This window comes from Oryza glaberrima, chromosome 6 (assembly GCF_000147395.1).
Source record: "Oryza glaberrima chromosome 6, OglaRS2, whole genome shotgun sequence".
In the NCBI taxonomy this organism is placed as follows: Eukaryota; Viridiplantae; Streptophyta; class Magnoliopsida; order Poales; family Poaceae; genus Oryza; species Oryza glaberrima.
The window spans coordinates 11,961,802-12,073,151 of record NC_068331.1 but is presented as its reverse complement, the minus strand read 5'-3'; the positions used below and the strand labels follow the sequence as shown (position 1 = coordinate 12,073,151).

Below are 111,350 nucleotides of genomic sequence, written 5' to 3'. Positions count from 1 at the left end.
TCTTGTTTGGTTTCCATATAATGTCCAAATGATGTATTTCAGTTTTATATAGTAAATATAGATAATATGAAACTTGAATTATTTATTGAATTATAAATAAAAGAGCAACTGAAAGAACTTTAAAATTATAATTGTTAAGCTATCTATTTTTATCTATTTTTGTTAATACATAATGTTGTCAGTTTTAGGGGAAAAAAAAGGAGATGATGTGAGGGGAGGGAAGGAGAGATACGTACGTATCTACACGTGGAGGTTGATACACGTACGTGACATGAACGGATGGAAAGTGGGCTTTTTATGTTTTTACATTGTTAGGTAAATTTAATGGTAAAAAAAATAGGTCCACTATGATTAAGTGGAAATTGTTGTTTGGATTTTTTCATTATAATTTATTAATTATAGAGCCACGTGACGACTTAGGAGTGTTTATACGAATCTCACGTGGCGGCTTGAGAGCGTTTGTAGGAAGTTTAATGCACTTAGTATATAATAATAGATAATAGATAGATAATAGATAGATGACACGTAATTCTCTTGTATATTCAAGAAAAAAGAACAGGAGCATCACCCTAGGCTAAGCCACAGAGGGGAATGAAAAAGGAATCCTGCTCAATAGAAAGTTTTCTTTCAAGCAGCTCCAAAGCAAAAATCTGGCATATATGACGATAGAAGATGGTATGACAGGCCAATTCAGCTCGAGCACAAAGCAGAAAAAAATACCATACTCTTTCCATTCCCCTAATTTTAGTTAGACAGTAGCCTGTATTAGAATAGAATTACAGAAGCTAGAGAAAATTTTACTTTTAAGAGGAAAAATATATTAATTTCCAGTTTTTTAAGATTGTAAAGGGTCTTTCCCACCCCAAAAGCTAGCCAAACAGGTGAGGGGCTCCTCTACTTATATATTAAGTCTTTACCCTTCCACAACCAATGTGATTGATTCTGCAGGCACCTACGGTCTATCAGGCATTCACACACTTTGTCCCTCGGATCAAAGATGTTAAACTAGCCAGGCTCTGATACCATTTGTAGAATCGTAAATGGTCTTTTCCACTCCAAAAGTTAGCCAAAAAGGTAAGAGACTCGTCCACTTATATATTAGGTCTTTTTACCTTCCACAACCAATATAGGATTATTCAATAATTTTCTCATCCCCCAACTAATAATACTCCAGAAGAAACTATATGTGATAGAAGATTTGCAAAGAAAATAGAAAATAAACCCATTTCTGTCTCCAAGCTCCCCTTGGTGCTAAAGCTGCATTAGTTACACCTAGGCTTAAGTCAACTAATTGAGCCAAAAGAGTATTGAGGGCGAAATGAACAGGCTGAATGAATCAAAGATGCTTCCTGGTAGGATGGTCATCAGAGAATATAATAGTACTGAGCCTGCTAATTAATTAACATGCATGGGTGTCCCTATTAGCAACTAATCAAATAATCCACGTGAACCAATGAGAAAATTAATCTAATTTTCTGAGCTTTGGATATGTTGACTCCCAAGTCGTACCTACGTAAGACTACCAACCATAAAGCACACCGACACCGTGAAAGGCAAAATTGGCGATATTCTCTCTCGCTGGACACGCACGTAATTATGTTAATTTATTTCTGTCATCGTAATTATGTTAATTTATTTCCGTCATCAGCGTTCAGCACTGCCCGATTAGCGAATAAGAAGTCGATCTGCTTGGATGGAGTACGGAGTAGGAGTAGCTAGTATTGACAACTGGAGTAGCTAGTACGGAGTACCATGCAGATGACTGTACAAGGCAACAATAATCTTGGATAGGACTTTGGACTTGATTTCTCAAGAAAAGCATGTGTTCACACCTTGTCATTGTATGCATGGTTCAATGTACCTTTTGTTAATTAATTTGGGTCTCTCTCCGCTTCCATATGCACTGCCACGCTAGTTAATCTGTTATTTTGTTATTACTAACAGTAGGTGATGGGTCGGAACGTTTTAAAGCCAGTTGCAAGCTTGCAACTAATCAACCATCATGCCTGGTAGGTTGTCAAGTCCCTATGGCCCATTTGATTCATAGAATTAACAAGGAATTTCTTTTCATAGGATTTGAATTCCTTTGAAAATTTTCCGATATGCCCCTTTGTTTCATATAATAAGGAAGTAAACTTTTTCATAGGATTGTATACCTATGCTTAACCTTTGTATATGAAAAATAGCAAGAGGTAAGACCTCTTTATAAACTTTCTTTTTGCTTTTCTTATGGCGCTGTCGAAGAACACCTATTCTATTTTCCTATGTTCTTTTTTTCTTGTAGGGTTGGAGAAGGACATCACTTCATTCTCTATGTTTTTTCCATTCCTGTTTTTTTCCTATTGTGTGAATAAAAGAGGGCCTCAACTTATAATTATAAGGAATTTTCAAAAATAATAATAAAGGACAATGTAGATGATTTTGTCACATATATGTGCGTAAAACAACAAGCAATCTTAAATTAAATCTACACATAAAAAAAGAGGATAAATTGGATTATAGAAAACGATCACATTGGTAGTGATTGGATTTGTTATTTCTCACATTGGTAGTGATATTTATATTACTTCCTAGGAGATAATAATAGATCTTAACGAAGGAAAGAAATGAATATTTATACTTTTATTTGCATGCTTGGAAATTAATTAGTGCAACAAACTCAGTTGCTATGTGTCTATTTGGAATTTGAATTCAACTGCTCAATTTCATTGAATTTCAACTTAATTCGATACTAAAACATCGATCTTCAGATCGACCACACATCAATTAGATGATATCTTAATCTCATTTATTTAATATTAAGTAATTCAAATAGAGGAACAAATTTTAGTTTCTATTTTAGATTTTCAAATTTATGAGTTTTGAAATCAATGTTCCTTGTTTCAACTGGAAAATTTCTAGGACTTTAGAACAACATTTTACACATATGTGAATATGCTTCAACATTTATTGCCTGCTAGCTAGTACTTCCTCCATTCTTGTATGTTGAACTAACCAACATCATAAAAAAGAAACAGAGGGAGTAGAATATATGTTGTCATGTTGCAAAGGGTAAACATCTGAATTAATATCTGGATGATTTACTTAAGACGGATTACCTTAAAAAGGGCTCATACAGGATCAGTCATCAATGATTTTTCTTTGATGTAAAAAGAGACCGTGTTGCCCGGTGGATCTACCTTGTGGTCTTGTGTATGTTATCTGAAGAATGATGTAACCCATGCTTAAAGTCTCCCAGAATCAATAAATACAATTAACAGAACGAAAATTTAACAAGCACTAGCACAGTATAAGACACATCACACAAATAGTGTCTGATCTGATCTATAGCTATGAAATCAAAACTACTATCATCGTAGTCCATGAGATGCATGGATCGCGTCTCTCCCGATTTAACGCCCCATCGAATCGGCATATTTGCAAATAAAAAGGTGATTTGTGAATAAAACATTTATATACGTTTCTTAACGATCTAAAAGTAAGACTAAAAAAAATAAACTTCGATAAAAAAAATCTCAAAATCAGTTTTAAATTTAAGATTGAAAATTTTGGCTGATAAACATATCAATTTCAAGTTCAACCATTTATTCTTGACACTGACACACTGTACAATAGAATATGCACATGCACATGTCCAACAATGGCGCCGCCGTACCGAACCCGTCCGGAACCCGGATATCCAAGATCAACCAATGGACATGTACCTCGTCTCGTCAGCAATGGCGTCACCGCTGCTCGTCACCTGCGTGCGTGTGCAACCGTGGGACGAGTAGGACGACGACGACGCGTAGTACGTCGAGCTGGTCTGCTCCGTGCTGGTCGTCCTGGCCGAGTGCCTCGACGACATCTCGCCGGCGCCGCCGCCGTCGCTGTCGTCACAGTCCGCCCCCGACAGCGCGGGCCACATGAACGCCGGCTTGGACGGCGGCACGGCCGGCGCGGGCACGGCGCGCGCGAGCACCTGCACGACGGCCTTCGCGGTGGGCCGCGCCCCGGGGTCCGGGTGGCTGCACGCGAGCCCCAGGAGGAGGAGCCGCTCGGCGTTGTCCGCGTCGAACGCGCCGCCGGCGAGCTTCGGGTCCACGGCGTCGAGGATGCGGCCGGCCCCGTGGAGCCTCCACACCCACTCCAGCAGCCGGCTGCACCCGCCGATGGCGCCGCCGTCGCCGCCGGCGCCGAACGAGACGCGGCGGCCGCAGGCGACCTCGAGGAGCACGGCGCCGAGGCCGAACACGTCGGACTCCCGCGTGGCGCGGCCGGTGTGGAAGCACTCCGGCGCGATGTAGCCCATCGTCCCCGGCACGCCCACCATCTCGGTGTAGGAGGTCTTGTCGGAGTCGAGGGCGCGGGCGAGGCCGAAGTCGCCGAGGCGGGCGCCGAAGGCGGAGTCGAGCATGATGTTCGACGGCTTGATGTCGCGGTGGATCACCCGCTGGTCGTACTCGTGGTGGAGGTAGTTCAGCGCCGCCGCCACGCCGGCGACGATGTTGTACCTCTGCTCCCAGCTCAGCACCGGCGCCGCCGCCGCGCCGCCGAAGAGGTGCTTGTCCAGGCTGCCGTTCGGCATGTAGTCGTACACCAGCAGCAGCACGCCGTTCTGATGGCACCACCCTGTACTCGAACACGATCACCATGAACACAAGCTAAGCCAGCCGTCTCGTCTTCTCCGACTCCGGCAAGGGAGAATTTGTCACTCACCGCGAAGGCGGACGAGGTTGCGGTGGCGGAGGCGGTTGATGATGCTGAGCTCGGCGAGGAAGTCCTCCTGGCCCTTGGTGTTGGCCGCCGAGAACTGCTTGACGGCCACCTCCACGCTCTCGCCGTCGCTGTCGCCGGCGACGACGGCCTTGTACACCACGCCGTAGCCACCCTGGCCGAGCTTGTTCTTCGCGGCGAAGTCCTCCGTCCCCTTCCTCAGCTCCGTGTACTCGAACTCCTTGGGCGTCCCGGCGAGGCTCCTCAGGTTGATGCTGCTCTTGTTGAACTTGAACGCCGCCGGCGACGACAGCGACTCCGGATCGTCGCCGACTCTGCGCCTCCTCTTCTTGATGTACAGGAACGCCACCACAGCGCCGGCGGCGAGCGCCGCGACGCCGCACGGCACGCCGACGCCCAGCCCCAGCTTCCGCCGCGTCTGGCCGCCGCCGGAGGAGCGGCTGCCGTCGTCGAGCAGTTCCACCGTCATGTTCCACATGTGCAGGCAGTTGAGCTGGAACCGCGTGCCCGTCGACGCGGAGAAGCCGAAGTAGGCCTTCTCGGCGACGAACGCGGAGAGGTCGAGCGGCGCGTCGAGCACCGGCGACGGCGGCTTGGGGCTGGGCACGCCGTCGTCGGACCTGGCCATGTACATCCACACGTGGCGAGACGTGCCGTCGTAGTTGACCCAGACGAAGAAGTTGCTGGCGTTGGCGGCGCCGAGCTTGATGCCGAACGGCGCCAGCGGCACGGCCTTCACCGACCGGACGCCGTTGACGTCGAGGCCGACATGGTTGTCGTCGGGGTCGTACCCCTGCTTCACCGTGTCGAGCTCCAAGGCCACGAACCGGTTCGCGTCGTCGCCGTCGGTGGACGCGTTCGTGAGGCCGAGGAAGCCGCCGTAGCTGCCGGGAGGCGGCGGGTCGAGCCCGGACGCCACGACGAACGCGACGCCCTCGCCGGGGTCGCTGGTGTTCGTCCGGAATATGTTCACCCTGAACACCATGTTGAACGACGCGACGTAGGTGCCGGTGCCATTGCCCCCACCAGCCGCCGCCGGCGACCAGAGGGTGAAGGGGGTGGAGAAGAAGACGCGGCCGGTCTGGTTGACGAGGTAGCCGTCGGCGCTGTTGCTGCTGTCGGGGGTGATCTGGAGGGCGCCCTGGCTGATGCTGGCGTTGTTGAGCACCGTGAGGTTGGCCGGGAGGTGGAGCAGCGCGTTGGCGAAGCTGGGGAAGGAGTAGGTCACGAACCGCTTGCCGTCGCCGCGGACAGCGGTGGAGGTGGTGGTCTGGGCGACGGCGCGGTGGATGGCGATCGAGACGAAGAGGAGGAGGAGAAGGGTTTGATGCAGTGCCATGGATAGGGAGGAGAGAGTTTGCTCTGTTGGGAGTAAGGAAGGAGAGCTAAGCTGCTTCCAACCCTTTTGTATGTGTCATAATTTGGCTTGTAGCCTTGGCTTTGGTCCTTGTTACGACCAGATCACCAGATAAGTTAAAGCTCCAAACAGTATGTATAACATTTTTAATATCTGGATTGGGGTATGACTATAATAAAATCAGAGCAGTCCACATCTTCCTCGCCTTTAGTGCATGTTCACAACCTTCAAATCTTGCACATATCTATAAGTGAATCTAAAAATCAACTAGGATAAACCTCATAATTAATAAAATAATAGCCTTTGGATTCACATGAAGACAAAATTGTCAGAAGAAATATGAGCCATTGGATAGAGGAAGTAGTAATTCTTTATTTAGAAGCTTCCTCGGCCTACAAAGAAAAAGATAGTAAAGTTGTGGATATAATTTTACACTGTATACCTTCAATTAAAAAAACTATTTTACAAATAGACCCTTTTATTCTATGTACGTAACTTTTCTTTGGGAAAAAATATTTACAAATAGATCATTGACTTAATTATATTTAAAAAAGATCCAACAACAAACTAAAGAATAAAATGAGGAAATGTAGTAATGTCGTGCATATAATTTTATAATCACACTATAAATAAAAATGGTTTACAAATAAACCTCATCTTTTAATAAAGATTCATATGATTTTACATCGTTCAAAGTTATATATATTAGTGATGAGTATATATATATATGTGATATCCTAATGTGACTATCAGCTTTGCACCTATCTAAAAGATGTTGGGCATGTCCAACTGGTTAGATTCCTTGTGGTGGAATCAGCCTAATTCGGGTTCAAATCTTAGATTTGACACGAGTTCTCGCATTTACGGCTAATTATTCTTTTATTGATAGGCGACAACGAGGCGTCCGTGGTGACTTTGTCAATCTGAAGATATGTCGGCTCAGTGTTCTAGAGCGCCGGAGGTGCTCATAGGCGTAGGGTGAGTGTGCGTACATTGTGGGCGCATGCGTTTGTACTGTGTTTCTTAAAATAATCATAACAATTTAAGCTCATTATTAATACAATAATCTATAGACACATTTAGTAGATTGGGAGTTTATAGTTGCACTACATTCAACTAAATATAAACAATTTTTTTTTTGCTAATTCTACGGTTTACGGGAAATGGGAGGAGGAAAGCTCACTTTTTTAAGTCGAGCATGCTAACAACGTGCACCACTACACCTGTTGCTAGTAAGTGATGATATGGTACACTTGCATCTGATTTAAAATACTTTAGATAATAATTGCTAGTGGGTGATGATGTGGCACACTTGCATGTTTTGCTTTAGTAGTTAGTGGGCATCAACTTTAAGTTATCACTTCTAGTTTTCTTCACATATGTCAAGAGGTTTTATTTCCTTTAGCCAGTTTTGTTCATTGTTGTGATAAATATCAATTCCTTCCACTGTAAAGAAATGTAATTTAATTGTCAAGTTTTATTATTTGATGTAATGAGAAATATGCGATCACATTTAAGTCATTTATGAATTAACGTTTGTCACTTCTTGTTTTTTTCCATAGATGCTTTACATAGAGAGATCTTGGATATATGAAATTATGAGACATGGCAACATATTCTTCAAAGAGCTCGACGTATTTATTTTAGCCGCAAAGAAATATGCCATATCAAAATGAACTAGATTATACATTGCCTATTCATTGATTTCAAGAACAAGTTAGCATGGGTAGATGCATATGAAAAAGTCACATCTTATTATGAGAGGTTTCAAGAAGGAATGTGCATGTTGGTTTGAACACGACGATCAACATGCATACCAAACAAAAGTGGCCGCAACGGGTACTGAATTACCCATGAGTAGTGATGTCGATGGTTTCTTCGATCATTATGCCAGTGATGATGGTCCCAGCAATGAAATGTGATAGACGATGATCATATCTCAGATGTAGAGCAAATATTGTGCAAAGTAGATCTACAATTGTTGAGATCAATGATAGGTTCAGACAATGTGTTGTCTTCACAGAAGGTGGCCAACAATTTGTTGTATGAGGAATCTAATGGATGTGATAAGGATTTTACTTTAATGATCAGGTGCTCATGCTTATAAGGTTGAAGGCTATCGCTATAATATTTTTGAAAAGTAGCCGATTACCCACGAGAACTTACCTTGTGAATAAGCTTATCACCTCACTGTCATTAGATGTTGAGAAGATACATGCATCTTGAAACCATTGTATCATTTATCATAAAAAGTACGCGAAATTGGAAACATGTCCCATTTGTAAGGCAAGTTGATAAAAAACAAGCTGGCAATGATGAGTACGAAGAGCACCCCTTGGCTAATAGTACGAAGAATAAGAAGAGCTGCCCTTCTAAAGAAAAGGAAAGTTGTACATACACTACTACAAAATGGGTTTGCACTAGCAACCAAAATGGGTTTTCGCTGGTGGCCAGCAACACCGCCAGTAACCAAAGGCTAGTGCAAATACAAAGTTTTCACTAGCGGGTGCCTCTCCGCCTATAATATCATTTTTTCACAAGCGGCTAGCTTATGATGGCCTCCATTGAAAACGAAACTTCACTGGCGGAGAAATTAAGCTGACTGCCTGTGATAAGGATTTTCAGAGCAAAAATATTTACACGAAAACTATCCAAATTCATGTTCCCAATTTAAAATCTCCCTCAGAATCCCAAATCCACATATTCCACAAATCCACATTCCTGCAAAAAAGAAACCCAAAATCCCTAATCACAAATCACAAAAGTCGTCGTTGTCGCAGAAGCATCGTTGTCCATCACCCACCGTCGTTGTCACAGCTACCATCATCATCATCATCATCATCGCAGAGGCCCGAATCCACTTCTCCCACCCCAGCAGCCAAGGCCGAGGTGCATGGCTCCTCCACCATCGTCAACCGCCATCACTGCCTACCTCCTGATCCTCGAGGCGGTGGATCCAACACTCCCGAGCCCAACGATAGTGGATACGCCCCTCCTGAGCACAGCAACGGTTGATCCAGCAGTCCTGAGCACAATGACGGCAGATCTGCCTCTCCCAACCTCACTGAAGGCAGATCCACCTCACCCAACCTTAGTCGCAGCCCTCGTGGCGGTAGCCGTTGCCATCCTCCCCTCGCCGTTGTAGCTGTCACCGTTGTCATTTTCGAGCCATCCTCAGTCCTTGCCGGCCAAAACTGGGATAAGGAGGGGTGGCGGCTTCATTGCCGCTACTGATGAGCTCCGCCGCTCCCTCCACCGTGCCATCCTCCCCTTCGATGCCGTTGGCCGTCATCCCCACCCCTTTGCTGCCACTGAACGCCGCCGCCGGCCCCGCCACCCTTTGCAACCGCCAGCCTCACTACCTTGAGAGAGAGAGAGAGAGAGAGTTGCAGTTGGAAAAAGGAAGAAGGAGAGGGAGATCCATGTGCGGTGGGATATGGGGATAAGGATAAGGGTTTTATAATATTGTAACCGTTCCCCACTTTTTTCATGGCGACTGCTTAAGAGGACCACCGGTAAAAATCTATTTTTACAAGTGACTCTCTTAAAGAACCTTTTGTAAAAGTAGTCATATTTTTCAAGTGGTCCTAACAATATGACCACCAATAAAAATCGATTTTTACAAGCAGTTACAAATTAACCATGGACCTCAGATTGTATTTTCTCTAGCGTTATATATTTTGTTTGCCTGAGAAAAAAAGGAAGAAAGAAAACCTTGTTTTGGTTGTGTGGTACTTGCCAATTATACCCCGCGTAAAATGACTGTTGTCTACTAGGCAGGATGGTGTGATAATGTGTTGGCATGTTTCAGGTAGACACAAGAAGAATTGCAAGCTCGACATCCAGCTAATGCTAGATAGTGGAGAAACATTAATAGCATGTTTTTGTCTTTTGGCAATGAACCAAGGAATATGAGGTTTGTGCTGAGTACAGATAGTATGAACCCTTTTGATGACTGGAACTGACACATAACAATTGGTCCGTTGTCTTATCCATGTACAACCTACCTCCATAGTTATGCATGGAACGAAGATACCTCATGTCAACCCTTCTATTGCAAGGTCCATGATAATCTGGTAACGATATCGATGTGTTTGTTGAACCATTGTTAGAAGTTATGGCAACCTCGTAGAATGATTGAGTTGAGCTAAGGGATGTGTTCTGCCAGCAACCCTTCATGCTTAGAGCCATGATATTTGTTACCATAAGTGATTTATCCCGCCCTACTATATTTACTAGGTTACCTTAAAGGGAAGATAACATATGTGGTATGTATGGATGACACCGTGTCATTGTACATTCCTTTCTCAAAGAAGTTGGTCTATATGTGTCATCGATGGTTCTTATTGACAGGGCACAAGTATGGGAGGATGAAATAAAGGTTTCATAACCCTGTCGAGGCTAGGAAACCACCTCAAGTAAAGAGTTTGTCATTCATGTTGAGAACCATTTCGCACATGTTGAGGAACGTTCAGAACATTAAAGTTGTTTTGGGGTAGAAGGTAGTGAAGGGATGGAAGCGGGGTGAAAATCGAAAGCAGAAAGGTACAAAGGTGGATCCTTCAAGTGCACCGATGTTTAAGAAGAAGTCAATTTTCTATAAAAATCTATCCTATTGGGAGCATTTAGAATTTTTCCATAGCATTGATGCTATACACATTAAGAATGTGTGTGAAAGCATTATTGGCACCTTATTGGACATCACGTTCAAGACAAAGTATGGCTTGAAGTCATGGCAAGACCTGACAAAACTAAAAATAAGGAAATAGCTTCATCCTACCAAATTGAAAATAAGAAGTATTGCCTTCCACCAACTAGCATCTCTTTGACTGTTGAGTACAAGAAGTCTATGTGCAATTGCTTACACGGGCTAAAAGTGTCGACTGGGTACTCATCTAACACCGAAAACTTAGTTTCGATGAAAGATTTGAAGATAACAGAAATGAAGAATCATGATTGGTATGTCTCGTCCTATAGCAATCAGAAGAGTGAAGTCAAAACTCCTATGGGGCAGGGAAGCTCTAGTGGTGTACATGGTAGAGTCGTGGGTGCATGACTCTACCCACCAGGGTTCAAATACTGGTGCTTACGAATATTACACACATGTATGTGAGTTTTAAACAGGACTTTAGTGAGATCAGGGATATGCCACTAGTTTCCGTCTCTTAGAGCATGTGTTAGGTGACACATTCGTGAGGGTGTGAATGTGGTGTTGCATATGTAGTGGTGTGTGTTTGTAGACACCATGAGCCAACTTGAGAAGTGTTTCCGTCATTCATTTTTCGATATAATGCTGCACCTCTGTTGGTTCACCTAGTCCATGAGTTAGAGGCACTAGGGCACATGTCTTGTAACATTGGATGTTTCTATTTGAGAGGTCGATGGGATTGCTTAAAGGCACCGTTCCGAATCACACAATTCCGGAGACTTCCATCATTGAGTCATACAATATAAAGGAAAAGAACCATTCATTGATTCATTGATCATCAGTACAAGGAATTGGCCCGGGCTCATGTTACCATCTTTCAAGGTTTGAAGGTACTTGAGCCCTTCATCGCGCAACACCTTTGTGAGCTAGGAATATCCTAGCAAGATCGTTCAGTGCAATGGATCGTAAAAGAACACAAGCGCATCTTTACCCTTTGGTTCAAGACACAAAACATAATGGACAATGGTAATGCTGTGGACACACAAACTATCAAATTACTTGCCATTGGCCCCGCCGATTATGGTTACATCATGGCAAGCGTATGATATTTTTGGGTGCACATTTTATACCCTCGAAAGGGAGGCATAGAACAACGGGGGTTCGTTCTGAAGCTCCTCATGAAACCAGATTGATGATCGCCTGCTATGACATAATAGATGATGTACGGAACTGACTACGGCGTGAATATACTAATCCTAGTAGTTTAATGCCATTGGATTAGACACCCATCTAATATGTAAGTCGAGAACTATGAGTTTACAATTGTGGACAACAATAAACTTGCTCACAGACAATTTGTGGATCTTGTCATCTCAAACCGTACAAGTTTTCTACATAGTTGATCCTGCGCATCCGAAGAAGCACATAGTTCTTAGTGGTAGGCAGAGTTGTTGGTACTGAAAATGTGGAAGATGAGGAAGAATACAACACGCTCAACAAGGTGACACCTTTTGAGACGTTTATAAGATTCAGGTAGCCACAATTGGGAAAATTTTGATGTTGTATATGCGACGAGGTGGTGGTAATGGAAAAGTTGTAAATTGCAACTAGATCATTTTACAGTTTTACTTGTTTTGTTGTCAAAAGCGTGTGTACTGGCTGGATTGTATTGTACCCGTTGTCCGTCAAATTGATATATTTTGTCTAGATGATTCTAGCTCCATATATATTTGTGTGAGATAAGTTGTCATGGCAAATAAGAATTACCACTGTATAGAAAAAAACTTTTTACGTGGAATGCTGTGACGCTGTCCACCTGCGTAAATACTTAGCATCATAGGAATGGCATAACACAGGTAACGTTCAATAACCATCCGCCAGTGTAAACTTTTTACTCGGGTAGTGCTCCTCTTTGTCCGCCCGTGTAAATGAGTATTTTTCTATGTAAAAATAATAGCCATGAGCTTCAAAAACTTGTTGAAATTTGAATTTAGGTTTGATTGACACTTTCGTTGAGCACTTACACTTTATCCTCGCAGTATTACCTTCAAAATGGCACGGTAACAACTTTTCATGACTTTTTTTTTTCATTTGGTCCTTCATAATAGGCCATCATCCAACATCAAATGAAAAGTGAAAAAAAAATAACCATGACAACTTTTACATACTGTTGTCTTATATGGTTCTCATCATATATCCATCTTTTCCGTCCATATATGTTGCCCATGTGGGCAAATATGATGAATTTAGTTACAAATGTGTATAACTTTTTTTTTACTTTTTTATAAATCAATAATTTTTCCTTATCAATAATGAGTTTTCTAAAAGAATTTTGCTATATGATAATTTAGGGAGAGGTAGGCATAAATTTGTTAGCAAGATCTAAACAACAAACTACTTACTTTCATGGACCAGAAAAACACATTATAGTATATTGAAAATAAATCATAAAAAGGATGCATCTAATAAACCACAAATTTTGACTTGATATAATTTAACTTCAACTGTAACCCAGATCATTGGGTGATTTCAAACTCTGGTTCTCAGGCCTGAAGGATTTCAGCTTTCGAGAGTTCAAATTGGAAAGAAAATAGGATTTAAACTTTCAAAGGCTACGAACTTAGAACTATAAAATTTATTATAGTAGACCTTCATAAATAAATGAGTAAATTTCACAAAACTACATATACTTGTGTCAAATTATCACAAAACTATAGATTTAGAATATGTATCACAAAACTACAAATTTAATGCACCATATCATAAAACTACAAATTTAGTAATTAAGTTATCAAAGAACTACATATTCTAGAGTTTAGATCATAGCACTATTATTTATTTAAAGTTATAAAATTTGTAGTTTGTGATAAAATAGTTTTTAAATATGTAGTTTTGTAATAAAATAGTTGTTAAATCAATAGTTTTGTGATATAATACCTTAAATCTGTAGTTCCATGATAAATTTAACTCTACATCTGTAGTTTTGTGAAATACATTCTTAAATCTATAGTTTTGTGGTAGTTTGATCAAAGTATCTGTAGTTTTGTGAAATTTACTCTAAATAAATTTAGCAGTACTAACCTGAGATGTTAAGATATACGTTGTCCCTGCAAAAGCAAGTCAATGTGCAAAAATTCATGGTGATATCTAATCTATAACTCACTAGGAATTATTAACGCATAAAACTTAGGCCTTATTTAGATCTCACCTTAAAATTTTCATCCTGTCGTATCAAACGTTTGAATATCTGCACGAAGTAATAAATATAGGCTAAAAAATAACTAATTACACAGATTGCGACTAATTTACGAGACGAATCTTTTAAGGCTAATTGCTCCATGATTTGACAATGGGTGCTACAGTAAACATTTGCTAATGATGGATTAATTAGGCTTATAAATTCATCTCGTGGTTTACTGACGGATTCTGTAATTAGTTTTTTTATTAGTGCCCGAACACCCCACGCGAAACCCTATATAATATCCGATGTGGCACGCCAAAACTTTACGCCTCTAGATCTAAACACCCCCTCAATATCTAAGTGTGCAACATCCCACTAATAATTACTACTCTTTCCATTTTATATTATAACGTTTTGACTTCTATCCGAAACAAACTTCTTTAGGTTTGACAAAAAAATATAGAAATATCTAGCAACATTTATAATATCAAATTAGTTTTATTAAATATAGCATTGAATATATTTTGATAATATGTTTGTTTTGTGTTGGAAATGTTGCTATATTTTTTATAAACTTAGTCGGAGTTAAGAAAAAGATTGACTAAAAAAAGTCAAAGCAACTTGTAATATATGAAACTTAGTGTATCATCTATAATTATTTCATAGCATGTTAAAGCTTACACAAACATGGCACATCATCTATAATTAGTATATTCTAGTCAAATTAACCATATATTATTTGCACTGTATTGTAGTATATATTTATCTATTATGTATATAATATCTAACATACATTTATCATTGCATTTCGTAGTAAAGCAAGAGGTATATATCACTGAAGCCAAGCAGTTATGACGACATAAGTTTTTTAATTAATTAATAATTGTTGCCATTTCATATTGTCATTCCTTCTAAAAACTACTGATCTTATAGCGCGACCTTAGCTCTGCGTTTGGAAGTCAATACACAAAGCAACAAACTAGTATTAGTCAATCTTCACGTGCGTGTGCGTGACATATATCAGAGCTATCTGAAGTCTTCATGGAAATAGCGCAAGAACAATTAACAAGGTCCAATCTTGGGCGGTTGGGCCTCAACTTCGAAGTTTCCTGAAGCTTAGCCTAAAACGCCCAGTCAGCACGACAGCAACAGAAAGAGAGAAACCTATTTTGCTAATTAAGGAATCAGTTATCCAAGGATATTAATTAGTCACTATCAAATACTAGTTGATTTATAAATAGTCCGTATTTGTCAAAGTTATGTCGCACGCAAAGCTGCTACTTGTCTGTTTTGGTTAGTGGTCGAAACAATATGTAACAAGCATATATCGATCCCTCGTAAAAACCTTCGAGTTCAAACCTTTTGTAGTTCTTTTTCCTTAAAAATGATTCTTTCTCACGTAGATCAAGCACAAGGTGAAAAATAGTGGAAGAGCTAGCCAGCAAAGACGTTGGGTGCGGGCAAAAGCTTACTTCCCACAACAATTTTACATGGTTTAATTTTTGTTGACCTACAGTGGACAACGCCACGGCGGAGCCTTTGATCATCAGCCCGGGAGGTGGTTCGGCTACGAATTGCCCCACCCCCCTTCCCCCAATTATCGTGGTCGTCCGAATTATCCCCTAAACCACAAAACTGGATATTCTTCACCCCCAACTATGTAAACCGGATGAATTACCCCTCTCGACCTAATCCACGCTGGTTTTGGTCTACACAGCGTATGGGTGGCAGTCTAGTCAGCATTCTCTCCTTTTGCTTTCCTCTCTCTTTTCTTTTGCATTAAAAAATATGGGACCCACCTGTCATACTCCTATTCCACTATTCCTCTCTCACTTCTCTCTCTCTTCTCTCACTCTCAACTATGCAAGCGGCGGGCGGAGGAGGTGAGGCGAGGCGGCGGTGGCGGCGAGGTGGCGAGGAAGGGCGGCGCAGGGGGCGGGCGCGAGCGGCGGCCGGAGGAGGTGAGTGCAGTGATGAGGTGAGCGGCAGCGGGATGCGGCAGAGGAGGCAAGGCAGTAGCGAGGAAGGGCGGCGCAGGGGGCGGGCGCGAGCGGCGGCTGGGTGGCGAGCGGCGACGGGGTGCGACGGAGGAAGCGAGCGCGGTGGCCGAGGACGAGCTCCTCCTCCCCTCGCTGCCATCCCCACTCCACCGCCACTGCCTGCAGCGTCGCCCCCACCCCTCAGCCACCGCCCGCCTCTGTCGTCGACGCCCTCAGCTGCCTCCGCCACCGCCTCTCCGCCATGGCCGCCGCCACCAGCGCTCGAGCGTCGTCCTCATCATTGTCCTCCACTCATCCGTCACCTTCCTCGTCCGCGTCACCCTCATCCCCGCCGTCACCGACTCTGCGTCACCCGCCGCCCCTGCCGCCACTCTGTCCCCCGCCTGCCGCCGCCTCCGCGTCACCCACCGCCGCCGACTCTGCTATGTCCCCCACCTGCTGCCCGTGAGAGAGAGGAAGAGTGGGAGGAGTATGACAGGTGGCTCCCACAACTTTTTTATAAATAGAATTGCTGATTGGACTGCCACATAGACCAAAACCACCGCGTATTGGATCGAGGGGAGTAATTCGTCCGGTTTGCATAGTTGGGGGTGAAGAATATCCGGTTTTGTGGTTCGAGGGGGGTGGTAATTCGGACGACCGCGGTAGTTCGAGGGGAGGCTAATTCGTACTTTTTCCTATTTAGAAACGGAGGGAGTATATATTTACCCAAAACATCCTCTTCTGTGACTGCCTCACCAATTCCTCTTTAGCATTAATTGTCAAAAATACAGCAGCAATTTTCTCATTCAAACTGACATTTGAAGATGTCTGTGGCTCTGATGATTGGCCATGCCACGGAGAAGGGCAACACTCCGTGCTCTCTATTTGCATTATTATACTACTAGTAGAATTAATCTTGACCGTTTATTTTGAAAGATAGATTAGTAATCTAGTAATTTAGATTAGGGGTAATTTTTGTAGGGGCTGATTTATCTTTATTTGTCGGACGCAACCACCGCATCTCGCCCGACGCACGACCGCTGATCGCGACTCCTCAAGTAGCCCCTTTAGGATCCACATAAACATGAGAACAAGCACGCCGTTGACCGAGAACTTCACCTGCACAAGCATAAACAAATTAAACACATCAAGACCAGATCACACACAACACAGAGAAGGATCCGCTCATTTTGAACAAAGAAGATGAAACAGGCCGGAGCAGACAGAAGGTTGAACGGACCAGCTCAGCGGGGACGGAAGGTGGCAGCACGGACTAGGCGGCACGGAGCTCGCGGCGGGAGACCTTCCTGAACACTGAGTGCAGGAACCGGACCAGGAGGTCCAGGCTGCGGTCCTAGTTTCCGTCGTCGTCCTGCTCCTCCCCTGCGTCATCTTCGTCCTCTTTGCTACTGTTCCGGTAGGACGCGGTGGCTCCCGAGAGGGCGATAGGTCCCCGACCCAAGGGCGGGCATCCGGGATTGAGAGTGAAAAAGATAAAAATACCCCTTCACATATAATTTTTCTTGGACAAAAATATCCCTCCACAATTCTACTATCATCCAGTGTGGTGGTAGTAGAAATATATCTGAACCGTTCGATTAAATACGATCAACGGTTTAGATTTTTCTCTACTACAAGTAAATAGCACCGTAGTGGGACTCGAAGAATCATTTAGTTTAACTCCCAATGCTAACTTCAAATTCAAGCGTTTTGCGACTCCAGTCTATTGGGTCTCATCATCTCTAACCCTTGAAGGCATTCCAGGTGACTGGCCAAGATGTGGTGAAGCATTATTTGAGACAGGCCTCAGAACCTACTGGTTTAACATGACCAGAAAATAGCTAAACTAGCTAGATCTTACTATACATATCTAAAAATAGTAATAACGTGTGAAAAATATTACAGTGTAAAATATTATTTCATCTTGGAACCAACTTATACTATTATAAACAATTGTGAAATAATCTGACAACAAAAAACATCATCTAGAGTTTGCTTCATCATCAAAACATTTATAGTTAAATTAGATATACAGAAAAAAAAAGATAACAACTTCAACAAAAAAAAAAAAAGAGCATCCTCTAGTGTGTTCCTGGGACATGGACATCTAATTTAATTTAGACAATCCTAGAAATTTTAAGAAGACACAAAAGTTATGTCGCTGCTGCACACTCATTATCTTTTATATGACAGTAGCACAAAAGTTCGTTCAAATATATATGTATTTGCTATTTTTTATGAGTAAGTAGGTTATAATTAACTTGATATAAATAAAAAAAATACTCATAGTGCATGTCGAAAAATAATGCATGTGACAGGAAAAGACACAGTGGTGTGATACTAGCTAGACTCGGTCGTCATACACAATATAATTTGACAGAAATATTAATAACTAAATAGTGATTGATTGTATATATTTTTTTAGATAATGAAATATAGGGCTGGTTTGGTTTGAGGCCTAAATTAGGTTTACCAATATTTAGTAATTTCAATAGTATTTAGTGTCTATTTGGTTTGAAGCCAAATTTTGGCATGCCTAAGAAAATAGGCCATTTCAATAGTGAATTTAGGCTATTTTAGCTTCAATCCAAACACAACTTTACCTTACCAAAATTAGTCATACCAAAACTTGCCAAAATATGGCATTGACAAAATTTGGTAAGGCCTATTTAGGCCTCAAACCAAACTAACCCATAATATCCCGATCTTTACTAAAAAGAGCTACAGCTAATTATTACATACAAGCGTTTGACGAACATAGTGTAAATCTAATTGAATAGAACACACCGCAACGAACAATAAATAGTGATTGATTGTATATATTAAGAAGCATTTAATTTTATATATCAAAACATGCATATTAAAAAAAATAATATGGATGTATAATTTCAAACCGCATTAAGGATGTCCGCACATGCCTACAGACTGACATCTGTTGAGAGAGAAAACTTGTGTGACTACAGTTCAGCAAAATTCAAAACCAAGTACTAGAGAGTAGCTAGCTATGTTAAACAATATGTTTTTATTTTATTATATATTACTCCTTTTCTTTTGTGAACGATCTAATAAACAACATTGACTAGATCAGACTAGAGATTGACACATGAAGGCCGAGTTTAGTTCTAAATTTTTCTTAAACAGCTTTTAACTTTTTCATCACATCAAAACTTTTCTACACACAAACTTTCAACTTTTCCGTCACATCATTCTAATTTTAACCAAACTTTTAATTTTGGCGTGAACTAAACACACCCGAAAATACCAAAGAGGTTAAAGAATGCGCGTGTGACGACAGCTATTCAAATATCTAATCCAAGTAGAGGCACTAGCTAGTCACTAGGTATAACCATACAAAATTTCATTCATACTACCTAATAATCTGATGTTTCTCCTAACAGGGGAGAGCCGGAGAGGTACGTATTAATTGTACCTATCTTTGCACTAATCATGTATACATCACACCTAATGTTCAACATAAATAAGGAAATTATTCATCCTAATACCTTATATATAGTGGATCCATAACACTCTTGTTTTGAGCTGGGAATTGACCACACTCTTGTAGTTTCTTGTGAGTGCTGCTCACCATTAATTAATTTTAGTCGAAGTACGTGATGATCTCATCGTACTGGTAAGTTGACGTCGGGTGACCAATATCTAATATTCAGGAAGATGACTATAGATCCTTACTTGGCTAATATGTATGGCAGGCTGACTTTTGTCTCAATATGTTCCGAGAGACTTATTCAAGTTATCCTACAGAACAATAGAACATCATTTGTTGAACACACCTATATAATCAACTGCTAGTTAAATAGAAATGATGTTGTCTTTAATGGCTCCAAAACTAATTCCTTTTTTGCAGGTTATCTTCAAACGGACTTATTGGGTACAACAGTGGTCTTTGTTGCTTAAGGAAGAGGATGGCCACAATTTAAAAGAATATTGCAAGATGTTGGAGGCAAGGGTCATGAAGTTGTATGCAAAATATGGGTGGAACCTTAGAAGGAGATTGGAGTAGTACTTTTAAGTGTTGTCACTTTGGTACATTTTTTTATCCTTAATGTAAGGAATTCGGGTCTAAGTACTCTTATATGACGTTAGGCTGTGTACATCCATTATGGATGTAGAGGCCAGATTCTAATCCATTTTCTAAAAAAAAAACCCTCCCTGATTTTCTAACTAATCACTAATAATAATTTCTAACTAACTTTCTCACTTAACAATTAGCCGCTGAAGACTAACTTCTGTTCCTTTTTTGTTGATTCCATTTTTATGTGAGTTAGAACTCCCAGTGGCATGTGGTTGAATAATGCAACCCCTAGAGGATTTTCCTCATCCAGTGGAAACGACCAAGCCAAGGAGGCAAAGAAGCCTGGCAGAGGCAGCGGAGGCAGCCAGCGCGGGGACAAGGTCACCCGGTGATGGCATAAGAAGCCAGCCTGGAGAGGTGGTCCGGTGAAGAAGCCGGCCAGTGCGGGGGCAAAATCGCCCGGCAGCGATGTAGTCAGCCGACGAGGAGACATCACTACTATAATAGCTATTTTTGCGTGCGGTTTTTTTCCCGTCTGGAATGGGGCGACTGGCAAAATTGCGATTTTCTCGTGCGGGTGGCGCACCCGCGGATTTTTGCGTATGAGTGCTTATGCCACCTGCACAGGAAAATAAAAATCTGAAAAAAATTCAAGAAAACCCTAATCCTAGATCCGGGCACCCCGCTGCCACCGTCGCTAGATCCGGGCGGGGGGCAGTCGCCGCCGCCAGATCCGGGCGGGGGGCAGCCGCCTCCGCCGGATCCGGGTGTGGGGAGGGTGCGCCGCTCCTAGCCGCCTCGTGCGAGCGTCAGGAGGAGGGGGAGAAGGTCGAGCGGCGGCGGCGCCGCCGCTCCCGGCCTTCGCCTCCTCCTCATCATCGTCGGCAGCAGGCCCCTTCTGTCCGCCTCGGGCGAGCGTCGGGAGAAGGGGAAGAAGGTCGAGCGGCGGCTGCGGCGCCGCTCCCGGCTGCCACCTCCTCCTCGTCATCGTCGGCAGCGGCCTCCGTCTGTAAGCCTCGCGCAAGCGTCGGGAGGAGGGGAAGAAGGTCGAACGGCTGTGGTGGCGCTGCTCCCGGCCGCCGCCTCCTCATCGTCGTCGTTGACAGCGGCCCCCGTCTGCCGCTGCCGCCTCCCCATAGTCCGCCCGCTACCACCGAGCTCGCCACTGCGCGCACGCTGCTCTCGCCCGCCACCGCTGCGAGCCTGCCGCCGAGAGCTGACGGGAGGAGGAGAAGGAGAAGGTGAGAGAGAGAGAGGAAAGTGAGAGGAGGAGAGGAAAGGGAGGAGAAGATAAGGGGGAGAGAGAGAGGAGAGAAGGGGCTGGGGGGATTGAAAAATTTTAAAAAAATTTGAATAGGATGGGAGGGAACTACTATTTTTCTGTGCGGGTAGATTGGGAGGCCCGCACGTGAAAATAAGCTTATTTTCGCATGTGGGCCTGTTAAGTGACCCGCATAGGAAAATTGATTTTCTTGTGCAGTCGACAACCCGGCTCCGGCCCCTCCATTTTTCTGTGCGTTTCGTATGGAAACAAAATAGGGTGGTGTCCAGAAAAATCAATCATGTAGTAGTGCGTGGTCCGCAGTCGACAGCGGAGAAGCCGGTTAGCACGCGGACTGGGTCACCCGGTGGCGGCGTGGGCAGTGAGCATAGAGACACGGTCTCCTGTTAGTGGAGGAGTCGAGTAAGGAAGCACTCAGGGATGCGCCTCACAAAGCATAGCGACGCCAGAATAAGGCAGCCCAGGGGACTAGTGGTCGAGTAAGGCAGCCCGGAGGACATGACTATGGTGAAATGCTTACATTTCCAATATGCAAGCCGGTAACAATCAATTTTAATGGACCATTCGTTCCGTGACCCCATCACAACATAAGTGTGGTAATGAGGTACTATAGGCCTGTTCGGCAGAGCTCCAGCTAAAATTCCACCTCTTCTGGAGCTGGAGCCTAGCCAAACAGTTTTAGCTTCATAAAAAAAAAGGGAGTAGAGCGGGCTAAAGTACTCTAAAAAAAATAAGCTAGAGAGCTGGTATTAGGCTTAGATCGTTCAACAATTCTACTCCAGATTTAACTTTTAAAGTTAAATTTATGAGTTAGAGCCCTACGAAACAGATCCTATATTCTCTTAGGTTATGAGCAATAGGGGCCACTCCTATGAGTGTTCTAAGCATAGAACGTGTCTCCTAAGATAAAATCAATGTGAAGATACTAGGTCTACAATGTCCACTCTCCAATGAAATTTTGCATTTTAGCCGCTTTCAACCTTTTAAATTTTGTGTTGATGTCCTTAGATTTTTATCAAATCATATATAAGTCCAACATTTTATAGTATACACCCATAAAATTAGAAACTTATATAAAATGGTACCTTCCCCTTTTCCCTTTGGGAAAATTTGCTACAGGACATCTAAATTTTGTATAATTGGCTGAGGGACAGTACAAGATCAAGTCACTACTGAGAGACATCACAAAAATGATTTAATTGGCTATAGGACACCGAAGATATTATTTTATATTTTGTGAGAAAAAAGTGGAGAGAGAAATTAGAAAAAGACAAGTTTGCTCTGCATGCTCTTTCTCCCCCCATCCCATCCAAAACTAGCTAGCGACGGGCATAACCGGCGCTGAGCGATGATGCAAGCAAGCAGGGTTCCGTCGTGATGGCTGGCGTGGACCCACCGGTCGTTGAGCTTGACACGACCCATCGGTTGAGCGTTGGTGTCCCTGGCGTCACACGACCCGCTCGCGTTGCAGCTTATCCACAAGGGGGTGTGTACTTGGCTGTGAAGTAGTGCTCAAGCAAGCTTGGATTGTGCAATTAACAGGAAGGGGCAAACTTGTATATTTTAAAATTTCTCTCTCCAATTTGTGTTTGGAAATTATAAAATAATGCATTCGGTGTCCTATAGCCAATTAGACCATTTTGTGGTGTTCTCCAACAGTTACACGATCTTACGGTGTCCCCCAGCCAATTACACAAAATTTGGATGTCATATAGCAAATTTTGCCTTTCCCTTTCCATCTCCATCCCTTCTCCCTCTCTTCTAATAGTAGCACCTCCGAAAATAAGACAAGCTGCTCTAGGCGGTCATGTGGGGCAGCGCTCGCACATGGAGACGGTCACTGTGTGTCACGTCCAGAAATTCACGAACCAGAATTTCTAAGCTGAATGTGCATTAAATCCCTGTCCAGGACCAGCCAGGGTACACAAACGACAATTGTTGACATACAGATCCACGTCTTACAAAAATATAAAAGATTACAAATGCAGTGGAAAGATAAAACGAGCTAGACTTGGACGCTTGATTTCTGCAGTGGGGCTACTCCACTCCACAGGCACCCCTTGACGGCAGCGACGAAACCAACCTCAACAAGACGGCTCCATCTAGGAAGATCTTCAGCTCTGGTGTGGGGGAAAAGAGAGCAAGACTGAGTACTACCCACTGTACTCAGCAAGTCATACCGGAAGAGGAGGTATGATGCAGGATATAACCAAAGGAGGCTAGGGGTTCATTTGCAATAAAGCAGGCATTTAAAAGCAGTAGTTGAAAGCAGTAAAACATTTGTAGTAATTAAGCAATATTAACCAATCACTGTCCAACGCCACACCACGTTGCAATAGGCCCGACCAACCACCTGAACTACACCAGTTCATTAAGCTAAACTAGGGGTGAGACTAATCACGGTGAATCTGGTTGATCGCCCATAACCACGGGCACGGCTATTCGAATAGGTTTACTCTAGCCAGAGGTGTACAACTGTACCCACAAGACACGATTCCACACATATCGCCATGCCCCGAAGTATCACTATGATACTGCAAAGGGGGAAATCGTGACAAGACCCTCCGCATAACTCTCCCCTAACCATCCACACCACGCTAAGGTTTCACCCCCACCCCTCAAAAGGCAGTGGGCGGTCCCCTGTTGCGCCGCGGTGAATCCGGCAGCTGGACAGCCGGACACCCCGGCCGACCCAACTCCATCACGCCCACCCTCGCCACCGGTGCCTAGGAAAGGGTCGAGCTATACTTCAGATCAAGCAGTTACCCACTCCCGCTTGTGGTAAGCACGGTAAGTCTCCAAGGGTTTCCCGTGAATTGGTCCTTAATTGCCATGTGTGCGGTCAGCAAAACCATGCACCCACAGCCCACCATTCAGTGTATTTTAATTAACTAACACCATTGTGATGGCACCAATCCAAAGCTATGCTAATAGTCAAAGTCTATGTAATAATGTGATCCCCATTTGTGTACTAGTTGAGCTAGGCATGGCTAAGCATTTCCTAAACCAACATCTAGTCATTTTATACCCAAGTTATCAATGGCATAAGGTAAACAATATATGGCTGAGTAATAGGACCTATCCCATATGACATTGTAAAAGAATGCAACATTTAATAGAACTGCGGGATATTTGTAAATTGGGCACAATATGATCAATTGTAATGCATGACTTGACTTGCTCTCGCACTGATGAGACCTCAGCAACGTCTTTGAGAACCCGTGGATTGACGAAACGGCCGAAATCTACGCGACAAACAAAGCACACAAGCAAAACATGCTATAAGACTACTGAAACAGGAAACAAAACCATTTTTAATGGATTCTTTGCATTTTTTCTTGATTTACTGAGACTTGAATGGACTTAAACGGAGCCCGGATGAATTACTTATGAATTTTAGAAGATTCTCTGTGTTTTTACTAATAAAGAAAAGTCCTTATTCGATTTATTGCGCAATATCACCAGGGTTGACATCATCAGGGGGCGGCGCCGATAGGCGGGGCCCATCGGTCAACGGCTCAAGGGGGCCGGTGCACCATGGACCGGGACCATGGGAGTGGTCCACCGCCGGTCCACGGGACCAATGCCCCGGATCAGCCTCAAAGGCGATCGGACGGCGCGGGGGAAGCGGCCCCCGGCTCGGCCTCGTCTTCAAGCCGGCCGGCCGTGGCGAGAGCGGCGGCGTGTGCACGACCGCCGGCGACGGTAAGCGGTAGCGCGGGAGGCGGCGGCGACGGCCGAAAGCGGCGGTGCTCGCGGGAAGCCGTGGCACGCGGGAGAGGAGAGAAAGGGGAGGGAGAGGGGTCCTCACCGGTGGAGTTTGGCCGGCGAGGGGAGAGACGACGGCGGACGGCGGCAGTAACCAGCGGACGGCAAATCGGGCGGGTGGACGAGGCGGCCCTCGACCTCCCGAGGCCGACGGCGGCGACGGAGCGGCACGGCGGTGGGAGTAGCGGCGGCTAGCGGCGGATAGAGGCAGTAGTAGGTGGCGGCGTGTGGGGAGAGCGGTACAGCGACGGCACACGGCAAGCGAACAGCCGCCGAGGTAGCTCTCACGGCGGCGATGCTAGCGGCGGCGATTGTGCGGCGCAGCGGTGGTTGGAGCAGCGGCGACGCACGGCCGGAGAGCGGCGGCGGCGGCGGAGCTTGGCGAGCGTGGCGCGGCGGAGGTAGGAGGCACGGGAGGGCACGGCGAGTGAGGGAAATGGGAGAGGAGGTTCGGAGGAGTGATTTATAGGGCACGGGAGGGGAGAACGTGGCCGGGAACCCTCCCGATTTGGCCGGTGACGTGGGAAGTGTCACGTCCCAAAACGACCCTAAAATATATCCTTTAAAATTATGCCTAGAATAATTAAAATCCTTGTGAAAGCCTCCAAAAATTAAAATGTGCAAAGTAAAGGTCAAACAAGGCTTAGAGGATTTTTGTATATTTCCTAAAAGCCTAAAATGTGTAAATAAATTTTAGTGGAATTTTCATAGCACAAATAATAATTAAGAAGAAATAAACAAAGTTGAAAAAGTTTTATAAAAAGAAAAACCCTAAAATTCCCCCTTCCCTCCCTTGGGCCGGCCCGGCCCATCTCTCTTCCCCCCCTCTCTCTCTATCTCCTCTCCCTGCGGCCCACTCGGCCCCTCCCCGCGCGCGCCGCTGATGGGCGGGCCCGCCCGCCACCCTCGCTGATGGGTGGGGCCCACCCGTCATCCCCGTCCTCCCGCCGCTCCCGCCGCTCCGCCCGCGCCAAGCGCCGCCGCCGCCGCCCAATCCGCCGCATCCCACCGTCCCCGCGTGCAACAAAGTGGGGGGAATCACTCCCCGTGATCCCCTCTCCCTTTCCCCCCATTTTCCCCTCTCTCTATTGCGTTCAAACGGGCGGATTTGCCCCAGCAAATCTCGCCGGCGCCATTGATGGCGGCCGACCTCCCGCGCCGGTTTCCTTCCCCTCCGGCCACTCTCTCCCCATTCCAACCCTATTTAAACCCTCCCCGTACCTCCTCCGTCCGTTTCCGCCTCTCGCCGCCCTTCTTCCTCGCCGGAATCGAGCTCGCGTCGTCGCTCTCTCTCTCCTCCGTCGCCGACGACCTCCGGCCGGCTTTCTCCGCTCGCCAGGACCGTCTCCCGCCCCGGCGTCGCCTCCTCCAGCTTCGCCCCACCGCCGTCGACCCCGTCCACCCCCTCGCCGAGTTCGCCGACCGCCGGAACGCCGTCGACCCCGTCGACCCGAGCCGCGCCGCCGCCTTCCTCCGCTCCGGCCGCCTTTTTCATCGTCGCCGTCGACCTAGGGTGAGCCGTGGACCGCCGCCTCTTTTCCCCCTTCCCTTCCCCTCTCTCGGCCGCCGCTCCGCCGTGCCTATGGCCGCCGCCGGCGACCATAGGGGCGCGAGCGCCGCCTCCCGCCGGCCGCGCCGAGTGGCCGCCTTCGGGCGCGCCGAGTGGCCGCCGCGTGGGGCCCGGCCATCTGCCGCCCACGCCCTTGGGTGCGGCTGACGCGTGAGGCCCACGGTGCTGGCCGGTGCGAGCCCGGGTGCGCCCGGTCCACCGTGGACCGTGAGGCTGCCGCATGGGCCCCACTCCCGTGGACCCGGTCCGCGCGCCCCCTCCCCTCGGCTGACGCAATAAACCCTTTTTAAATTAAAATTTAAATGAAGAAATTCGCAAATATCCATTTAAAGAGCATATAAACTTCAAATGGCCATAACTTGGCCATTTGAACTCGGAATTGGACCGTTCAAGTCTCTAATTTTTCCTTAAGAAGTCAAGAACTCATTTTTGTGCTTTGTTCCTGTTTTTTTATGGAGTTTATTAGAGTAAAAGTCCTTTTCTTTTCCGTTGGTCGTGTAGACGCTGTAGCTTCGGAAGATCCGCTCTTCGTGGAGGTTGAAGCCGACGTTTGGGAAAGCGAGCAAGGCAAGTCACATCATCCTTGAACATATTGAATCCCAGTTTATAAAATTATTTTGATTTAAATTATTGCATTATCGCTTTATTTAAATTCCCGCGTTATCACTGTTTTATCAAGCCATGCCTATTTACCTTTGTTATGACCTTATTATTGTTATTGTTATTATTACCTTGTTCACCCTAGAATAAACAAAACCCCAACTAGTGGACACTCTACACATGGTACCACTAGTATGAGCTTAGGTAGATGCTTCGCCGCTTAATTAGGTAACATTAGGTGGTTTTACATCTCTAGACTTTGGGAATATTCTCATCACCTGGACACTACAGAATGGTTGGATTATTGTGGAATTGGATTCACACCTCCCCACCTATTCAAAATCCTCAAAATGGTTTTAGGCTGGGCTTGGGGTGCTTGGTTTTGATAGTAGCACCTCGGCCATATAAGGACCGGTCTTCGGGCCTCTGTTGCAAAGCACTACCATACTTCCACATGTCTAGTGGGTAAGGCTTAGTTTGTGGCTCAGTCTTGTTATAAACAAAAGTACACGGATGGAGATGGACGAAGTCGGGGGTCGATGGACATCTCTAGGACAAATGAAGGCTACACGAGCTACGGTCCGCTAGTCGAGATGTCATGGCACAGGGCCGGTGTCTTGCTGCTAGGGGCTCAGTCCTGCCTACCTGTCCCGGGGGTTCCGGCCGTAGGTGGGGTTGGGTCGGTACTCTTGTCTATGGCTAGGTTGGGTTGGAAACTATGTCACGTCTTCCGTCGGTATACCGTGGTGGTATGTGGCATGTGGTTACACGTGAGGAAGATGTGTCTTGTGGGTAAAGTTGTACACCTCTGATCAGAGTATAATCTATTCGAATAGCCGCGCCCTCGGTTATGGGCAAGCCGAGCAATGTACCCAAGTTAGTGTTTTAATTCTTAAAACCTGCTTAACAACTAAAATGTGGAATGGTTGGCTTGGGACGAGTTGGGACCCAGTGTCGGGTTGCCAGTTCGGTCTGAATCATCGTAGGCCTTGGGTTAAGGCAGGTTCGTGTGGGTTCACGGCCTTGATTAATAATCTTGTATAGCTCTAGGATCGTATTTACAAAATAGCTTTGATCAACTAAGTGTCTTTTAATGCTGTTTATTGCAAACCCTCACCCTTTATATTAAAACCCCCCTTGTACTCCCTTGCATTTATTCTGCACTTATGGGTGTGTCTTGTTGAGTACGGTGGTTGTACTCAGTCTTGCTCAATTTTTCCCAAACCCAGAAGAGGAGTCCCTGGATGATGAAGGCTTTGGTGTTTAGCTCGTGCCTGCCGTCAAGCGCCTGTGGTCGTCGCCCTAGTCTTCGCTGTTTTTCGTTTGTCTTCTTGTGTGCTGGGCCTTCGCCGCCCATGTAATAAATTAACTATTTACGCTTCCGCTTGATAAATTCTGAAATGTATCAACTTTTGGTGTACCTTGCCTCCTGGGACAAGGAATAATACACGCACGTAAGGAACGCCCGTTGGCTTATTTCCGGTCGTGACAAGTTGGTATCAGAGCCCCCTTGACCCTAGGACGAGCCTTAAATCCAAGCCTTAGCAATATTTTCGAAATAAAAATCCTTTCTTATTTGTGAAAATCCTCTAGTCTCTCTCTGTCCTACTGCTTCATTTATCGTCAAAATCTGATCTTTAAAATGTTGCTTCTCTCTTTTGTTTTTGTTTGTAGATGGCCGGCAGCATCAACCGTCGTGGTCTGGACCTGACTGGCTTCGTTTTGGAGCTGCGAGGCATGTGCGTTTTCTTGGGGTATCCGCATGGAGTGGACTACCAGGGCAAGCAGCTCCCGGAGCAGGAGGGTGACGATGCAGAGCCCCACGCTTCTTGGGAGGTCATTGCAGTGATCCTCACTGGCTCACCCGAGAGGACCTCGTTGGTAGTCACCGCGGGTGGAGATTCTTTCTCCGCCGCTTGCCAGAACGCCGCACTCCTTGCCATCGGCACTCTTCACCAGCGCTACCCGGACGAGTTGCAGCACTCGCCCTACCGCTACCACCCTCGTCGCGGAGGAGCCCGTGACTACGCCACCTTCAGGGATGCTAGCTCGGAGGATGACGCCACCATCATGCACCTGGCGCGCATGGTGGAGGCGTACGACGCGGCCCGTATCGACTTCCACCAGATGGTGCACCGTGGGTTGGTCGAGAACAACATGAAGATCCTAGAGCTGCGTCAGGAGAATCTGCAGCTGAAGAAGTACCTAGACGCAGTGGAGGCGCAGCTGTGTCAGCTCAAGATCGCCCAGGGAGAGGTCTGTCGCCCCAAGCGCCGCCGCGTCTGCCGCAGCCTGAAGATCACCGCCCGCAAGAGTACCTCTAGACCTGAGCTCGTTCGTCAGTCCCTGGCGTGGACCTGCTTCGTCGAGACCCCTCGTGCGGAGCCCGCGCCCTTGGTTCCTCAGGAGGAGGGAGCCTCTGGCGTTGGTAGCACGGAGGATGCGCTGCTGCTCACCTTCCGCCCTGGCCTGTCGCAGAAGTAGACGAGCAGTTAGTAGGCTTGCACGGGTGTTCTTCTCGTTTGTTTTTCTGCTAGAGTCGTGTGGGGCATGATTATACCGGTGTGTAGTATAACTGTGTCGGGGCCTGTCTTTATTTTATTTGCTTAAGCAACTTGAACCTTAATGAACCAACTTAATAGCAATAATAAATTCAAGAATTATGGTAGTCGTGGGTGGTTAGTTTTAATAGTCAGCTCTCTCTATTTGCTGGTTCTGTGTGGGATTTTCAGATGGTGACAACTAGGAGAAGTGCTGCTACCGGTGAAGGCAGTCACCCCGAAGGCAGCAACCACAACAACCATGGCAGCCCACCTCCACCTCCTCCCCCGCCTCCACCACCACCATCAGACACCAACTCCATCCTCACCCAAATCCTCACCCAGCAGGCCAACATGATGGCTGCTTTCCTCCACCACATCCAAAATCCGCCACAGCATAATGCTCCACCTCCACCACCACCCCCACAGCACTCTAAACTCACCGAGTTCCTCCGCATCCGTCCGCCTACCTTCTCTAGCTCCAATAACCCCGTGGATGCTTTGGATTGGTTGCATGCCGTGGGGAAAAAGTTAGACACCGTGAAGTACAACGATGAGGAGAAAGTCATCTTTGCCGCCCATCAACTGCAGGGGCCCGCATCTCTATGGTGGGACCACTTCCAAGCTACACAGCTAGAGGGGCAGCCTATTACTTGGGCCCGCTTCACTGCCGCTTTCCGGAGGACCCATGTGCCCGCCGGAGTCATGGCCCTTAAGAAAAGGGAATTCCGAGAATTGAAGCAAGGCAACCGCTCTGTGATGGAGTATTTGCATGAGTTTAACAACATGGCCCTGTACGCCCCGGAGGATGTTCGTGAAGATGAGGAGAAGCAAGAGAAGTTCTTGGCGTGAATGGACCCTGAGCTGTCCATGCGTCTGGTCTCCGGGGATTATCCGGATTTCTAGCGTTTGGTGGACAAGAGCATCCGCTTGGAAGCCAAGCACAAGGAACTGGAGTCGCACAAGCGTCGCTTGGCAAATTTCCGCAATCAACAGGGGGCTAACCAAAGGGTCCGCTACACCAATCCCTATGCAGGGGGATCCTCCTCGCAGCAGCAGCAGCAGCAACCACGCTCCGCGCCCCAACCTCAATTCGTGGTGCGCATCCCACAGCCGCAGCAACAGCAAAGTCAGCAAGGGACCTGTGTGCCCCGTCCTCCTGCGCCAGTTGTGTAGCCTGGTCAAGGCCGCAGAGACGTTCAAGGTCAGCAGCGTCTGTGCTTCAACTGCTTCGAGCCCGGGCACTTTGCGGATAAATGCCCAAAGCCGAGGCGCCAGCAAGGCCAAGCGCCTCCCCGCCCTAACAACGGTGGTAAGGATGTCATTCGGGGTCGTGTGAACCACGTGACTGCCGAGGATGTGCTGACAACTCCAGACGTCATCGTGGGTACGTTCCTCATTCATTCTATTCCTGCTACCATTTTGTTCGACTCTGGAGCTTCCTACTCGTTTATATCTGTGCCATTCGTGGGGAGAAATCAGTTGGGGGTAGAAAGGCTTAGGAACCCTCTGCTCATCACCACCCCTAGAGGGGTTATGACAGCAAAGTATTATAGCCCTGCCGTTCCTATAGAAATCCAGGGAATCCCTTTTCCCTCGGATTTGATTCTTCTGGACACCAAGAACTTGGATGTGATCCTTGGGATGAATTGGTTGGCTCAATTCCAAGGAGTAGTGGATTGCGCAAGACGCACTGTCACTCTGTACCATGGGCCGGAACAACCGGTTGTTTTCTTTGCACCCCCAACCTCTGTCGACAGTTCCGAACTTCATCAGATAGGACTGTCGGAAACCCCCATCATCAGTGAGTTCGGAGATGTGTTTCCGGAAGAACTACCCGGTATGCCGCCCAAGCGAGAGATTGAGTTCCGGATAGATCTTGCTTTAGGAACCACTCCTTTGTACAAGCGACCCTACCGAATGGCAGCAAATGAACTGGCCGAAGTCAAGAAACAGTTCGAAGAGTTGAAAGAAAAGGGGTATATACGGCCGAGCACTTCCCCCTAGGGTGCTCCCGTGATTTGTGGAAAAGAAGGACAAGACAAAGAGGATGTGTGTTGACTACAGAGCTCTCAATGAAGTTACTACCAAAAACAAGTACCCTCTTCCCCGGATCGATGATCTGTTCGATCAGCTTAAAGGTGCCACTGTCTTTTCTAAAATCGATCTTCATTCCGGATATCACCAATTGCGTATCCGTGAAGAAGATATTCCGAAGACCGCATTCACCATGCGTTATGGACTGTATGAATTCACGGTGATGTCGTTCGGTCTGACCAATGCTCCTGCCTTCTTCATGAACTTAATGAACAAAGTGTTCATGGAATACTTGGATAAGTTTGTGGTGGTCTTTATTGACGACATCCTGGTGTACTCACAATCAGAGGAAGACCATCAGCAGCATCTCCGTCTGGTGTTGGGAAAGTTGCGGGAACATCAATTGTATGCCAAGCTTAGCAAGTGTGAGTTCTGGTTGTCCGAAGTCAAGTTCTTAGGGCACGTGATATCCGCTAAAGGAGTTGCTGTGGACCCCGAAACGGTGACCGCCGTCACTGATTGGAAGCAACCCAAGACAGTTACTCAGGTTCGCAGCTTTTTGGGTTTGGCAGGATACTACCGAAGATTCATCGAGAACTTCTCCAAAATCGCTCGACCCATGACGCAGTTGCTGAAGAAGGAAGAAAAATTTGTGTGGAGCCCGCAATGCGAGAAGGCGTTCCAAACTCTCAAAGAAAAGCTGGTCTCCTTGCCAGTGTTGATCTTACCGGATACTCGCAAGGACTTCCTGGTGTACTGTGACGCTTCGCGCCAAGGATTGGGGTGCGTGCTCATGCAGGAAGGTCATGTGGTAGCCTATGCCTCACACCAGCTACGGCCCCATGAAGGCAACTACCCTACCCATGATTTGGAGTTAGCCGCTGTGGTTCATGCTCTAAAGATCTAGCGGCACTATCTCATTGGGAATCGTCGTGAAATATATACTGATCATAAGAGTTTGAAATACATCTTCACTCAGTCGGATCTGAATCTTCGGCGGAGGAGATGGTTAGAACTCATCAAGGATTATGATGTGGGAATCCACTATCACCCTGGTAAGGCCAACGTGGTCGCCGACGCTCTAAGTCGAAAAAGCCATTGCAACACTCTTGGCGTCCGTGGCATTCCACCGGAACTTAATCAACAGATGGAAGCCCTGAACCTAAGCATCGTTAGCCATGGATTCTTGGCTACGCTGGAAGCCAAGCCTACCTTGCTCGATCAAATCCGCGATGCTCAGAAGAATGATCCAGATATGCATGGGATCCTCAAGAATATGAAACAGGGTAAAGCCGCTGGTTTCATGGAAAGATGAACATGGAACCCTATGGAACGGAAATCGTGTATACGTTCCGGATGACAAGGAACTTAAACAGCTGATACTTCAGGAAGCTCACGAAAGTCCTTATTCCATCCACCCTGGCAGTACGAAGATGTACTTAGACTTGAAAGAGAAATACTGGTGGGTTAGTATGAAGCGGGAAATTGCAGAGTTCGTGGCCCTTTGTGATGTGTGCCAGCGTGTCAAGGCAGAGCACCAACGACCGGCCGGACTTCTCCAACCTCTCCAAGTACCAGAATGGAAATGGGATGAAATTGGGATGGATTTCATCACCGGACTTCCAAAAACCCAAGGCGGATATGATTCTATATGGGTAGTCGTGGACCGACTAACCAAGGTAGCTCGGTTTATTCCTGTGAAGACCACCTATGGAGGGAACAAACTAGCCGAACTCTACTTCGCTAGGATCATGAGTCTCCATGGCGTTCCTAAGAAAATTTTATCTGATAGGGGAAGCCAATTCACCTCTCACTTTTGGAAGAAGCTCCAAGAAGAGTTGGGTACCCGATTAAATTTCAGCACCGCGTATCACCCGCAGACAGATGGACAGACCGAGCGACTAAATCAGATCCTAGAAGATATGCTCCGTGCCTGTGTTCTAGATTTTGGGAAGACCTGGGATAAGAGTCTCCCCTATGCCGAGTTCTCCTACAATAACAGCTACCAAGCCAGCATACAAATGGCACCCTATGAAGCGTTGTATGGATGCAAATGCCGGACACCGCTATTGTGGGACCAAGTTAGGGAAAGCCAAGTGTTCGGGACTGATATTCTGAGAGAAGCTAAAGCGAAGGTCAGAACTATTCGGGATAATCTAAAGGTGGCACAGTCCCGGCAGAAGAGTTATGCAGATAACCGACGCCGTAACCTGGAATTCGAAGTGGACGATTTGTGTACCTTTGGGTCACGCCATTGCGGGGCGTACATAGGTTTCAGACGAAAGGGAAGCTCGCCCCTCGGTTCGTGGGTCCTTTCCGTATCATTGCTCGATGTGGAGAAGTCGCTTACCAGTTGGAGCTGCCCGCCTCCTTGGGCAACGTGCATGATGTGTTCCATGTGTCGCAACTAAAGAAATGTCTTCGAGTGCCATCCGAGCAGGCCGATTCAGAGCAAATTGAAGTTCGCGAAGACTTGACCTACGTAGAGAGACCAGTGAAAATCCTGGACACCATGGAGCGCAGGACCAGGAATCGGGTAATCCGTTTTTGCAAGGTCCAATGGAGCAACCACGCCGAGGAAGAAGCTACTTGGGAGCATGAAGACGAGCTGAAGGCAGCCCATCCCGATCTCTTCGCCAGTACTTCCGAATCTCGGGGTCGAGATTCCGTTTAAGGGGGGTAGGTTTGTCACGTCCCAAAACGACCCTAAAATATATCCTTTAAAATTATGCCTAGAATAATTAAAATCCTTGTGAAAGCCTCCAAAAATTAAAATGTGCAAAGTAAAAGTCAAACAAGAATTAGAGGATTTTTGCATATTTCCTAAAAGCCTAAAATGTGTAAACAAATATTAGTGGAATTTTCAGAGCACCAATAATAATTAAGAAGAAATAAACAAAGTTGAAAAAGTTTTATAAAAAGAAAAACCCTAAAAGTCCCCCTTCCCTCCCTTGGGCCGGCCCGGCCCATCTCTCTTCCCCCCCTCTCTCTCTCCTCTCCCCGCGGCCCACTCGGCCCCTCCCCGCGCGCGCGCCACTGATGGGTGGGCCCGCCCGCCACCCTCGCAGACGGGTGGGGCCCACCCGTCATCCCCGTCCTCCCGCCGCTCCGCCCGCGCCAAGCACCGCCGCTGCCGCCAAATCCGCCGCATCCCACCGTCCCCGCGTGCAATAAAGTGGGGGAATCACTCCCCGTGATCCCCTCTCCCTTTCCCCCCATTTTCCCCTCTCTCTTGCGTTCAAACGGGCGGATTTGCCCCCGCAAATCTCGCCGACTCCATTGATGGCGGCCAACCTCCCGCGCCGGTTTCCTTCCCCTTTGGCCGCTCTCTCCCCCTTCCAACCCTATTTAAACCCTCCCCGCACCTCCTCCGTCCGTTTCCGCCTCTCGCCGCCCTTCCTCCTCGCCGGAATCGAGCTCGCGCCGTCGCTCTCTCTCTCCTCCGTCGCCGACGACCTCCGGCCGGCTTTCTCCGCTCGCCGGGACCGTCTCCCGCCCCGGCGTCGACTCCTCCGGCTTCGCCGCACCGCCGTCGACCCCGTCCACCCCCTCGCTGAGTTCGCCGACCGCCAGAACGCCATCGACCCCGTCGACCCGAGCCGCGCCGCCGCCTTCCTCCGCTCCGGCCACCTTTTTCATCGTCGCCGTCGACCTAGGGTGAGCCGTGCACCGCCGCCTCTTTTCCCCCTTCCCTTCCCCTCTCTCGGCCGCCGCTCCGCCGTGCCTATGGCCGCCGCCGGCGACCATAGGGGCGCGGCGCCGCCTCCCACCGGCCGCGCCGAGTGGCCGCCTTCGGGCGCTCCGAGTGGCCGCCTCATGGGGCTCGGCCGTCAGCCGCCCGCGCCCTTGGGTGCGGCTGACGCGTGGGGCCCACGGCGCCGGCCGGTGCGAGCCCGGGGGCGCCCGGTCCACCGTGGACCGTGAGGCTGCGCGTGGGCCCCACTCCCGTGGACCTGGTCCGCGCGCCCCCTCCCCTCGGCTGACGCAATAAACCCTTTTTAAATTAAAATTTAAATGAAGAAATTCGCAAATATCCATTTAAAGAGCATATAAAATTCAAATGGCCATAACTTGGCCATTTGAACTCGGAATTGGACCGTTCAAGTCTCTAATTTTTCCTTAAGAAGTCAAGAACTCATTTTTGTGCTTTGTTCCTATTTTTTTACGGAGTTTATTAGAGTAAAAGTCCTTTTCTTTTCCGTTGGTCGTGTAGACGCTGCAGCTTCGGAAGATCCGCTCTTCGTGGAGGTTGAAGCCGACGTTTGGGAAAGCAAGCAAGGCAAGTCACATCATCCTTGAACATATTGAATCCCAGTTTATAAAATTATTTTGATTTAAATTATTGCATTATCGCTTTATTTAAATTCCCGCGTTATCACTGTTTTATCTAGCCATGCCTATTTACCTTTGTTATGACCTTATTATTGTTATTGTTATTATTACCTTGTTCACCCTAGAATAAACAAAACACCAACTAGTGGACACTCTACTCATGGTACCACTAGTATGAGCTTAGGTAGATGCTTCGCCGCTTAATTAGGTAACATTAGGTGGTTTTACAACTCTAGACTTTGGGAATATTCTCATCACCTGGACACTACGGAATGGTTGGATTATTGTGGAATTGGATTCACACCTCCCCCTCTATTCAAAATCCTCAAAATGGTTTTAGGCTAGGCTTGGGGTGCCTGGTTTTGATAGTAGCACCTCGGCCATATAACGACCGGTCTTCGGGCCTCTGTTGCAAAGCACTACCGTACTTCCACATGTCTAGTGGGTAAGGCTTAGTTTGTGGCTCAGTCTGGTTATAAACAAAAGTACACGGATGAAGATGGACGAAGTCGGGGGTCGATGGGCATCTCTAGGACAAATGAAGGCTACACGAGCTGCGGCCCGGTAGTCGAGATGTCATGGCACAGGGCCGGTGTCCTGCTGCTAGGGGCTCAGTCCTGCCTACCTGTCCCGGGGGTTCCGGCCGTAGGTGGGGTTGGGTCGGTACTCTTGTCTATGGCTAGGATGGGTTGGAAACTATGTCACGTCTTCCGTCCGTATACCGTGGTGGTATGTGGCATGTGGTTACACGTGAGGAAGATGTGTCTTGTGGGTAAAGTTGTACACCTCTTATCAGAGTATAATCTATTCGAATAGCCGCGCCCTCGGTTATGGGCAAGCCGAGCAATGTACCCAAGTTAGTGTTTTAATTCTTAAAACCTGCTTAACAACTAAAATGTGGAATGGTTGGCCTGGGTTGGCTTGGGACGAGTTGGGACCCAAGGTCGGGTTGCCAGTTCGGTCTGAATCATCGTAGGCCTTGGGTTAAGGCAGGTCCGTGTGGGTTCACGGCCTTGATTAATAATCTTGTATAGCTCTAGGATCGTATTTACAAAATAGCTTTGAGCAACTAAGTGTCTTTTAATGCTGTTTACTGCAAACCCTAACCCTTTGTATTATAACCCCCCTTGTACTCCCTTGCATTTATTCTGCACTTATGGGTGTGTCTTGTTGAGTACGGTGGTTGTACTCAGTCTTGCTCAATTTTTCCCAAACCCAGAAGAGGAGTCCCTGGATGATGAAGGCTTTGGTGTTTAGCTCGTGCCTGCCATCAAGCGCCTGTGGTCGTCGCCCTAGTCTTCCGCTGTTTTTCGTTTGTCTTCTTGTGTGCTGGGCCTTCGCCGCCCATGTAATAAATTAACTACTTACGCTTCCGCTTGATAAATTCTGAAATGTATCAACTTTTGGTGTACCTTGCCTCCTGGGACAAGGAATAATACACGCACGTAAGGAACGCCCGTTGGGTTATTTCCGGTCGTGACAGGAAGGTGGTGAGGGAGAGAGAGGATTCAAATCGAATCCTGCCTCCAAGCGAGCTCGCGCGAAAGAGCGGGAGAGGTGGAGGAGTGGGGCGGCGATGAGGGTGCGCGGCACGGGCGGAGTGGGGCGCGGAGAAGGGTAGGAAACGGCGGCGGCGTGGGCGGTTTTGACGGTAGCGACGGTTGCCGGAGGTAGGAGACGACCGACAGGTGGGGCCCACCTGTCGGCGTCCCAGAGAGAGGAGGTAGGGGCGTATGGGCCGGCCCAACAAAGAGGAGGCCAAGCGCGGGAAGTATTGGGCCGATGGCCCAAGAAGAAAAAAGTGGAGGAAAAAGAAAAAGGAAAAAGGAGAGGATTTTTCCTAGGATTAAATATTGCACTGTCTCATTTTTAATTGGTTAAAATTACTTTTAAGGCTCTGAAAATTCCACTAAAAATCCTGTTAATGCATTAGGGCATGGGGAACTCAAGAAAAATTCCACCACGCTATTTCCGATTATTAATTGCATTTATTAGTTAGGGATTCAACTCTAGGTTAATTAAACAATTTCTTTGGGCAATTTATTTAACCAATTTTTTTAAAGCAAGAAAAAGGGGGAAACTGCAGGGCGTGACAAACCTACCCCCCTTAAACGGAATCTCGACCCCGAGATTCGGAAGAGCTGTCGAAGAGGTGCGAATGGGCGGCCTTCAACTCATTTTCTCTTTCCCAAGTGGCCTCTTCCTCTGAATGGTGGCTCCATTGAACTTTGCAGAATCTGATTACCTTGTTTCTGGTCCTTCTCTCGCTGGTTTCGAGGATACGGGTTGGCTTCTCCACATACGTCAGATCTTCCTAAATTTCGATGTGATCCGGACTTGCTTGTTCCTCAGGAACTCTCAAACATTTCTTCAACTGAGAGATGTGGAACACATTATGGATGCCAAGCATGTTGGAGGGAAGCACAAGCTGGTAAGCAACTTCACCTCTACGTTCCAAGATCCGGTATGGTCCCACAAAGCGTGGTGCCAACTTTCCTTTGGTTTAGAAGTGGTGTACTCCCCTGAGTGGAGTGACACGAAGGTACACATAGTCCCCTGCTTCGAAAGCGAGCTCCCTTCGGTGGTTGTCTGCATAGCTTTTCTGTCGAGATTGCGCGATTCTCAATCTTTCGCTAACAGCTCTGACTTTCTCTTCTGCCTCATTTAAAACTTCTGTACCAAATAATTGGCGTTCCCCTGTCTGATCCCAGAAGAGTGGAGTGTGACACCTCCATCCATACAGTGCTTCAAGCGGTGCCATTTGCAGACTAGCCTGGTAACTGTTATTGTAGGAGAACTCGGCATACGGCAAGCTTTTGTCCCATGCTCCACCAAAGTCAAGCACACAAGCTCTTAACATATCCTCCAGTATTTGATTGACTCGCTCGGTCTAGCCATCAGTTTGTGGATGATAGACTGTGCTGAAGTTCAGACGGGTTCCCAATTCTTCCTGCAATTTCCGCCAGAACTTTGAAGTGAATTGGCTTCCTCGATCAGATACGATCTTCTTGGGTACCCCATGTAAACACATGATTCTTGCCAAATAAAGCTCTGCTAACTTCTTCCCTGGGTAGGTAGTATGCACCGGAATGAAGTGAGCCACTTTGGTGAGCCGATCAACGACTACCCAAATAGAATCGTGCCCCGATGACGTCCTGGGCAAACCCGTAATGAAATCCATTCCGATTTCTTCCCATTTCCATTCTGGAATCTGAAGTGGCTCAAGCAAACCTGTTGGCCTTTGGTGTTCTGCCTTCACACGCTGGCAGACGTCACAGAGTGCGACGAATTCAGCTATTTCCCTTCTCATGCTGACCCACCAGAATTTTTCTTTGAGGTCTTGGTACATTTTGGTACTGCCAGGATGAATGGAATACTGAGTTTGATGAGCTTCTGTCAGTATCAGGTCTTTTAACTCCTTGTTTTCAGGTACACACCATCTTTCTCCCATCCAGATTGTTCCTTTGTCATGACCGGAAATAACCCAACGGGCGTTCCTTACGTGCGTGTATTATTCCTTGTCCCAGGAGGCAAGGTACACCAAAAGTTGATACATTTCAGAGTTTATCAAGCGGAAGCGTAAATAATTAATTTAATACATGGGCGGCGAAGGCCCAGCACACACAAAGACAAACGGGAAACAGCGGAAGACTAGGGCGACGACCACAGGCGCTTGACGGCAGGCACGAGCTAGACACCAAAGCCTTCATCTTCCAGGGACTCCTCTTCTGGGTTTGGGAAAAATTGAGCAAGACTGAGTACAACCACCGTACTCAACAAGACACACCCATAAGTGCAGAATAAATGCAAGGGAGTACAAGGGGGGTTATAATACAAAGGGTTAGGGTTTGCAGTAAACAGCATTAAAAGACACTTAGTTGCTCAAAGCTATTTTGTAAATACAATCCTAGAGCTATACAATATTATTAATCAAGGCCGTGAACCCACACGAACCTGTTTTAACCCAAGGCCTACGATGATTCAGACCGAACTGGCAACCCGACCCTGGGTCCCAGCTCATCCCAAGCCGACCCAGGCCAACCATTCTACATTTTTTTTGTTAAATAGGTTTTAAGAATTAACACACTAACTTGGGTACATTGCTCAGCTTGCCCATAACCGAGGGCGCGGCTATTCGAATAGGTTATACTCTGATCAGAGGTGTACATCTTTACCCACAAGACACATCTTTCTCACGTGTAACCATGTGCCACATACCACCATGGTATACGGACGGAAGACGTGACATAGTTTCCAACCCATCCTAGCCATAGACAAGAGTACCGACCCAACCCCACCTACGGCCGGAACCCCCGGGACAGGTAGGCAGGACTGAGCCCCTAGCAGCAGGACACCGGCCCTGTGCCATGACATCTCAACTACCGGGCCGCAGCTCGTGTAGCCTTCATTTGCCCTAGAGATGTCCATCGACCCCTTACTTCGTCCATCTCCATCCGTGTACTTTTGTTTATAACCAGACTGAGTCACAAACTAAGCCTTACCCACTAGACATGTGGAAGTACGGTAGTGCTTTGCAATAGAGGCCCGAAGACCGGTCCTTATATGGCCGAGGTGCTACTATCAAAAGCATGCACCCCGAGCCCAGCCTAAAACCATTTTGAGGGTTTTGAATAGTGAGGGAGGTGTGAATCCAATTCCACAATAATCCAACCATTCCATAGTGTCCAGGTGATATAAATATTCCCAAAGTCTAGAGTTGTAAAACCACCTAATGTTGCCTAATTAACCAGCGAAGCATCTACCTAAATTCATACTAGTGGTACCATGAGTAGAGTGTCCACTAGTTGGGGTTTTGTTTATTCTAGGGTGATCAAGGTAATAATAACAATAGCAATACTAATAAGGTCATAACAAAGGTAAATAGGCATGGCTAAATAAAACAGTGATAACGCGGGAATCTAAATAAAGCAATAATGCAATAATTTAAATCAAAATAATTTTATAAAATGGGATTCAATTTGTTCAAGGATGATGTGACTTGCCTTGCTCGCTTTCCCAAACGTCAGCTTCAACCTCCACGAAGAGCGGATCTTCCGAAGCTGCGGCGTCTACACGACCAACGGAAAAGAAAAGGCTTTTACTCTAATAAACTCCATATAACAAGCAGGAACAAAGCACAAAAATGGGTTCTTGACTTCTTAACGAAAAATTAGAGACTTGAACGGTCCAATTCCGAGTTCAAATGGCCAAGTTATGACCATTTGAAGTTTATATGCTCTTTAAATGAATATTTGCGAATTTCTTCATTTAAATTTTAATTTAAAAAGGGTTTATTGCGTCAGCCAAGGGGAGGGGACGCGTGGACCGGGTCCACGGGAGTGGGGCCCACGCAGCAGCCTCACGGTCCACGGTGGACCGGGTGCACCCGGGCTCACACCGGCCGGCGCCGTGGGCCCCACACGTAAGCCGCACCCGAGGGCGCGGGCGGCTGACGGCCGGGCCCCACGCGGCAGCCACTCGGCGCGCCCGAGGGCGGCCATGCCGGCGCGGTCGGCGGGAGGCGGCGCACCCGCGCCCCGATGGTCGCCGCCGGTACCATCCGAATCGGCACCCCTTGACGGCAGCGACGAAACCAACCTCAATAAGACGGCTCCATCTAGGAAGATCTTCAGCTCTGGTGTGGGAGAAAAGAGAGCAAGACTGAGTACTACTCACTGTACTCAGCAAGTCATACCGGAAGAGGAGGTATGATGCAGGATATAACCAAAGGAGGCTAGGGGTTCATTTGCAATAAAGCAGGCATTTAAAAGCAGTAGTTGAAAGTAGTAAAACAGTTGTAGTAATTAAGCAATATTAACCAATCACTGTCCAACGCTACACCACGTTGCAAAAGGCCCAACCAACCACCTGAACTACACCAGTTCATTAAGCTAAACTAGGGGTGAGACTAATCATGGTGAATCTGGTTGATCGCCCATAACCGCGGGCACGGCTATTCGAATAGTTTTACTCTGGCCAGAGGTGTACAACTGTACCCACAAGACACGATTCCACACATGTCGCCATGCCCCGAAGTATCACCATGATACTGCAAAGGGGGAAATCGTGACAAGACCCTCCGCATAACCCTCCCCTAACCATCCACACCACGCTAAGGTTTCACCCCCACCCTGTTAACAACCAAATTTGGTAATATCAGCATCGGAAAAGAAGATTAGATCGAAGCGGAATCGAAGACGAAGATCCTTGTGGAAACAGAGCAAGAATCGGCTGCAATCCGAATCGGCTACGGTCAAGATCGGCAGAGTTCGAGTCGGACAGCCGATTCCAAGAATACGACTCGGTGTACATCATCGGGTTGAGTTGGTATGCTTCAAGATGATTGCCACGCATGGATAGAGTCCTGAGAAGGCAATTGTATATATTAATTAGGATATTTTATATAATTTCCTTAGAGATATGTTTGGGCAAAAGTCTGCTGCAAAGACTTATAGTATCTTAGGGTTTGTTAGAGATAATAGTCGTATTCGGTATGGACATATCTTGTAATTCTCGGGTATAAATAGACCCTGAGCCCTATGTAAAAAATAACAGACACGTTCAATATAATTTCGGCGCATCACCACCCTTTTTGCTTTAGTTTTATTTCGACGAGTTCTTGCTTTCGGGTTGAGCTGCATCGGTTCCGATGTTCAACAAGAGGTAAAACTTGTTATGGCGACTTGCGTTCTCGGGATTAGTGCTTCCATCTTCATGATACTCTAATCTTGTTTATGTAATTCGTCAAGTTATCATATATCTTATATAATCTTCGGTAATATCGTCATCTAACCTACAATCGGCTAACATCTGTTAGTAGAAGGCGGCCGATTAGGTTAAATAGCGACGTTAGCTTGGATTGTATAAGATATCTACCACTCTAAGAAAATCCAGCGGCTTGATTGTCTAGATATTGTTCTTCTTTTCATACTTAATGCTGCATCAGTTGAGTTTGATCTATTAAGTCGTGCTTAGAATATCAATCTCTAGCCTGCTTCCTGGTTGCCGATTAGGGTAGAATCGGGGTTTCCGCCGATCTTATCTGATTTAACTACAGTTATCTTATATGCTTAATTGACATGATTAAATCTGCCCTTTATATTAAGATCTTGTTGCATTTAAGTATATTATGCTTCTGTTTGATATATTTTACTTGCTTTAATATCTTAATATAGAGTGGTATCGGAGTATTAGCCGATACATGCTAGATATATCTAATCGGCTATGCTATGAACATATATAGTTCTGTTGTTATTTTATATTTCGATCTAAGTGATTTATACTGTCTCGGCATGGCGACCGATCTATCCCAATCACTTGATTTAAGTATATGTCGACATAAGGGTTGTATATTGTTAACATCTACAGGCGATCGAGTAGATTTAGTTCTTCCTTATTTATTCATGACTGCCGATCGATGTACATATGACATCGGCCTAAACTAAATGATATGTCATCGGCACCCAGCCGATCGGCTATCATTTATAGGATTAATTGCGGTTTCTTTGTCTTCATTTCTTGTTGATTGCAGAATCAAATCAACTGGCACGCTCATACATCCGAAGGCCTCGTGTTTTCTGTCAACACTCTTTTGGCAGGCCCGGTGGGACCTGCATTGGAGCTAAGCAGATCTCCCAGGCCTCGTGTTTTCTGTCAACACGCTTTTGGCACGCCCGGTGGGACCAATTAGAAGTCAGAAAGCAGTTTTCCTCATGGCCGAGAAACCGCCACCATCGTCGTCCTCGGCTAGCCCAAGTTCTGTTAAAGAAAAGATTCAGAAGTTAGGCTTGCCTGACATCAATGAAGGGAATATCGTGACCATTGACCCAGAAAAGTTCACACCCGACCAGAAAAAAGAGTTCAAGGCGATGATGCAACAAGCACGAGATCAATTCTTAAACTCGTTCATGCGGACTCGCAAGGGAACGCTTGTTCAGAAGTACAAGATAAAAGTGGTTGCTGATGATACTGAGACCAGTTCTTCTAAGGAGGGAAAAAGAAACAAGCTCCAGATAGCTCGGCTCAACCGAGTGACAAAGGTGCTACAGATGGATCGGCTCAGGAGAATCAGGGTAACCACTCTCAAGGAGCACATGGAGTTCAAGGTGATGGCACTTAGGGACCAAAGGGAGGAAATCTTAAACAAGATGGCAGTGCGTCACAGGAATTTTTCAGTAATTTTCAAGACCGGGTTGACTATGCTGTGCACAATTCTTTAATCAATCAATCTGGGGTATTAGTTAATACCTTGTCAAACATGATGAAGTCGATAGCCGATGGTTTAATAGCCGAACATCAGGCTGCAGGCCCAGTTTATTTGCCAGGAGGTACCTTTCCAAACTATCGGCCTTTGGTCACCGATATTCATCCACCGGTTCAAGCGGTTCCTCCCATTGCATCATCAGCCCAGCCGACGGCGCCAGTACCGATTCCCCCACCTGCTCCGTCAACGCCGGCACTGGGCCAGCTAGTTAATCCTCGGCTGTTGATGAGAGAGCAGCCACAGCATAGTGGGCAAGTTGCGAATCGGCTAACGCAAGATCAAGTTGCTGCTATGTTTCTACCACCTCAATCTACTGTTGATCTAGTCCAACAGCAGCCGATTCAACAAACACCCCCAATCCAATAGGTTGTACAACCAATTCAGCAACAGGTTGTGCAGACAGTTCAACAGACACCACCTAGGCAGCAGGTTGTACAACCGATTCAGCAAACGTCGTCAAGACAGCAAACCACCCAACCGATTCACCAGCAAGGCTTGCTGAATCCATCGGCTGGGCAACATGCTCTGAATCAGGTTATTCCAGAGCATTTGGTCCATCATGTGCAGCCGGACCATACGGTAATACCTCAGATTGTCCCTGAGCACTTGGTGCAAAATATTCAACCAAACTACCAGAATTACCAGGGGGGCAATTTAAATTATCAATATCAACCTCCTTCCCCGCAAGCCCAATATCAGCAAGGGGGGTTAATTCAGCCTCAGTACAATCAATACGAGCCCATGCAGCAACAATCGCAAGGAGCAGCTCAGCAACGACCGTGGGCCGATGTGATTGCTGACGTGATGAGGGAACAGTTCAGGCTTAAACCGAAAGATACTGGGAGTTTATACCGACAACCGTATCATGAATGGTTTGAAAGAGTCCCTCTCCCTAACCGGTTCAAAGTTCCAGATTTTTCAAAGTTCTCAGGGCAAGATAGTACATCGACTTATGAGCATATTAGCCGACTTTTAGCTCAGTGTGGTGAAGCATCGACTGTAGATGCCTTGAGGGTTAGATTGTTTCAGTTGTCTTTGGCTGGATTGGCTTTTACTTGGTTTTCCGCTTTACCGTGTGGATCGATTAACAGCTGGGCCGATCTGGAGAAGCAGTTTCATAGCTATTTCTATAGTGGGGTATATGAGATGAAGTTGTCCGATTTGACAGCAATCAAGCAAAGGCATGACGAGCCCGTGCATGAATATATTCAGAGGTTCAGAGAGATGAGGAATAAGTGCTTCAGCTTGAGTTTAACTGACGCCCAGTTAGCCGATTTGGCTTTTCAGGGTATGATTGCTCCGATCAAGGAGAAATTCTCATCTGAGGACTTTGAAAGCTTATCGCATCTTACACAAAAGGTAACTTTGCACGAGCAGAGGTTTGCTGAAGCTAGGAGGAATTCTAGGAAGGTTAATCACGTCTGTTCTTATATGTGTGGATCGAATGATGAGGATAATGATGACCCTGAAATAGCTGCAGCCGAATGGGTAAGGAGCAAAAAGGTTATACCATGCTAATGGGTGAAAAATTCTGGAAAAGAGGAGAGGTATGATTTTGACATTACCAAAGCTGACAAGATTTTTGATCTGTTACTCCGAGAAAAGCAGATTCAACTCCCTACTGGTCATACTATTCCATCGGCTGAGGAATTAGGCAAGAAAAGATATTGCAAATGGCACAATTCTAGATCTCATTCTACTAACGATTGCAAGGTTTTCAAACAACAGATTCAGGTAGCCATTAAGGGAGGCAAGATTAAGTTTGATGATTCCAAGAGGCCGATGAAGGTTGATGGTAATCCTTTTCCTGTTAACATGGTGCACACGGTTCGCCAAACTGCCGATGCGGGACATACGAGAGGTTTTCAGGTGAATTCGGCTAAAATTATAAACAAGTATCAAAGGAAATATGACAAGCAACAGGAGAGGCGTTATGAAGAGGATAATGGTGGTTTTGATCCTCATTGGGGCTGTGAGTTCTTCAGATTCTGCTGGAATGAGGGTATGAGGCTACCATCTATCGAGGATTGTCCTGAATGCGGTGGTGTTACAAGGGGTTCAAGCCGGTCATATATTAAAGGCAATCGACTGAAACATGCAAGGGTTCCTCTTCATCAAAGATTGGGCCCGGTAAATCAGGATCATGACCCGGAGGATGACGAGGATAGGAAAATTCAGTGGTGTCCAGCTGGTATTTTTACAAAGAATCAGAAAAGAAGGGTTCAAAGATTGAGAAACCGGGAACGTTTTCAGGAAGTCGAGGAGGAAATCAATCATCGGCTAAAGAAAATAAAGCCGAAGCAGGAATGGCGTGTAAAGAAACAAGCTACTGTAGCCGATGATGTTGCAGCCGACGAGGCAAAAAGGTTAGCAAAAGGGAAAAGTGTTGTAACAGCGTTTGTTAACATGGTTTTTACCTTGCCAGCCGAATTTGGGATCGACCAGGCCGATGTTGGTGAAATAGAAGAAGAATCAGCCAAGTTGGTTCTATCGCCAGAATAAGCAGTCTTTGAAAAACCTGAGGGTACAGAGAACCAGCATCTTAAACCATTGTATATAGATGGCTATGTTAATGGGAAGCCGATGTCTAAGATGATGGTCGATGGTGGAGTTGCAGTAAATTTTATGCCTTATGCTACGTTCAGGAAGTTGGGCAGAAACGCCGAAGATCTCATCAAAACAAACATGGTGCTCAAAGACTTTGGTGGCAATCCATCAGAAACCAAGGGTGTTCTAAATGTGGAGTTGACAGTCCGCAGTAAGACTTCCTACTACGTTTTTTGTCATCGATGGGAAGGATTCTTACAGTTTGTTGCTTGAAAGGGATTGGATTCATGCCAATTGTTGCATTCCTTCAACCATGCATCAGTGCTTGATTCAATGGCAAGGCGACAAGATAGAAATCGTGCCAGCCGACAGGTCAGTCAATGTTGCTAGTGCTGATTTAGCTCTTTGGGAGATGGACGGCCTTGATTGTTTATTCGGCAAGGTTTGGGGTGGAGATTTTCTAAAAGTGTCCGATTCCGATATATAGCCGATGGAAGATAGAGAACCCAAGTTACTACTTTGAGGGCGTCGTGGAGGGTTCAAACGTCTACAGCAAGAACACGGTAGATGATCTCGATGATAAACAAGGACAGGGTTTTATGTCGGCCGATGAATTGGAAGAAATAGATATAGGTCCAGGCGATCGGCCAAGACCGACATTTATTAGTAAGAATTTACCTGCAGAATTTAGAACCAAGTTGATAGAGCTGTTGAAAGAATTCAGAGATTGCTTCGCTTGGGAGTATTATGAGATGCCAGGACTCAGCCGATCAATCGTTGAACATTGGCTACCTCTTAAACCGGGGGTTAGACCGCACCAGCAGCCTCCGAGAAGATGCAAAGCCGATATGCTCGAACCTATCAAGGCTGAGATTAAGCGTTTATAAGATGCTGGTTTTATTCGTCCTTTCTGATACGCCGAATGGGTTTCTAGCATAGGTCCGGTTATCAAGAAAAACGGCAAGGTCAGGGTATGCATTGATTTCCGATATTTGAATAAAGCTACCCCAAAGGACGAATATCCAATGCCAGTAGCCGATCAACTAGTTGATGCTGCTTCGGGACATAAGATTTTGAGTTTTATGGATGGAAACGCAGGATATAATCAGATCTTCATGGCTGAGGAAGATATTCATAAAACAGCTTTTAGGTGTCCTGGTGTAATCGGCTTATTTGAATGGGTTGTGATGACTTTCGGCTTAAAGAGTACCGGAGCTACTTATCAACGAGCTATGAATTACATTTACCATGATCTAATCGGCTGGTTGGTTGAAGTCTATTTTGATGATGTGGTTGTTAAGTCTAAAGAAATAGAGGACCACATAGCCGATTTGAGAAAGGTTTTTGAGAGGACCAGGAAGTATGGCTTGAAGATGAATCCGACAAAGTGTGCTTTTGGTGTATCGGCTGGCCAGTTCTTGGGATTTCTTGTTCATGAGAGGGGGATTGAAATAACTCAGAGAAGTATCAATGCAATCAAGAAGATTAAACCTCCAGAGGACAAGACAGAATTGCAGGAGATGATCGGCAAAATTAATTTTGTTCGAAGGTTTATTTCTAATTTGTCTAGAAGGTTAGAACCTTTTACACCATTATTGAGATTGAAGGCCGATCAGAAGTTTACTTGGGTGGCAGAACAACAGAAGGCTTTGGATAGTATTAAGGAATATTTGAGTTTCCCTCCAGTTTTGATTCCTCCACATAAAGGAATACCTTTTCGGTTATATTTATCGGCCGGCGATAAGTCAATCGGCTCGGTCTTGATTCAGGAACTCGAGGGAAAAGAGAGGGTTGTGTTCTATTTGAGTCGTCGGCTCTTGGATGCAGAGACTAGATATTCCCCTGTGGAGAAGTTATGCTTGTGTTTATATTTTTCATGTACAAGATTGAGGCATTATCTACTGTCCAACGAGTGTACTGTCATTTGCAAGGCCGATGTCGTCAAATACATGTTATCGGCTCCAATTTTAAAAGGAAGGGTTGGAAAGTGGATATTCTCTTTAACTGAGTTTGATCTTCGGTATGAGTCGCCGAAGGCAATTAAAGGACAAGCTATAGCCGATTTTATTGTGGAACATCGTGATGATTCAATCGGCTCAGTTGAGGTTGTGCCATGGACTTTATTCTTCGATGGGTCAGTCTGTACTCATGGTTGTGGCATCGGGGCTTGGTTATAATCTCCCCTCGGGGGGCATGCTTTGAGTTTGCCTATACTATTACACCTTATGCAACTAATAATCAAGCAGGGTATGAGGCAGTTCTTAAGGGTTGCTGCTACTCCAAGAAGTTGAAGCCGATACTATTGAAATCATGGGGGATTCTTTGTTGGTGATCAGTCAATTGGCAGGAGAATATGAGTGCAAGAATGATATGTTGCTAGTTTATAATGAGAAGTGCCAAGAACTGATGAAGAAGTTTCGGCTAGTAACTTTGAAGCATGTGTCTCGAGAGCAGAATATTGAAGCTAATGATTTAGCCCAAGGGTCATCGGGATATAAGCCGATGATCAAAGATGTTCAGATTGAAGTCGCTGCCATAATAGCCGATGATTGGAGATATGATGTCTATCGGTATTTACGGGATCCATCTCAGTCGGCTTCTCGGAAGTTAAGATATAAAGCATTGAAGTATACATTGTTGGATGATGAGCTTTATTATCAGACGATTGATGGGGTGTTGCTTAAATGTTTGAGTATCGATCAGGCAAAAGTTGCAATCGGTGAAGTTCATGAAGGGATATGTGGTACTCATCAGTCGGCTCATAAAATGAAGTGGCTGCTTCGACGTGCTGGATATTTTTAGCCGACAATGCTGGAGGATTGTTTCAGATATTATAAAGGTTGTCAAGATTGTCAGAAATTTGGAGCAATCCAGAGAGCGCTAGCATCGGCTATGAATCCTACTATTAAACCATGGCCGTTTAGAGGTTGGGGAATTGATATGATCGGTATGATTAATCCACCGTCGAGTAAAGGACATAAGTTTATATTGGTGGCAACCGATTATTTTACCAAGTGGGTAGAGGCGATTCCTTTGAAGAAAGTTGATTCTGGGGATGCTATACAGTTTGTTCAAGAGCATATAATTTACCGATTTGGTATTCCTCAAACCATTACAACAGATCAAGGTTCAACCTTTGTGTCCGATGAGTTTGTTCAGTTTGCCGATAGCATGGGAATCAAATTGTTGAATTCTTCACCATATTATGCACAAGCTAATGGGCAGGCTGAGGCATCTAATAAGAGCTTGATCAAGTTGATTAAGAGGAAGATTTATGATTATCCTCGGCAATGGCATACTCGTTTAGCCGAAGCATTGTGGTCTTATCGGATGGCTTGTCATGGGTCGATACAGTTTCCTCCTTATAAACTTGTTTATAGACATGAAGCTGTTTTTCCATGGGAAGTTAGAATCGGCTCTAGGAGAACGGAATTGCAAAATGATTTAACAGCCGATGAATATTACAACCTTATGGCCGATGAGAGGGAGGATCTGGTTCAATCACGGTTACGAGCCCTTGCAAAGGTTACCAAGGATAAGGAGCGAGTTGCCCGGCATTATAATAAGAAAGTAGTACCCAAAGATTTTTCGGAAGGTGAACTTGTGTGGAAGTTGATTTTGCCGATTGGGACTCGGGATAGCAAATTCGGCAAGTGTTCGCCGAATTGGGAAGGACCGTTCCAAATTCATAAAGTGGTATCTAAGGGAGCTTACATGTTGCAAGGACTCGATGGCGAAGTTTATGGCAGAGCGCTAAATGGCAAATACTTGAAGAAATATTACCCAAGTGTTTGGGTTAATGAGTGATCAGCTGATGTTGCCGATGCATGATAGTCGATGTGTTTACATCGCCTTGAGATGGCCGATATGGTTATATCGCCCTTAGTTCTTTGTATATTGTAATCGGTTGTGGTTTGCCGATGTACAATGGCCGATATTGTTATATCGCCCTTAGTTCTTTGTATATTGTAATCGGTTGTGGTTTGCCGGTGTACAATGGCCGATATTGTTATATCGCCCTTAGTTCTTTTTATAATTTTATCAATGCTTTTTGACATTGTAAAATTAGGGGGGCATATATATACAAATAATGGAAATTTTTGAGCAAAAGTTATATTAATCGGCACAAAAGAATATCTCTAAAGTCTATTACACAGCAAGTCATTGAGACAAGTATCGCTGGATAGCCGAAATAGCCCTTTGTCTAATTTGTTCTACTTCCTCAATAGCTTGGGCATCTTGAGCATCGGTTCCAGGGATGACTCTCAGAGACTTGGTCAAATCCGCAACATTTTTGATAGCCGATTTGAGTCTGGCTTTTTGATCTTCGATAAACTTCGGGAGATCGGCTAACTTTTTGTGCTCCATATCCAGCTCGGCGTTGCATTCTTGAAGTTGTGCCATGAGGTCAATCTTATGAGCTTCAAGCCGATCGATATTTGACTTGATTGGGCCCTCAGACAGCTGATCAAGCTTGGATTTCTCTACATGCACAAGCTGCCGATTGTGCTGGATTGTAGCTTCAATGTCTTTGCGCTCCCGGCGATCGGCTAATCTCTGCCTGGCCTTCTCCAGCTTGAATTGGTGTTGCTCAAGGTAGACAGCTGGAGTAAGGACATCGGCTAGTTCATCCGGGAGTAGAGCTTGGATATATGTGAACCTTGCCCGGATCGAGCCACAGTTGGTCACCAAGTTGTCTAGTGATGCTTCTAGCCGATGAGAGATATCCTCAAGCGTTTTCTTCACATCATCCGACAGAGGGGCTATGGCTTTACTGGTGGTGTCTTCCTCTGTTTCATCGAGATAATCCTTGATGTCGAAAGAAAACAGATTGGCTAAGACCTGTAAGAGATAGTGTTATGGATGGTTAAGGATCAAAACATTATTGGCCGATCTTGAATTTGTGAGAACAAAACTTACTGGAATGGTAGGAGCAGCTGGTTGTTCTTCCTCCTCGACATTATGACTGTCTGCAGCCGATGGAGTACGGTTGCCTGATTCTAGCTGCACAGGAGGTGAAGGAGGAGGAGGAGGCTGTAAAAAAGACAAATGTTAGACATAATCGGCCTAGATTAGTTAATAAGATAACTAAGAATATCTTACTGATGGAGCCGGTTTGAGAGTTGGTGCTGCCGATTTCTTTCTCACGGCAGTTTTCTTCTTCTAAGAATTATACATCTATGAGTAATCGACTGAAAGGTGAAGTAATTACAGAGGAAATTGAAGAGAGATGCTTACTCTCGAAAAATGAGCTGGGGCAGAAGGAGTTGGAGGAGTCTGCTTGGGTGAAGCCGATGGTGTTTTTTCTGTATCGCTTATTTCGGCTGCAGCTTGATCAATGTCTTCTTCAATCTCTTCCTCATCTAGCGCTTGTTCGATAGATGGATCTAGAGCATGCAGATCATCAACTGGCTTGGTTTTCTTTGACTTGGTTTTCTTATTGAGGGCCGGGGCTGATGTGTCCACAGCCGATGATCTGGTTTTCCTTTTCTTGCCTGCATCGGCTGGTTCCCTGATTAAGCCTTGGAGAAGAGCCGAAGTCTTGGGGGCATCATAGCCGATGAATGGAGGGGATGGTCCACCTCCATTTGGAATTAGTCCTGGGGCATATTTGATATCTTTGCCACTATTGCTCTGGTGTAGGGGGGGGGGAGATTCTGTTGTCTATAAAACAGAGGATTAGATTAATCAAGTGATGGATCGGCTGATAATTGTTCAAATATGATTAATAAATAAAGATATACCTGAGGGACAACATCTGGAAATAGGCCTGTCATATAAATTGAAGTCGGTTGATGGAATAGATGTAGCTTCCATTCACCCCACCATCTGTCGAAGTTTCTACTCCTGAATCTTGCCAACTCTATGTTTTCAATGCTGCCCAATGGAGGTCCTTGAAGATTAAGCAGCCGATTCATCATTAAGGTAGATGAGATTTCCCCTCGGCATTGGATCTTATCGGCAAAGAATAAGCCGATTGGAAGTTGGCCCATTCCAAACTGCCTAGCGGAGCTCATTGGATGATAAAATTCATAGGAGACTTGGACGTTTCTTCCTTGATGAATGCCGACAGGAAGGACACATGTGCTGATTGCAGTTGAGTAGATTTCTCTGGGTTTCTGGTATCTGTCATGGTTGATGTTTTCAAATCTAAAGTCCAAAGGATTTTCTAGAAGTGTTGAATCTTCATAGAGGAACCAGACTCGAGCTTCTTTTTGGAATCCTTCATAAAAGCTGCAAAACCAATCTTTGAGCAGTTCGGCTGATAGCTTTGCTCCTGCATCGGTTGGTGTGGAGGCATATTCTCCGAAGGATGTGCATCTCCGATGAGTGCGTTCTTCTCCATCACTGTCTTCAATCGGCTCCAGTCTTGGGAATTCAGCTTCTGTTACAGATGGCTGATTGACAAACTTCATGACTACCAAATTCAACCAAGATTGCAGTAGCCACCATGGTCCACCCGCTCCGACTATTGAGCCGACGACTAACTTAGCCGATGCGTTATTTAGCATTTGGTATAAGTAGCCGAGGAGGATCTTGCCTAAAGGGAATTGTCTCTTTGTTTCCAAGGCTTCGGCTACAAACTGCCAATTGGTTGTAGGGCCACAGCTTGATCCACAGAAGAGGAATTTTTCTAGCCACATTAGCAAGAAAGCCACATGTTCTCGCGGGGTGACCGGACCCTGGCCCATGTATGCTGCTACATAGCCTGACCAGCCGCCTATGCTCTTTGTCTTGAAGTCATATTGGTTTTTTGTGTTCAGGCTCATAGGGTTAGCCGATGAGGTGATATCTAGACTCGTGATCATGATAATATCTATGAGAGTTGGGGTCATCGGCCCTTGGTTGAATAGGAAGGTGTTGATGGTGTTGAACCAGAAATAAGTGGCAGTTGCCATTAGGGGTTCGTCCTTAGCTGAGTTGGCTATGGTAAGGTCGAGTGCTTGGCCGATTCCAATCTCATCCCAGTGAACTCTTTTGCTAGCCGATATGCGTATGAACCATGTGATCCAGCTCTTCTCGAGTGAGGTTTTCTCTAGAGATGGCCAAGATTTAAAGGTATTTTTCAAGTGACCTAGATCTGGGTTGGCCAATCTGAAAGGAATCCTATTGGTTTCGCCGTTGATAAATTCAGTAGGATCAAGACTGCCGATTGGACCAAGAAAATAGTGGTTCTCATGTGACAGACTTGGAATCGCAACCAGGATGGACAGACGCTACAGATGCAAGTAGGGATAGAGAAGAAGAAAACAAGATAAGGCGAGAGAAAATCAATCTGCTGTGAAAGAAAGAGATCTAGCCGATGGGTACTTACCTCTGCATACTCGGCCGATGGTGCGGCGGACAGATTGGCGGAGGTCGACATCGCCATGGGCGGAAATCTGGCCGGAGATGAAGTCGCCTGGAGATCACCTTGTGCGTCGGAGGAATCGCCGAAGAGAGAGAGGATAAAGTTCTGCTTCAGCGGTGAAAACGGAGGAAACGGTGTGAAGTTTCTCGGGGGTAACGGTTAGTATTTAAAGAGCTGGAGTAACGGTTGGAAAATGGCAAGTGCGATATTCACTCAGAGTTGGTATATGGCAAATCCGAAACATTACCAAATATTCCGGACTTGGGGGACATGTGTTAACAACCAAATTTGGTAATATCAGCATCGGAAAAAGAAGATTAGATCGAAGCAGAATCGAAGACGAAGATTGTTGCGGAAACAAAGCAAGAATCGGCTGCAATCCGAATCGGCTACGGTCAAGATCGGCAGAGTTCGAGTCGGACAGGGCTAGCCGATACATCCGATTCCAAGAATACGACTCGGTGTACATCATCAGGTTGAGTTGATATGCTTCAAGATGATTGCCACGCATGGATAGACTCCTTAAAAGGCAATTGTATCTATTAATTAGGATATTTTATGTAATTTCCTTAGAGATATGTTTGGGAAAAAGTCTGCCGCAAAGACTTATAGTATCTTAGGGTTTGTTAGAGATAATAGTCGTGTCCGGTATGGACATATCATGTAATTCTCGGGCATAAATAGACCCTGAGCCCTATATAAAAAATAACAGACACGTTCAATACAATTTCGGCGCATCGCCACCCTTTTCGCTTTAGTTTTATTTCGACGAGTTCTTGCTTTTGGGTTGAGCTGCATCGGTTCCGATCTTCAACAAGAGGTAAAACTTGTTATGGCGACTTGCGTTCTCGGGATTAGTGCTTCCATCTTCATGATACTCTAATCTTGTTTATGTAATTCATCAAGTTATCATATATCTTATATAATCTTCGGTAATATCGTCATCTAACCTACAATCGGCTAACATCTGTTAGTAGAAGGCGGCCGATTAGGTTAAATAGCGACGTTAGCTTGGACTGTATAAGATATCTACCACTCTATGAAACATCCAGCGGCTTGATTGTCTAAATATTGTTCTTCTTTTCATACTTAATGTTGCATCAGTTGAGTTTGATCTATTAAGTCGTGCTTAGAATATCAATCTCTAGCCTGCTTCCTGATTGCCGATTAGGGTAGCATCGGGGTTTCAGCCGATCTTATCTGATTTAACTATAGTTATCTTATATGCTTAATTGACATGATTAAATCTGCCCTTTATATTAAGATCTTGTTGCATTTAAGTATATTATGCTTCTGTTTGATATATTTTACTTGCTTTAATATCTTAATATAGAGTGGTATCGGAGTATTAGCCGATACATGCTAGATCTATCTGATCGGCTATGCTATGAACATATATAGTTCTGTTGTTAATTTATATTTCGATCTAAGTGATTTATACTGTCTCGGCATGGCGACCGATCTATCCCAATCACTTGATTTAAGTATATGTCGACATAAGGGTTGTATATTGTTAACATCTACAGGCGATCGAGTAGATTTAGTTCTTCCTTAATTATTCATGACAGCCGATCGATGTACATATGACATTGGCCTAAAAGAAATGATATGTCATCGGCACCCAGCCGATCGGCTATCATTTGTAGGATTAATTGCGGTTTCTTTGTCTTTATTTCTTGTTGATTGCAGGATCAAATCAACTGGCACGCTCATACATCCGAAGGCGAGTTTTGGATCTGCACTGGAGCTAAGCAGATCTCCCAGGCCTCGTGTTTTCTGTCAACACACCCCTCAGAAGGCAGTGGGCGGTCCCCTCTTGCGCCGCGGTGAATCCGGCAGCTGGACAACCGGACACCCCGGCCGACCCAACTCCATCACGCCCACCCTCGCCACCGGTGCCTAGGAAAGGGTCGAGCTATACTTCAGATCAAGCAGTTACCCACTCCCGCTTGTGGTATGCACGGTAAGCCTCCCAGGGTTTCCCGTGAACCGGTCCTTAATTGCCATGGGTGCGACCAGCAAAACCAAGCACCCACAGCCCACCATTCAGTGTATTTTAATTAACTAACACCATTGCGGTGGCACCAATCCAAAGCTATGCTAATAGTCAAAGTCTATGTAATAATGTGATCCCCATTTGTGTACTAGTTGAGCTAGGCATGGCTAAGCATTTTCTAAACCAACATCTAGTCATTTTGATACCCAAGTTATCAATGGCATAAGGTAAACAATATATGGCTGAGTAATAGGACCCATCCCACATGACATTGTAAAAGAATGCAGCATTTAATAGAAATGCGGGATATTACTAAATTGGGTACAATATGATCAATTGTAATGCATGACTTGCCTTGCTCTCGCACTAGTGAGACCTCAGCAACGTCTTCGAGAACACGCGGATCGACGAAACGGCTGAAATCTACGCGACAAACAAAGCACACAAGCAAAACATGCTATAAGACTACTGAAACAAGAAACAAAACAATTTTTAATGGATTCTTTGCATGGACTTAAACGGAGCCCGGATGAATTACTTATGAATTTTAGAAGATTCTCTGTGTTTTTACTAATAAAGAAAAGTCCTTATTCGATTTATTGCACAATATCACCAGGGCTGACATCATCAGGGGAGGCGGCGCCGACAGGCGGGCCCCACTGGTCAACGGCTCAAGGGGGCCGGTGCACCATGGACTGAGACCACGGGAGTGGTCCACCGCCGGTCCACGAGACCAACGCCCCGGATTAGCGTCAAAGGCGATCGGACAGCGCGGGGGAAGCAGCCACTGTCTCGGCCTCGGCTTCAAGCCGGCCGGTCGTGGCGAGAGCGGCGGCGTGTGCACGACCGCCGGCGACGGCAAGTGGCGGCGCGGGAGGCGGCGGCGCTCGCGGGAAGCGACAGCACGCGGGAGAGGAGAGAAAGGGGAGGGAGAGGGGTCCTCACCGGTGGAGTTCGGCCAGCAAGGAGAGAGACGACAGCGGACGGCGGCAGTAAGCAGCGGACGGCAAATCGGGCGGGTGGACGAGGTGGCCCTCGACCTCCCGAGGCCGACGGCGGCGACGGAGCGGCACGGCGGTGGGAGTAGCGGCGGCTAGCGGTGGATGGAGGCAGTAGTAGGCGGCGACGTGTGGGGAGAGCGGTACGGCGACGGCACACGGCAAGCGAACGGCCGCCGAGGTAGCTCTCGCGGTGGCGAAGCTAGCGGTGGCGATTGTGCGGCGCAGCGACGGTTGGAGCAGCGGCGACGCACGGCCGGAGAGCGGCGGCGGCGGCGGCGGCGGAGCTTGGCGAGCGCGGCGTGGCGGAGGTAGGAGGCGCAGGAGGGCACGGCGAGTGAGGGAAATGGTAGAGGAGGTTCGGGAGAGTGATTTATAGGGCACGGGAGGGGAGAACGTGGCCGGGAACCCTCCTGATTTGGCCGGTGACGTGGGAAGGTGGTGAGGGAGAGAAAGAGGATTCAAATCGAATCCTGCCTCCAAGCGAGCGCGCGCGCGAGAGCGGGAGAGGTGGAGGAGTGGGGCGGCGACATGGGCGCGCGGCACGGGCGGAGTGGGGCACGGAGAAGGGCAGGAAACGGCGGCGGCGTGGGCGGTTTTGACGGCAGCGGCGGTTGCCGGAGGTAGGAGACGACCGACAAGTAGGGCCCACCTGTCGGCGTCCCAGAGAGAGGAGGGAGGGGTGCATGTGTCGGCCCAACAAAGAGGAGGCCGAGCGCGGGAGGGAGTGGGCCGACGGCCCAAGAAGAAAAAAGTGGAGGAAAAAGAAAAAGGAAAAAGGAGAGGATTTTTCCTGGGATTAAATATTGCACTTGCTCATTTTTAATTGGTTAAAATTACTTTTAAGGCTGTGAAAATTCCACTAAAAATTCTGTTAATGCATTAGGTCATGGGGAACTCAAGAAAAATTCCACCACACTATTTCCGATTATTAATTGCATTTATTAATTATGGTTCAACTCTAGATTAATTAAACAATTTCTTCGGGCAATTTATTTAACCATTTTTTTTAAAGCAAGAAAAAGGGGGAAACTTCAGGGCGTGACACTGTGACAGTCTTGAGCTCCTTTCCTCGCTGGATTGGTGCAGCTAGGGCTGGAGGAGGTCCGAATGGTATGATCGTGCGCTGCTGGCTGATAGACCTTGATGTGGCGTGGATCGGGGCAACAGGCGCGCAGATGGAGGCGATGCATCGTTTAGCTCTCTTGTAGGGCCTCGGAGGCGAATCTTCTGTCTCGATGGCGAATCTGTCTAGGGTGGTCTAGGCGGATGAATAGCTTGTGACAACCCGAATTGATAACAACGACATGTATTGATGTCTCTAGGTGTGTTAGTCCCTCTGCCTACTTGATCGAGGGGATGGGTGGCACACCCTTTCGGGGGACCACTCAGGAGCATGCCCTTTTCCACAACGTATGGCCTACTCCTCATGTGGCTTCTCCTTGATGAAGAGACCGTGCCCTCTACAAGACAAGAGGAGCCTCACAAGGTCACGATCTGGGCTAAGGTGGACTGGCAGCCTCGAGCTCAGTGTCACATCTCTTATACGATTTCCGGGTCAAGAATCAAGCCTCCAATAGGGCCATGTGTCGCCCTAAAAATTTAAGTTAGACACCTCGAAAATTCGGCCATGTGTCCATCTAGCTCCTTTCATCTGAGGCCCCGGTTGCTAGCAGTGCTTCCTTGATGAGTATGCATCAGACCATCAGTGCTTTCACATTTTGCTAATACTACCTGATAATAGAGAGCAGAATTCTCTTCCACGCCTAACGAATTCAAAATTAGTTGTCGTCGGCAGCGATGACATCTGATGACGATGTCCCCTCTCCCCTCAAGCTCGGTGGCGGCACGGCGAAGGGTTGAGCAGACGCGGCGCAGATCCACCCAGCTGCTGCCGCCTCCTCGTCGCTAGATGGGGATGACAAGCTCGATGGCGACTCGTAGGGATGGGGAGGAGGTGGACAGCAGTGACGAGCTCCAACGACGGCGAGGCCCTCTCCTCCCACGCGCGGGTGTGACGCCATCTCCACAGCCGTCCCTTCACTTGCCTGATATCAACGGACAACACTACTACAAAAGTCATTTTTCCATACGGTCAAAAGTGATTTTTGCATGCGGCCAACCCAACCGCATGTACTAAAAGGTCTATAAAAATCAGATTTTTAGATGCGGCCAGGACAACCGCATACAAAAATCCCATTTTCGCATGCGATCCCCTATACTAGCCGCATGCGAAAATAATTTCAGCGAAAAAAATAAAAATGAAAAAACCCGACGGCGGCCGAACCCTAGCCAGCCGCTGGCAGAACCCTAGCCCGCTACCGTTGTCGGCAGATCTGCACGAGGCGGCGCCGCTGCCGCTGCTCGAGGCAGCCGTCCTCCTTGCCAGATCCGCATCGGCGTCCTAGCTCCCGGCTCCACCGCGCGCCGCCGCCATCAAATCCGCTGCTCCCACTGCCCTCCGTTGTCACCGACACCGGATCCGCACGGGACGAGCCGCCGCTGCCGGATCCAATGCGAGGTCGCCCAGCCGCTCGCCACTCACCGCCCGCCGCCGGATCCACAGCAAGGTCGCCCAGGCGCTCACAGCCCATCGCCGGATCCACACCGAGGAAGCCCGTCGTTAGCCGCCGTGCCCGACGAAGCTGCCGCTGACCACCGGCCGAGGACCCTTGGTCGTCTCCTTGTCATTGGCGGCGGTGTTGAGGATGGAGCCGCCCTCTCCCGGCCGAGCATGGCCGACTAGCGCCGCTGCTGCCCGCCATGCCCGAGGCGGCCCGCCATCGGCCGACCGAGGACCCCTGGCCGTCTCCTTGTCATTGGTAGCGGTGTTGAGGATGGAGCCGCCCTCTTCCGGCCGAGCACCTCCTCGTCGTCGTTAGTGGCGACAACACCGGATTGGGATAGGGATGGTGGCGGCGGAGCTGCCCTAGGTCGCAATGTTGTCCGCTGCCACCCACTCGGAGGGGGAGAGAGATTGAGGAGAGGAGTGTAACACCCCAGGTAACCACGTACTTAGAGTGCCACACCAAAAAACACTCAAACCACTAACTTCCAAAATTATTAGAAATTTCGGCATAGTCTCCCCTATAAATATGGACATCCACGATAGGTAATTAGAACTTAAACTAATAACAATATCATTCCCACAATACGATCCATCCTTATAATGGAAGAAACTAATAGAAATCTAAAAGATTATTACAAGACCAAACCAAGATATAATTTAAGTGTCATTATGGACCTAAGCAATATAGTTTGATAGTGTGCAAGTAGATGTGTATATAAGGGTGCTATTTCCCGCCCATGCATGTCGATCTCAATGCATACCTAAAATCAAGTAAAACACAAGAGTGAGTATAAAAGTACTCAGCAAGTACAATATGGAACTAGAAAACACATATACACATCATTGACAATAAAGCATGAACAGAAGGCTTTCTTTCTTTGATAGGAAACACATTTCCAAACACCAAGTCAAAGAAGATAGTAGTTCCCATCCCGGGCAGGCATGAATTGAAATAGTAGTTTCCATCCCAGACAATAGTGAATACATCCTAGCATTTGCCGGCAAAGCCGAGTAAGCGTGATCAGCGCTTACTCACAGGAACATGAATAAAGATCCAAATTGCACTCCCATGACTACGCATGGTCCTTGAATAATAGAAATAAAACATCTAAAATAATAAAACATGAATAATGTCACGACATAAGATAAATTTGAAATCTAAATGGCATTAACAACAGTCTGAACATAAGCAGTCACATACCACATAGAAATATAACAGAAATAGATAGATAGAGCAAACAATCTATGAATCACACAATTAGTTCATCATGCACTTGCCTCCAACGAAAGATTGGTATCATGCACGATCTGATGGACCACCACCTAATCACAAACAAAACCTCAGCAAACACATTCAAACATGCGTATAAAACAATGAAAAAGGTGAACCTACTGCCCCATCCCATCAAAACTCAATAACAAGGAACGCCGCTTGGACTATACACAAGACTATTGCTTCAAACCTTTATATCTTGAAATATGAAAAGGCTATGACTGAAAATGTATACATTTTGAAAATCTAAAGAACAATACCTACAACTTTCATGTAGAAAGCATATTTTTATTCTGCCATTTAAATGGTCTAATTTGTGCTTGAAAGCAGGCTTCAAAATCTGTCCAGAATTTCAGACTGTCCACACTAAAACAACCATAACTGGAGTTCTACTCGCCCAATCAGGGTGTGCTTTACCAATATGCAAAGCTAAGAAAAACCTCTACAACTTTGTCTATAGGCGGCCTGGCTGATTCCACTGTTTAGCCCCTCCAAAAACAGTTCAATCTACTACTTTCCAGATTATGACACAAAAACAATAGTCATATTAAAAAAACTATATCTCCTAAACCACTTGAGATAAAATCACGTCCTTTGGTCAGAAGATATATCTAAATATTATGTACAATTTCCTAGTTATACACTTTTGCAGAAATTAACATTTAGAGCCCCGAAACATCGAAACACTGAAGCACTGCAAATCTGCCCACATGCAAAACTGCAACAAACCGAACCGCAGCTACCCAAACTCCTTCTCTATCCTTCCCTAACCACGAATTAATGCACTAAAGCCATGCTAGAACGACTGATACAACAAGGGGATAGGCCTCACCTAGGGTTTCTTTAGAGAACTTGTGAGGAGACAATAGAAGAGACTCCGGTCTAATCCCTCCTTCTACTCCTCTCCTCCTCCTCGTTCCGTTTTTCTACTTCGCTTCTTGATCCAAGCTATGAAGGTGGAGATCTAGGGAGAGTAATTTGTTGCAGATTGAGAGATGCGAACACAGGAGGAGGGGAGGAAGGAGGCGCCGGCCAGGGAGAGGGGTGGCGGCACTATGAGGGGAGGTGGGATTCGGTTCCCCTCTCTCTAGGTTTTAGGGGAGAACTAATGGGCTGGATTTATGGGCCTTCTCATGTTAGCCCACTTCTAAAGATATTTTTCTTTTATTTATTTCTGTTAACATCTTTATTTTAACAAGTCAACATAAACTAAAAAAACCTAAATATCTTTTAATATACGGGGTATTACAAGGAGAGTAAGAGGAGAGAAATAAATATATGGAGAGAGAGAGGAGAGGGGTGAAAAAAATTGAAGTGGTAAGCAGGGAAAGAGAGAGAGGAGGAGAGAAAAAAAGAGTGAGCATTTTTACATGCGGACCACTTAAGCGTCCGCATGCGAAAATAGTCATTAAAAAATTAATATGAAAAAATGAGAACTTCGAATCGAATTTTATGATACTAAATGAACTCATGTGAAGAAGCTGTCAAGGACAAAGTTGTAGAACTCATTGAGATCTACCAATTTTCTTTTGGTCATTTCTCCATCCGAATTTGATTGAACTGTATAAAATTTGAATTTTAAAATATATGAAATTCAAGTAATTTTTGGGTAGTAAATGATTTCAAATAGAAAAATTGTCAATAACAAAGTTGTATAACGCATCAAGATATACAACTTTTGTTTTGGTTATTTTTCTATATGACTTTGTTTGAACATATTGAATTTGAATTTCAAAATATGACAACTTCAAACAATATTTTGAAATACTAAATGATTTCAACTGAGAAAGTCATCAGCAACAAAGTTGTATAACTCATCAAGATCTATAACTTTTATTTTGGTCATTTCTTAATCCAACAAAGTGATATAATATTGTTCACGAATTTTACATATCTCTTATATGGTTTTATAAACAATAAGAGGGATATGCAAATTTTGTGAATAATGTTACTATCATTTTGTCGAATGAAGAAATAACCAAAATAAAAGTTGTATCTGTTAATGAGTTCTACAAGTTTTATGTTCATGGCATTTTCAGCTGAAATTATTTATTGCTTCAAAATATTATTTGAAGATGCTATTTTTTAAATTCAAATTTTTAATTGATAAAATAAGGTCACGAGAAAGAATGGCCAAAATAATAGCAGTAAGAAATAACATGATAAAGCATGATTTTAGAAACATTTAGGAAAAAAATCAACACATTTGAAGTTAGTATGAGGGAGAAAGGCTAGTTCCAAGTCTTAGTCAAAGATTAAAAAGAGAAACCTCTATTATGAAAAAAATCGATTTTCACATACGGCTCATTAAGACGTCCGTATGGAAAAATCGATTATCCCATGCGGGTCTTAAGTTGTCCTCATGCAAAAATGAGGTTAAGATTAACCTTGTCATTAGACCATGTGGCAGCCAAAAATTTAGTTAAAAATCTCCAAAATTCTGCCACGTGGAGTTGTTAGATATTTTGAAGATAAAAGTGGATTTGCCGAGGAAGAAAAAATTCACCTACGAAGAGCCACGCGGGCTCATGTCTGTGTGTTGCAAATTCCAAAACAAAAGTCACTTGTTGATCCACGGCTACACGCAGAGGAGGTGCTGCTACATATACTTGCCTGGTACCAGTACGAGCAATGTACTGTCATTTGTTGATTCATCTGCTCTTTGCCTACGAAGTATGCATGTACACCCTCAGTATCGGAAAAAAATAACTTATGAGAATAAACGTGGACAGATGCTTGTCCAAATTCGTCTTGAGAAATTGTTTTTTTACGGAGAGAGTAGGCCACTAGTTAGGCCAGTTCTTTTCAGAATTGTGTTTTCCATATTTTTGAAATGGGCTATTTGCTACATGCTTTTAAAAATACATTTTCTAAAACAACTTTCTTCTAATGCATTTGTTTGACCACAAGTGTTATCTATTTGTGAATTAGATTTTTTTTAAATATTAATTTATCCCGTTAATTAAATAAACTATCCACAGTGATAATATGGAAAACAGTCACTTTCAAAAAGGGAACCACAGTAGGAGTTTAATCCTTCAGTGGTAATATAAGGTTTGGTTTTACGAAATTCAATACTTAAAAACTCTGACTAATAATTGAACTAAAATTTAATGTTGGATGTAGTATCATTATACTTCCTTCCCTTCACGTTAGTAATACTTGTTTTGGATAATACTTGTTTTGGATAAAGCTATGGTCAAATTTTAAAACTTTAACTATAAATAATATCTAAAATAGTCACCTTAGAAGTATGGAGAGCATACGTATGGATTAGTCTTAAAAGTAGTTTAATAAAATCATAATTTATTGATATTTCTATATATTATATTGTAATAAAAATTAGTAGTTAGAGTTATTTTTTAGGCCGTATCATTGTCTAAAACGGTAAGGTAAGTATTACCAACCTGAAAGAAGTATTTGTATTTAAATATATTTTTATTTGATATTAACTTTATAGTTGTTGATAATATATTATGAAAAAAAAAATCAAAGGTCTAAAATAATTATTACGAACGAAATCAATGGACAAAATAAACCAATACTACTACCACAACAACTAAAATATCATAAAGATGCTATACTGAAGTATGAATTTTACCTATGCTGTACGAGCTAATTGGCAGGCGTGCCAATCAGCACGCCGATTTTCTACTCATCACAGTGTGAATGGCCTCACAGCCACTGTATAATCTACACCTGTATAATCTAAAGATGATCTCTCTTTTTCGATAGATGGTTCATATGGTCCATTCATATTGCACCCATGTGTACAATTTTTTTTGAACGACTCGCACGAGACGGTGCGAAGTTCTATTGATAGAGCAGGAAAAAATTACAAGATTACAACCTTGGAGGGTCGTAACCAGGAAAAGGAAAAAAAATATACCACCACCCACACACCGACAACGCCAACACACAAGACCGAGAGAAAGTTAACACCGGACTGGCCGCCGCTAAGCGTGACCAACCGCCACTTGACCAACAAAGGAACACAAACGATGTCACGCCCAGAAATTTAGCCTAAATTTTCAGACTATTTTGCGTATTAAATCCCTGTCCAGGACCAGCCAGGATACACAAAACAACAAGTAATATACAGTTCCAAACGTAAATAAAGCGTAAAATACTTACAGAAGAGGCACTTAGTCCTCACACCGAAAGAGAACGACAGCAGCGGAAAAAGGCGATCCTAGCGGGGCTTCAGCTCCACTCCACAGGCAAAACTCAACTGGAGTCTGAGCCTTGGTCTTCTAACTCGTCTTCAACTCAGAAACACTGCACTTCTGAAAAAAGGGAATAATAGCAAGGCTGAGTACAACCACCGTACTCAGCAAGCCACACCAATGATGCAGACGTGCAAGAGGATACAAGATTGGCTTGTGGCTATATGCATAAAGGCGGTTGTAAAACATTTTATTGAGCAAAACAGTAAAATTGTTAAGTAATTAAGGTAATATTAAATCTCCACTAATCAACGCTACACCACGTTGAACAGGCCCAACCAACCCACCTGAACTACAGTGCATTGGGTCGATTTATTAGGGGTGAGACTAATCACGGTGAATCTGGTCGATCGCCTATAACCGCGGGCACAGCTATTCGAATAGTTTTACTCTGGCCAGAGGTGCACAACTGTACCCACAAGACACAATCCACCGGCATGTCACCGCATCATCATGTGCCCATGATGCACACGTCACCATGTCGAGTGATTGTGACAAGACCCTTCATATAACCCCCTCTGACCAATCGCACCACACCTCAGGTTTCACCCCCACTCCTCACAAGGCAGCGGGCAGTCCCCTCTCGTGCCACGGTGAATCCGAAAGCCGATCAACCGAACACCCCGGCCGACCCAACTCCATCACACCCACCCTTGCCTGGGAAAGTCAGCCAGAGGAAAGCTATACTTCAAGTTAGGCAGTTACCCATTCCCGCTTGTGGCAAGCGTTGTATGTCTTCCAGTGCATCCCGCGAACCGGTTCTTAATTGCCATGGGTGCGACCAGTAAAACCATGCACCCACAGCCCACCAATAAGTCGCATTTTAGTTGGATAATTACGACCAACGAAACATGGCTAGATGTCTCGAGCACGCAGCTCATCATGATGCTAAGAGGTCTAAAACTGTAATTATCCCATCAACTGAGCTAGTGGTAATTAAGCATGGCTAAGCATATAGTTCTAGCTAGGTCACATAAGTAACACGAGCTAGTCGAATTATCACAAAAGTTTAACAAAGAACGGATATCAAGTAAACATGGCACAAGCAAGCAGATAGGTAATACCCGGATCCCATGTAATTAGCAAAACATGCATATTTATTTGTAAACGGTAAAACATTTACAAATTGGGATCAACATGCTCAAGGAGGAATGTGTGACTTGCCTTGCTTCTTCACTTCAACCTTCTGAACTCTTTTCCTCGCGACTGCGAACTTCCGAAACAGCGGATTCTACACGCTGGCACGCAAAACGAGGAAAAATCCTAATAAAAACCAAGAAAACAGTACATAAAAGGTAAACAAAACAGGTAGAACTCAATTTTAGATGAATTTTGCAAGTTGAATGGCCCAATTTGGAGTTCGTATGAATTAGATATGAATTTTAGAAGTTTTGAGCCATTTAAATGGATTTCTATAATTAAATGCAATTTATTACACAATTATTATTTATTTTACAACAAGAGAACAAGGATTATTGCGTCAGCGAGGGGCGGGTGTGGACCGAGTGCACCAAAAGCGGGCCCCACGCATCAGCCAAAGGGGAAGGGCGGTGCACCGTGCACCGGGACCACGGGGTGGTCCACGGGCGGCGCCCCTAAAGCAGCAGAGGGGGCTGGCTGGCTCGCCAGCCCACCGGGCAAGACAGCGGCAGCAGACGGCCGGACGCCCGCCGGCGATGGCGGCACGACGCGGCGCCGGACACAGGAGGCAGAGGGGAAAAGGGGAGGAGGAAGGAGGCCTCACCGTGCGCCAGGCGACAAGGGGCGACGGGCGCGGCGGCGAGCTCCTCGGGACGACGGCGGGACGGCGCTCCCACGGTGGCTCCACGGGCGGGACGCGGCGGACGAGGACGGCCGCGACCTACGGATGGAGGGAGAGGGGTTAGGAGGGGGAGAGGTGGCTCACGGCGGCGTGATTCGTCGACCGGAGATGAGAGGGGACGGCAGATGCTCACCTCAAGCGAAGGGGACGGAGTTCCGACGGCGATTAACGAAGAGGGAGGGGTGGCCGTCGTGCGGCTCGACACCGCGAAGACGGAGGGGTTGTCGGCGCGGCCGGACGTGGCTACGAGCACCGGAGGCAAGCGGCTGGAGGCAGCAAACACGGCGGCGGCCTCGAGTGCACGGCGGAGGTGGAGTTTCGGTGATGATTGGAGGAGGAGGAGGGGTGGACGGGAAGCGGCAAGGCATGGTGAAGCCAGTGGGACCAACGGTGGTGTGCGGCGGTGGCGGGCGACTGGAGGCGGTAGAAGCGGCGGCGGCTCGGGTTGGCGGCGGGAGTGGTGCTCAGGGGGTGGAGAGGGGGAAATAAGAGGCGGCCGGGCTTGCCCTTGCGGCGGCGAAGCTGGCGGTGGCGGCGGCTCGGCGCGCGACAGATGGAGCGGTGGTGAGGGGCGGCTGGAAATCGCCGGCGAGCGGCGGAAGCGAGGAACGGCGGTGGCGCTGTGGTTTTTGGGCACGAGAGGGCACGGGAGAGAGGGGAAAATGGAGAGGGAGGTGTGGGAATGGTTTATATACGCTCGGGGAGGGAGAATCGTGGCCGATGAGGGCGGCAAACGGCCGGCGACGTAGGGCGCTGACGTGGGGGTGGTGGAGGGGTTAATCGGCGCCGATTTTCATGGGGAGAGTGGGGAAAATGGTGGAGGACGTGGAGGCGACCGAGTCCACGCGGTTGAATGCAAACTCGGGAGACGGGAGGTGGCGGATTTGGCGGTGTAGTGGACGGCCATGGGCGGCGGTTGGGGATAGAGCTGGAGGTTAGGGATGGAGCTGACAAGTGGGGTCGCCGGGCCCACCTGTCGGCGAGGGAGGGAGAGGGGAGGCCAGGAGAGGGAGGTGCGCCAGACTTTGAGAGAGAGGGGGAGCGAGCTGGGCCGGCCCGAGGAAGGGAGGACTTGGGCCAAAAAATGGCCCAAGGGAAAGGAGAGTCTTTTAATTTTTTTCTTTTTATTTAAAATGATTAAATGCACTTTGTGACTTTAAAATTATTTCTTGAGCTCCGAAAATTCACGGAAAAAATCTGGAGGGTATTTTAGGGCACAAAGAATATTACAAAATATTCTTGGCCAATGATTTTTAAAGGAAATTTTCATTTCCTCTATAATTTCACTTGATTAAATTGATTTAATTTTTATTTAATTTCTAGAAAATGCATTATTTAATTATTTTTAATCCCGACCGAAAATCGGGGCGTTACAGACGAGATTGCCCAAAAGAAACGCCCTCACAACCAACGCAAAGCCAACTCCTAGAGCGTGTTTGCACCAGTTGATCAAGGGGCTTCGGCTAGGGGATGCCAAAACGACGTCTTCAAGAAGAGAAGCAACGGAAAACCGCCACCGCCGTCCGTCGTGGCTCAACGGAGCCAAGACTGGGCTTTCGCCTGGCAACTACCCTTGAGCGGTGAGACAGCATGACAACGCCCTCAGGAAGGGGTATTAACCATCGTTGTCGGTCCGGCCAAGGCCGTACTGGGTTTTCACCCACCGTTCACCACCTGCGAATACACGGCCAACACACCAATGCTCCACCACCACTCATCCTCTGCCGACATGTGGGACCACTGCACCGGCGCCCCCCGTCGGCCAGCCTTTGTGCGCCGAAGACCGCGTCACATCCACCGGTAGCTCCTCCTCACTCCGAGGTCGCCTCCTCCATCACCGGCCGCGCCTCTCACGCCAAGCCAGCCTCCTCCACCGGACGCACCTCTCGCTCCAATCCGGCCTCCCTCCATCGGCCGCGCTTCCCGCGCCAAGCTGGCCTCCGTCGCAGCCAGCAGCGCCTCTCGCACCGTGCTAGCCACCTCCACCGGACACGCCTCTCGCGCCAATCAGGCCTGCCGCCATCGGCTGCGCCTCTCTGCACCAAGCCGACCTCCGACCCTCCTCCAATCGCCACCGCGCCGGCAAAATGCTGCCGTCTTCCACGCCTCCGGCTAGCCGTCCGAGACCGCCATGCCTTCTCCCACCGCAACCTCGGTCGCGCCTCCACTTGCTGCCGCCAGTGATCGTCTGCACGACGCCTTCCCCGCCTCTGCATCTCCCACCGTCGCCAGCCGTAGCTGTCGTCGTCGCAGCTGCAGCCACTCTCGTCGTCGCCATCAGCCACCGCCGTCACCACCACGGGCGCCATCGCGCCAGCCGCCAGCAGCAGCCAGCCACCGCAGTCGTCACCTCGACGCAGCTACGGCCACTGTTGTCATCGCCGTCAGCCACTGCCGCCACCACCACAGGCGCAGCCTAGCCGCTGTCGCCGTCACCGTCAGCCACCGCCGCCACGTCTTCGCCCGCCGCCGCAGCCGTTGCCTCCACAGCCGCTGCCGCCGTCACCTGCCGCCATCTGCAGCCGCAGCCGCCGTCAACACGCCTGCCACCGCCAGCCACGACCGTCGCCGCCGTCCAGATCTGGCAAAAAAACGCCACCACCGTCGCCGCCAAATTCCGCAGTGCCGCGTCCGCCACCAAGCACCCCCGCCGCCACCTTCATTCCCCACTGCCGGCTGCTCCAACCCTAGATCTGGCCAGGCCCGGCACGGATTTGGGCGCCGCCGCTGCCGCTCCGAAACGGCGCCCCCAGCCGCCGGATGCGAGGCGAGGTGAGACGAGTCCTCACCGCCGCCGTCCTTGCGAGCGCACGGCTTTGCCAGCGCCCGCTCAGGCGGCGCGAGGCAGGGGAGGAGGTGCTTAGGGGAAGGAAGACGGCAGCGACATCGCCTCCTGAGTCGCCTGGGGGAGGCGACGCGAGAGGGGAAAGTTTGAAACGCGGTTCTTTCACACATGTGTACAATAAATTCAGAAATATCATGTACTATCTACAATTGCATGCGCCTCAATAATATATCATGTACTATCTACCCCTCATTTCCTCGACACGTATCGAAAAGAATTGGAACGGCTGCAGCAAATGTTGATGAATGTCGACGTAACGACCTCAGAATAGAAGATATTTGAAACGTGGTAGTTGCCCGAATTTTCTTCGTAACTATTTTTTTCAGCAACTTAAAACAGTATTTTTCTCGTTTTCCGTTAACACGCTTTTGAACTACTAAATGATACGTTTGTGTACATATTTTCTATATAGAAGTGTTTTTAAAAATTAAATGAATATATTTTTAAATTTATAATATAATTCACCTTTGCCGAGATAGCGGACGGCTGGGCTCTGCCTGTCCATCAAAGCCGGCGAGCACCTTTTGAAGGTAGAGGTCAAAGTGCCAGGGTAGGAGATCGAGTAGAAGACAGACACAGAAGCATGGAATTATGGAGACGGCCCACTGGCCCAGCCCACTAAGCATGGATTTGTGTGCTTATGTAGGGAAGCCAGCACATTAGGTTTCATCTCAACGTCGTTTCTTTGTGGAATAAGTTCACGGTTCCTCAATTTGAGTTCAAAATTCATCACACGTTTCTTAACTTCTAAAACCAGTTCAAATAATGTCTCAAGGCGTTTGGATGGTGGTTTCGGTTGACGCCGCGTCTATATGGATGGTTCGACTTGGTCCTTGTCCCATAGGGCGTTGATGTGAAATTAGAATCGAGATTTAAAAAATTCAAAAATTAAAACAAAATATATGGGCTCACATATCAGTCAAATCTTAACCAATATAAAGAATCGTATTTTTCCGGTCGTCACATGCGTCCTTCATTGCGTTTTCGTCCGTCATTACGGACTAATTTTTCCTATTACGATTCATCGCGCACCTCCTCTCCAAATCCCACATCATTACAATCCAATCCTACCAAGAACAAAATCTCAACCTCAATTCAAATACAAATCGGAATCATCCTGATGACGCTCTCTCTCGTAGCCCGATCTTCTGGTGAGGGGATAACTCTCGCTTTGATCGAGTGCGACGTTTGCGACGTGGCTACTAACCAGAACAAGTCCAGGACGCCGTGCAATCGCTACACCACAAACGATGTCGTACCAACCGTGACGCGCGGTTGATGATCCCTGCAATGCAAACGAGAGAACACTGCAAGAACAAGATAAGATGCAATCTAAATATTGCGAATAGGTGATTAAGCACAAATGAATAGTTACGATTGAAGTGGTAGATCTAATAGACCCGGCAAATCAACACACCAACTATTGGGGGCTCTGAATCAATAGTCGCCGACTAATCGAGCGAGGACTAGAGACAAGGTGAATGGCACTTGGCAAAATTCAACTAAACAAAACCCAATTATTTTTGAGGATGTACAAAGCTATTTGTAGAGGAAAATAAAGCTAGGGTTAAGTGCTAATTCGTGGAGGTGGAGGGAGACACTTCCGAGATGGGCCAAGTCTATTACAAGACCCAAGGCCCAAGTTCGGTTTCAGCAACAGCACTGTCTTGTTTTGGCGATTCCCGTTGACTCGACATGAATTTGGACATGAGACCAGATGCGTTTGAAAGGTAGCGAGATAATCTTTCCACGAAGTCCAAAATCACCCAAATCGGAGTTGGCATGAAGGCGCTAGGTCCGTTTGAAGTCAGTGTTGTCTCCAGAGGCCGAACTGGACTTGGACTTGGAATTATCATTGGAACATGTGAAGTTATGAGCGTATCCGACGAAGTGATGTCCTCATCATCCTCCCCTTCTTGAATTGGAGTCGTCCTCGACTCAATCCCATCTTCTTGATTGTGTGCACTCTCTCGTCCAGTGGCCATTCTTGGAGGTATCTCATCGTGAAAAACATCCTCATATTCCTGCAAAAGGTTAGTAATAGCGGGTTGCAAAGAATATAAAGTACTAGGAGCAGTAGCCAATGTGAGTGTAGGATCTTTGCAAAATAGAGCATAGCAACAAGAATCTGGCTCATCTAGTGCACCAATATTATATTTAGAAGCCAACAAAGCACCCTTCAACTTAATTTCATTCTTTGTGGTACTTGGTTCTATTTTACTAGTTGAAGCAGGATGTTTAGCAATAATCTGATTTTCACTTTTCACTTTCTTTTCACATTCAAGTCTTGCAAGATCATCTTTCAAAGCAGCAGCTGGAGTCATAGAATGTAAAACAACTCTTTTACCATCGAACATAAATTTATATGTATTAGTCCTACCATTTCCATTGAACTCTTTTACCATCGAACATAAACATTTCCATTGAACTGCACAAATAGAATAGATAATGCAATCATCCCAAACCTGAAGTTGAAATGCCTTGTTGCTGGTGGCTCGCGTCCAGGGATGTGAGATGCGGTGTGGACGTGGTCCACGGAACTGGTGTCGACGGCGAAGGAACCGTATCTAGAGGCAATATGACCATGGAGGCAGAAAATTGTGATTGGCAAAGAAGTATACGGCAATGGCGGCGATGTTGTCCGGAGGCACGAAGGAGATCAGGCGAAGATCAGGCACGAGGGTGATGGTGGCAATGTGTTCTGGCAGGCGTCGGAATCGGCGCGGAGGCGGCGAAGTGGTCTCTGACGTGAAGTTGAAGAGTAGATCGGCGATGCGGGCGGCGGAGCTGGTCAGCGGTGGACGCAGAGGAGATTGTTGCTGGCTCGGTGGTCTTCGGCTTCGGCGATTGGAGTGAGGAGCAAGGCAGCGTCACGGGTGCCGCGGCAGCGGGGAGTGAGGCGGCGCTTGCTGTGGCAGCAGATGAAGGAGGAGGTGGCGATGGCGAGGGGAGGGGGATCGATCTGGCGGGACGAGAGGATGGGGGAAGGAGAGCGCATGATTTCTGTGAGAGGGGAGTAGGTGATATGCGTGCGGGCTACGGAGGGGATAAGGGAAATACGGGACGATCTAAAACATTGGATTGGATGATCCTGGGCCGTTGGATTGGATGATGAATGAGGAATGTAACATGTATGGCCCCGTTTGGCACAGCTCTAGCTCCTAACTTACCTGGAGCCAGAGCTATGCCAAACTGGTATAGATCCTTAGTTTTTTGAGTGGAGTTAGCAGAGCTACTCCTAAAAATTGAACTAAGGGGGTGGAGTTGGGTTTTTGAACTTAGTTTACTATAATTTAATTTTTAACGTATTTGCAGCAAATTGCCACTGACCTACCATACCCAACCCACCTCATCCTTAACATCCCGTATTCATCCTCCCATTGCTAGTGAGCACAGGCGGCGGCTAGGGCTGGCGGCACATCTGGCCTAGCGAAGCGCGGGCGGCGGCGTCTTAGGGATGCGCGGGAAGTAGCCAGCATGGTCGGTGGAGGTCGAGCGGCAGCTCAGGACGCGTGGGCAGCAGCTCCAGGACTAGCGGCCGGCGGCTAGGCAGCGCAAGATAATCTCGTCTCTTTTTTTTCCATTTTTTTTCGATTCAGATCTGGACCAAGAACAAAATAGGTTGATTTTGCATGTATGTTGTGGGTGATTCTTCTTTGTATATGATAAGGATTGATATAGCAACATAAGCCGATTCTTTCATTCATAAAGGGGTTCATACTTCATGGGGTTTGTGATCCTGATTTTGGATATGAAGAATGGAGATGATGTTCACTATATGAATTGTTGCCATTGGTTTATGCATTCAAAATGGAATGAATGCTTGCAAGGAAATGCAAGCAATGATTTGCATATATCTGCCCAGTGCATGTTACTTCTATAAAAAAAGGGAACACTTTGGGTGATTTTGCGTTTATATTTTAGATTAGGACAAAGTGACATTTTTTTATGCACATACCTGAGTACTGCTAGCCTCCGTGTAAATATTTTTTTTACATTAGTATTGAAAAAAGAAAGGTGTGATTGGGTGGATGGCAGGGATGGCTCAAAATGAGTCTTCAAAAGGTGTTAAGATGGCAATGGATTGTGCTGATTGGAATGACCACAACACTTGAATTGTATTGTATGTGAGCTTTTTGTAGTAAATGGTAATCGACCAAATCGCCATTTATCTAATCTTGGGTACGACGAAGTCATTGAACAATTTGCTGCAAGAACAGGTTTGGGGTACGCTAGGCTTCAAATTAAGAACAAATAGGATAAACTTAAGATCGAATACAACTGTTGGGAGAAATTAAGAACTCAAACAGGTTTAGGATGGGACAACTCAAGGCAAACAAAGATGGCGACTGCAGAATGTTGGAAGAAATTGAAATCAGTAAGTATTTTATAATAATGTGTAAAATTAAGAATTGATGTACTAGGTTTTGTGTTCTAACTCAATTTTATAATGCCATGTTATGCAGGACATACCCGGGTGTGCAAAGTTCATGAAGGCTGGCTTGCAAAATGAGGAGCTACTTGAGAAGATGTTTGAAGACATTCGCAATACTGGTGCTGACCATTGGTCTTTAGGACAAGGCACCATCCCGACAAGCACCACTCATGCAATTCATATTGCCGATGACAATGAAATCGATGAGGAAACATATAAGGATGAACCAACTGTCAAGAGAAAGAGGGATGGTGGTGGATCAAAGATGGATAAGGGGAAAAAGAGCAAGAGTGGATCCCAAAAGATGGTAGAGGAGATGTCGAAGAGTAATGATCTCTCAGCACAGACATTATCATCCATTCAATCATTTGCTAGGTCAAGAGAAGATCCTCCGGGTTGTTCCATAAAGGATGTTATGGCCTTGGTGGAGGAATGTGGGGCAGTTGAAGGGACAAATGAGCACTTCATTGCAACTGAGATTTTTATCAAAAAAGATCAAAGAGAGATGTTTGTCAATTCATTGCACACTCCTGTAGGACGTTTTTCATGGCTTAAGAAGAAGTACGAAGTGAAGTACGGAAACTAGTTGTATGTGGTGTGGCCATGGAATGTATCCCTTTGTTTTAATTGTGTCTTTTCATTTCAGAAAACTATCTATGATTTGATTTAAGTTATGAACTATTGTTGGTTTGTATTACCTTATAGTATGGGATGTTTCCAACTATGAACAATTATTTTCAGACCTATTTCATGTAATTGTTGCATTTGTTCAGACCTATGTTATGCAATTTCAGCAAGTTTTCATGAATATCATGTTGCATATGTTCTAATTTATGTTGCATAACTTTACGTGTAGATGTCACGTGATAGTGAAGATGGTTCATAGCATGAGGAATATGAATATGATGAGCTTACCATGCATTTGTTCGAAACTGTAGCATCAAATCTTTCTTCTACTAGAAAAGCTGTAGAGAGTTATAACTCACTCTTCTTGGAACAGGCTCTGCCAAGGACATTACACCTCAATGGAATGGGATGGGTGCAAGAAACGTTGGCCACACGAGGTGAATGCTACAAGATGCTTGGTATGAATGGGAATACCTTCATTGCATTGCATGATCTATTGGTTAGTAAGTACAAGCTTGAATCTACTATACACATGCATACAATAGAGGCACTTGCAATTTTTCTATACATATTTGGTGATGGTTCATCAAACCAAAGAAAACAAAACCGTTTCAAACATTCTAGTGAGACAATTTCTAGGAAGTTTAAAGAAGTATTACTTGTTGTGGTAGCATTGGGGCATGATATCGAGTGTCCAAAAGATCCAAACTTCCCTACTAACCATGATATATAGAATTAGGAGGGACCGTCACATGTGGCCATATTTCAAAGATTGTATTAGAGCGGCTGACGGTACTCATGTCCTTGCAGTAGTTCTAGATGAAGATAAAGTTAGGTATATTAGTAGGTCTAAATTGATCAAAATGTTATGGCTATTTGTGATCATGACATGAGATTTACCTATGCGTCTATTGGAGAACCTGGATCGATGCATGACAACACTGTGTTATTTAATGCGTTGGAAACCGATATAGCTGTCTTCCCACATCCTCCCCAAGATAATTGCCACATATTATGTCTTGTCTTTTTTTTCTATGAAGACATTCTAAATTGGAATATTTCTAATTTTTTTAATCGTAGGGAAATATTATCTTGTCAATGCTGGATATCCCAATCGTCCATACTACTTGGCACCATACAATAGACAAAGATATCATGTCCCTGAAAGAAAAATTCAACTTCTTACACTCGAGTTTGCGCACTATCATTGAGAGATGCTTTGGTGTATGGAAAATGAAGTGGCGAGTTCTCCTAAAAATGCCTAGCTTTCCGCTACCAAAGCAAAAGATGGTTGTGACGGCAACAATGACATTGCATAATTTCATTCGTGACCATGATGCACCGGATAGAGGCATTTTCATAGGTTTGATAGGAATCTAGATTATGTGCCTACCATTCTCAAGAGATTTAGGAGATATGTCATTTCCCAGGATGTGTCGGATAGTTCCACCGAGGGTCAAAGTGATGCCTTTATGAATGATTTTCGTGATGACCTAGCTAGTCGTATTGCGGGATGACAGAACTATACCATCGAGCGAGTTTTGTACTGGACCTTTGCTTTATGTTTCGATGACAATGCTACTATTATCAATGTACTGAACATTTGTATTATTTGCTAATTATGTCAACTATTTTGTCAATTATTATTTAACCTTACAATTTTGTTGAAATTCTAAAGAAAAATAAACAATTATCAGTTATATACCACGAAAACAGCACAAACCACAAGTATACTATTGTCAACCTCCCTCCTCCTATCCTCTCTTTCAGGAGTTCTGAAGCTGACAAAACTAGCCAAACACTTTTCAGCTAGAGCTCAAGCTCCCACTGAAGTTGGAGTTTGGAGCTAGGAGTATAAGTTTGGAGCCCTACCAAACGTGGTTTAAGAGTGAGTTGGTGAATTATAGGGTAGAATAGAGATAAGGGTTACAACCTATAGTAAACTGGTTTCGTTGTACATAGAGCTAAAATTATCAGTGGATTAACTAATAGACTTGCATTAAATCGAGCTATTCTTCACGGCACTGGCTGTAATAAAATCCAAATTATGACACCAACTTCAATTCAATCCCATCACTTATAACTGTAGTTTCATAATACGTGATGTTAAAATTTTCAAGATATTAATTAATGCACGCCCACAAAATCGCGCTACCCTGCGAAAGGGCCTGTAGCCCAGGGGTTACAAGAGCCTCAGTAGCACCTGAGGTCCTGGGTTCGACTCCCCACGGGAGCGAATTTTCCAGGATTTAACGGCGTTGTGCTTTCAGTGGTAGGCGACATACCCGTCGACAGCGAGGCGCCTGTGGTGACTTCGTCAATCTCTCCAGAATTTGCCGGCCTAGTCTTCAAAGATGCTCATAGGGATAGGGTTTGCGTGCGCGTGTTCATAGACGTTGTGCTTTCAATAGTAGGCGACGTACCCGTCGACAGCGAGGCGCCTGTGGTGACTTCGTCAATCTCTCCAGAATTTGCCGGCCTAGTCTTCGAAGATGCTCATAGGGTAGGGTTTGCGTGCGTGTGTTCATAGGGATGAGTGTGCAGTCTTCAAAGATGCTCATAGGGGTAGGGTTTGCGTGCGTGTGTTCATAGGGGTGAGTGCGCATGGGTAGGGTTTGCGTGCGTGTGTTCATAGGGGTGAGTGCGCAGTCTTCGAAGATGCTCATAGGGGTAGGGTTTGCGTGCGTGTGTTTATAGGGGTGAGTGCACGTGCGTTGTGAGTGTCTGCATTGTACGGTGTAATTCAAAAAAAAATCGCGCTAACCTCCACGGCAGTGACTGAAAAAAATAATCAAATTACGAAACCATCTTCAATTCATTTCAAAAAGACTCAATTGATTAATTAATTAACTAATTAAACAGCATGCACGATCAGACGCACTGATCATTAGCGCGCACTTTGTGTTCATCAGCTTTTCGCTTTTGTCCATAATATCCGGTGGTCACCTCCTCCTACTTTGCATGGCCATTAAACCAATTAATCTATCCCGCCATGTCTCCGAATCTCCCGTCACACTCCATTGCTAGCGAACGAGTGAGCTCTCGTCGTCAAAGCCCCACCTACCCTTCCTTCCTGCCTTCTTCCTCCTCATCTCTTCTTCTTCGTCTTCGTGTTCGTCTTCCTCTCGCTATATATCCTCCATTCTTGCCACTTGACTTGACCTGCAGCCGGCGCAGCTAATGCTTAATTAGCTTGTAGATTGATTGGGTGGTTAGGGTGTCAGTTAAGCAGCTGATTAGGGAAGCTACGTACCGTACGTGTATGGGTGATCAGGAGATGAAGTACTACTCGTCGTCGTCGTACGCGAGGCTGGGACGGCGGTGGTGGCGGCGGCCGGCGGCGGCGAGGGGGTTCCGGCTCATCCCGACGCGGCGGCTCTCCGTGCGCCGGCTGCGCGCCAGGCTGTGGACGCTGCTCGGCATCCTGGGCCGCTGCGTGCGCAGCGTGCGCCTGCTCACGAGGGGGCTCGTCGTCCCCAGCGGCGGCGGTGGTAGCACGTCGCCGTCATTGAGAGGCAAAGGCAGGAGGGCCCTGGCAGTGCTCGGCGGCGGCAAGGACGTGGTCGCGGCGGCGAGTGGTGGTGGGAAGCTGCACGCGGACGGCACGGCGGGCGGCGGGAACAACAAGGCGGCGGCGCGGAGGCCGCCGTGCATGCGGTCCAACTCGTTCTACGCGCGCGCCGTCGCGGAGTGCCTCGAGTTCATCAAGGGCAGCAACAACAACGCCGGCGGCGGCGGCGGCGCCACGCCGGCGAGAGATAACCGCGTCAAGTGAGGATGGTTTATTACGTACAGGTCACACAAGGCTTAGCTGTCTGTCCGGCCATATGCGTCCATGTGTACATGCATGCATTTGCACCGTGAGATGTCATCATGTTTTTCTTAGTGTACATGTGCTGTTTGTTCAATTCTCAATTCGCCATGATTAATTCTATCAAGTACTCTTGCTGTTAATTCTTATCATTTCTTGTTTTTTTTTCCTTTGGATTAGTTTTCTACTATGTTTTAGTTAGGTTAGTTAGTGGAAAAGCAAAGAAAAGAGTATTTGTTAGTTGATGTAAGTGGAAGTGGCACTTGATTCGTCAAGCATATATATATAAGCGCATTGGTATTTTAGTAGTATCTTCGTAGGTCTTGATCGATTTGATGATGATCCAACACTGCTGGAAAATGTCTCATCGGTTTGCAACCCCTTTTAGTCCTGGGTTGTAAACCGGAACCATGAATCCGGGACTAGAGATGGGTATCTTCAGTCCCGGGTGTGTTATGAAAATAGATGCACAATGGAGACACGAATTTTACGTGGAAAAACCCTTGCGGGAAAAAACCACGGGCGCCGACCGGCAATGATCACTATAGAGGAATTGGTTACAAATGCAGGGGATACATAGAGCTGTCGCACCCCTCCCTGTACGGCTTAAAAAGGATATATATATAAGAGAAATCTATGAGTCCTAATAGGAAACTAATCCTATAAAGTAGAGTCATATTAGATAACTAATCCAAATATACTATGGGCCCAAAATTCGGATCACATATTTAACAGGGTGAAATAACTAGAACTAAAAATCTTTATTTTTTTCATTGTTTTTCTCAAATTCACATATCAAATTCACGCACTCACAGATCGAACATCACAAACTCAAATTCACAGATTCATAGATCAAATAGACTTCACAACAGATTCAAAAAAACATCTCAAAAAATGTTCATCTAAAAACATCTAAAGTCACACAATTCATAGGCTGCCCGCCGCCGCCCACCGCCTCCCCTCCCGCCGGATCCGGTGGAGGGGAGGGCGCCGCCGCCACCGCGGCCCGCAAGAGGGGAAGGGGAGGAGGGCGGAGGGGGAGGCGCTGCTGCTGCCGACGCCCGCCGCCGATCGCCACCGCCGCGGCTCGCGAAAGGGGAAGGAGAGGAGGGGAGGAGATGGCGGGGGGGCCGCTGCCGCTGCCGACGCCCGCCGTTGCCGCCATGGCCCTCGAGAGGGGAAGTGGAGGAGGGTAGGGGGGCCGCCGCCACTACCGACGCCCGTCGCCGCTGCCAACGCCCGTCGCTCACCGCCGCTGTGAGTATACCGTCTGCCGCTGCCGCGGCCCGCGAGATGGGAAGGGGAGGGGATCGTAGGAAAGGTAGGAGGGGATCGGAGGAGATAAGGGAGAGATATAGTGTGGCTGTGTGGGAGGCGTGCGCACCGAGAAGATAAGGGCCAATTGCAGCGGGTTTTTTTTAATTGTTGGTACCGGTTGGTTACACCAACCGAGACTAAAGGGGATCTAGGACTAAAGATCCCCGGCCCTCTGACAAGTCCCTGACAAAGGATGAATCGGGACTAATGATCATATAGTCTCTTTGGAGTTTTAAATCGGGACCAAAAATATTTTTTCGGTCCCTAAAAACTGGGGCTAATGTGGTTTTTGCCCAACCCAGTAAAGATGGTTTCTCCAGTAGTACAAGTTTTGAGTGAGAAATCGAATATTTCAGTTCGCACCAATACCACGCACTCTGGAAAAGAGAGAAAATAAGCTGGAGCCAAGATAGCTTTTCTTTTTTAGACAAAATGGTGCCAAGATAGCTGATATCAATGCGTCACGGATCGATCGGTGAGCATAATTTCCATCATACATTTGCATTTGTTATCTATGTCGCTCATTTGATCAGCTTGTTAATTAGTTTATGGCCCTGGAGATTATGTCTGATATGTCACCACATACTGATCAATCTGTGAAAGCACTGTCTCACCTGCACCCTGTTCAGGTATCAAACGATCAAGATCATCGATGTGCTTGCGCTTAATTAATTAGGCGCTTAGCTTGACAGTTTCAACCCCATACATAACTTGGCTGTTTGGGACTAGGGGTGGCAATTTTCCCATTAGGGCTGGCTCCCCGCCCCAACAGGGCCGGGGACGGGTGGAATTTGTCACCCGTGGGTGAGTGGGGGCGGGGCCCCGCAAATTGGCGGGGGCGAGGGAAGTAATTCACCCGCGGGTGACCCAGCGGGGCCTTGAGGATATAAGCTTCTAGAGAAAATATCACCTTTCAAGGCCCATCTGGCCAATTTAGGTGGGGATATATAAGTTGTAACCCTAATTTCACCTACTCCTCCGGACCTCGTTCTCCCAGCCGGCCACCACTACCTAGGACCATGACTGCAACTTGGCATCTCCCGCGACTCGTGAGCGGCGAACACACCAGGCGTCGCTCGCTCGCTCGCCGCGACCGCCAGCGCCGCTAGCTCCCTAGCACGGCCATCCGCCTTCCCTTCTCCTCCAGCATCCATCGCAAGAGAAACCGGCCAGCCTCCCCGTCCCCAGTGCGCGCCTTCCGTTTCTCTAGATCCGTCCGCAAGATTCCCCGCACGGGCACGCGGCCATCCACCGTCCCTCCTCCTATGGCCTCCGTTGCAAGAGACGCCACCAGCCACCAGTGCGCGCCCTCCGTCCCTCCCTGATCCGTCTGCAAGAAGACGTCATCCGCTAGCGGCCGGCTCATCAATCTGATGCTATGATGAGTTTGTGGACTGTGGCTATTGAAATTTTAATATATTCTTACTCAGTGTCTTGTGTTTTTTCAATAGAGTACCAACTCCATCCGGGTGGTGCAGCGCCCCGCTCACCCGCTGGGTCCCCTGCGGGAGCGGGGCGGGTGAGGTTTTTCACCCGGTTACCAATGTGGGAACAGGGGCGGGGGGGGGGGGGGGAAATGCGGAGCGCGGGGGCGTTCCTGTCTAACCCGGCCCTGCCCCACCCCGCTGCCACCCCTATATGGGACTTAATTTGGGTCACGGCCCTTACATTTTTGGGAAAATTTCTTATATTGTGCTCAAAGTTCATAAGTTTTCTTATATGCTATCAAAATTTTGCTAGTTTCCTCCTATGTATCAACGCTTCAAAATTTTCTTCCCCTCTATGCCATCCATGTCATATCACAACCATTTTAGTGACATGTAAATATTGATGAAAAACACGAGGCCTGGGAGATCTGCTTAACTCCAGTGCAGGTCCAAACTCGCCTTCGGGTATGCTAGCGTGCCAGTTGATTTGATCCTGTAATCAACAAGAGATAAAGACAAAGAAACCGTGGTTAAATCCATAAATGATAGCCGATCGGCTTGGTGCTGATGACATATCATTTATCTTCGAGCCGATGTCATATGTAAATCGATCGGCAATCATAAATAGGTAAGAAAGACTAAATCTACCCGATCGGCTGTAGATATTAACAATATATAATCCTCATGTCTATATATACTTGAATCAAGTGATTGGGATATATCGGTCGCCATGCCGAGACAATATAAATCACTTAGACCGAAATATATACTAACAACGAGACTATATATGTTCATAGCATAGCCGATCAGATAGATCTAGCATGTATCGGCTAATACTCCGATACCGCTCTACGTTAAGATATTAAAGCAAGCAGAATATACCAAACGAAAGCCTAATATACCTAGATGCAATAAGAACTTGACATAAAGGGCAGATTTAACATGTCAATAAAGCATATGAAGCAAATTTAGTTAAATCAGGTAAGATCGGCTGAAACCCCGACGCTACCCTAATCGGCAACCAAGAAGCAGGCTAGAGATTGAGATTCTAATCACGACTCGTAAGATCAAACAACTGATGCAGCTATAAGTATGAAAAGAAGGACAATATCTAAACAATCAAGCCATTGGAAATTTCATAGAGTGGTAGATATTGTATATAATCTAAGCCAACGTTGATATTTAACCTAATTGGCTGCCCTCTATTGATAGATGTTAGCCGATTGTAGTTAGATAGCAATATTGCCAGAGATTATATAAAATATATGATAACTTGACGAATTACATAAACAAGATTAGAGTATCATAAAGATGGAAGCATTAATCCCGAGAACGCAAGCCGTCATAACAAGTTTTACCTCTTGTTGAAGATCGAAACCAATGCAGCTCAACCCGAAAGCAAGAACTAGTCGAAATAAACTAAAGCAAAAAGGGTGGCGATGCGCCGAGATTGTATTGAACATGTGTGTTAATTTGATTACATGGGGCTCGGGGTCTATTTATACCCGAGATTACAAAATATGTCCATATCGGACACGACTCTTATCTCTAACAAACTCTAAAATACCATAAGTCTTTGCAGCAGACTTTTGCCCAAACATATCTCTAAGGAATTTACATAAAATATCCTAATTAATAGATACAATTGCCTTCTCAGGACTCTATCCATGCGTGGCAATTATCTTGAAGCATATCAACCTGACCCGATGTCGTACACCAAGTCGTATTGTCGGAATTGGCTATATCACCTAACCCAGTCTGACTCGGACTTAGCCGATCCCAATCGTAGCCGATTCGGACTTCAGCCGATTCCTACTCTGTTTCCGCGACGATCTTCACCTTTGATTCCGCTTTGATCTACTCTTTGTTTCCGATACCAATATTTCCAAATTTGGTTGTTAACAGTAAAGTACGAAATTAACCGTGTTGACGATCTCTCTCATTTCCTTCTTCAACCTCATATTTCCCCTTTTAAGTTGGTAGAACCAACAACTTGAAACTGGCTCGGTAATACTAGGTTGATGCAAGAGTAGAGACTAGAGTGGCGGCACGTGTCCTGCATTGAGCGAGGACCAAGCAGTGTCAAAATTAAATAGAGGATCCAATAGAAGATTAGAAGAGAGGAAGAACACAATAGGTTAGTTTTGCCACTTTTCTGGCAACTAGAAAGGTGGCCCACGCGATGCGTGGGCATCTATATTATTAAAATATGCGATTATAGTTTCTTTGAAAATTATATCTCATAAGGGCAAACTATAGGTTAGGCATATCTAAATATCATTCATCGACTACTTAGAAGATAAGATAGATCAAGGTCATATGACATCGACTTTTGGATCGAGTAAGTAAATATCATGTATACCATCTGAACACATACAGTACAATATTGCTATAAACATAAAAATATTGCTATAAACATAAATTGTGATAGCAAGATACTCAAAGTTATTGTAATTGAATTGCCTTGTGAAGATACATGACTTAGTAACAACAAATTAAGGATAGATATGATTAACCGTTGGAATGTTTTTTCCCATAGTAGAAGTTTAAAATTTTTATATTTTTCCACAATTTTAAAGAATTAAAGGCTTTTTATGTTCCCGTGTGCACGGAAAGCTTATGTGCATAGAATATGTTCCCGTGATGCACGGGTTAACTCTTCGGAAATATCTGAAGTGATTGTGTACACCATTAATTGGAACTATAATAAACAATTAATAATATTTAGTACCTGTAAGAAGACTAATGATTTTTTTATAAGAAACAATGGAATGAAAATTTTGCTGCCACGTACTAAGATTGCAACCACATATGCAGGCAAAAGAAAGGGCCACAAGCAACAGAGGAAGGCCCATTCTCATTAGTTAGCATGATAAATTTCCTAGCACAAATCTGCAACGGGCCAGTGAAGAATGAGCAGTATCAACCTTTTTTGTTTATTTTAGTCAGGTCTTCCTCCTGAAAAAAGAACAATTGAACAATATTCTAGTACACCAAATCCCAGTAGAAAACCTGAATAAATATAAGCACAAATCTCAAAGGAAAAGCGAGGGAATTCAGTAGCATGTCCCTCTCCCTTGTGTGGCTTCGTGTATCCTTCTTTCCCAAAAACAAACAATATAACTTGAGAAAAACAAACACCCAAAGCAGGCAAACACAAACGTTGATTAATGAAAGAAAATACTAATACCATCATAATCATTGGGGCACTGAACATGATGACAAGAATCAAAATAAACAACGACAGGATCCTTTTCCGGTTTGGCCAGTACATGTCGACCCGACAACGAACTTTGACAGCAATATGAATGCCTAACTTTGTAAGTATGTTCTCAATGGAAGCTTCTGTGGATTGCTTTTACATTCAACCAAAGAAAAGCATACAAGGTTGTTCTCCCATCTGTCCATCAAAGTAGAGCATAACTTTCACACTAGACAATCACAAAACCACTGCGTAAGCAATTCACTTATGCAGAAATATATATCAGAATTGTTTAGACCATTTTGAAATGCAAATATTTTATACGTGTTGTAGTGCTTGAGCCAAAAGAAAATTTGTGAAGTCTAAGTGAGCATAATAGGTATTAGTAATTAGGGCTTTAAATTTATAATTTGCTATTCTGGATTTGGCTATGTAGAAGATCCTCTCCACCACGGATTTAGATCTACCCAAAAAGTATTTTGTTGTGCTCTAACTCCACAATATCAATAAGGTGAGAGTAGGCAGAATTATGGAGTTGGGTCAAGGCTGCTTCTTCTCTATAATTGTTTTTTATTATGTTCTAAGTTTTGCTCAGCTCTTCATGTTTCTCATAAATTTAGGGCTTGTTTCATAGCACTAGATTTAGTTGCAAAACAACAACGTTACATAACTAAATTTACAATTCTTAATTATGATAGTTTCAGCCATTGTAGTAGCTATATATGCTACAACACCTAGGATAGCCGAACATGTCCTCATTTGTTCGATTTAGCTCTACTGCCTCCTAACATGGATTTAAGATTTTGGGTCTATTTGGTAGAACTTCAACTCCTAAATTTAGCTCCAGGAGTTAGTCTGGAGTAGAGTTGTGGAGCAGGATAAATCCAGTTCCACCTCTCTAGTCTATTTTGTGATAGCGCTCTACCCAGTTCTGCTCCCATTTTAGGTGGAACTAAAACTATTTGATTGGACTGTAGCTCCAAAAGAGTTGAAGTTGGATTGTGCCAAACAGAGTCTTAGAGTCGTACCTATTATATTTTTTTTATAATAAAATAACTCTAAGTGTAACTAAGCTTTTCTTTCGATGGTTTTCTCGACAGGTCGCATATAAGTGTAAAACCAACCAAGCAGAAAACTGAACATCACATCTTTACACACCAGCAGCAAGTAGCACTAGCAACCAACGCAGCCGTGCCCAACATTTGCTCTTCGCAGACAGAGAGATAGCTGACGGCCACACAACACATACACACCTCGCATAAAATCCCATAAAATCTCTCCCTCTCACTACGCGATCCACCCGTGCGTCGGCCCGCTCGAGCCCAATTACGGCCCGAGACGCGAGCCCGTAGCCGCCAAGAAGAAGAAAAACCCCTTCACCTCGGGCGGCCGCCGCCGCCGCCGCCGCCGCCCTTGATGCGCCTCTGCTCCAAGCTCGCGGCGCTGCTCCGGAGGTCCCGCCAGTTCGCGCCCGCAGCCGCCGCCGCGTCCGGGTCAGCGACGGCCGCGGCCGCGTCGGCGAACGGGATGGAGGAGGCGGCCGCGGGCCCGCTGCGGGCGCGCGTGTGCATCATCGGGAGCGGGCCGGCGGCGCACACGGCGGCGGTCTACGCGGCGCGCGCCGAGCTCAAGCCCGTGCTCTTCGAGGGCTTCCTCGCCAACGACATCGCCGCGGGGGGGCAGCTCACCACCACCACCGACGTCGAGAACTTCCCGGGCTTCCCCGACGGCATCCTCGGCGCCGACCTCATGGACCGCTGCCGCGCCCAGTCCGTGCGCTTCGGGACCAGGATCCTCACCGAGACCGTCACCGCCGTCGACCTCTCGTCCCGCCCCTTCCGCGTCACCTCCGGCGACACCGTCGTGCACGCCGACGCGGTCGTCGTGGCCACGGGCGCCGTCGCGCGCCGCCTCCATTTCGCCGGCTCCGACGCGTTCTGGAACCGCGGCATCTCCGCCTGCGCCGTCTGCGACGGCGCCGCGCCCATCTTCCGGAACAAGCCCATCGCCGTCGTCGGCGGCGGGGACTCCGCCATGGAGGAGGCCAACTTCCTCACCAAGTACGGCTCCCGCGTCTACATCATCCACCGCCGCAACGCCTTCCGCGCGTCCAAGATCATGCAGGCCCGGGCCCTCTCCAACCCCAAGATCCAGGTCGTCTGGGACTCCGAGGTCGTCGAGGCGTACGGCGGCGCTGACGGCGGTCCGTTGGCCGGCGTCAAGGTCAAGAACGTGGTGAGCGGCGAGGTCTCCGACCTCCAGGTCGCCGGGCTCTTCTTCGCCATTGGACACGAGCCGGCGACAAAGTTTCTCGGCGGGCAGCTCGAGCTGGACTCCGATGGCTATGTCGTGACCAAGCCCGGCTCCACTCACACCAGCGTCAAGGGAGTCTTCGCCGCCGGTGATGTTCAGGACAAGAAGTATCGCCAGGCCATTACTGCCGCGGGATCAGGTATACTACTCAAAGCTTGTAATTTTGCTTAATATATACCACCAGAGTATGATGCACATTTGTGGCGATTGGAGCATATTGACTTTGATAATTCAGCAATGCAATTACTTGGTGTATCGGCATTCAGATCGAAGACCTTCACAGGCTCAATGCTTGTCTGAGGAAAGGGTCAGGGGTAAAACCATAACAGAATACCTTTCGTTTTCTGGTGATACTAGCTAAAATGCCTGTGCATTTACTATGGGAGTGAATAATCTATGTGTTTTTAAAAACAAACTATGTGGTTTTTGCATTAAACATGTCCATCACCCATTTTTGTTCACAAATGTCAACTGTGAAATTAACTTGTGCATATAGATGGAAATCCAAACATCTTAGACTTAGCCAGGTTAAAATTATGATTTTACGAACTTAAAGAACACCTATATCTCTACTATACTTGCAAAATACCCATTCAAAGCAGCCATATTTGCGCATCATAGGTGGGTACGGGTACTATGAGGATATAATGTGCTATGTTGGTTCGCTAACAGTCCGAACTGGCGGATTGTTGTGAAAATGGCAATAACAAGAAATGTCTAATTGAACAATAACATAAATGAGAAGCACAAAAAAGTAGTGCACTTATGCATAATGGGGTTTGTCTTGGTGGCATAAACAGGATTTTCCCTAGATGAAATTTGCTTTTTTAGAAAGCCAAATAAGAATAGAATAACTTATGGAAAGGACTTGTATATAATATTAAAGAAATTCGGTGAGCAATCCATAAAAAGTTTGTGTGGACTGTGGAGGTGAAGAGATGGTTGGTTCACTGCCATGGACCGCTAACTAGCAAGTTTGCGCTGACATATTATGCCTCCTTTATAGGTTGTTTTTGGTTAGATTGCTAGCTGTGGTAACTTTGGTATTACAATGCTGTGCTAAGGGTTGTTTGTGAAGTTGATTGAGGAATATAAGCTGGCAACATGGAATTTATTGCTGTTAACACATTCATATGGGAATTTCTGGAGCAATAACAGAACACGTAGTATCCATCCATTCTTGAGATGGTTATGCTGGTAGTGCATTTGCCACCAACACTGCAATTTGTGGTGTCCAAGATGATCAAATTGTACTGTATATATGTAGCGTATAAGTAAATTTTTCAATTAGTATGTGCAAACAGAACATTAAAACCAAAAAAGAAGGGGAAGAGCATGTTTGATTCTATCTGCATCTGAAATATGAAAATTTTAATCTCCTTCCGGTTTCTTAGGAATTGGGTAGGAATTGTTTTTTTAATTAGGGTGTATACATGGCGTGTTGTTACTACTTACTAGCACTTCATACTGCCTGATTGGAGTAGCTGGATCTTAAATCTGTGTCTTAAACCTGAGAACAGGATAAGCCTTCTTATCAAACAGGGTCTTGAAAACATCTGCTTGCTCATTGTTTAGTCATGAGATTCCCTCTCTGTTGTTTGTAAATAACATTCAAAGATTTGAGTTCCTCGGAGAGTTTCAGCTAACGGTAGGCAGTAGCTTTAAACTTAAAGAAGTCTATCATTAACTCACTGCACATGCAGATAGGACTTACCAATGCTGCTGATTTTTCATTTGGAAAGATCAAGTTATTGGACAATTAAAGAACATATGGATTCTGTATCAAGGGCAATTCTCATACCGGCAGAAAAGAAACTATGCAACATCTACTTGCTTATAATCATTTGACCTAACTCACCTAATATGGCAACAGTTAGGGGGCCCCATTACCCATTACTTGTCTACAGCTTTTTTTGTATGGCCTAGTTTTTATGAAATGCTAAATACAAGCTACATATGATCAGAATATATAGATTATTTGAATCATGGTTAGATCTGTATAGATCTAGCTTGAGTACGAGTGAGTCTGTGAGGAAATTATTAGGGGTTCACCTTTTAACTTTTTGCGATCAGTTTTTCTGAAGATACGGTACCTCTGTAAACAGTAGTGTTGATACATATAGGATGCTGGATGGCATAAACATGTTTCACTCTATTTCTTTTGCTCGAATTTGTTAGTCATCACCTTGGAACTGTATTTGCCTTTCCTATATATTTTGATGGTTTCATTTTATAGTGATTGAATAACTGAAAGTCTTAAACACTTAAGAGTCAACAAGATGCCAAGTTTAACTTCACCATAATACTGCAGTGAATGATTAATTTTAAGCTTTGATCGCAAACAGAAAGTAGAATGGTAAAACCAAGAGAAATTGAGTACTTGGATGAAATGCTAAGGGTGGGCAAAATATTGAAGTTAAAGAATGCGTTCATAGTGAAAATTTACACAAGGCCAGAAGGCACAATGAAGTTTGTATAACCACTTATGTGACTGCATATGTATGGTTCTTAATTAAAAGAGGTAAAGTAATAATATACAAATCGGCAAGTGTAGGATAAAAGCATTTCCTTTTTGAAAAATGTTTGCATTAATTGCTTCAGAATATTGAGGGCCAAAAGCCATTTACTCTGTTGAATCCCCCAAACTGACCTGCTTGGCCAAGAAATAGTTTACATTGACATGGCGTCTATTTGTTACTAAAAGGTCCACTTTTTGAAAAGAAAACAAAAGAACTGTGCAACTTTGTCCATTCTGTTAGCTGTTCCCCAAAGCTGTGATCTATTGCTTGAAAATCCATCTCCGGAGAATTAGCTTATCCCATTGATATATGTAATTTCTGTGAACAAAATTTATGATAAACACGTCTGATGCAGGTTGCATGGCGGCGTTGGATGCGGAGCACTACCTACAGGAGATTGGAGCACAGGAAGACAAGACTGATTGACTATATCTGGGACAAGCAGGTCGCAGTTCTTCAGCTACTTCATCGTCGGTAGCAAGAGCTGCACTCTAAGGCACAAAGTTGTTAATTGTGGTTGCTCAACCAAAGAAAAACAGATTGGTATTTGTCTGTATGCCTCAGATTCATGATACGTTGTTAGAAAAATGATTCATGTGAGCACTCAGAAACTTGTGTTACAATTTCATCAAATTATGCACACTTCATGGAAATCTACAAAATCGTGAATCCAGAAAGGAAGCATTCATGTTACACCTGGTTTCAGATGAAACTTATTAGAGCAGGTACAATAGCAGACTGTAAGCCAGTTATAAACACATATCGAGGAGATCAGGCCAGTTATAAACACATATCGAGGAGATAAAAGAAGAGAGAGAAGCAGCGGGCTACATATTTGTAGCTAGCTGTACCACGAACTACAAGACACAATGTGTATATAATATGTGGGACCATATATTAATAGTGTAGTATATTTTTTTAGATAACTATTGTATGAATTGGCTATTAAGTTGACTATAAGAGCAAGTTTAACAGTATAGCCAACTACTAGCTTCAAATCACTTATAATCAACTTAATAGCTAATTCATACAATAGTTACATATAAAAATATACTACACTATTAATATATGGTTCCACATGTCATACACGTCTTGGAGTCCGTGGTATAGCTGGCTATAAATCTGTAACTTGCTACTCCTCTGTCTCTTCTTTTATCTCCTCGATATGTGTTTATAGCTGGCTATAAATCTGTAACCCGCTGCTCCTCTCTCTCTCTTCTTTTATCTCCTCGATATGTGTTTATAGCTGGCTTACAGTCTGCTATTATACCTACTCTAAGTGATTTGAAGTTAAGTTGGCTATACTATTAAACTTGCTCTTATGAGCTTTGCATTGATCCTGCGGGATGGAAATCAAAGCTTATCGGTTACTGTACTCTCAACCTAAATGGTGATTGGACAACCTAAACCCCTTCTCAGATTTGTTGTTTTAGGTTATGTTCCATCCTCATTTAGTTTGGGTTTTTGTTTTTACGAAGAGAGCATGTTTAGGTATAGGTCATTCTGTTAACTATGTCATGGTATCGGCCAAAATGGATGGTATATAGTTTAAACTTTACTGATGTGTTCTCTAATTTTTTAAAATGTATTTTTGGGTCTTGAAAATTTTAGAAGTGTTATTGTTAACACCAAAATTTGGTATGGTTATTTAATGAATTTGGTTTAGAAAACAAACTGATTGATAGAAGTTTATTTAGATAAGGCCGAGTTAAAGGAGGAATCATAAAGATCACGACAATATAGTTTCATATTTTCTAAGTATATCTTTTAAATAGACATGATTAGTTATTTTATTTTTCTTATTAGAAAATCTTATCTCGTATTCGATTAGAACTTGTACAAACCCGAGGATATAAATATATATACATGTAGTCTTTGTAATTTATCAACAGATCAATATACAACTTTTGGCATATTGTCACCCTAGTTTTAGCTTTCAATGCTTTTGACGAGTTCTTAGTTTCGAATTAGGCTACAATAGTATCGATCTCTTGCGAGAACTAAGTTCCATCAACTTCGCTTGTATCAGCTCTTTTCATAGGTTCGGAATTATAGTTTAAGTTTTTACATGTATCGCTTATCTGATATATCAGCTATTTTCTATATCGCTTTGCTACCTTGATTAGATTTAATATATCAATCACTTTGCATACAGTTTAGCGGCTTGTTTAGATATATCAAGCTTATCATTAAGTTGTCCGATCTAGGTTTTGATTTGTTAAATAGTTTTGTTCGATTTGATAGATTATGTCCAAAATTTCATTAAAGTCTCAGCCGATGAATTATCTATTTACTATCAATTGAATCACCACATCGACTAATATTCAAAATTATATCATTGTCTATCTTTTATGTTTATTAGTTTCAGTCTTATACTGACTCGGTTTGGTCCGACCTATCAAAGATTGTCCCTAATAAAGAAAAGGGTATTAAAATTATTTTTTTTAGCCTCAGAGGATGATAGTATAATTTGAATTATATTATATATCCAAAATCCATCGGTTACATAGTTGTTGATCCGAATTCCATCGGCATTGGCTGGCTACACGATTTCCTATCGGCCTATTGGCCGATGGGCCTTGTGATTTAATCTTTTCTATCTTGTTAGTTGTATGATCAAACTAACAGCACTATGTAAACCGATTTTAGGACTTACAATAGAGCTAAGCAGATCTCTGAAGCCTCCGTGTGTTGCGTCAGATTTTGCATCAACATTTATACAAGTCCAAACGGGTTTCAACCTACCCTGTGCATTGATATGGTATGTCACGGTGGCACCTAGTGCCAATGGACCCATGTGGCAGTCAATTAGAAAAAATAAATTAAAGAAACAAGGAGAAAATGATGTTTTTAAATTAAAAAAATAAAAGTGAGGAGAAAAGGATGTTTTTATTTTTTTTTACTACATATGGCATGCCACGTCAACACAAGAAGTGGGTTAGAGCACTTCTAAATCTTTTTTTTTTTTTGAAACCACTTCTCAATCTATATAACTATTAAAGCAATATCGAAGACCTAAACTTACATTTTAAGATTTTAGAAATCTATATGACATGCCTGCACAATTTCAGAGAATGTACGAGCAAAGAGTATATACTCCTCCGTCAGGTTTTAGATACAACACTTGATTCTTCGTCTTATTTAAATTTTTTTATGATTAATAATTTTATTGTTATTAGATGATAAAACATAAATAGTATTTTATGCGTGACTTATTTTAATATTTTCATAAAATTTTCAAACAAGACGAATGGTCAGATGTTAGAAAAAAAAACTTAAAATTTTCAAACAAGATGAATGGTCAAATGTTAGATACAGAAACTTAAAAATGAAGCATTTTAGGACGGAGAGATACCAACTTAAAACAGTACACATCGTGTGGCATACCAAACAAATTCATGCGCTATTGACCGGAATTCCCGGTTGTTCGAATCAAATTTCCTGCCGGTATCGATTGGAATTGACATACGACTTTTTCCAAGCATGACTGATCATTCCGTCGACTTTAGCTGAGTCGATTATTTTATATTATGTTTAACTATAGACTCGTTTCATTTTTTTCTCATTATTGCCTTTTCAAAATATATTACACGTGGAATTTTAAAGTATTTGTGTAGTAATGTTTATATTATTGCAAGAACCAAACTGGAATGGCCCCTCCAAAACGAATTGATAAGCTGATGGTGTAAAAGGAAATGGTTCTTATGTACCTCATCCATCCCATATTAAGTGCAATTATAGCAACCAAAAGAAAAACTAAGGGTAGTTGAAAATTACTTAGATGTTCCTCGTGCAATGACGGGTAATTAGAAGTGGGAGACGGTTGAGGGCAAAATAAGGGATGGTTGGATAGAAAAGTAATACTTAAAAGTGCTTTGGTCTCTGCAATATTATTTTTGCTTGGAGTGAAATGGACCGGAGTATCAACCAGTGGTGTACAAACTATCTTTTCAGTTGATACCCCGTACTTTGCTGTAGGATATGTGAATAAATACATGTTATATATTATAAAAATGGTAGACGTATATGTTTAAATAATGTGAAAATGATATGGAGATAATGATTCGACATTGCTTGCATATTGAGCTACAAAAATACAACAAAATTGTAAATGATATGTCATTTTGCATGATATTTAAAATATATTAGATAATAATTGCTAGTGGATGATGATGTGGCACACTTGCATGTTGAAATTTAGAAGTTAGTGGACATTAACTTTATAGTATGATAGGATATTGGGGAAAAAAGAATAATCGAATAAGGAATGTCAAGCCAACAAAAAAAATAATAGTTTTGCCTTTTTTTTTTCTAATAGCAATTTAATTACTACTAAGTTTTATCAAGACTTACTTTACTCCTTGACATTTGGATATGTTGGTTGTAAAATCAAGAAAATGCTAAGAGCGACATCTAAACATAAGTTTCAAGAGATATCACATAGGACTAAATGATGAAATGGAGGAGAGGAGAGGAGAGAAGAAAGAGGAAGAGCCACCCCCTCATGCAAGGGAGAACTTTTTCACAGACTTAAAAAAAATGAAACAAATAGACCAATACATTAAAAGAAAATAAATAAAGTAGAATTATTATGTTGTATTGGGGAAAATATGGTAGAGGTAATGTGTTGTATGTATTACTTCTTAATTAATAACTAGATGATGTGTATAAGATTAGAGGTAACTATCACCTCTTGCTCTAAGCCACAACTCAGAAACCCTTTTCTTTATTTTCACTGGCTAGCTATTTAACGGAACTTCCAAAATATCTCTACAACTCGGATTTTAGGTGGATGTAATGCATTCTATTACCACGAATCTAGACATACTCATGTCCAGACTCATAGTATTAGGATGTGTCATATCCATCTAAAATCCCTTATATTTTAGGATGGAGGAAATACTTTTGTCACAAAATAACTTCAATTTTAACCTATTTTACACATACCAATACAAAGTTTCAAAGACTCGAATGCTTTCTTACTTTACCAATATAAACCTTTGCTCCTTTGGTTGATAGAATTGAGAGGAGGCTCCTGGGAAATTTAACTATTTGCCACTCTTGTGATATGGCAAATAACGATTTTCCACTCACTGTGTATGACATGTGGGCCCTCATGTGTGTATGACATGTGGACTAGTGGCAAATCGTTAAGCACCACTCGTAAGAGTGGTAGATCGTTAAAAGCCCCTCTGCTAATTCAGCTTTCTTGTCCTATGGAGATAGGCTTACACTTGTTAATTCAGTATTCTCTTCTTTGTCGACCTATTATATGTGCACTTTGAATATGCCAAAATCTGTCATTGACAGTATTGATAGAGCAAGAAAGCATTGTCTTTGGAGGGGTTCTGAGGTAAACTCCAATAAGAAATCTTTGGCTGCTTGGGACAAGATTTGCAAACCTAAGAATAAATGAGGTATTGGGGTTATTAATCTTTCTATACAAAATCAAGCCCTTCTTTTAAAGTATCTTGATAAATTCTATAATAGAAGAGACTTGCTTTGGGTAAACCTTGTTTGGAGCACTACAGGAATGGGGTTCCTCATTTATCCAATATGAAAGGTTCTTTTTGATGGAGGGATGTTTGTAATCTGATGTATCTTTTCAGAGGAATTGCAAGATGCCTAGTAGGGATGGAGTTTCATGTTCTTTCTAGAATGATGTGTGAAATGATAAACCTCCCCTTGCGGTTTTAATGCCAAGGTTGTGCTCTTTTGCCTCAAATTCAAAGATTTCTGTGCAGGGAACTGTTTATACCGAAATTTGGCACCTAGGGTCGAAATAGGGAAAATTGCCAAAGTTTGGAAATCTACCGGTGTTTCCTCTGGGAGGCCAGTCCGACCACCGTGTATAGGCCGGTCAGACCGCAGCCTGAACTCCGGTCAGACCGCCGGCATGTGGCCGGTCTGACCGGCAGAGTTCGAGTCCGAGTCTGTTTCATCGGGTCTCGAGTTTTCCTTGCTCGGGAAGGCATGTTTCGGGTTTCCTTTGGTTTCTATCCCGAGTTAGACGTGGTGGAGGCCTTGTAGAGGGCAAGACCAACCCCTATATACGGGACAAGGCCGGTTCAGTTGTAAAAATATATCCTACAATCAATCAATCGAATTGCTTTTTCAATATTGCTTTCTAGTTCTAGTTTAGTTTGTCCATCTTTGCCAATTTGCACCGAAAATCATCCGCCGATGCTGCGAGAGTGCGACACCTCTTTGTAGGTTTGTCCTGAAGACCTTCCGTTTTGCCCACAAGACGGGTAGTTATCTATTGTTTCATCTAAATCGGCTCCGCTAGCCAGTTTAATCTATCAAAACCATCTTGACTTAGTGTTTGCTAAGTTAGGGTGGTTGGCGACTCTACTATCACCGCAAAGCTTTAGGTGCTGCGATCGTGCTTGTCAACTTGTCACAAAAAGTTGCCAACACGATTTTTGGCGATGGTCCGCTGGGGAAGTCTGTTCAACGACATCTCAACTTCGACGCCACCATGTCGAAGCAAGGCAAGCAAGAGGTGGATCCATCCAATATCGTTCCAATCTCATTGGACGATCTTGAGGAAGAGGCACGCAAGATCGTGGAGGAGCGACTTAAGGAGATTACTCAGGAGGTGTTGATGAAATCATGCACCAAGACCTGTCAAGGTGTGGTTTCTCCAGCCCGGACCGTCGCCCAAAGTCATCTTTGGTGAGGTAAGTACGGAAGAGCTTGCAATTCCTATTCAAAAACTAGTAGCAAGTACAGTAGATGAATCCGTTACTGCTGTTATCAATAATAAACTTGATACTGCTGTGAAAACTAGTTTTAATGAGTGCATTAGGGATTATATGAGTTCTAAATTCGGCTCTTTCATAGCCGATTTACTACCTAATAGGAACTAAATAAGAGATAAACCTCACAAAGTAAATCTCAATTACTCGATAAAGATATTATCAACTTAAGTAAAGTAATTGATGAGGCACAAAAGGTAAAGAGGAAAGTACCGACAACTCCAGAATTCCTCCGACTATTTCTCGCTTACTCTCTCCCAATTCTAAGTATACATAAAAGAATCTCTTGTGATTTAGCTCAAGCTTGGTGTGTGTTGAAGTGAAGGACGAGAGGTCCTTTTATAGGCAGTTTATGACAGATCGGAGTGTAGATACCGCCCACAACTGCCATAAGGAAGTCGGTAGTAACCGTCAGAAGGCGGTTGTGGCTAGGCCAGGCTAAGCCTAGGTCGGCCAACCCCTGGCCAGTCCCCCTGGCCCTAGGCTTCCTCCTGGGCCTTAGCAACTGAGTCCTTCGTCCAGTGGTGTGTTGGTTGGGCCCAATTTTTGGTATTTCAATGAGTTTGTGAGCCCAATACTTCTATGGATAAAATTCTCCTCCACTTTTATGTATATTTCATCTCAATTTTGGTAGTTTGTCACCTGCATCCAAATATACACCAACACTTATGGAAATTGTTAGAATTAAACCCTACCACTATGTTAGATGTTTTATATTTTCATATTTATGCATGTATTGGCGGCGTAAAATTTGCATTTAACAGCCGCCAACATCCTACTTCTCCTCTCTTTCCCACTTTCCATTTGTCTCCCACTCCCAATCGACCTCCTCGCCTCTCCGGCCAGCTATGGCTTATGCTTGGGGAGCGACGGTGGCCTTGAGGCGGGGAGCGGTGTCTTCCGGCTAGGCTGATCCACCGCCTATGTACATGGGAGTGGTGGATCCGCTACCGGGGAGGTCAGGGACGGGTAGACCGCAGCGATGGGAACAGTGGTCTCAGGCTAGGCAGATCTGCCGCTTGCACCCACGAGAGCAGTGGATCCATCGCCGAGGAGGTTGGTGGAAGCGTGAGTGCGATGGATCTACCTTGTCGATATGAGCGATAGCCTCGCACTAGGGCCTCGCAGATCCGGTAGCGCAATTCTTCTCTCACCTTCCCCCCCCCCCCCCCCCTTGTTGATCCGGCGCAATGGCCTTGGGAGGGGCGGATCCACCTCTGGCAAGGTTGGGGATAGTGTTGACGGTTGTTAAGTACTGATTTCGACCATCAACTAGCACAATGAATAATGGGAAAAATTAACATTTCTTACACATATATCAATAATAAATAATATAGTTGTACTAGACTTGAAGAAATAGCATGCATGCAGAGATTATATACTAAATTGAAAGAGAAATGAGACCAACATGCAAGGGAACACACCTCCGGTGAATCACATGCGTGTACACGGATTGAGGGGCCCACAAATCAGCTCAAACCGACTCAAGGTGGGCCAGCCACCTGGGAACCTACCAAGGGGGCCACTTGTCAGCCACACATGCCTAAGGCGATGGAACTGGTTCGGCTGAACCAGGCTTGGCGCCCCGGCTCCCATCCTCCACGTGGAAGCTCCTCATCGGTCCCTTATGGCGGTTATGGAAGTTCGATGACCAGTAACTGTCATTGAGAGCTATAAATAGAGCTCACTCTCTTCACTTACAACACACACCACAAGGAGCAATTCACTCTATTCTATATATTGCATTCTCTACAGTTTAGTAGAAATAAAGCTTAGGAGTTTCAGTCCTATAGTCTTCTCAGAGTCTCGGGTATGTCTTTAATACCTTACTCTTCTTGTAAGACTATAATTGAATTAATAGAATTAAAATAATTATCTTTCCTATTTAATTATGCTCATAGTCTATGCATTTCTTAATTGAATATTTGTTTTACTTCGTATATCTGCTTCATCCTAGGCTAGTCGATCCATGCTAAGGTAATGGTCCAATGACCTTTATAGGTTGCTCTAGCTCAGTCCTGGGGGAGTTAGTAATATTATTTACTAGCATAATCTTGGTTCTTAGGTTAGATAAATGGCAGCGTATCCTATAGAAACCAGCCATCCTGTGCAAACTTTGGAAACTCTAATCAAAGACCTCTAGATGGGCATCCGATGGATAGGGGTGGAGGTGGGACAATTTGCAAATAACCGCCCGCAATTAACCTTGCTAATCTCGTTTTTTTGCAAATCACCCCCCGCAGCAACCCCGTCCGGCACCCTGGGACGCGACGTCCGCGTCGCTTCGTTTCGACTCCGCCTCCTGCGATTCAAGACGCCGCCGCCGCTACCGCCACTGCCCAGTGAATTGCCGTACACGGGGGTCGCGGGCTACACCGCTGACGCCCGCCGCCCCTTCGTTTCTCGCCACGCCGCCGGCCCTTAGTGAGTCGCCCGTCGCCCGCTTGAGTCAGCGGCGCCACCCTTCTCCGGCGACGGGCCCCTGGCACCGTCGCGTGCGTGGTGGCGATGGAGTGTAGCGTGCGTGGTGGCGATGTTTACTATGAAAAAGGAAATGTATCTGCATTTTTCATTCAAATGTTCAATGTAGATAACACTAGAATGTTTACAATAACTTGACATGCTAGTTCCATAATAAATGTATTAGCCACTCATATGCCAAATACCCTACGAGCATATGATCAGGAATCTCTTAAGCCAAAATGGAACACAAATTGTACTGTGTTCAAATGTTCTTTGCAACTTACTGCTATACTCAAGAGAAGATGTTGGCTGTGGTGTGCTTGTATGTTCAAGGTGGGCTCCAACTCCGGCATCGACGGTGATCTGCACAAAGAACAAAGAGGCTAATATTCATTTAACAGCAAAAAACAAACAGCAGCAGAGCTTCAGCTTTATGGCTGTGATGAGCTTCAGCAGACAAGCAGCAGGAGGAAGGAGGAGCACGAACAGCAGCTCGTCCTAGGTGGGCAGCACCAGGGGGCGGATGGCCATGATGTTGGCCCTGAGTGCGTCCCCCACGATGGCCATCAGGTAGGTCCTTGTTCAGGTTGATCCCGCGGTGGCCCTCTCCGTCCTCCTCCTAGAATACGCACTAGTAGGCAGCGTCGACGCACGCCCCAGAATCCATGGCATCGCCGGACACGCGGGCATACTCGATCGCAGACTCCATGACATCGCCACTCCATGGCGTCACTGGACTCCATCACGTTCGCGGCATCTAGCGATTCACTGGGCAGCGGCGGCGTTGGCGGAGTCGAAACGAAGCGACGCGGACAACGCGTCCCAGGGCGCCGGACGGGGTTGCTGCGGGGGGTGATTTGCAAAAAACGATATTAGCAAGTCTAATTGCGGGCGGTTATTTGTAAAATTGCCCCACCTCCACCCCTATCCATCGGATGCCCATCCAGAGGCCTTGATTGGAGTTTCCAAAGTTTGCACAGGATGGCTAGTTTCCATAGGATACGCTTGCTAGATAAATACCGTTGGATGCGGGTGTGCCCCACGGAAAATGAGGAAGGCATAGGTAGTGAAAACCATGTCTGTCCTTTGTATTTCTCCATGTTTGGGTATGATGTAAGAGTATGTAAATGCTATAACCACACATGCAGACCAGCAGGGAGTGGTCTCTCAGTAGTACCTGGGTGCCTGGAACCGATGGCGACCGGAGACGATGAGGCAGAGGCGGGCTTTGTCAGGAAACCCCAACTAATCAGCGAGCGGACGAGGACGAACACTGACGAACACCTAACACACGCGAACACTATGGACAATACGACAACGAACCGAGAAACAAAGTTTTGGCGCTGTGTAATCTGGCTGCAGCTTTTCGGTTTTCTTCTCCTTATTTATAGCAAATACAAGTATGCAAGAAAGGAAAATATATGCTCCGGAATCGATCCCACGTCACAGATTGATCGTGTCCATCCCCACGAATCCGCCAAACGCGTGCACGTCCCGTCGCTCTGGCCACGCCGAGCTATTCTCATGCCATGACCGCTACTCGCGCGGCATCCACAAAACCGGAGCTCACGCGCATGCAGAACTGAAAGAACAAAAACTTAAAATTCATAAATATAAGGTTTATCGACTAACAAATCTCCCCCTAAACCTTGCATGGAGTTTGAATTTCGACAAGGCCAATCTAAGAATGAAGTTCGATAAATCTATCGCGCTCGAGTGCCTTCGTCAGGATGTCCGCCAGCTGCCCGTCAGTGCCGATGAACTCGACCTTCACCCTGCCCTCCTCGATGCATTCTCCGATATAGTGATATCTCGTGTCTATGTGTTTGCTGTGATCATGGAAGACAGGGTTCTTACTGAGCATGATTGCGGATTGGTTGTCAATCTTCAACGTGACGGCGTCGGTCTCCTCTCTCTAGAGCTCAGCAAGGAGACGCGCCAGCCACACACCATGGCAAGCCGCAGTCATCACCGTGATGTATTCAGCTTCACAAGACGACAGCGGCTTGCTAGGGTGTGTGGCTAGCACGTCTCCTTGCTAAGCTCCGGGGAGAGGAGACCGACGCCGTCACACTGAAGATTGACAACCAATCCGCAATCATGCTCGGTAAGAACCCTTCTTCCATGATCGCAGTAAACACATAGACACAAGATATCAATATATCAGAGAATGCATCGAGGAGGGCAGGGTGAAGGTCGAGTTCATCGGCACTGACGGGCAGCTAGTGGACATGCTGACGAAGGCACTCGGGCGCGACAGATTTATTGAACTTCGTTCTCAGATTGGCTTCGTCGAAATTCAAACTCCATGCAAGGTTTAGGGGGAGATTTGTTAGTGGATAAACCTTGTATGCATGCATTTTAAGTTCCTGTTCTTTCAGTTTTGCATGCGCGTGAGCTCTGGTTTTGTGGATGCCGCGTGATCAGCGGTCATGGCGCGAGAATAGCTCGGCGTGGCCAGAGCAGCAGGACGTGCACGTGTTCGGCGGATCCGTGGGGATGGACGCAATCAATCTGCGACGTGGGAGCGATTCCAGAGCATATATTTTCCTTTCTTCTTGTGACGTTCAAGCCACTCCTCCTCGGTGAGATAGAGTTTGCTGCCGCCACCTGGTGAGGACAAGGATGACGACTGGCTGGAGTCCTCAGCCGTCTTGAGGCGTCTGGTGACCTCCTCCAGGGACAAAGTGGAGATGTCGAGCAATGTCTCAATTGAAAGAACGAGTTGAGAGAACTTGGGCCGTGCGACGCGAGGTACTTCTCGACCACCTTGTCGTCTGGCTCGGGTGTCGCCCAACGTGGACAGCTGCATGACGATGGTGTTGTGCCGCATGGTGAAGTCCTCGACCAATTCCCTGTCACGGAACGCGAGAGCCTCGAACTCGGAGCGCAGCTTCTGTGCACTCGCCTTGCGAATGCGGTCGTTGCCGACGCGCATGGTCTTGATGCAGTCCCACGCCGCCTTCGCGTTTCCTTGGTCACTAGCGTCGAGATCATCTCGACGGGGATGGCGTCCAACGCCTTTCGATCTTCATGCAGCTCCACCACGCCCCCTCCCGAATCGATGATGCCCCACAAGCATCGTGCTTGCAGCTTGATCTTCATCAACAGAGACCACTCGTTGTAGTTTGTCTTTGTGAGCACGGGTAGTTCGACGCGCCTCCCGCCTCCTTGACCATGCGGTGAATCACCAGCCCGTGGTCGTTCCCGCCGCTGCCCATGGCGCAGCCGCCGGAACCTGCTGGAGTGCGCTCCGTCGGTGACAACGAGCGACGGCGAGGCATGAGTGCAACTTCGAGAGCATGATCACGCGTCCAAGCCCTAAACCTTGCTCTGATACCAATTGTCGGGAAACCCCAACGAATCAGCGAGCGAGCGAGGACAAACACTGGACGAACACCTAACACACGCGAGTGGACAATACGACAACGAACAGAGAAACAGAGTTTTGGCGCTGCGTGATCTGGCTGCAGCTTTTCAGTTTTCTTCTCCTTATTTATAGCAAATACAAGTATGCAAGAAAGGAAAATATATGCTCCAGAATCGCTGCCACGTCGCGGATTGATCGCGTCCATCCCCACGGATCCGCCGAACGCATGCACGTCCCGTTGCTCTGGCCACGTCAAGCTATTCTCGTGCCATGACCGAGCTATTCTCACGCCATGGCCGCTACTCGCGTGGCATCCACAAAACCGGAGCTCATGCGCATGCAAAACTAAAAGAACAGAAACTTAAAATGCATGCATACAAGGTTTATCCACTAACAGGCTTGGGCTGCGTCACCGCGTCGTGAACCTGTGACTGGGATGAGAGTGAGACGAAGGGGCGGGGGCACATGGATGAGCGAGCGAGAGGCGATAGCGGCAGCACGGGCGCGCAGCGCTCGCTACTAGTGGAGGTGGATTGGCGACTGGCGAGGGCCACGCGCCCACGTGTGATGGTGGCGGCGGAGTGGAGGTGGATTGGCGACTGACGAGGGCCGTGCGCCCGTGCGCGATGGTGGCCGCGGGGCGGCTGCAGCTAGGTTTATTGGTTTAGTGGGCTTTATATGCTCTAATGGGCCTATCCAGCTATGGGCTTTGTGGGCTTGGCTTGCTGCTGGTGGGTTTATCTAGCTCGTTAAGGCTCGCGAGCCAGCTCAAGCTGGCTCGTTATGTCTAACGAGCTATAAAAGGCTAGCTCGGCTCGTTAAGAAAATGAAACGAGCTGAGCCGAGCTTATCGCGACTCGAGCGAGCTAACGAGCCACGAGCTTTCGTCCACCCCTACCTGGAACTAAGTCCAATGTTGTAGCATGTATATGTATATGTTAAGTGTATGATTAGTATAGAAGTACACCCCATTTGTATCGTAGTTTCCTAATTTTATTTTCTATGACACATTATTGTAGAGGTGAATCTCCTCTATGTCCACTACCTTATCAATTATTATCTTAACCCATGTTTACACTATGGTAAATTAATTATTGGTTGATAAATGAGACATAAACCATATCTTTATACCGCCGCCTTCCCTGTCGGATATAAAGACGATATCCTTGGGAATATCATGGGTGAAATGCAACAGCGGTATCCGTGCGCTTGTAAATTTATCTGTGAACGTAAGAAATACCAACAGACAGCAGATCCGGTGGCAGGGATATGGTTTGGGGACAGTAGGAGGGGCAGATTGGTCACCGGCTTCACCAAAAGCTAGGGTTTCCATATTTTGGAATTGTTTTTAAAAGAGTATTGCAGTCGGACATAAGGACATCTTAACTTGCCTCCCTACGATAATTGATTTTGACGGGCGGCCTACTTAGGAGGACTAGATGGAAAAAATAATTTTCGCATGTGGTTAGGATGCCCAAGTGCATAAATCCCAAATCTTCACAGACATCTTGGGCTAGGTGATTGTTCCTCTCGCCCGCAAAAATACATTTTGGTCAACTACAAAAATATTATACGTAGTAGTACAATGTATTAGTTCTAATTTTAATAAATTCAAATCTATTGATTGTTTTATAAACATAGTCTTTATGTAAAAATGGGTTAAGGGAAAGATGAAATTATTTTAGGATGGATGGACTACCTTTCTACTTCCATTAACAAGTTCATATGAATCAAAGAGTCATCAAAGACAAAAATCCAAGCCAATGAATAGAAACGTAAGGTACACTACACAGTGAAGTTTGCCGGAACCATGCAGTGAAAACAAGTCCAGCAAATAATATTAGGCCCCGTTTAGTTCCCCAAAAGTTTTTCCCAGAAACATCACGTCAAATCTTTGAACGTACGCATGGAGCATTAAATATAAATTAAAAGAAAATCTAATTGCACAGTTAGGAGGGAAATCGCGAGACGAATATTTTGAGCCTAATTAGTCCATGATTAGCCATAAGTGCTACAGGAACCCACATGTGCTAATGACGGATTAATTAGGCTCACAAGATTCATCTCGCGGTTTCCATGCGAGTTTTGAAATTAGTTTTTTTATTCGTGTCCGAAATCCCTTTCCGACATCCGGTCAAACATCCGATGGGACACTCAAAAATTTCCATTTCGCGAACTAAAATTTCTATTTCGCGAACTAAACAGCTCTTAATACCAGTGTACGGACTACGGAGTGATCTTGCCTGTGCGGCTGTGCCTGACAAGTACAGCTTCAGGCAAAAAATTGAATCTGCTGAGACAAGAAACGCAGAAAGCAATCAATGTGGTGTTATCACTTTATTAAAAGTCGCCATGCATGTGGCTAGGTTAACCGCACCTTCGCACTTTTACATCAGATAATTGTACATATATAGAGATTTTTGTATGGAAAATTCTACGTAAAATAGTTCTGAATGAAAACACGAGCATTGTCTGCTTCAGATTGTTGCCATCGATCCCTCTTAAACGTCAACTGTTGAAGCACTGTTCACAGACACGGCAGGGATATACACAAGTGCTAACAGACTATTTGCATTAAGAGAGTGACCATTCATAAAAGTAACATAAAATTTTTGAATTTCCTCCAATTTTATATTAACCGACGAAACTACCTGAAATACACTTCCAGAATCGCTCTATTCTGGGCCCTCAGGGATTTGCAAGCTGTTACCGCAAGAGTCAAGACATACGAAGGCAATATTTTATGCTTAAATCGATAATCTAATAGTTCCCGGCAATTCTATTTTCACTGAAGTTGTCGAATCTAATAATTCCTGGCAATTTATAACTGAGGGGAATTAAAAAAATATAACTGTAGTTCAGTTAAACGAGATGGCCTGGCACAGTAACGCCTTTTTTTTTTCATGCTTAAAACACATATACATCATCCATAAAAAAATTAATTTAGATAGCACTTATATATTCTCAGAAGTTGATTTTTTTTTTCTTTTAAGTTCATCGTTCTCGTACTTGTTTCTATATTAAGGCCTCCTCAAGCGTAGAGAATATACAACATTTTGTGGCAACTGAATCAATTCCTTCGAAAATCTACAAAATTTCTGCATTGGAAAGGAGGTCTCGACGAGCAAAACCTCCTCAGAAAACATAGTAGCTTTTTCAAACTAATCAAGTTCTTCCAAGTAGAACTAAAATTATAAGGGGATTTTCACCCTCTTTATATATTTGTCTATATAAATGCAAATACCCTCTCTCCATTCCAAAATATAAGTCATTACTACCTACGTGTTTCACAATATAAAGCGTGCATGCGTGCAGGCAATTAATTAGCACCTCATATCCACTAAATTATTACTCTTTTATTCCCAAATTGATCATCATATAATAGAATTCAAAATTTCTCAAATTAATCATCATATAACTGCATGGGCACGAATTTCATCAGGATACAATTAATACAGCATGAAAGAATATGTGCATGCTAAGGTGTAATTGGCATGATGTTTTAATCAATGCATGTATTGTGGAAGAATGTGTGCATCATATCTTGATTTATGTGATTTAAATTATCCTTGGTATTGGTGCATAAACATATATGATTGTCAAGTTAGGAAGAAGGGAGTATTATTTAAATTCTTCACTATCAAAATCTCTAATTCTATTAGATACATGCATTGTATTTATTAAGATGATATAATCAAGAATTTGATTAATAGTTGTTTCTTGGTATTTGGTACAAAGGTATTTGTGTCTTATATTTTAAAATGGAGTGAGTACAATTTAAAACAAAATAAAAACTTCTAGTATTCGAATTTATCTCAAAGTATAAGAAATTTTTAGTACTATTCATTACTACTATTCATTACTACTTGTTCCCAACCTACTCCAAATTAATCACTCGTAGTAAGAGGCAGTAGACTATTTTCTACTCAACCTTAATCTCTGCTAAATAATACACTACGTACTACTCCCTCCGTCTCTAAATATAAGAGATTTTGGTGGGATATGATACATCCTAGTACAACGAATCTGTCCAGATTCGTTGTACTAGGATGTGTCACATCCCACTAAAATCCCTTAAAAATGATGGAGAGAGTACTAAACAGTAGAGAAATAGAAATAGTTATGTTTTGGAATGAAGGGATAGGCTGTTATGTGTGTAACTTTTTGATGTGTCCTTAGAGATTTGAGGGTCCTCCCTCAATCTTATTTTAAGTGCAGTTGTGGGTTTCCGTGTCAAATGTTTGACCGTCAATCTTATTTAAATTTTTTATGAAAAATTTTAGAAAAATAAGTCACATATAAAGTATTATTCATGTTTATCATCTAATAACAATAAAAATATTAATCTTAAAAAAATTTAAATAAGATGGATAGTCAAATGTTGGATACGGCACAACTGCACTTAAAATTGGACGGAGAAAGTTGTAGAAAACAAACTAGTACTCCCTCTGTTCCATAATATAAGGTACAACTACTTTTTTTTTGAATGTTCCATAATATAAGGCATGCATGCATGCATATAATTAATTAGGACTTCTTCTCCATTAAATTATTACTTTTTAAAATCCTCCACCCTCAAAATCTCTAATTCTATTAGATGCATACACTATATTTATTAGGGTAATTCAAACTAGGAGATGATAATAATGATTTCTTGGTCTTTAGGTTAAGGGTGGTTGTGCCTTATATTTTGGAACGGACGGAGTACCATAGATAAACTTTAATGTCAATTTTCAAATTTTCTAAAAGAAAGAAGTCAATTATAAAATAAAGTTTCATGCTCTTGCATGCTCTTGGAAGAGAATGCTTGAGCAAGCTACACGCGCAGGAAGATTTGGAATTCGTATCAAATTTCAAATGGAATCGACATTATTTTAACCAAATGGAATCAACATTATTTTAACCAAGGGGGTGTTTAGATCCATAGGGGTGTGTTTGGATAATGGGAAATGAGGGGTAAGATTGGGATCGAGAAATGAATGAAAGGTTAGGATTAAATGGAAGATGGAGAATAAATGATTAGGATTTAAAGATGGATGGGAAATCATTTCCCTTTCCTATTCGCCAAACACTGCCTAGTGTAAAGTTTTGGCGTGTCACATTAGATATACGGACACACATTTGAAGTATTAAACGTAGACTAATAACGTAAACTGCTAGACGAATTTATTAAGCCTAATTAATACGTTATTAGTAAATGTTTACTGTAACACCATATTGTCAAATCATAAAACAATTAGGCTTAAAAGATTTGTCTCGCAATTTACATGTAATATGTGTAATTAATTTTTTTTTATATTTAATACTTTATGTATGTGTCCAAACATTCGATGTGACGGGATTAAAAATTTTACCGGCAGATCTAAACAGGGCCCAAATCTGTGGGACAGTATCACATATCCTAGCCATAACTACACCTAACACTTTATCACAACGTTCTGAGCGACACAGTACAAGAAACCGAGCAAGAGACACACATCGAGAGAGAGAGAGAGAAGAGAGATGATTCCTTTGACCAAGAAAAGAGGTGGCTTGGGCACTTGGGCCATGGCACATCAAAAGGACAAAAGTTGCAAAGCTGAACAAGTTCCAAAGTTCAGCTCAGCTCCCCAACAACCCATGCAAAACCAACAACGGTATCTTCGTCTCTTCCTTTTCTCTCATGGGGGCTAGTAGAGCATGCAAGAACTACTTCTTTCCAGGATTGTACAAGTTGGAGAAGAGGAACAGAGGCAGCAAATGGTGAGAATCTTTGCAGCTACCACCAGTAGTAGCTTCAAGTTTTTGGATACTCCTCTCCCTACTTTCTGGCCAGCTATGTGCATCTAGCATCTGCAGGGTTCAGTAAATGATGATACTCCTGGTAGCGCGTGCACCTTCTCAGCTTTCCTTCTGCTACTACTGCACGGCTACTACCCGTAGCCTTTTTGGTTTTTGTGAACACTGTATTTTCAATCCCCTGGGTCTTCTCTGGCCAAGAAAATAAATGTAGGGTTTGTTGGGTTGATGCCGAACAATCCTTCCCAAAATTTTGGCTAGGGCAACGTGATTTGGCTATTGTTTATAGTACTATACCTCCGTTTTTTAATACTAGATAATATCGTTGACTTTTTTATCACATTCTAACCATTCGTTTTATTCAAAAAATTTATGTAATTATAATTTTTGTTGTAAGTTATTTTATCACTCAAAGTACTTTAAATATGATTTATATCTTATATAATTATATAAAAATTTTAAATAAGATGAATGATCAAACATATATTTAAAAAATCAACGATATTATCTATTAAAAAACAGAGGAAGTAGTACTATTGCTACAGTACTTGCAATAAGTTGGTTTTGTTTCTATCAAAAATAAAATAAACATAAAATTAGGACACGAAAAATAAATAAAATATTAACACATGATTAATTAAGTTCTAATTATTACAAACTTAAAAGGTATTTTATTTAATATTTTAAAGCAACTTATATGTAGAGAAAGTTTTCACACAAAATACGTTATTTAGTTGTTTGAAAAGTATGATAATGAAAACCGAGATAAAATCTATATTTCTAGGGCTTCTTTGTGAGATAGGATTTTAGAAATATAGAAACAGAAAAAATATAGGATTAAAATATTCCATAGCTACGGAAATCTAAAACACAAGATTTTGAAACATAATATGTTTGAATGGCTCGCATGAATTTTGATGGATTTGAGAAAAGAGAAGAGAAGTTGCATTGGACTGCTCAAAGGCAAAATAAAAGGAGATTTGACCTCATGTGCTATTTTCCTCTGGAATGTACGCATAGGAATGAATTTCAGAGGAAGTTAATATGTTCCAATCCTTTGTTCCAAACAGGTAAAAAGAATATCTATGGAACGGTATCCTCTAAAATTCATATGAATTTCATGTCCTAAACAACACACTCCCTCCCAAACCTACTAATTAAATACTATTTTAGTCCCAAAAAGAATCGAATCCTGACATCAGACCTCGAAAAAATTATGTCCAAATTCATATGCAGGAATTTTATTTTGGGACAAATGGTGTAGGTGCCATACAAATACAAAATACATTATTTATATTTTTTAAATCATGAAACCACCATTAAAACCAAATTGATTGGTTGTGGTGATCGGATGGTTTTAATAGTTGAGGGATATAAACATATATGATTTTCTAGTTGATTTCAGACAAGACAAACCTAACAGTTCAGGTCGAATATGGACTTTTTTCTAATCTGAAATGCCCAAACTTATTTCACAGCCAAAAATTTTGGTAATATACTACTATCTCCTTCCTAAAATATACTCCTTCTGGTTCCATAATTCTTAATATTTAGGACAATGACACAATCTCCAAAATATAAGTTTAGCTATGTTTTTCTATTATAATATATACTATAAACAAAAATATTTTTACTTTTATTATAGTAGTTTATACGTCATATCTATAGATGTTATGTTGTTTTTGTGCTTTTAAACTAAATATTTCTAAAGTTATTTATAATCAAAGTTATACAAGTTTGACCACAAACTTGTCCAAAAGCAGAATTATAGAACGGGAGTACTGCTTTTGGGTGTACTGGACTACTGGTTCTATGTGCATAGAAGTAACTATATATCCTGAAGCACAGTAGTACTTTGTGCCGAGTTTAGTTCCAAACTATTTTTTCAAACTTCTTAACTTTTCCATCACATCAAAACTTTCCTACACAAATAAACTTTCAACTTTTCCATCACATCATTCCAATTTCAACCAAACTTCCATCACATCAAAACTTTCCTACACAAATAAACTTTCAACTTTTCCATCACATCATTCCAATTTCAACTAAACTTCCAATTTTAGCATGAACTGACACACCCTAGGTCTACAATGAAGTCCCAAACCAAACAGCCAAGTAGCCAACAAAGCAACTCGGTCAAAAACTTTTGCATCAAACTAAACATGCATAACCTCGACATAATTTTGGTATACCAATATTTAAGGTTCATATCTGCTATTATAAACCAAACCTGCCCGTAATACAGGTTTCTTTGGGCAAGCACACAGCAGTCACATGTGGACTGTTAATACCTCAAAACCAGGTAAAAAGAACATGAGTGGAATAGTTTAGACATGTTTATATACCTCCCAAAGATTAATTGATAAAAGTTATGAAGAAGACAATTGTTTGGCTTTGAAATAACATGTCTGAATACCACTAGGTGCAGTTTAAAAGAGCATACGTGAAATAATCCAAGAAACTTCTATTAGGACAAGTCAATAAAGCAGTTATTGATCCAGACCAACGTAACCTAATTCAACAATTTGACCAGAAACGCCATCTTACTCGTTAACTCCAAACTAGCAGTCCAATATTAATGCAAGACAAATTCACAGGCTTATATGGGGCCTATTTGGGGAAGCTTAAAATTCTGAGAAGTAGCTGGTTGGTAGCCAGTTTCTGAGAATTTGGAAAAACTGGGTTTTCCAGCTTCTGACTTCTAGTTCATTTTCTGGATTCTACAACTACAGCTTCTGGATTCTACAACTACAGTTTCTCAGAATCTGGACTGTTTGGGAAGCTTCTGATTCTGGGAGAAGCTACAGCAACTAAAAGCTCCCCAAACAGGGCCATGGTCCCTCATGTCTTACCACGCTTATTAGCCTGATGATTCAATCATACACTCAAGGTTTCCAAAATGACAACTTTGGCATGCATTTAAGCTGAACTTACTGATGGCACACAATTAATCATCAAACAAGAAAGCCACATCAAGAACTAGAACTACAGTATCCCCTCCTTTGATTTTGAATGATACTACTCCCACAAGTTGGCCATTCAAGTTTAGTACTAAACTCAAGATTTTTCACACAAACTTTCTAAGATTTTTCACATAAGTAGTTCAGAGGTAAACACTGGCAATTTCACTGTGGCTGAAATTAACTTCAGGAAGAGGTAAACACTGTAGCAATTTCAGAGGAGAACATCACAATACAAACAGTGGGCCTCTAGGGGGACTGAACCTGCATTCCACACCCACAGACAAAACAAAGTAGGAATAGGGACAGAAGGCCTTATGGCGTCCTGTCCTGCCGAAGTCAGCATAGTACCCCTCTAGTATTACACTTTCTTCTCTGCATGAAGAAAGCAATAGGAGAAAAAGAGAACCCAAAAAAAAAAACAACATTCC

At 45.0% G+C, this 111,350-nt stretch overlaps 4 protein-coding genes and 1 pseudogene across 5 annotated transcripts; 3 read left to right on the top strand and 2 right to left on the bottom strand.

The window, feature by feature from the left end:
* Positions 1-2,930: 2,930 nt before the first annotated feature.
* Positions 2,931-6,157, bottom strand: LOC127775892 (probable L-type lectin-domain containing receptor kinase S.5). 2 transcript variants are annotated; one of them, XM_052302202.1, is made up of 3 exons: positions 4,699-6,157; positions 3,705-4,611; positions 2,931-3,201 (listed from the first exon to the last, which is right to left on the bottom strand). In XM_052302202.1, the coding sequence occupies exons 1-3, from the start codon at positions 6,053-6,055 to the stop codon at positions 3,198-3,200; spliced, it is 2,268 nt and encodes a 755-aa protein (XP_052158162.1). In that variant the 5' UTR covers positions 6,056-6,157; the 3' UTR covers positions 2,931-3,197. The 2 variants fall into 2 exon arrangements, with proteins under 2 accessions (XP_052158162.1, XP_052158161.1); XM_052302201.1 differs by lacking the exon at positions 2,931-3,201 and having other exon boundaries at positions 3,547-4,611.
* A 10,842-nt stretch (positions 6,158-16,999) lies between these two features.
* LOC127776911 (uncharacterized) lies at positions 17,000-54,228 on the bottom strand. Its single transcript, XM_052303474.1, has 7 exons — positions 54,172-54,228; positions 53,932-54,073; positions 52,095-52,243; positions 51,960-52,019; positions 51,777-51,890; positions 51,211-51,698; positions 17,000-17,003 (listed from the first exon to the last, which is right to left on the bottom strand). Exons 1-7 carry the CDS (start codon positions 54,226-54,228, stop codon positions 17,000-17,002), a joined length of 1,014 nt encoding a protein of 337 aa, XP_052159434.1.
* A 19,748-nt stretch (positions 54,229-73,976) lies between these two features.
* LOC127776142 (L10-interacting MYB domain-containing protein-like) lies at positions 73,977-74,957 on the top strand (annotated as a pseudogene).
* A 3,075-nt stretch (positions 74,958-78,032) lies between these two features.
* On the top strand, positions 78,033-79,096 carry LOC127777769 (uncharacterized). The gene has a single exon (XM_052304385.1). The coding sequence runs from the start codon at positions 78,261-78,263 to the stop codon at positions 78,771-78,773; it is 513 nt and encodes a 170-aa protein (XP_052160345.1). The 5' UTR covers positions 78,033-78,260; the 3' UTR covers positions 78,774-79,096.
* Positions 79,097-85,957: 6,861 nt separating this feature from the next.
* On the top strand, positions 85,958-90,280 carry LOC127777613 (thioredoxin reductase NTRA). Its single transcript, XM_052304210.1, has 2 exons — positions 85,958-87,207; positions 89,943-90,280. The coding sequence occupies exons 1-2, from the start codon at positions 86,172-86,174 to the stop codon at positions 90,011-90,013; spliced, it is 1,107 nt and encodes a 368-aa protein (XP_052160170.1). The 5' UTR covers positions 85,958-86,171; the 3' UTR covers positions 90,014-90,280.
* The last annotated feature ends 21,070 nt before the right edge of the window (positions 90,281-111,350 follow it).

Excerpts from the sequence above, each read along its gene's own strand:
- LOC127775892 (XM_052302201.1), bottom strand. The coding sequence starts at position 6,055 with ATGGCACTGCATCAAACCCTTCTCCTCCTCCTCTTCGTCTCGATCGCC. Across the intron at positions 4,612-4,698 it reads CAACCTCGTCCGCCTTCGCG|GGTGGTGCCATCAGAACGGC; the intron begins GTGAGTGACAAA and ends GTTCGAGTACAG.
- LOC127776911 (XM_052303474.1), bottom strand. The coding sequence starts at position 54,228 with ATGGCGATGTCGACCTCCGCCAATCTGTCCGCCGCACCATCGGCCGAG. Across the intron at positions 52,244-53,931 it reads ATTGGCCAACCCAGATCTAG|ATCCATCTATCGAACAAGCG; the intron begins GTCACTTGAAAA and ends TGCATGCTCTAG. Across the intron at positions 51,891-51,959 it reads CTCTCAAACCGGCTCCATCA|CCTCCTCCTCCTCCTTCACC; the intron begins GTAAGATATTCT and ends TCTTTTTTACAG.
- LOC127777769 (XM_052304385.1), top strand. The coding sequence starts at position 78,261 with ATGGGTGATCAGGAGATGAAGTACTACTCGTCGTCGTCGTACGCGAGG.
- LOC127777613 (XM_052304210.1), top strand. The coding sequence starts at position 86,172 with ATGCGCCTCTGCTCCAAGCTCGCGGCGCTGCTCCGGAGGTCCCGCCAG. Across the intron at positions 87,208-89,942 it reads CATTACTGCCGCGGGATCAG|GTTGCATGGCGGCGTTGGAT; the intron begins GTATACTACTCA and ends CGTCTGATGCAG.